General features: G+C 39.9%; 1 protein-coding gene across 2 annotated transcripts; it reads left to right on the forward strand.

Annotated features, from left to right (window-relative positions):
- Positions 1-48761: 48761 nt before the first annotated feature.
- On the forward strand, positions 48762-121689 carry LOC124776672 (oligoribonuclease, mitochondrial). 2 transcript variants are annotated; one of them, XM_047251776.1, is made up of 6 exons: positions 48762-48919; positions 72172-72275; positions 95497-95658; positions 95736-95829; positions 120981-121107; positions 121419-121689. In XM_047251776.1, exons 2-6 carry the CDS (start codon positions 72222-72224, stop codon positions 121540-121542), a joined length of 561 nt encoding a protein of 186 aa, XP_047107732.1. In that variant the 5' UTR covers positions 48762-48919; positions 72172-72221; the 3' UTR covers positions 121543-121689. The 2 variants fall into 2 exon arrangements, with proteins under 2 accessions (XP_047107732.1, XP_047107731.1); XM_047251775.1 differs by lacking the exon at positions 48762-48919 and adding an exon at positions 48926-49085.
- The last annotated feature ends 207 nt before the right edge of the window (positions 121690-121896 follow it).

The raw sequence follows: 121896 nt of genomic DNA on the forward strand, positions 1-121896 counted from the left end.
TTTGGCGACATCGCGGTGAACGCACATTGGAAGCGTATGTTCGTCATCGCCATACTGGCGTATCACCCGGCGTGATGGTATGGGGTGCCATTGGTTACACGTCTCGGTCACCTCTTGTTCGCATTGGCGGTACTTTGAACAGTGAACGTTACATTTCAGATGTGTTTCGACCCGTGGCTCTACCCTTCATTCGATCCCTGCGAAACCCTAAATTTCAGCAGGATAATGCACGACCGCATGCTGCAAGTACTGCACGAGCCTTTCTGGATACAGAAAATGTTCGACTACTGCCCTGGCCAGCACGTTCTCCACATCTCTCACCAATTGAAAATGTCTCGTCAATTGCGACCAACCAAGTGGCTCGTCACAATACGCCAGTCACTACTCTTGATGAACTGTGGTATCGTGTAGAAGCTGCATGGGCAGCTATACCTGTACACGCCATCCAAGCTCTGTTTGGCTCAATGCCCAGGCATATCAAGGCCGTTATTACGGCCAGAGGTGGTTGTTCTGGGTACTGATTTCTCAGGATCTATGCACACAAATTGTGTGAAAATGTAATCAACTGTCAGTTCTAGTATAATATATTTGCCCAATGAATACCCGTTTATCATCTGCATTTCTTCTTGGTATAGCAATTTTAATGGCCAGTAGTGTATGTTCATTAATCGTTGCGCTCGCAGTGTGTGCTGAAAAAAAAAGTTATTGTTTCTGCCACCAGGTGAAAATATGATACAGTAAGCAGTCAGAATGTCTTGAGGGTGCAGCAAAAGGGGAGGAACGATCAAACACATGGTTACGGTGGTTCTGGCACGTTTATTAGCATGTCGTCACAAGTTACAACATAGATTCAGTATGGTCCCCGACTCAGCAACATCATTCATTTGTAACATGACATGGTCAACAGCTGATCGTAGCATTTCCGGTGTAATCAGCATGATGTATCGTTATACGCTATCTTTCGGATCCGGAAAAGTCCATATATTAGGGTTGTCCAGAAAGTAAGTTCCGATCAGTCGCGAAATGGATACCACTGGGAAAATCCGGTAAAGCTTTGCATAGATGTGTTGGGCAGTGTCTCTCGTATGCGCGTCGATTGTGTCGCGTCGCTCTTTAAGGATTTTAGTGAACAGTGAGCACGTGAAGGCCAAGTATTAGGGCCTGGTTAGAGATTTCGCCTGTGTCATGCAGCCCATGTAACACAACTATCGAGCAGTTCCTTCTTCATGCCAATTCTAGGGCGCACGCTGCAGGGGCAATGAAGACGCTCCTGCAGCGTTTCCGATGAGGAGTGTTTGATCACCCACAATACAGTCTGTAATTGGCTCCCCCTGAGTCTCATCTCTGCTCACAAGAACTGCTGGCTATGAAAACTAATTTTTTCCACAGACAACGTGCTGCAGAGCAGTGCAGATAACTGGCCGAAAGCACAGGCGGCTGCTTTCTATGACGAGGATATTGGAAAGTTGATACAACACTACGACAAAACTCGAAGTTGGAGTTGCGACTACGTAGAGAAGTAGGTGCAAGGTGTACCTAACTGTTGCAAATAAAACGTTTCTGGTTTTCACTGTGGTTTCCATTTTGTGACCGATCGGAACTTACTTTCTGGACAACCCTCGTACATCCCCAATAGACATTATCTTTCAGATATCCCCACAGCCAGAAGTCACATGGAGCTAGGTCGAGGGGTCTAGAAGGCTACAAATCTTGAAATTACCTAGAGACGATGTGGTTGTTAGCATCCTGAGTAATCTATTCCTCGTCCATCCAAAGAATATTCCGTGTGGGGATACCAGTGTAAAAAGCGCCGCAAGATCGTTTGAACTGTTGACCAGGTATAAGACAATTCCCATGACACAGATCGAGCAGCTCCAGAAATTGAAGTATGTGTTGCAAGTTCCACTATAGCTACAGCAACTTCATCAACATATGCCATGGCAATGGTTCTACACCACGTAATTGCCTGATCATATTCATTAACCCATTTATTGAGATGGGCCCTTTTTTCAGTTGTTCCTATCGAAATATTCCCGCAATGCAGCGTTGCTATTGCTGCTAATACGCTGAAACAAGTTTACCAGCAATGCCCGCTCTTTCTTCTCAACAGCCATTGGATTTCATACTTCAGCCTTCATAATCCTTTGTTGTGTGACGGTATTGATTTGCATCTGGACTGAGTACCATAAAAATGGTTCAAATGGCTCTGAGCACTATGGGACTCAACTGCTGAGGTCATTAGTCCCCTAGAACTTAGAACTAGTTAAACCTAACTAACCTAAGGACATCTCAAACATCCATGCCCGAGGCAGGATTCGAACCTGCGGCCGTAGCGGTCTTGCGGTTCCAGACTGCAGCGCCTTTAACCGCACGGCCACTTCGGCCGGCGACTGAGTACCATAGACAGCAGTGTTCTCTAGTAGTCGCTTGTGGTACCAATTGTGTGTAGCCGAACGACTGTAGTGCAGAGAGTTTAGAGGACCTGCGACATAGCTTTGCTTTGTTAGTTGGTGCGGCGTACATATTGGAATTCGGGGGAGGCCTGCTTTTTGTGTTGTCGAGTATGCATAGAGGTACCAGTTGGTTATAATTAAATTGACAGTGTTCCGAGTGCTGAAGAGCGAGCTGAATACATAACAGGCTTCAGTCGAAGGAGGTCGTCACGTCCCTACGTGAGCTCGTGTGAACAGCTTTGGAAGATGTGGGATGTTTCCACTGTTGGATTTGCCGTTTGCCATCCAACAGTCGGAATGCTGTTGTATGCAATCATCATTAACTGGTGTGCTTGAAGAGCACGCTGAAAAAATAATAGTTTCACTTTCTACCACCTTTCTGGTACTGTAAGCAGTCAGAATGTGAAATGTTTCCTGATTTGACGGCTGTATGCTGTTTGTCGCTTAGAGATGCGTGTTGATTTCTTTTATGAAGTGACCGTTGGATTAAAGGGCTACGATAGTTGAAGTTTTCTGTATGAAACGCAGTGGCTGTTGAGAAGAAAACCGTGCACTGCTGGTAAAATTGTTTCAACAGAACGGCAGCAGTAGCAATGCTGCATTGCGAGAATATTGCCGACAGAAACAGCTGCACAAAGGGCCCATCTCAGTAAATGGGCTAAAGAATGCGATCATGAAATTTGAAGAAACAGGTGAATTAGGTGGTGCAGGCCCATTCCCATGGCAGATATTGACGAAGTTGCTGCAGCTACATTCGAACGGGCGGCACATACGTAGTGGTATTAGTTTATATGTGGTCTGCCTTTCATAATTAGCAGTGTTCTCTGGTGGTATCTTGTGGTAACCATGTAAGTAGGCTGTTTAGGTTTTCTTATTGGTAACGCCACGTAGCGCTCTGTATGGAAATCACTGGCTGTGCTGTGTGCAGTCTGTGGCTAGTTTGCATTGTTGTCTGCCATTGTAGTGTTGGGCAGCTGGATGTTAACAGCGCGTAGCGTTGAGCAGTTGGAGGTGAGCCGCCAGCAGTGGTGGATGTGGGGAAGTGAGATGGCGGATTTTTGAGAATGGATAATCTGGAGGTGTGTCCATCAGAAACAGTAGATTTGTAAGAATGGATGTCATGAACTGCTATATATATTATGACTATTAAGGTAAATACATTTTTTGTTCTCTATTAAAATCTGTCATTTGCTAACTATGCCTATCAGTAGTTGGTGCCTTCCGTAGTTTGAATCTTTTATTTATCTGGCAGTAGTGGCGCTGGCTGTTTTGCAGTAGTTCGAGTAACGAAGATTTTTGTGAGGTAAGTGATTTGTGAAACGTATAGGTTAATGTTAGTCAGGGTAATTCTTTTGTAGGGATTACTGAAAGTCAGATTGCGTTGCGCCAAAAATATTGTGTGTCAGTTTAAGCACAATCTTGTACAATATTTGGAAGGGGACGTTTCAACCATTGTGTATAGTTAAACGACTGAATCTCACAAAATTTCGGCGTTTAGAGGACCTGCGACACAGGTATGTTATGTTGGTTGCATTCAGCTGTGGCCCACTTTTTTGCTGTCAAGTGTACACCGTTATTATCTTTAGTAAGTAAGCTCCGAGCTCTCCGTCTAATGTTCTTGTGGACATAGTCGGAATGGTAACTCCTATTATAATACACTACGGGCCATTAACATTTCTACACCAAGAAGAAATGCAGATGATAAACGGGTATTCATTGGACAAATATATCATGCTAGAAATGACATGTGCTTACATTTTCACCCAATTTGGGTGCATAGATCCTGAGAAAAAAGTACCCAGAAAAACCACCTCTAGCCGTAATAACGGCCTTGATACGCCAGGGCATTGAGTCAAACAGAGCTTGGATAGCGTGTACAGGTACAGCTGCCCATGCAGTTTCAACACGATACCACAGTTCATCAAGAGTAGTGACTGTCGTATTGTGACGAGCCACTTGCTCGGCTACCATTGACCAGGCGTTTTCAATTGGTGAGAGATCTGGAGAATGTGCTGGCCAGGGCAGTAGTCGAACATTTTCTGTATCCAGAAAGGCCCGTACAGGACCTGCAACATGCGGTCGTGCATTATCCTGCTGAAATGTAGGGTTTCGCAGCGACCGAATGAAGGGCAGAGCCACGGGTCGTAACACATCTGAAATGTAACGTCCACTGTTCAAAGTGCCGCCAATGCGAACAAGAGGTGACCGAGACGTGTAACCAATGGCACCCCATATCATCACGTCGGGTGATACGCTAGTATGGCGATGACGAATACACGCTTCCAGTGTGCATTCACCGCGATGTCGCCAAACACGGATGCGACCATCAAGGTGCTGTAAACAGATCCTGGATTCATCCGAAAAAATGACGTTTTGCCATTCGTGTACCCAGGTTCGTCGTTGAGTACACCATCGCAGGCGCTCCTGTCTGTGATGCAGCGTCAAGGGTAACCACAGCCATGGTCTCCGTGCTGATAGTCAATGCTGCTGCAAACGTCGTCGAACTGTTCGTGCAGATGGTTGTTATCTTGCAAACGTCCCCATCTGGTGACTCAGGGATCCAGACATGGCTGCACGATCCATTACAGTCATGCGGATAAGATGCCTGTCATCTCGACTGCTAGTGATAAGAGGCCGTTGGGATCCAGCACGGTGTTCCGTATTACCCTCCTGAACCCCCCTATTCCATATTCTGCTAACAGTTATTGGATCTCGAGCAACACGAGCAGCAATGTCGCGATAAGATAAATCGCAATCGCGATAGGCTACAATCCAACCTTTATCAAAGTCGGAAACATGATGGTACGCATTTCTCCTCCTTACACGAGGCATCACAACAACGTTTCAACAGGCAACGCCGGTCAACTGCTGTTTGTGTATGAGAAATCGGTTGGAAACTTTCCTCATGTCAGCACGTTGTAGGTGTCGCCACCGGCGCCAACCTTGTGTGAATGCTCTGAAAAGCTAATCATTTGCATATCATAGCATCTTCTTCCTGTCGGTTAAATTTCGCCTCTGTAGCACGTCATCTTCGTGGTGGAGCAATTTTAATGACCAATAGTGTAGCATATGCCTTCACACACAATTTCTGCGTATTACCTGGATTCACTGTCTGATAGTAGCTGATGGTAGCCTAATATTAAATGATTGTTTATATATATATATATATATATATATATATATATATATATATATATATGACAAACAGTGGCTTATTATATTGACTGTGTCAACATTCTATAATTCCTGCTGCAAGCATTCATTCCAGCTCTTCTTCACCTGACGAATGGGATGTGGTGGTACAAAATATGAGACATGTTTTTTGATCTTTATTTTATATGGTGGCTCTTTGATTCCACCCAGTATCTGCGAAAGTACCCTTCTGTATTTACATAACCTTCACAGCTTTTGAGCACCGCCTTCATCTACGTCATGAGCAGTAGTAATCTCCTGTCGAATTTCATCACCTAAAAGAGCCTCTTTTTCTTCTTATAATATCTTCTCCTACTCATTCACGCCATCTACCTATTTTATTGTCTCCTCTTGACATCTTCTTCAGCAGTAGCTCAATAAATACATGTAAAACTTATATTGCCGTCAGAAGCTACTTTTTTTACAAAATGTTACTTCTATCATTTCTTCGTTAGTTCGTATTTTCACTACCTTTTTTACATAACCTATCTTCACCTTATTATCTGCCATACTTCAATCAATGCTTCCATGATTGGATGACATTTTATACTTGCAAGTTATTCCTACAACTGTCTGTAAAATTCTGTATACTACCTGACTTTCTTTTGAATACTTTGTCTGACCAAGTGTTTAGACCAGCCACATTAACAGCTGCTGCACGGATGAGTGCTCAATAACAAGTCACTGTAAAACTTAATGTTGAGCCAAGAGATGCTTGACCATGTGTTATTGCACCTCACAGGTGTTGGATTTGTTCTCACATTGATAGAGATGCAGCAACGGTTACCTCCTATCGATGAAAGCCAGCAACCTTCCCTACACTTCTGAAGCTTCGACACTCACATGTCGCTGCTACAACGTGACTCCTAAGCTGTACATCAGGATGTTCTGGAGACTGAATGTACCTACCTACGGAAGTGCATGTGATCTCTCCAATACATCCCAAAAAGTGAGAGTCGCTGTTTGCCTTGGGTTCTTTTTAGAACATCTGTTATCAATTTTTTTTAAAACCTACAGACGGAAGTGACACTACCCTTTACGACCAGCGGTTCTGGAAAGACTACACTGGAACGTAAAGTTATCAGGCACTGGTGTCTTCTAATGCCAACTTCACCTTACAGATGTGTCCCTAAACGCGAAAGAATTCAAGCAGTTCACAAAAAGACCTGTTTTTAAGTTATGATGATTAGCAACTTTTCTAATCCAAGTAGGTATTGACTCATGAAAATGAGTGGAAAATATAGGATTAAGTAGGAATAATTAATATTTGTCATGTTGGAAATAATTGTGGTAGCAGGGAATGTCTGCACCAAAGTATTGTTGGCAAGAGAGACCGCAAATTGATATAATTTTAAAAAGGGCGGGAGAGACCGCGTATGGGTACATTTTAAGAAAAGAGCGGGAAAGACCGCGCATTGATACATTTTGTAATGGTAGCAGGGATTTTCAGCACCAGAAAGCATTGTTGGCAGGAGAGACCGCACTTTAGCGTTCATAGGAAGTCAGTAGTAAGCGAGAAGTGAAGCGAGTCGGTAGCAGGTCTGAAGCGAGAAGTTGAGAGGAGTGGTGTGCCTGCCAGCCTCTAGCTATAACTTACAAGAGATTTTAAACGGATGTACAGAGACATCAGCTAACTATTATCATAAGAGGAACTAATATTATTGAATTAATTTTTTGAGAAACTCAAGACTACTGAAGGTATGTTTGCGCATTGCTACTTGTAAGATTATTGTAAAAAGTAAGTCCCATTTGAATGTTTGTAAAATCATTTCATTCAGAATATAATTAATTTTTGCCAGCAATATTGCATTACTGATTATAATCCATCTCAAAAACCATCAACGTAAAACTTCGTAAAAATTTTATTGTTGTCAAGAAAAAGTGTAACTATGAATTACGTAACTTCAGTCAAATTAATTAAAGAATAACGTCAGCTTTGCTATTAAAGAATAACGCCCGCTTTGGTAATAAATACAGCCACTTATTATGACAGCCCACCAGCAGTTAATAGAGTATAGTAAACCAGAGTAAGTATATTCTTGTCACAGTTCGATGTAGCAGTCAGATGGCGATCCAGTAACAGTAAAAAGGTAAGGAACAGTTTTGGGTTATTGCAGATAACGACTGGGGGCCACGACGACGACACATTCTATGTTTCGTCAAAATAATCAGAAAATCACTTTTAATAAGCAGCAATTAAATTTGTATGCGAAGATTGAGAAAGAAAATAAACTTCAAATGGAAGATTTCATTTGTGATTATTAAGCAAGAGATAGAAATCCTAAGGAAAGGTTTCATAGGTTATTGTAGAAGGGAACAAAAAAAGAGATATAGAGGAGACGGGAAGGTTTCAATCTCTATACCTATGTAGTCATCATTATCTGTTTGTAATGTCTCGTCTGCCTTCATATTGAATATAAAACTGATATGCACACTCACAAATTACTGTTGTTCCTGAAATAATTTTTAGCCTCAGTCGCATTATTTTCTTTACTCTAAGTAATTATAAATTTCTATCATTTTCTACAATGAAAGCTTTCAGTGTGTGTGATTCTATCATTTTATTGCCACCCCCTGAGGCATGCCCCCAAAGCTTGTGATACGTTCTTATCTCTGACTTGTGCACACCTTCTCCAGTGCTGACTTAACAGAACGTTCATTTACATGTCAGCTTGCATTTCCTCAACGAGAACAAGAGCTCTCTATTTAGCTCAATTTCCATTTTTAAAGGGGCACATTGGAAAGACACTGGACTCACATTCGAGAGGATGGTGGTTTAAATCTGCTTTGGACCCATCCAGATTTAGGTTTTCAAGTCTTTCATGTATGGCTTAAGATTAATACTCACTGGTTTCTTGAAAGGAAACTGCCGATTTACCTCCCCTTCTATTCCAACTCTAATGACTTCATCATTGAGCCGGCCGGGGTGACCGAGCGGTTCTAGGCGCTTCAGTCTGGAACCGCGCGAACGCTATGGTCGCAGGTTCGAATCCTGCCTCGGGCTGATGAACACTCCAAAGGGATGTGATTGCTGTAACATGTACTTATGAAATAATTTAAAAATATACAACAGTAATATAAATTTTGTTATTTCTTTCTCATTATTTCTTTACTGCATGGAATTGATATTGTCAGTTACTGGCCTTGGCAAATTATTGTAACACTATTAAGTTTCCATTAAATTTGAGGCACCAACCTGGTCAAATCACACACACTCATCTGAGTGAGGATGTGCAATAATTGAGGCTCTGAACTGGATTAGGGATGCTTTAGATTTTAATGGATGCCCTAAATTAAAAGTGGCAAGTAGCAGTTAATAGTGAGCTTCTGAGTTGTTCAGCCAAGTTGCTGATTTCATTTCATGCACAATTCTGCACATTTTGCAGAAAATGGTAACAACAACTTGGCTGAACACCTGCAAGCTCACTGTTAATCAATTACTCCAAGAAAACCTGAGAGATCACAAGTGCCAATTGGTTCCTTTAAAACAGACACAGCCAAAATAGTTCCCAAAAGTTGCTCCATCTGAGATGTTAGTCTATTTCTAATATCTTTGGCGTTGTAGAGGCATTGATTCACAATGTACAATATCAATGAGTCCCAATTAGAATCGGTCAACCCTGTGGGTTTCTCTGTGATGGTGAGTAGGTGGAATAAAATGCACAAAATGATTACATGAAATGTAATCACTTTATTAATCATCAGTTATCATGCAAAAAATGACACATGCATTAGCACACATAGTCCAAAACGAACTAGATAAAGACCATGCTCATGGAACACAGGACACTTATATTAGCACATACAGTCCAAAACGAACTAGACAAAGACCAATAACAAATTAAAGGACATAACACACATTATGTTCTTAGGGCTCGAGTTTGCTTGCTTATATAGACATCGGCATGTCAATGTCACTACAACCCACACAAATACCGGTGCGTAACTAAAGGTCATCTTAAAACAAACAATGGAAACTCCATGTTGGAATATCAACAATATTAGGTAAAGGACAGATTACTACTCATTGTAAAGATGATCCGCTGAGCCGCAGGCAGGCACAACGAAAGGCCTGTTCCTCATTTATAGCTCCCAGCCAAAGCCTTCTTCAGCAAACAAAAGAAAACACACACGTTCACACAAGCAAGTACACCTCATGCGCACGCGTCCGCTACAACTGGCATCTCTGACCAGAATGCGACTGCCACGTGAATAGGAATCTGGAGTGGGGCAGGGAAGTGGTAGAGATAGCAGCGTATGTGTGCAGTGCTGTATGGCGGGGTGCACAGGGTCTAGATGGCGATCTGACGTGACTGCCAGGCGGAGTGTCGAATTAACACTGGCCGTCATGTCACGTCACATCATGTATGTCAAAACATTCCACGATTCACTTCAAATGGCGGCTTTCACACAGTCAGTTGTAGCGATCTAACGATCAATAAAAAACAAATGATTACAATGGTGAAATGTGGTATATCTTTTATACAATTTCTTTGTCTTTGTTTCCAGAACCTTTTGAGTTCATTTAGTCGAATGTTCGTTTATATGTGGGTAATTATTAAAGGAGTGTTCTCTATGTTCTTTGTGTCTACCTACTGGATCTACAGCTCCACCTAGCATTCCTGCAGTGATGATCAGGCTTTGAACAGGTAAATAACGACTCCATCAGCAACAGTGGGGTAAGACAGGAGGACAACGGCAATTCTCAGTTTCCACTCTGAACTGCAGGATCAGGTATTTCCGACGCCCTACAACCGCAACGTCATATAAAATTGCCAGCATTTTGGACGTTCAGATGCAAACTTTGGTTCTAGCATGCAGAGAGCATTTTTTGCCAGCATGCCACTCACAATGACACCATCCAATCCCATTGCATCATAGCACATGTCAATGGATTACAAACGATTCTGGCAGAAAGGGTCTTACATTCTCGCAGTTATGTGGTGCTTAAGAACTGCTTAATTAAACATTTCGCCTCAACACCCGAAAATAGGCTACAGCAGTTAATGACTGATGAAGGGTTCGGTAAAAAGTCACCTTGTCAACTTCTGCATGAACCTCATACACTAGCAGGACCGGATTAGCTTCCAGAACAATGTTTTTGCATGCCTTGGCTTAAGAGATTACCAGATAATATGAGAATAATTTTGGCCATGGAAAAAGATGTCCCCTTCAAGAGTCAGCAGAAAAATCTGAGGCTCTGGCGGCATGCTTACAATTGAAAGCTGGCACCACTATCGACTGCATTATTTCCCCTGGAGGCCACTGAGTGAGCATTTTGGAAACAGGTTCATTCAATGGTCCTGGAGCAAGCACAGAAGGGGAAACACCAGCTACCCCTAACGAGCAGCTAGCAGGAAGCATTCAGGTTCTGTCCACGTAAGTGACAGCTCTGCAAAACAAGCAATGTTTGTCAGACATAGTACAATGAAAGGTTATAGAAGGATAAGACTCACTGGTGCTGGTTTCATCAGATGTTTGGAGACAAGGCATGCAAATCCGCAGCATCATGTCAGTACCCACACTCATTTGATGGCCTCTAAAGAGCTCTGCAGGTCGTCGCACAAGAATTCTCAGTCCCCTTCCCCTATCCCATTCTGCTGCAGCTACAATGCCAGAAGGCCTTGGTCATTCGCAAACGATATTGTCTATGGTGTGCAATGCACGATGACTATGGTGGAAATATCAGGTCGTCATCCTTTACTCGCACTCAGCTGTTCAGATTGGCACATGTTCCTGAGTTCAATGACATCAGCACCAGAGGAAGTTATCGGATGTTGAAATACACTACTGGCCATTAAAATTTGCTACACCAAGAAGAAATGCAGATGATAAACGGGTATTCATTGGATAAATATATTGTACTATAACTGACCTGTGATTACATTTTCATGCAATTTGGGTGCATCGATCCTGAGAAATCATTACCCAGAACAACCACCTCTGGCCGCAATAACGGCCTTGATACGCCTGGGCACTGAGTCAAACAGAGCTTGGATGGCGTGTGCAGGTACAGCTGTCCATGCAGCTTCAACACGATACTACAGTTCATCAAGAGTAGTGATTGGCGTATTGTGATGAGCCAGTTGCTCGGCCACCATTGACCAGACGTTTTCAATTGGTGAGAGAACTGGAGAATGTACTGGCCAGGGCAGCAGTCGAACATTTTCTGTATCCAGAAAGGCCCGTGCAGTACATGTCACGATGTATGTAAAGCCCTCTATCGGTTAAGTTCTTACGATCGGTGCGCGCCTACCTAAGATCCTGGCGAGCGACCCAACAGAGGGCGCTGTTCATTGATCTGTCTCTGTTTCAGTTGTCATATAGACATTTTATCTTTCATAAGTAATTTATAGGTTGCCACAGGCAATGTATTACGCTATATTAATTGTTGAACGTAAATTCACCATAAAAATAAGGGTCGGACCTACACTCTTCATATATTTTCTTTTAATAATTTTGCATGGGTAAGTGCATTCATCTTTTAATGTATCACAATTGGTTTCTATGATAGTCATCAATTTTAATAAGTCTGCTACATGCATTTTATCTAATGTGCTTTTATCATATTATGTTTTTGCATAAACGATGACTACATATATGCAGGCCCACAGTAGCGACATCTAGGGAGCGTGTAGGCAAACAGGTTTCTGGATTCTACTGTACCTCAGTAGCTAGTTGGCAATAATCACTATGTGGACGACGTGGCCTATTCTACACTATATTTTAAATCTATGTGACGATGCTATGCTGATTATATTTATATGTTTTGACGATTCCATTATGGACGTATCGCTTTAGGACATGGTGTAAAAAAGGTATGTTATACCATATTTTATCTGTACATTTCCCTGGTGTATGACAGTAAATTGTGATACATATTGCTGTTTTATGTTAAAAGGCACACTGCTCACTAGATGTATCTAATTTAGATCTGAAGATGGTCATTACAGAGTGAAATCGGTCATCATCTAAAGAATTCATTTGTGATCAGAGACTGGAATAAAACAGCATTTTACAGTATTGGATCACTGTTTGTACACACGATTATGTCGCAGTTGGTGAAAATAACTTAATAGTTATGATTTTTTAAAAATAGGATGGTTCTTTTTGATACACGCTGTAGTGTGCTGCCAGGACACTTGTTTCAGCCAGACAGCATGGCGGGAACTCTCAGCCATGAATAATTCAACTATTACAGCATATGCCAGAAGAATTTTGCGTTAGATCTTGGTTTACAAGGACACTTAGCTTAGAGCTTTTGGTTGTGAATGTCACTGAGTCCATCCTGGGAACACACTTTTTGCACTATTTCGACCTCGTTGTGGATGGAAAGAGCGGACTATTGAAAAATGCAATGACCTTGGTGTCTAGTACTGATAAAAAATGACACCACATTCTCAACAGATTTCCAGGCATTTCTTCTATGTCAGAGGCTAAGGCAACAGTTCGTCATAACACACAGCATTTCATGTGCCTCTTACCAGATCAGCCAGTGGTAGCTAAATCACACTGTCTCACCCCTGAAAGGTTTACAGCAGCGAAAAATGATATAGGCAGGCAGATCAGTGATGGGATAATGAGACCTTTGGAAAATCAAGGTGCTTCGCCATTGCACATGGTGCAGAAAGATGACACTACAAGGAGGCTGTGTGGTGACGACTGGATATTTAATTCAAAGGTGATTCTGGGTCAATATTCTATATCAGATGTTGTGGACATAAACATTTCAGTGGTGGGTGCAACAATATTCTCCTTTATTGACTGAATCCACACTTACCCCACTTCCTGACTTCCTGGTGGTACCACCTGACACATCCAAAACAGCAATCACCACACACTTTAGGTTATTTGAATATTGTTATATGGTATATAGGTTGAAAAATGCTACCCACACGGTAGCATGTCATTCATCAAGTGCTCACTGGACTCGACTACTTATTCTTTTATATAGACGACATTCTAGTCTTTTCACAGTCATGATACCAAAATAAAAAACGTCTATGGCAAGATTTAAGGCACCTATGGGATGCTGGTGTCGGAGTCGACAAAGACATGTGCGTTTTTGACGAGGCGAGCGTGAAATTCCTCGGTTTTGAAGTGTCAGGGGAAGGACTCTCATTCTTGCAAAATGTGTAACGGGTATTCTGAAAGTTTCCAGGCCAAAAACATTCAAAGATCTAAGAAGTTTCGTTGGAAAGTTAAATTATTATCAGTGGGACTTAGTTCAAGCCGTGGCATTGCTGACACCATTAACAAAACTAATATAAGGAAAATACACAGTGTGTTCAAAGAAGGTACCTTGGAATCCAAAATAAGTGACATAATTCAATAAAGCAAAGGAATATGGTGTGGGGGCAATTCTGCCTGCACATTTGCAGCTTAAGGTACCAATGGCTTACATGTTTGACGCAAGCCAGATGGCCGTTGGGATGATCCGTTGAGAGTGCTTGGCGTGACATTTCAGGGCTCGACTGAAGGAAGAAACTTTACAATTTATATAGATTCTGGTAAGAGGCACGTGAAATGCTGTGTGTTATGACGAACTGTCGCCTTAGCCTCTGACATAGAAGAAATGCCAGGAAATTTGTTGAGAATGTGCTGTCATTCTTTATCAGTACTAGTCACCAAGTCATTGCATTTTTCAATAGCCCGCTCTTTCCATCCTGAGGTCCTTCCCATTGCCAACATCACTGTTGTAACTGTGCGAAAACACTACTCGGCAGTTGGATCGCAAAATTCGACACACCCCAAACAATAACAACCGACAGGGTCTATAATTCGAGGCCCAATTATTCCAAGAGCTACTTTGCCTTTGCAGTTGTACCCAAATTCATACAATGAGCTACCATCCACCCAGCAGTGGGTTGGTGGAAAGATTCCAAGTTGGTCAGGCATGTGGACTACATACTGCAATCCACAACAGACGTGCCCCACATATATGGTAGCAAAAACATAGTCGCTGACGGCCTGTCAAGATGTGCAAGCGTGAAGATCGTACAATGGGACAACAATGTCCACGCCCAAGAACTGGATCCAGAGCTATGCATCGGCATGAGCAGGAATGATTCAGTTTAAACCTGAAACAAGTAAAGACACTGCCATGCAGTTATGTAGTGGGATGTTTCACATGGCATAACATGGGTTTTCAAACCCAGGCCTTTTCAGCACGGCATTTCTGCTACATTCCATGGACCGTCGCATCCAGGAGTACAGGCTACCACACAGATGCTGTCCAAGTAGGTGGTGTGGCCCAGAGTCAATAACGACTGTCGTAAATGGGTACAGCAGTGTGATCACTGCCAGTACCTACAGCGTGGTTTAGCCACATCCATCTGGATCTGGTCCAGTCACTACCATACTCAAATGGCTACTGTTGTTTGGTCGCTATCGTAGATTATTTCACAAGGTGGCCTGAGACCCTTTCCATTGCCAATATCACTGTTGTGACTGTGGGAAAACACTACTCGGCAGTTGGATCGCAAAATTCGACACACCCCAAACAATAACAACTGACAGTGAAGTATAGTATGTTGTTGTCATTGTGGTCTTCAGTCCAAAGACCGGTTTGATGCAACTCTCCGTGCTACTCTATCCCGTGCAAGCCTCTTCGTCTCTGAATAACTACTGCAACCTACATCCTTCTGAATCTGCTTAGTATATTCATCTCTTAGTCTCCATTTACGATTTTTACCCTCTACGCTTCCCTCCAATACTAAACTGGTGATCCCTTGATGCCTAAGAACGTGCCCTACCAACCGATCCCTTCTTCTAGTCAAGTTGTGCCACAAATTCCTCTTCCACCCAATTCTATTCAGTACCTCTTCATTAGTTACGTGATCTACCTATCTCATCTTCAGCATGGTTTTGTAGCATCACATTTCAAAATCTTCTATTCTCTTTCTGTCTAAACTAGTTATTGTCAATGTTTCACTTTCATACGTGGCTACACTCCATACAAATGCCTTCAGAGAAGATATCCTGACACTTAAATCTATACTCGATGTTAACTAATTTCTCTTCTCCAGAAACGCATTCCTTGCTATAGCCAATCTACATTTTATATCCCCCCTACTTCGACAGACATCAGTTATTTTGCTTCCCAAATAGCAAAACTCATTTACTACTTTAAGTGTCTCATTTCCTAATCTAATTCCCTCAGCATCACTTGATTTAATTAGACTATATTCTATTATCCTCGTTTTGCTTTTGTTGATGTTCATCTTATATCCTCCTTTCAAAACACTGTCCATTCCGTTCAGCTGCTCTGTCAGGTTCTTTGCTGTCTCTGACAGATTTATAATATTGTCGGCAAACCTCAAAATTTTTATTTCTTCTCCATGGATTTTAATTCCTCCTCCAAATTTTTCTTTTGTTTCCTTTACTGCTTGCTTGGTATACAGATCGAATAACATCGGAGATAGGCTACAACCCTGTCTCACTCCCTTCTCAACCACTGCTTTCCTTTCCTGCCCCTTGACTCTTATAACTGCCATCTGGTTTCTGTAGAAATTGTAAATAACCTTTCGCTCCCTGTATTTTACCTCTGCCACCTTCATAATTTGAAAGAGAGTATTCCAATCAACATTGTGAAAAGCTTTCTCTAAGTCTACAAATGCTAAAAATGTAGGTTTGCCTTTCCTTAACCTATTTCTAAGATAAGACATGGGGTCAGTATTGCCTCATGTGTTCCAACATATCTATGGATTAAAAACTGATCTTCCCCAAGGTCGGCTTCTATCAGTTTTTCCATTCATCTGTAAAGAATTCGTGTTAGTATTTTGCAATCGTGACTTATTAAACTGATATTTTGGTAATTTTCACACTGCTTTCTTTGGGACCGGAATTATTATATTCTTCTTAAAGTCTGACGGTATTTCGCCTGTCTCATACATCTGGCTCTCCAGATGGAAGTGTTTTGTCATGGCTGGCTCTCCCAAGGCTATCAGTAGATCTAACGGAATGTTGTCCAGTCCCAGTGCCTTGTTGCGACATAGGTATTTCAGTACTCTGTCAAGTTCTTGACACAGTATCATAACTCCCATTTCATCTTCATCTATATCCTCTTCCATTCCCATAATATTGACCTCAAGTACATTGCCCTTGTATAGACCCTCTGTATCCTCCTTCCACCTTTCTGCTTTCCCTTCTTTGCTTGGGACTTGTTTTCCATCTGAACTCTTGATATTCATACAGCTGGTTCTCATTTCTCCAAAGGCCTCTTTAATTTTCTTGTAGGCAGTATCTGTCTTACCACTAGTGATACATGATTTTAGCCGGCCGCTGTGACCGAGCAGTTCTAGGCGCTTCAGTCCAGAACTGCACTTCTGCTACTGTCGCAGGTTCGAATCGTGCCTCGGGCATGGCTGTGTGTGATGTCCTTAGGTTAGTTGAGTTTAAATAGTTCTTAGTCGAGGGGACTGATGACCTCAGATGTTAAGTCCCACAGTGCTTAGAGCCATTTTGTACATGCTTTTACATCCTTACATTTGTCTTCTAGCCATCCCTGCTTAGCCATATTGCACTTCCAGTCGATCTCAATTTTGAGGCGTTTGTATTCCTTTTCGCCTGCTTCATTTACTGCGTTTTTATATACAAGGGTAATCCCAAAAGTAAGGTCTCCTATTTTTTATAAGTACATAGGCCTGTTTATTTCTACAATGGCTTTCATTAGTATACAGCTTGAACATTTAGCTCTTTTTCGACATAATCACCATTTCTGTCGATGCACTTTTGTAGACGCTGTGGCAGTTTTTGTATGCCCATGTCATACCAGCTCGCCGCCATGCTATTCAGAAACTTATGAACCTCTTCTTTCACCTCGTCGTCTGAGCTGGATCGCCTTCCGGCCAAATGTTCTTTTAACCTAGGGAACAGGTGATGTTCAGGACTATAGGGCGGGTGCGTGGTTATGTTCCACTGAAGCTGTTGCAAGAGGGCAACGGTTTGCCGAGTGATGTGTGGGCGACCGTGGTCACGGAGAATGTGTACGCTCTTGCTCGACATTCCTCTTCTCCGGTTCTGAATTGCCCGTTTGAGTTTTTTCAGTCTCACAGTACCTGTCAGCGTTAATTGTGGTCTCGGCGATACAGCCCCGACGACGAGGTGAAAGAGAGGTTCATAACTTTCTGAACAGCATGGCGGCGAGCTGGTATGACATACAAAAACTGCCACGCCGTCTACAAAAATGTATCGAGAGAAATGGTGATTATGTCGAAAAATAACTAAATTTTCAAGCTGTAAACTGTTGTAATCCATTGTAGAAATAAACAGGTCTATGTACTTATAAAAAATAGGAGACCTTACTTTTGAGATTACCCTAGAACTCTCCTTTCATCAATTAATTCCACTATATCTTCTGTTACCCACGGATTTCTACTAGCCCTTGTCTATTTACCTACCTGATCCTCTGCTGCCTTCACTGTTTCATCTCTCAAAGCTATCCATTCTTCTTCTATTGTATTCCTTTCCCCTGTTCTTGTCAATCGTTCCCTAATGCTCTCTCTGAAACTCTCTACAGCCTCTGGTTCTTTCAGTTTATCCAGGTCCCATCTCCTTAATTTCCTACCTTTTTGCAGTTTCTTCAGCTTTAGTCTACAGTTCACAACCAATAAATTGTGATCCGAGTCCACATCTCCCACTGGAAATGTCTTACAGTTTAAAACCTGGTTCCTAAATCTCAGTCTTACCATTATATAATCTATCTGAAACCTTCCAGTGTCTCCAGGCCTCTTCCATGTATACTACCTTCTTTCATTATTCTTAAACCAAATGTTAGCTATGATTAAGTTATGCTATGTGAAAAATTCTACCAGACGGGTTCCTCTTTCGTTTCTTACCCCCAGTCCATATTCACCTACTACTTTTCCTTCTCTTCCTTTTCTTACTATCGAATTTCAGCCCCCAATGACTATTAAATTTTCGTCTCCCTTAACTGTCTGAATAATTCCTTTTATCACATCATACATTTCTTCACTCTCTTCATCATCTGCGGAGCTAGTTGTCATACAAATCTGTACTACTGCGGTAGGTGTGGGTTTCATGTCTATCTTGGATTCAATAATGCGTTCTCTATTATGACTGTAGTAGCTTATCCATGTCCCTATTTTTGCTCATAATTCGTATGTCTTTCATAAAGTTTCTTCATCTTTGTTTATGGCGCCTTTTGAACTTGTGCAATTGAATGTTCATCTATATGTTGATGATTAGTGAAGGAACGTTCTCTACATTCTTTTGCATTTGCCTACTATGTCTGCAAATAGCATTCCTACACTGCCAACGGACTGTCACATCACGTCACGTCAAGGTTCATCGGGAAGAAGGGTTTGACGCTGTCACCGTCTGCTAACATCGGAAGTTAACTTGTCTGCCACGCACACTTATGCAATAACACCATAGTGGATTTTGTGGTTTTGTGTTTTCTTAATTTTTATTTTATTATTGTGCTTTGTTTTTGTGTCAAATTGAGAATGCTCCATGACGCCTTACATATTTTTCTCAGTTGTTTGTTCTTCCACAAGACAGGTGAGTTATCTGAAAGTGTATAATTATCTGTTTGTCTTCTTGTACAATTAACCACAAAACCACAGTATTTTATTTTTGGAAACTTCCTTTTTGTTACAGGACCTACATCACACTCCAACAACAAAACAACTGAAGTCTAAATCTCTTGCTCAATACATTTTAAAATGTTATTTATTATAAGAAAAATACGCTTAACACAAAGAACAATTATTTACAGATCTGTAGCTTATGAACATAAACATAACCCTTCATCACACCCCACCCTCCACTCAGTTTGTAAGTCAATTATGTGAACTTTTTGGGGAATTTCACAACTTGACCAAATTGGGTAACTTCCTTTGATGAGACTGTTGGAGTTGTGGGTAACTCATTCACTGGTGAAGCACTCTCGTAGGCACGTTTCAATCTGTCAAGTGAGATGTTCGATGGCACAGCCTTAAATTTTAGTGCGAAATATTTGGCTTTTCATCCAGGACTTCATAGGAGCCTTCATAGGGAGGCACTAGTTTGGTTTTCAATTTTTCATTCCTTAAAAATACATGAGTTGTATTATGCAGATCTTTACTAACAGGTGGTGTTTCCTTAACCTTCTGGGAACATTCTGAAGGGCGTAGTTCATCCATATGTTTTGGCGTGACTGAGAAATGAAAGATGATAGATCTAGTTCTAGTTTGTTTTCTGATGTTACAATTAAATCACCAGCAGTGTTAGACTTTGTCATACACCATCTCCGCAACTGTTGAGTTCTTGTCTTCTCTCACACAGCAACACAGTTGTAGGAGACTGCTTGGAATTATGTCATTCTATTTATTTTTACAATGTGCTCTGATGGCTGCCTTCAATGTTCGATGTAATCACTTTATTTTTCTCATTTCATTTGGGTGGTATACCATAGTCTGAGTTAACTTAGAAGCACAAGTCTTTGCTAATGCATGGAACAGCTCTGATTTGTACTGTGCTCCTTGGCCAGTCACTATTTGGTTAGGTGCTCCAAATCTAGTGATCCAGGAGTTATAAAATGCTCATGTCACGGTTTCTGCTCGCTCATCACGTAATGGAATGACTTCTGCCCAGTTATTGAACTGATCAACGCATGTTAAACAGTCTATGAATTCGTCTGAGGGAGGCAGGGGGCCAGTTAGATCTATGTGTACTACCTTAAGTCGTCCATCTGTACTTGGAAACTGACCAATAGCAGATTTAGTATCTCTAGTGCCTTTGTTCTTTTGGCATGCTATGCAGATTTCGCCCAGTTCTGGATATCCCACTTTATGTTTGACCAAATGAATCTGTGCATGAGTAATTTCACAGAAGACTTAATATCAGAATGTGTCATGCTGTGGTAATGCTGAAAAACGGAATATATAAATTATTGTGTAATATGAGGACGAATGTTACTGGTTGATATCAGCACACCAGAATATCTTCCACCAGGGTTTCATGCTGTTTAAATTTCAATGAGGTATGAAGACTAGAGCGAAGTTTCATAAATTCTTCATCACTCACTTGAACATCTGCTATCATCTGGTAAACTGTTGGTACTACTTCTTCCAGTCTGGATAATTTGTCAGACACACTATTTTCTTTTCCAGAAAGGTGTCTGCTATCTGTCGTAAATTGTGATATGAATTGTAGATGATGGAATTGCATAGAGGTTGCTTTATCGTTTGGTTCTTTAAAAGCATGTGTCAAAGGAGCATGGTCAGTATACCCAGCAAATGAACGTCCTTCAAACGAGTATTTAAAATACCTTATTGCCATGTACATGCTGAGAACTTCCCTATTGTATGTTGAATATTTCTTCTGAGATGGCGAGAACTTTTTCGAGTAGAAACCAACTAATTTCCATATTCCTTCTTCTTTCTGTTGCACCACTGCACCAGATGTAAAATCTGAAGCGTCTACAAGTAATGCAAGATCATTTTTACATTGTGGTGTAAACCATCTCGCGTCCACAGTAGAATACTGCACGTGCACATTGGGTAACGCTAAATGAGCTAGAGCGAATTTCAGAATCCAGACTATATCTTTGATCTCCTGGCTGACATACATGGATCCGAGAAGACCAGTAAGGCCCAAATGACAAAGAACCTTGGAAAAATAATCTGTATCTGCCAACTAAATGCTGAGCGACTTAGCAGAGTCAAGAATGAATACATCTCGAAGTTCCTGCTAGAAGAAAATATTGACATGGCCTTGATCCAGGAAACTCATATAAAAAACTACAACCAGCAACACTATAGGGGTAAAATCTGTGGACATGAACTACTCGGCCCAACCTATCATCGATCATTTGGTGCCGCGACCTCTGTCTAGAACAACATCGAAAACGCCCAACTCGTACAGTCAAGCACAGATGGCGATATCCACCAATTAACTGCCAAAATAGCCGATATAACTGTTGTTATCATACATAAGCCACCGCAAATACAATGGCCTCAAAGGATGTTATATGCCCATCCACACCCAGCTATATATGCGGGCCACAGTAATAGTCATCATACAACTTGGAAATATAGAACAACAGATCAAAACGGTGAACAATAGTCGCTCTACGTTTAAGTTCCTATTAAATTGTCTTTCGCCCTGACTTCTGATAATCAAAATAATTGCTCACCACAAAAGTGGAAAATAACTGTCACCACTTACCAAGCGATTTGTTAACATTACGGGCGGCACACTAACAGTTACTCTGAGAAATCTAAGTCTTCCAGGACGGTGTGTATTCCCAGGAGGGTCCATGGCAGTGTTGCTGACCAGGAACTGCTGTGGCACATTAGGCTGCCTTAACGGTGTGATGGCACCACTCCGTGAGACCATTGCTCAGTGACAGGTACGAGATGATTTAGAACTTGTGAACACCGCACAGCTCACAAAGTTTGGAAAACAGTGAGGATTTGAATTGGCAGATCTGGTCAGTAGTTACAGATTAAGGGCAACCAAAACGAGAAATCCAGGTGTTGATGAAGGCACTGGCGACTGAATCATCTCTAATATCAGATAGATGAATGACTTTGATCTACTTTATGATCGAGTTGATGACTGACAGTAAATATCGATAGCCCTGGGAAGGAGGGAGGGGGCGACGATATCGATGTGCACATGATGTAGGCGTCCTTTGGAGATGCTGAATGGCCTAGAGAGGCCTGTGCATATTGTTCAACTTTATTTCTCTGGCAAGGTACAGAGACCTGTGTTCAATCGCGACAATCGTTGGTTACCCCTCACCAGACGAATCGTTCAGTAACCAGTTTAGTAGAGTCCTTGACGCCTGGGTGAGCGAGAGAGTGTATGGAGTTGCAAACTGCTCGTCAGGGAGGGGGTGGTATCGCTGGTTGGAAAGTAGCTGTTGAAGTGTCGCACACAATGGGGACGGCTGAGCCAGATGGTTGGCTTGGTTCAAGAGTCACATGAATTTTGTGTTCTTTGATAAGTTTGCCAATGGACCAATGGACGTCGTTGGTTTGCTGGAAAGCCAACTCACCCATGTCAATGGGGAAAATGATAATGTTCTCCTGTGACAGAAAATCAGCGAAAACTTTGTAAAAACCGTGCACATAGCATATGTTTGTCGAAAAATGTCTGATTACGTCTATGTGCTGCAGGTATCAGAGAGGGATGTCTTTGCCTGGGTTGCAGAAGGCATCTGCATGTAGCCAATGGTTGGCAAAGATAGTAAACGCTCGCCCTTCGATAACGTCACGAAAATTTATTATCACCTCACAGACATCAAGGAGTTTGTAGCCTAAAGTAGACCAGTTTTGTTAGGCAGGAGAGAGTTTTTGGAAAAAAAATCGGAGAGGTTCAGTAGTATCACTGATACGTTGTTCTATTGACGTACTGCTCACGTCAGCAGAGATGGAAATGCAGGCGACAGACACCAGGTGTGCCAGTGTGATGGTGTGGACCAAGGCAGACTTGAAGGACGAATGCTTGGATCATGTCATCAGTCTATGGAACTTTCCTCATGCCCGAAGTCTTTTTACTGATCAGGGTGTCAGTGAGCAGTGCGATGGAGGTAATGTAAGGAAGGTGACGACGGTAAGAGTATATAATGGCTAGGAATCTTCACAATTCATACTAGTCCGTTGGTACAGGGAAGTTACAGATAAACTCGACATGGTCAGGTGTCAGATGGATGCACTCAGTTGTTACTATATAGCCAAAAATAGTTACATCATCGTGAGGTAGTTGATGAGACTTCTCATGGTTAATTTCGACATCGTTGTTGTGGAGAGTGTCTTAGACCTGCACCAAATGCTTTTCATGTTCCTTGGGAGAGTGAAAGAAAATCAGGGTGTCATCTAAATAGGCATATATGAATGGGAGGACTGAACAATAAAGAATCATTTAATCGCTGGGCCGCATTTTTCAGACCATATAGCGTGAAATAGTACTGGGAAAGTCCAAAAGGAGTAGTTAGAGGAGCCTTGGGGATGTCCTTGAACATGGGAATTTGGTGGTAGGCCTCGTGGCAATCAAATACAATGAACACATGTGTGCCATTGAGCAGTTGGGAGACATCCTGAATGTGTGGGATTGTATAATTGTCTATAATAGTGTAAGAATTCAGAACCTTATAGTCACCACACAGTTGAATCACCTCATCTTTCTTCTGGACAAGGTGCATGGGGGAAGACCAATATGCATGTGTCAAGTAATTCACCAATAGCTGATATGTGTCACAGTTTTTTAGGATTGAGGCAGCAAGCCTTGTGTATGGGGGGGATCTTATTAGTAATTGTACCTATGTGTGGGCTGTGTGAACCTGTGGGAGTAACTTCACTCTTGGTCCGAGGGCGAAGAGCACACGTCGAGCAGTCACTAGATCACTGGGTAGCAAGTTTACTGACCTTGGAGTCCTGGGCAGAAGGTGGCAGCGGAGGTGGCCCGAGTGTAGCTACTGAAATATCGTTGGGCATAATGATTGCTTCATGGCGAGCTGATGTAGTGTCTGATGAGTTCACACCATTGTGCCAATGCTGTGCCAATCAGCTGGTGAAGTATGGCGTTGTGCCCTCACAGAGCAGCAGGAGCAGAGTGTTCAAGCATAAGTTCGACCAGTGATGTGATGAATTGAGACGTTATATTGGAGAATTTGGGTGAGAGAGTTAAAGAGGGGATACTTAGAGGGGAAAAATGGAGTAGAGCTTAATGATCACAGGAATAGAGAGCCATAGGTGTTAGGTGATAGCCCGAAATGTTGAAGGAAGTCTATACCCAGAATGGATATGTCGATATCTGCAATGTGGAAAGTCCAAAAAATGAAGATCTGAAGTGAGGTGGACCTGAAGCTCTGCAGTACGAAGGGGAGTGATACTAGTGTTGCTAGCCACACATAGCGTTAGTTTGGTTGGTGGTGTGCACACAGGGACTAAGTGATGGGAATGGAGTTATCCTCCATACCTTAATCAATAATAAATCTTATGTCCAATGTTTGGTCCACCGTTAGAGATGGTTGCCAGAAGAGGAGGTAGTGTTAACCAACTGTTTTTCTTTAAGGTACACTGTGGGGATGCCTCAGACATGGATACCAAGACCAGTCCACAAGCAGTGTTTGGGAATAAACAGGGAGGTCAGCAGTTCCATGTGATGTCGCCAAAGGTAGTGTGGTACCAACAGAGGGGGTATGTAGAGTGAGAGGTACTCCGTACTGCCTGTGGGACATCTGTTGGATTCTGTGATGAGACAGCCAACTGCTTGGATGAGGCCTCGGGATTGCTCAGGAACACTCAGCAGTAGGTGCAGGTTGGGCACAAAGGTTGCCGCCAGGTGGCTTAATGTCCTCTTGAAGAGCTGTGTGTACTCTTGCACATCCTGTGCCACTTGGGCAAGATAGAGGGTTGTGGGGGAAGGAGTCATCAGTAGTTCCAACCCTGTTTTCCACATACCCATCGGGGTTGGTGCGCTGGTGTCTATGATGAAGGATGTGGTAAACCTGGTATGCAAGGTGTAATTTAGACACCAAATAATCTGAATCGTCAGAAAGGAACTGTAGTTGTAGCTCATATCGTAGCTTAATGAGACACAAGGTCCATAATGCGATTCAGGCATGAACTGCACATCAACCAATATGCCAGAGTCTGTGAACCCAAGCTTTCTTCGTGGATAATGTGGTGAATAACTTCAGATGGAGGGGGGACAGAAACTCGATTATCGATGCTTTGGCAGTTGAGCATTTATGGAGAATACACAGGCAGAGAACAACGGCGCTAGTAAGGACTGTGTGATCATGTTGATAGCTCACCAGGAAGATAAAACGTGAGTCATCATCTGTGATGCTGTGTACGATGAAAAGGTTGTCAACCAGGGCGAACCAGGTCTCAGGGTTGTATTAAAATGGGGGTCAATTTAGGGAACCTGCTTGTGAGAACACGCTTTGTCGGAGAAAGTTGAATTGGTGCACCCTGAGTGTTTGAGAGAGACGACGCACTGACGGAGTAATCTTGACTGAGTGATGCATGGTGTCCAAGAGTAGTGTCACTCAGCATTTTCGTGGGAGGGTCGAGAAGGTGACCACACGCAGTGCACGACGTGGTAGGCGCGAGAGCTGCTCAACACAGTTTTCAGATAAAGTGTTCACAATAACTTCGGAATACTGTCCGTCTGTACCTTCTGCAATGAACCCATAGACGTCCCAGTCTATAGTCAGTAGGTTTAAGTCGCCTCCAACTAGCGTTGCATGATCTGGATATTTGCGCGCTACTGACCATAGACTTTCTTCGAATGACTCTAGAATTGTCACAGTGGAATCAGGAGGCTGATAAAAAGTCCAACAATTAACTTCGTTTCACCTAGATCTGTTATACACGACCAGATAACTTCACTATCACACTGAACTTCGACCTCAATAGAGACAATATTTTTGTCAACTATCTTCCCGCGAACCATACGCGACTGGAATCGGAAAGGGAGGTAATGACAGTGGCACGTAAAGTGCCCTCCACCACACACCGTTGGGTGGCTTGCGGAGTATAAATGTAGAGGCAGATGAATAACCACTCCACTCATACGACATCTCGTCTGTCTTTCCGATATATGTTCCATGACTCGTTAAATATCTCAGAGCTTTCTACTTCAGGTTTCAGCCAGCTGTTGGCCCCAAGGGTAATCTGAACACGAGAACTGTCCTGAAAAGACAGTGAACTCAGGAACTTCATTACTAGTACTTTGAGAATTTACTGATAAAATTTATGCAGTCGAGGTTTCTTTATTCTGAATGTGGTCTGATTTCGCTATTGCATATCAACTGGCGAATGTTCATCACAGTATCTTAAACAACGTCACAGTGTAAAATACCCCAACTGCACTCCACAAGTACTTTGCTACCCAAATACCTTCTTCCTTTGTGTAGTTTATCCCTGATCTGTCAAAGGGAGTACTATAATTCCCCACCCAACAATGCAATCCAGAAATCTACTGTCAAGATTGTCACAGAGTCGACAAAGTCTTTAGCTGAGACCCTGCACATGGCTCCAAACCAAAGAACCTCAATTGACTCTGGAAACAACGCTTCAAATTGCGAGCTCTGCTTGCACCCTGCGAGCAAGGCCAGCAGTCTTCATCACCTCTGCCAGCCGCCTGTATAAACTGAGAATGGCTTCAGAATCGAAACGACAAGTGCCGCTGGTGCCGACGTGAGCCACAGCTTGAAACCAACTGCACCCTGCATGCTCAATAGCCGCAAACAAGGCCTCCTCCACATTTTTTTCGCAAACTTTTGTACATGGCTGTACGTTCAGAGACTGTGAATGGTTAAAATAGTTCGAATGGCTCTGAGCACTATGGGACTTAACTTCTGAGGTCATTAGTCCCCTAGAACTTAGAACTACTTAACCATAACTAACCTAAGGACATCACACACATCCCACACACATCCATGCCCGAAGAAGGATTCGAACCTGCGAACATAGCGGTCGCGCGGTTCCAGACTGTAGCGCCTAGAACCGCTCGGCCACTACAGCCACCCATGAATAGTTACAATTGAAAGAAAACAGCCCTCGGTCACTATTTTTTAACGAATTAACCGGGTTTCAACACTGCTAGGGGTGCCTTCCTCAGAATTTAAATCGAGGAATGGTCTATAACATGGTCACAGAATTATGACAAAAAACGTATGATACAGGGTATAAGTACGGAATCATTGTGAAAGACTGGCAGTACTTATATGTCATTTATAAAATAATAAATATGCCAAAAAGGCATTAGTCACAAAGATATTTAAGATAAAAAAAACTGTGATGGCAAGCCACTAAGGGCTGCTCATTACTTGCATAGTGCAGGTTGCAAACGGACTCTAATGCCCTTTTGGCATATTTATTATTTTATAAATGACATATAAGTAGTGCCAGTCTTTCACGATGATTCCATACTTATACCCTGTATCATACTTTTTTAGTCATAATTCTGTGACCATGTTGATTTAAATTCTGAGGAAGGCACTCCTAGCAGTGTTGAAACCCGGTTAATTCGTTAAAAATTAGTGACCGAGGGCTGTTTTCTTTCTATTGCCTCTTCCACATCATGGTACAGAGCCCCAACGCCACCCCTCCAGCAGAAATATCGAGTGCATGTTGCTTTTCTTTCTGGCTCTGAACGCCATCTGTCTAAGGGGCTCCATAATGCGCATAATGTTGGGCCTCCCAATAACTAGTAAATCCCTCTCCTCCATGTGCCAGCTAAGACTCAGCTGAAGGAGCAGCCACCTGTCCGCTCACAGGGTGAATGGGCAAGGCCAGATGACCTTCCATATTGGCCCTCAGCCTCAAGAGACGTAAATGCTTTACCACGGACCACTCATGAGTAGCATACAAGAGCATGTAATTTCAGTTTCTATTTTGGTTTATCTGACTTTCTTGTCTACTGCGACAAACACACCATCTCCATTTCCCATTTACCTACACTTTCGATGCACACTTAAATTTTCACCAAAGATCTTATCGCTACCTGTTTCAGGTTTCAGCCAGCTTTTTGTACCTCGTATTATGTGAGCTTTACTGATTTTCCGAAGTGCTTCAAACACTGACAGTTTGTTGTGAATGGTTCTGCAGTTAACCATTAGGATTTTAATACTCTCACGTGTGGGAGGCATGTATTGTCACATGACACAAGTTCGAAGTAGAAAAGAAGTTTCAGTGGCAAGCGCCTACAGTGCCTTGAGTGACATGTTGAGTGTAATAACTTGTAGTCTTGGGGGCGCTGTGCGCCAACGACGATGTATACACCATATTATCCCATGGACAGTGATGTCTGGTCCAAAACATGCGCATTCAACAGTCTGTGAAACATGGGGAGTGCTGAGGTCGACATGACCTTGTGGAAACATTGCAGATGATGCACTTGGTTCGCAACACTGTGAATCTGGATATGTTAGAGGGCCATCTTGTGTTGCATGTGGAAGGAAATGTTACTGTTCCATTTTAAAGGTTACTTGAAGTAGACGCTGCACTTGAGATTCACAGTGCATAGGCAAATTGAGATGAAAGAACAAGGGGTTCATTGTTTGTGGCGTGCAAACAACAGTCACTGAAATAATGGCTGAAAAGGCGAAAAAGAGTCCGGCATCATCAATATGGTAATTCTCTACCTTTTGTTGTATGGCGAACGAAAAAGAATCATCAACACAGTGTCTGCTGAAGAACACTTTCATTAAGTAGCAATAGCGCATATACGCAAAGCGTTAGCATCCGAGGCTACAACCATGAAAAGATAAACATGTCAAAGGTCCTTGATCAAAGAGTCTGCAAGTCAAACATGAAGATGATGTTTCATGTGGTTGATAGTTGACACATGGTATTAAAGGTCCGTCCTCAAACAACGACCAATGTGCACAGATACCTGCACAAATCTAAGTCTAGATCTATACTCTGTGAACTACCTTGAAGTGCGTGGCAGAGTGTATGTCTCATTGTACCAGTTGTTAGGGTTTTTTCGTGTTCCATTCACATATGAAGTGTGGGAAGAATGATAGTTTGAATCCCTCTGTGAATACAGTAATTATTCTAATCTTATCCTGACGATTCCTTTGTGAGTGATACTTAGGAGGCTGTAGTATACCCCTACTCATCATTTAAAGCCGATTCAGGAGTCTGGCCGGCCGGGGTGGCCGAGCGGTTCTAGGCGCTACAGTCTGGAACCGCGCGACCGTTACGGTCGCAGGTTCGAATCCTGCTTCGGGCATGGATGTTTGTGATGTCCTTAGGTTAGTTAGGTTTAAGTAGTTCTAAGTTCTAGGGGACTGATGACCTCAGAAGTTAAGTCCCAAAGTGCTCAGAGCCATTTGAACCATTTGATTCAGGAGTCTGCTGGTTTAGCTTCTTCAGTATCTCTATGACTCTCTCCCATGGATCAAACAAATCTGTGACCACTCGTGCTGTCTTTCTATGTATACAGTCAATATCTCCAGTTAAACCTGTTGGTGTGGCTACGACACACCTGAGCAATATTCTTGAACCAGTTGCACGAGTGATTTATAAGCAATCTCCTTTGTGTACTGATTGCACTTCCCTCGTATTCTATCAATAAACTAAAGTCTACCACCTACTTTACCCATGACTGATCATTCCATTTCATATCCCAACAAAATGTTACCCCCATGACTTCGTTTGAGTTGGCCGATTCTAGCAGTGAGCCCATCGATATTATAGTCATAGGATATTGGAGTGTACAATTTTTGATTTGTCAGTATGTAAAGCAAATTGCCAATCTTTGCAAGATCTGTCTGAATATTTATGTAGCTTCTTTCATTCAGTACTTCATTATATATAAATGCATCATGTGCGAAAAGTATGAGGTTACTATTAATATTGTCTGCAAGGCAACTAATATGCAACATAAACAGTAAGGGTCCCAACGCACTTCCCTGGAGCACACACAAAGCTACTTCTACATCTGATGATGACTCCCCACCCAAGATAACATGTTGTGTCCTCTCAACCAAAAGGTCCTCAATCCAGTCACAAACTTCACTTGATACCCCATGTGATCATTCTTTTGACAATAAGTGTAGGTCTGGTATGGAGTCAAATGCTTTTTGGAAATCAAGAAAAAATGCATCTACACGTTTCATTCAGCAACTTTCTATCTATAGCCCTACTCTCTGTTCTACACCTATTATGCAGTAATTTGTTTCTCTATAAATTTCTTTATAGTGACTGTATACCATGGAGGGTCCCTCCTATTATGAACTGTTCTACTGGGTACATATCTATCCAGTGCATGGTCAACTATTCTTTTAATCTTGAGTCAGCATTCCTCTACATGTTCTTGTTCTGTGCTGAAAGCTTCAAGTTCCTCATTGAGGTATGATGCTACTGGTTTTTTTATCTTGTTTACTGAATAAATATTTCTTTCTGCTTGTTTTAGTTGTCCTTTGTACTTTTGTAATCATTGTTGCCAAAACCACATCATGGTCACTCATACCAGTTTTGATGTGGATGTCGTCAAAAGGTTCAGGTCTATTTGTTGCCATTAGATCCAATATATTTCCATCACGAGTGTGGTTCCTAACTACCTGTTCTAGGTACTTTCCAGAGAAGGCATTTAGTAATGCGTCTTATCATGCCCACCCCTAACAAAACTGTAGTTCTCCCAGTTGACTGTTAGGGGATTAAAGTCTCCACCAATGATCACAGTATGATTGGGGAACTTACACACGAGTGACTGGGGTTTTCTCTAAAGTTTTTGGTTACATCAGGAGATTCAATTGGTGGGCGATAGATGGACCCAGTTATCATTTTATAACCGCCCCTGATACTGAGTTTTCCCCAAAGAATGTCACATGCAGCTTCAATTTCTATTTTGGTTGATCTGAGTTTCTCGTCTACTGTGACAAACACACCATCTCCATTTTCCATTTACCTATACTTTTGGTGTGCACGGAAATTTTCTCCAAAGATCTCATTGCTACCTATTTCAGATTGCAGCCAACTATTTGTGCCTCGTATTATGTGAGCCTTATTGTTTTTCAGGAGCGCTTCAAACTCTGGCACCTTGTCGTGAATGCTTCTGCAGTTAACCATTGAGGGGAGGCATGTATCATCACATGACACAAGTTCCAATCTACTGCTCCCTCACCATCTGTCAGTGTAGAAAAGAAGTTTCAGTGACAAGCGCCTACACTCTCGTACAGTAACCTCAAAGTTCATTTCATTTATTCAGAAATGAAGAAAATTCTATTGGAATCTGTATTCACAACTTATTTTACAAAAAAAGACATAGCAAGATGGTCTACATAATGAATGTTTAAGTAAAGGCAGTTTTTGCGTGGATGACTGGGTGTTGTGTGATGTCCTTAGGTTAGTTAGGTTTAAGTAGTTCTAAGTTCTAGGGGACTGATGACCATAGATGTTAAGTCCCATAGTGCTCAGAGCCATTTGAACCATTTGAAGTTTTTGCGTGTTTATTTCAGACTTGCAGGATGAACTCAATGACTGGTGTAATTATTTGAGAATGGATTTAGAAACATATATCTATCTTTTGACACTCATAACTCCTAGTATAATATGAAAAAAAACCTTGTATTGGGAGATCAGTTTCTTCACGTGAGTGCATACCTTAACCAACTGATAGGATCCTTGTGCAAAAGTTTTACAAAGCAGGATCATGTTGTGATAGTGGGTGGAGCAGGAAATAGTATTGACAGGGTTCAGGACTACAATATTCAGCGTGACCTCGTAAAAACAGTATCTACAATGAAACATACAAATGTTGGCTTTCTGCTTTCTTGCAGTATGATAGGCCCCAATTCAAAAGGTCTGTCAGGAGGGTCAATATGGAGTTAGATCACTGCTTTGGACTGCTACTTTGTCACATTTGGGTTTGGTTCCTGCTGATACTATTGGTGGGTGGGACATCACAAGGCATGCCTTGCATCATAATAGGAAAGTAAGGGTAAATTGGCTGGGATGATAGTAAAATCCTTAAGAGGGTGGGGGCACTGAAATTCATGGAAGTTCCTTTCTTTTAGGCTCAGTTTAGTGTGCAATGATTCAGCATTATCTGAAATTAAGCTTAATAAGATCTTCAGACAGGCAGATGTTAGAGAAGATAAAATACCACAACATTCTCATAAATGTACAATGAAAATAATGTTAATATATCATAAGATTCTTATAAAAATTCAGTGAAAAATATCAGGGGATTGAAAAACAAAGTAGATGAGCTTCTTGTTTGTTTTGAAGATTTAGAAACTGAGGGTGGAATAGATGTACTATGCATGTCTGAACATCATGTAGTCATAGATATGGAAAAGGTAAATGTAGGTGAATATTAGCTTTCAGCACATATAAGTACACATACCATGAAGAGAGGAGGATTTTCCACATATGTTAATACTGCTAATAGTGTTAAAAATTTAGAAACTAAAAAATTTTATGTATAGCAACATTTAGAAGTGAGTGCCTGTGAGTTTAAACTAAATAATGGTACTTTTATAATTGTAGTTGTGTATAGGTCTCCACTGGGAAATTTTCACCTATTTCTGAAAAAGTTGGGTTCTTTATTGTGCTATCTGTCAGACAGAGGAAAGCAAATTATTATTTGTGGGGATTTCAATCAAGATTTTCTGGAAGGGTTTGATCGAGAGAATGACATTGATGTATTACTTGATTCATTCAATTTGACATTATTTATTGGTTTTCCTACTCAGGTAGTACAGGAAAGTAGCACAGTGATAGATAATGTTTTTACAGACAAAGATAAATTTAATCAAACTTTTCCTGCTAAGAATGGTCTTCCTTATCATGATGTACTGTACTGAGTACAGTGATGCAGGACAATCCTCCAAAATAATGCATGCAATTAACGATTTAACAATTGTACATTTTAGGGAACCTTGCAAAAATTAGATTGGGGCAAGGTGTCCAGGGAACCTGACACTAATTTAAAGTGTAACCTATTTCATAATGGCTTCGTGGGTATATTTGAAAACAGTGAGACGTAAGTGTAAGAAACTGTCTAAAAAGCCAAACTTACTAAAGGGATAAAAATCTTGCAAATAGACAAGGAAAATATATCTTATAGCTAGAACGAGTAATGATCCACAAACAGTTAAACATTGTAAAAACTATTGCACTATATTAAGAAAAGTCATTAAGAAGTCGAGAAGGATGTGCATTATGTCTGAGATTAGCACCTCTGATAAAAAATTAAAACAATTGGGAATATTGTTAAAAGGGAAACAGGGCAACCAAGAGTGCAGGCAGACTGTATTTGTATCAGACTCAATGCAAGTTTGTTAACAAAAATTCAGAAGTAAATACCTTTGATTATCGTTTTTATTTGTTGTAGAGAAAACAGGATCCAGTTGTTCAGTAGAAAATGTAAGGCTGTGTATGGAAGAGTCAATACCTATGCACTTTTATAAAATTGAAATTCAGCCCACCTCTCCAACTAAAATTAGGAAAATGATAAATTCACTCCAAAGTGAAAGCTCACATGGAATTCATGGCAATTCCAAGAGAGCACTAAAAGCTTGTTCCCAACAGATCAGCCATACACATAGTAGCTCACTGAAAGAGGACATTTTTCTGGATAAACTGAAATATATTACTATTAAACCATTGCATAAAAGGGGGATAGGTCTGATGCTAATAGCTAGCGCCCAATCTCGCTTCAGACAGCTTTATTCAAAATCACAGAAAAAGTCATGTATTAAAGAGTTGCTTCACATATTTGTAAAACTCAAAGTCAAAACTAACAAAATGGCAATTTGGTTTTCAAAAAGGCTTTTCAACCGAAGATGCTATATATGCTTTCACTGATCATGTATATTAAATGCTCTGAGTAACCACACAGCACCTAAAGGGATATTTTGTGATCTCTCAAAGACTTTTGACTGTGTGCATCATGAAATTCTTCTAGGTAAACTTAAGTATTGTGGTATGAGTGGGACAGCACAAAATGGTTTGGTTCATATTTAACTGGAAGAATGTAAAAGGTTGAAATTAACAGTACAGATACTCTGCAAAAATCAGCAGAGTCCTCTAACTGGAGTGGTATCAAGAATGGTATTCCACACAGTTCAGTCATCAGTCCCATATTGTACTTTTAATGACTTGCCCCTCTATTTCATGAAAATGCAAAGCTAGTTCTTTTTCCTGATGATACAAGTATAGTACTTTGTCTAAAGGACTGGAGGGGACTTGGAGTGTGGGCCTATATAGACGTGAAACTTGGACAATGGAAAGAGAAGTAGGCTAGAGGCCCTGGAGATGTGGTGGTATAGAAGGATGGTGAAGATCAGCTGGAGAGGCAAAGTAGCAAATGAAGAGGTGCTTAGAAGAGTACAGGAAACCAGATTCTATGGAGCCACATCTACAAAAGAAGAGACAAAATTGTAGGGCATATACTAAGACACAACATCATTGGAACAATAGCAGAAGGAGCTATTGAGGGAAGCAATCGGCAAGGTGACCATCGATATCACATATGCAACAGATCATGAATGATGTTGGACATAACATGTACGTGGAAATGAAGAGGAAGGCAGACAGAATGGAGGAATGGCGCTCTGCTGCGAACCAACCTCAGGGTTAAATACAAGAAGAAGAAGACACACCCAACAAAGAAGAATCAGCTGCAGAAACTGTAAATAGCACCCTTCATGTAATTATTAAGTGGTTCCCTGGACTCTCTTTACATTTTGAGAAAACGCAGTATGTACAGTTCTAACACCATTGACAAATATTGATTTTGAACAGAAATCTATTGCTAAGGCAGAATATTCAAATTTCTGAGAGTATGCATTGATGAGAAATTGAATTGGAAGAGAAACATTTATGATCTGCTGAAATGTATGAGTTCAGCTACTTATGCTATTAGTGTTATCTATCAGGGTTATTCCAAATTTTGATGATAAAAATATCAGTAAATTATCCTACTAAGCCTATTCTCATTCACTGCTTTTATATGGCAACATATTTCGAGGTACTCGTTGCACAAAAGTGTGTAATCAGAATAATAGCTGGAGCACACCCAAGATCACCCTGCAGACATTTAAAGAACTAAGGATATTCACAGTACCTCCACAATACATATATTCACTTATGGCTGGCCGGAGTGGTCGTGCGGTTCTAGGCGCTACAGTCTGGAACTGCGAGACCGCTACAGTCGCAGGTTCGAATCCTGTCTCGGGCATGGATGTGTGTGATGTCCTTAGGTTAGTTAGGTTTAAGTAGTTCTAAGTTCTAGGGGAATGATGACCTCAGAAGTTGAGTTCCATAGTGCTCAGAGCCATTCACTTATGAAATTTGTTACTAACACATCCTAACTCAAAAATTCGAACATCAAAAAAAGTTTTGCATCACCTCGGTTCCAAGAGTTCTGGAACCTGTACGGAAAATTGGAATAGAGATCAACATAAACATCATTTCCGCCCTTTTTATTGCTCATGAAAACCACACACTGCATATTGTATAACCATACAGCGAGGCCTTCAGAGGTGGTGGTCCAGATTGCTGTTCACACCGGTACCTCTAATATCCAGTAGCACATCCTCTTGCAATGATGCTTGCCTGTATTTGTCGTGACATACTATTCACAAGTTCATCAAGGCACTGTTGCTCCAGATTGTCCCACTCCTCAACGGTGATTCAGCGTGGATCCGTCAGAGCGGTTTGTGGGTCACGTCGTCCATAAACAGCCCTTTTCACTCTATCCCAGGCATGTGCAATAGGGTTAATGTCTGGAGAACATGCTGGTCACTCTAGTCGAGCGATGTTATCCTGAGGGAAGTCATTAACATGCCTGCACGATGGGTGAGAAAATTGTCGTCCATGAAGACGATGCTGCCGATATGGTCGCACTATCAGTCAGAGGATGGCATCCACATATGGTACAGCCGTTACGGCGCCTTCCATGACCACCAGCGGCATACGACGACGCCACATAATGCCACCACGAAACAGCAGGGGATCTCCACCTTGGTGCACTCGCTGGGCAGTGTGTCTAAGGCGTTCAGCCTGACCAGGTTGCCTCCAAACACTTCTCTGATGACTGGCTGGTTGAACACACATCAGTGAAGAGAACGTGATGTCAATCCTGAGCAGTCCATTCGGCATGTTGTTGGGCCCATCTGTACCGCGCTGCATAGTGGCGTGGTTGCAAAGATGGACCTCGCCATGGATGTCAGGAGTGAACTTGCGCATCGTGCAGCCTATTGCACACTGTTTGAGTCGTAATACGACGTCCTGTGGCTGCATGAAAAGCATTATTCAACATGGTGGGCGTTGCTGTCAGGGTTCCTCCGAGCCATAAACCATAGGTAGCGGTCATCCACTGCAGTAGTAGCCCTTTGGCGGCCTGAGCGAGGTATGTGATTGACAGTTGCTGTCTCTCTGTATCTCCTCCATGTCCAAACAACATTGCTTTGATTCACCCCGAGACGCCTGGACGCTTCCCTTGTTGAGAACCCTCCCTGGCACAAAGTAACAATGCGGACGAGATCGAACCGCGATATTGACCGTCTAGGCATGGTTGGACTACACGCAATATGGGCCGTTTACCTCTTTCTTGGTGGAATGACTGGAACTGATCGGCTTTCGGACCCCCTCCGTCTAACAGGCGTTGCTCATGCATGGTTGTTTATATCTTTGGGCGGATTTAGTGACATCTCTGAACAGTCAAACGGACTAATTCTGTGATACAATATCCACAGTCAACGTCTATCTTCAGGAGTTCTAATAACAAAGTGTGTAGCTATAACACCAGAAGAAAGAATGATCTTCACTATTCTGGGTTAAATCCGACTTTATCACAGCACAAAAGTCTTTGGTCATTTACCAAATAGCATTCAAAATCTGGCAGGTATCCAACCAACATTAAAACAAAACAAAAAATAATCTCTGAACGACAACTCCTTCTATTCATTACATGAATTTTTAGATGTGAAGTAATAACTGTTATATATATATATATATATATATATATATATATATATATATATATATATATATAAAGAAACCTTATGTTACACTGACACATTCCACAACATTACGAAATGCTGTATTCATGATCTAGGGAACAAGTCTTAATGCAATGCAACGTAATGAGTCCTGGCGGTGATGTTGAGAATCTTGGCAATTGGAACTGCAAGGATCTAGAATTTGTTACTGCAGTTTCGAAACAAGAGTTGACTACAATCATACCCAACACACGAGCTACTTACTCTGTCCTGGAGGATGATTTCATGAAGGCACATACTGTACTTCAATTTTGACAAGGTGCAAATCATATTTTTAGGATTTGAGATATGTTTAAAAAAAATCGTAATCTTAAAATCTATGTGGCCAATGGGCTATGTAGTTCATTTTGTTTCTAAGTCGAGATTTTCAATTCGCTGTCTGAAGTCTATCAGCAACTTTTGCAGCAGAATATAAAATTCCATTCTGAACTCTACACAGGGATTCATAGTATATCTGGAAAGTTGCGCTCATTTTACTGAGGTAGTGAATTCTACAGTTCGCCTCTAAATAACTCTTGTTATCACATATCATTTTAGGAAAGAAAGAGATGTAATAATTACTATGTCCCTGAAGGCCATGTTCCAAGATCTTCCACTATTTGCTCAACACAATATTCTGATTGCAGTCTTCTTTAAAACAAATAGGGCCTACCATATTTTTGTTATGCTGTCACATCTCACATTATATTCAGGCATTGGACAGCAGTGAGTGAAAGTATTCTAGCAATCCCCAGGCACCAGATCGAATAGATTTCATTACTTCGCTTAACTCTTTGCAGTAATCAGTCTGCAACAAATATTTTTTTTTAAATTGTGTAGTACAGTTTCCCTGTTTGACTTGGGGTCATTCGCTCGTAATTTCTCTGTTAATGAATTACAAGACCTGCCTTCTTATCCCTATAGCCGAGTTCACACACACATCTAACGTGGCTCCATGGCTTGTGGCTTGCTGTAGTGGTATCGGGAGCTATGGTTCATGCAGATTTTAGAATCTTATTGTATTCGTTGATATAGGCATTTCGAACAATTAATTTTTAGTTTAACAGCTACCACATCACACTTTGGAGCTATTTTCTGGATATAATCCACAATTTATATAATGCTTAGTCTAACAAATTACGAAATTACGAAGTTTATACGACATACACACACACACACACACACACACACACACACACACACACACACACTGTTGTAGAAAATCAAACATAGGTTGCTATTCTTGTAGTTCTAGAAGCCACGAAAAGTGTACCTGCTGACCACTGTTTTCACTTTTTCAGAAATAAAAGAGAAACACACTGAAATCGAATAGAGTACAGTAGCAATTACTGCACAATAACTGCGACAGAGTGCACGTGTTTCGCAACACTGCCACCAGAGAACAGTGGTGATAGCAAAATGGAGCAACAAAGTACAACCAAGCTGAACTTTTTGTGGCGTGACAAAAGTTGCATATCTTAAGTTGCGCCACTAAAATCTGGATGTTGACACATACAGCTGCAGTATGCCACTAGATGTGGCAAAGTTTTGTTGCATGTGTGAATCTGGCTTATCACTCTATTACCTGCTTTTAATTATCCGCTAATAATATGACTCCTACACATTTCGATAAATTTGGCCATGAGTCATCTAGAAAACGGACGTATATCTGCCATTTTAAAATTATCTCTGTACACACAGACGAGAAACCCCTGAGTGAACAAACAACTGGCTCAAACACGTTTTAGCGCCAGACTGTGGCGATCTCCTGCCCACAAGATCCAACTTGTCTGTGCAGATGTGATTTATTTATTTATTTTATCCATCTTTCAGCATTAACATGCAATCGATGTCGTCAGAAGAATTACATCTATTTGTGCATTATGTTTTATGTAATAAATATTACATGGTAAAAATATAGCAGTGTTGTACCCTATTGGCTTATAACTGCCTCTACACCCATATCTATACATAACAGTAAACCTTAATTTATCAGCATTAACATGCAGACGATGTTGTCAGAAGAATTATAGGTATTTGTACACTATGTTTTAAATAATAAAATATTACATGGTAAAAAATATAGCAGTGTTGTGCCCTGTTAGCTTATAGCTGCCTCTACACCCATATCTATACATAATAGTAAGCCTTAATTTATCACTCTATACTATGGAATGTATTTTCCTTCACCCACATTTTGGTTTTAGTTTTGAAAATATCCAGTGAAACCAATTGAGCCTGTATGAGTAAAGCATTGAATAATTTTACCTAGATTGGGTTTTCTTAATCCTGGTTGTGGGTATATCAATCATATTTGTTTGTCGAGTAATTTGTTGATGAAAAGATTTCCTTATAGTATAGTGGTTTAAGTTTTATGTTAAATAGGCAACAATATATGTAAATAGATGGGACTGTGAGAATTTTTAAGTCTTTACAATAAAGTCTACATGGGGTCTTATTGTCAGTGATTCCATAAAGACATCTAATTGCTTTTTTCTGCCAAGTGAAATTTTTTTTGGCTCCTGGGGAGTTATAAAAGAATACCATATTGTAGATGTCAGTAAAAGAAGGCATAGTATGAATGAAGTAATAAATCTTGTGTAACACATATGTGTAGTTTGGCTAGTAGGTAGATAACTCGTGGTAACTTTTGACATACATATTCTGACCCACGTTAATTTCGTGTCAACGTGTATTCCTAGTAGTTTAACTGGTGATAACTCTGTGTTACTGTTTGATACACTGAAGATTATCTTGATAGTCTTTTCATGGTTCATAGTTAACTCATTAGCTTTAAACCAGATATTAGATGTTTTGAGACATTCTTCACTTTCCTCCTTCAATTTGCTTATATCCTTTCCGGAATTAGCTAATGTTGTGACATCAGGATAAAGAATAGATTTACAGGGTAAGTGTAGTGTCGGTAGCTGGACCGACACCGTGGAGTTGATTGCTGAAAAAGAAAGCTAGACTAACGCTGTGGCCGATAGTGCACGCACGGCATAAAGCAGACGGGCGTGAAGTCTGGAACATGAGAACTTATAAATGAATAAGAAGAAAAGTATGTAGATGCTTTTTACTCAACTTTTATTGATTCCTTGGAATACATCTCTCTTGAATACTCGAAGCTATAGGCACTGATACAAATGGCTCCTTGCTAGTTCGTAGCCATTAACTTAGCTGATGGCTATTCTGTCTCTCGGCTAATGAGAGAGAAAGGCTTCGTACAACTGGGCGATAGCTAGGTTCGCGTACAACTGGGCGATAGCTTGGTTCTCGTACAACTGGGCGGTAGCTAGGTTCTCGTACAACTGGGGTCGAGTCCACTCTCGTATCACGAGACCTGCCTAGGTGGTGGCGCTAGGTCTGCGATCACAGTGGCGACACGCGGGTCCGACATGTACTACATGGACCGCGGCCGATTTAAGCTACCACCTAGCAAGTGTGGTGTCTGGCGGTGACACCACATTCCTCCCCCGCAAATCGGCGAACGGTCGTGAGATAAGGCTTCCGCCCGCCGTGGGGAGGACCACATGTTGACGTATGCGATGAGGTGGGGAGCCTAACAACAGGCGAGGCTGTGCCACCCGCACCCGGCCATCCGGTCCGAGGGGAGCTAGGAAACGCCTGCAAAACTAGTCCAGGGTGCACGTCAACATGCGGTGTATGCGCCCGTAAAGAAACATGAGGGGCCGAAGTGTCGACCTCCATTGCGTCGGGGTAGCCGACGCGCGATGACGGCATGCGGTCCGGAGCGGTCGGGAGTTCCATGGCGGAGGACAGCTGGTCACGGGAAGCGATCGGCGGCGCGTGACCCTGGGAGGCGCCTGGCGGCTGCAACGAAGCGTCGAATGCGGTCGGCGGCGGCGGCGGCTGCTGCTGCTGCTGCTGCTGCGGCGGCGGCGGCGCGTCGCCATGGGGCAAAATGGAAGGCATCGTCGGTAACACCTGGGGATGAGGCGAGCCAGTAGATGGGTCCCCAGGGCGCTGACCGGACGGCACCGTCGCTGAAAGCAGACGGGGAGCGGCAGAACCCGAGCGACGACAGAGGCGCAGCTGATTGAGATGCCGACGCACCTCACCAGAGGCCCCCAAAACCAAATACATCGCGCGGCCGAGGCAGCGAAGAATGCGCCCTGCGAGCCAACGCCGAGAACCTCGATAGTTGCGATAAAATACAACGTCGCCTGGAGCAAAAGCAGGAGTCTGCCGCTGCACAGGAACCTGATGCGGCGGATGCAGCAAAGACATCAAGGTGCGATGAGGACGACCGTGGAGCAACTCAGCCGGCGAGCGACCATCTCGGGGCTGAGAGCGATACGAAGACAAAAAGAGCAACAATGCGTCCTCCCGAGAATGCGACTCTTTCAATTTCAACATCTGTGACTTGAAAGTCCGGACCAATCGTTCAGCGGCACCGTTTGACTGAGGCGAAAACGGCGCGGATGTCAGATGTTGAATACCATTGGCCTGGCAGAAAGACTGAAATTCTGCGGACATGAATTGTGGGCCATTGTCGGAAACAATAGTCTGCGGAAGACCTTCAATGCAAAAGATAGCAGACAACGCTTGGATGGTGGCGGAGGACGTCGTGGAAGACATCCGAACAACAAAAGGAAAATTACTGAAGGCGTCGACCAGAACCAACCATCGAGCATTCCAGAATGGACCAGCAAAATCAATGTGCAAGCGTTGCCAAGGGGAAGTGGCTTTTGGCCACGCAAAGACTTTCCGCGGCGGTGCGGACTGTTGTTCGGCACACGCCGGGCACGAAGAACACATATTCGTAATCGCAGCATCGATTCCGAACCAAGTACAGTGCTGACGAGCAAGTTGTTTCGTTCGCACTATACCCCAATGTCCTTGATGAAGAAGCCGTAAAACAGAGGACTGTAACGAACGTGGGACCACGACTCTGGACTGATCATTATCAGAACGCAACAACAAAACACCACGTCGAACAAAAAGTCCCTCCTTGTGAGCAAAAAATCGGCGAACCAACGGATCCGCGATCCGAGACTTTGACAAAGGCCAGTGCGTAGCAACAAAACGTAAAACAGTAGCAAGGACAGGGTCAGCAGCTGTGGCTGTAGCGACACGACGAAAATCAATCGGAAACGATTCGACCACTTCATCGGTTTCCGAATCAATGAACATGCAAGCAAGTTCGGAAGAATCGAATGCTTTATCCTCAGCAACAGGCAAACGGGACAACGCATCGGCGTTTCCGTGCTTAGCAGTGGACCGATACAAGATATCGTAGCGGTACTGCGAGAGGAAAATAGACCAGCGAATGAATTTCTGCGCTGTACGTGGAGGTACAGGCTTGGTCGGATGAAAAAGCGATGTCAAAGGTTTGTGGTCTGTGATGATGGTAAAGTGACGACCATACAAGAAATCATGGAACTTAGTAACACCAAACACGAGAGCCAAAGCTTCTTTCTCTATCTGTGAATAATTTCTTTGCGCAGACGAGAGCAATTTGGACGCAAAGGCAATAGGGCGATCATGTGAGCCAACTTTGTGCGCAAGCACAGCACCGATCCCGAAATCCGATGCATCTACCATCAACAAAAGGGGTTTCTGGGGATCGAAAGGCGTAAGGCAAGTATTAGAAAGCAACGCCGATTTCAACTGGCGAAAGGCGCGTTCGCATTCCGTCGTCCAGACGAACGGAACACCTTTACGGCGTAAGCGATGAAGCGGAGCTGAAATGGAAGAGGCAGTGCGCACATATTTATGGTAATAATTAATTTTACCCAACACACTCTGTAGCTGTTTCAGATTTTTAGGGGACGGCAAGTCTTGTATGGCACGGAGGTGCTCTGGACTCGGATGTATGCCTTGGGCATTAATGACATGTCCCAGGTATGGTAAGTCACGAGCAAAAAACACACATTTGTCCTTCCTCAAGCGAAGACCATTTTGCCGCAAGACCTGAAATAATGTTCGTAAATTCGCAAGATGATCTTCTTCTGTCTGTCCGGAGATCACTATATCGTCCAGATAGTTTGCTGCAGTAGGGACCGACGCACAAATAGTTTGTAATTATTGCTGAAACAAGGCAGGGGCGGATGCACACCCGAATGGCAGTCTTTTGAAGCGGTACAATCCAAGATGCGTGTTAACCACCAATACGCGCTGGGATGCGTCGTCCACCGGTATTTGCAAGTACGCATCGGCTAGGTCCAACTTTGAAAAATATTTTCCCGGGCACAGTTTAGCAAAAAGATCTTCCGGGCGGGGCAAAGGAAAAGTAGCAGTCACTAGCTGTGGATTCACTGTGGCCTTGAAGTCCACGCAAAGTCTCAATTTTCCGGAAGGTTTTGGCAAAATTACTAAGGGTGAGGCCCAGAGAGAAGCTTGCACACGTTCAATTACACCCTGTGATTCGAGATCGTGTAACGTTCTTGCGACCTCATCACGCAATGCGTGGGGAACATTGCGCGCCCTGAAAAATTTCGGTTGCGCGTTTACCTTCAGTTCTAAATGTGCTTCATAGTTTTTAGCGCAACCTAAGCCCGGTGCAAAAATGTCTGCAAATTCGTCACACAGCCGGGAAACACTGTCTGTAGGCACAGTCTGATTCACTGATAGGACCTGATTTACAATAGACATGTTAAACAACTGAAACAAGTCTAGCCCAAACAAGTTCACTGCAGAAGAAGAACGAAGAACGTAAAATGACACAAGTTTTGTTTGTCCCTTGTATGTTGCAAGAAGGCTGCACTGTCCTAACACAGGAATTTTCTGTCCGGAATATGTAGTTAGCTTAACATTTGCGGAACGCAACGGAGGTTTGCCCAGTTGTTTGTACGTGTCGTGATTGAGCAATGAAACTGCAGCTCCGGTATCGAGCTGGAATGGTATCACTTTGCCGTCAAAGTCTAAGTCCACAAAAAGTTTATTGTCCTGCTGACGACACGAGCGACTGTTTTGTGCAATTGGAACAGACACTGGTACAGAATCACTTGCTAATTGACGTGATTTCCGGCGACGTCGACGCACAGTTTTTGTGGGACGAACACAGTTACAGTTAGAGAAAGTGTCACTGGACGAAGTGGAATTAACGACATGAATGTCCATAGGCGAAGGTCCACGAGCCTGAGCGTCCTTGGTTCGATTCCGGCGCGAAGCAAAGGGCCTGGAATGATTGTGATTGTCTGATCTGAGCTTTTTCTGGCAAACACTTTGAACATGTCCTTTCTTATTGCAGAAAAAGCAAATAGCTTGGCGTGACGGGCAATGTACACGCGAATGTCTAGTAGCACACCGCGGGCATGATTTCACTACATGTGTGTGCTGGCGCGGCACACCTGGCTTAGCGCGCGGCGTCAGCTGTGCGGACGGCCGCGAGGGCAGTTGACCGGGCCGCGTTGCGCGAGCGCGCCCGGCGGGCCGGTTAATGTTACACACAGCTGGCGAAGTTTCAAAAGATTCCTGAGCACAGTCAAGTGTGTCCTGTCTATCCAATATGTCTATCACTTGTTGAAGGGAGGGATTAACCAGTTTCAAAATTTGCTCCCGTATACGAACATCAGAAACGTTCTGTGCAATTGCATCACGCACCATTGTATCTGAATAAGAAAGACCACAGTCACATTCAAAGGCACAGTCCCTAGTAAGTCCTTGCAATGTTGCTACCCACTCCCTATTAGTTTGACCGGCCGTACGTTTTGTACGAAAAAACGTATACCGTTTTGCAACCACATTAACTGTTTCTTTGAAATAGGCATCTAATGCAGACAAAATTTCCTCGTATGACAAAGTTGCTACGTCGCGGCGGGGAAACAATTTCACTATCACACGGTATGTGGACACACCGACACAAGAAAGCAAAAACGGCTGCCGCTCATTACCTTGAATTCTGTAGGCAGCAAGGTGGAAGGCGAACTGACGAGACCACTCTTGCCAGGTCTCGTGGTTCGGGTCGTAGTGCCTAAAAGGCGGTGCAACGGCAGGTTGTGGCTGCGGTAGCGGTGAAGCGGCTGCGGCCGCATCGGTTTGAATGGTACGTTGACCCTGGACGAGCTGTCCAAGGGCATCCAGTAACGCCTGCGTCTGCTGATTCTGCAAGCGATAAAATTCGGACAGTACATCTGGAGAATGTGGCGAAGCCATGACACAATTAAATGTAAGCAATCAGAAATAAATGTAAGCAATCAGAAAAAGGTCCTTTTCCCTCGTCGCCATAATTGTAGTGTCGGTAGCTGGACCGACACCGTGGAGTTGATTGCTGAAAAAGAAAGCTAGACTAACGCTGTGGCCGATAGTGCACGCACGGCATAAAGCAGACGGGCGTGAAGTCTGGAACATGAGAACTTATAAATGAATAAGAAGAAAAGTATGTAGATGCTTTTTACTCAACTTTTATTGATTCCTTGGAATACATCTCTCTTGAATACTCGAAGCTATAGGCACTGATACAAATGGCTCCTTGCTAGTTCGTAGCCATTAACTTAGCTGATGGCTATTCTGTCTCTCGGCTAATGAGAGAGAAAGGCTTCGTACAACTGGGCGATAGCTAGGTTCGCGTACAACTGGGCGATAGCTTGGTTCTCGTACAACTGGGCGGTAGCTAGGTTCTCGTACAACTGGGGTCGAGTCCACTCTCGTATCACGAGACCTGCCTAGGTGGTGGCGCTAGGTCTGCGATCACAGTGGCGACACGCGGGTCCGACATGTACTACATGGACCGCGGCCGATTTAAGCTACCACCTAGCAAGTGTGGTGTCTGGCGGTGACACCACAGTAAGTTACTCGGAAAGTCATTTACAAATAATATAAATAGTAGAGGGCCAAGCACTGAGCCCTGAGGAATATCTCGTTTTATACTTAGAGTCTGTGACTTTTGGCCATTATGCTGTACAATTTGTTTTCTATTGCTGAGGTATGATTCAATTAATGAGAGTTCCAAGTGTTTGATTCCATAGCAACACAGTTGATCTAGTAATAATTTGTGGTTAACTGAGTCAAAAGCCTTACTCAATTCAATTAAAATGGCTTCAGCAGATAATTCTGGCTCGAATGAGCTTAGTACAAAAGAGATAAGGTTTTCAACTGCTTTGACTGTTGATAAGTTTAACCTAAATCCATACTGAGAACCATTTAATATATTATTGTCTGATAGGTGTATGCATATTTGCTGCAGTATGCAATATTCTATTACTTTTGAGAGAATAGGCACAAGTGATATTGGTCTATAATTATTGATACAAGACTTGTCACCCTTTTTGTAAAATGGTATGACAACTGTATTTTTGAGACATTCTGGAAAGTGTCCACTATAGAGCATCCAGTTTATCAGTATGCAAAGAGGATATGATATGAGATCTACAATTTTTTAATTACAATGTTTGACAGGCCATAAACATCTTCATATCTGGAGTATCCTGATTTAGAGGTTGCTTTAATTATATCAATTACCTGCACTTCTCTCCATTTACAAGCTGACACTATGTTTGTAATGTTTTGTTGAAAATTTCTGCCAAATGTGGGGTGAGAAACAGATATGTGGGTAGAATTGGAATTATATTTGCCCTGAGTTGAGTGGCTAAGTTTGGCAGGGTTGACAAAAAAGTGATTGAAATCATCAGCAGTGATATTAGCAGCATTTGTGTTGTCTTTATAGTTTATATTCATACCTAGCTCTGCTTTTATTACTTTCCATGCAGCCTTACATTTATTGTGTGATTTTTTAATGAAATCAGCATTTGCCTTACACTTGGCTATTTTAATTTCAGATTTGTATTTTCTCTTCAGGTTTTTGTAAGTTTCTTTATCCACTGCTCCCTTTTTGATCTTATCATGACAAGTAATTACCAATAGTCTCAGTTTTTGTAACTGAGGTGAAAACCAGTTCTGTGAAGTTGAGTAACTAGGTTTCCGGACCTTTTTTTTTTTTTTTTTTTTTTTTTTAACCAGTGGACAGCATCTATGGAAGATTGCAGAAATGATTTTGAGGGATGTGCTGAAGGCTATATCCACATTTCTGGAGAAATGTATAACAGTATTCCAATCTATAGACTTAAGTTCTTCTCTATACTTGCTAATATTTCTATCTGTAAATAGTCTCACACACTGAGCTTGTTCCTGGTCTTCTTTTGGTTTTTCGGGAATTAGTTTCACCCATATACCTCATGGTCTGACAGGTAATCGGCAATAAATAAGCCTAGCTCAAAATCACATTTGTATAGATTTGTTATTAGATTGTCAAGACAGGAGAAATGCCTTGTAGGAGTTTCATTAACACAAAAGAAATTATAGGATCTTAAAATGTTTACTAAATTAACATTTCTGGCTGTCATTTTCCTAATGTCTATGTTTAGATCCCCAAAAATTAATATTTTGTATTTAGTATACTTTTGTATACTGATCTCAAGTTTTTCTAAACATTCTATAAATTGTTCCACATTACTTTCAGGAGTGTGATATATAAAAAAAAAGTTATGAGCTGTATACCAGGTATAATTAAAGCAGCTGCTTCAAAACACCTTTAATGCATAAGTCACTAACTTCAAGTACAGAAAACTTTAAGTCTAGATCATTTGCTGACATATGTGGATGAACCCTCATAAGATTCACTGGGTCTGCCGTAGTATGTAGCTAATTTGAAACCTGATGGTACATTACAATTTTATATCTTCTTCCTTTAACCAATGTTCGTTTATACATAAAATCGTTCTTTTGTTACTTTTTAATAGTATGCCAACCTCATCAGCTTTATTTTTCAGAGACCTGATATTTAAGTGCAGAAATAAGATAGAGTTTCTGTCACAGTATTATGGGGCAATGGAGAACAGTTAACTGTTTTTCCAGCCCCGGAATCTATGTTGGAACCTACAGATCCAAGCAATTTCGCTCAAGTCCCCAATTCCAATTTCTGCACAAATCTCATATCTACGCAGATATCCCGTTCACACGCAATGATCTGTCTGCGCAGATGTGATGTGCGTAGACATTTTCGCATACAGATCGTGCGTGTGGACAGGCCTTAAGATAAAAATGCAGAAATATACAACAGCTTCCTGTGTGCCGCTCCTGGACGAACGGCAAAGACAAAATTATGCTTATTACATAGTGCTGTCAAAACGAAATTTCGTATGACGAAACGCAGAACTGCAGTAGAACAGAAAAAAGAAGAAATATAAATCAGCATCTACAAAATTAGCCTCTGAAGATACCTTTCAAATAATGAAGGCAGAACGCGGATGGGAAGAAAAAATTTTTCATTTATGATTAGATATTTCTGAAGTAAAAATTACCAACATGAAAGTAATCAGTAAATTCATTTCGCAGTTGTTTGGCTGCTGTGATCATTGATAAATGTTTAGGGGTCCCAATGCTATATTTGATTCGGCCCATCTGTCTTTGCGTCATTCTCCCTTTCGACACTGGCAATTAGCACGAGTATTGAACACACAAAACTTCTGCCAGTTTGATAAAAACTTCTTGTAACTGGCAATTACTTGAGCAAGATACAAGAAACTGTGTCCACTACAACTTGCAGAAGCTACCTGTGGGGTCTAAGTTCTGCAAGTTGACGAAACTTGAGGAATTCAACTAGCCAGGGGACTGGGGGTGTTTTTACGTGAAAGGCGCTTGCAGATGTTTATTTGCTAGTGGACACACACTGTACAGAAAAAGCCACATATTTCTGAGTACACGAAGGATTACGCTCTTATCAACCGAGGTGTTAGCTGACATGCACTTGCTTTTGGGTTCATAGTTCGCGCGAATTACAAAGATTTTGCGAGCCCGTAAATGTTGATCAAAATAATGATGGGCTTTTGATGGCAGAGGGTGTATAGTAAGTGTGTTTTGGTTATAATGTTGGAGAAGCGCACTAGTTTAGCAGGAAGATTCATATATCGGACGTTTTCAGTAAGAATTGCGTTAGATGCATTGCAGACGTCTGTATAACGCCGCATTTCAACCAGTTCTTCAGTACTTTGGCCGCTCCAGAATAAAACCAAGTAAGAAACCTGAATGTTCTATACGACTTCTGAACTGGCAGAATGTGTTAAAACAGTCTCCTCCAATTACCTCCCTCTTTAACGCGCATTTGATAACTAATTACAGTAATTACTGAATAACAACTTTTTCCACTCACTAGCTGATTTTTATAAGCATCAGTAATCAAACAAATACTAAAAGAAAAAAAGAGAACGTTGAATTATATAGTTTAAAGCAAATTCGGTTAAAAGTTGTATTCATGGTGTGTGAAACAAATATTGATCTAATCTGATCAGGCCATTTTTGAAACTGTCGAGAAGGTGTTACACTCTAACCTTCGTTTTAAAAAAAAATTGAGTGTCATGTAATATTTTGTCTAATGTAATATCTTGTACAGACACCTTTTATTAAACTGACACGTTCCACATCATTACGAAGTGTCATATTCATGATATATGGAACAAGTACTAATCTAATCTGTTTTGAAAACAACAGACACATATCCGATGAACGTATTGAGAGTAATATATACATATTGAAACACCGCTTACGTTGTAGGTGTCTGGCTTTACCTTAAGACTACAAATTGTAACATTCTGTACTTCCTCTGAGTTTGTAAGTAACCCGTTTCGTTTCTTGAGCGGCAGCAGCCGCCAGCCAGTTTATTTATTTTGATCCAGCTTTGATCATTTTTATGCAATGGATGTCGTCGTAGGAAAATTACATATATTTTACAAATATGTTTTGTTGACATTGTTACAGTATACATACTGACAATAATATAAGGCACATAAAATATGTATAATTTTACAGTACATAGAAAATAATATACAGAAGTATCAAATGAATTATTGACATACTAAGGCAAATACAACATAGTTTACAGTTAGAAATAATTAACTATCTCAGGTCATCTTTAGAACAGTTTTGAAATTCTAAAATATTGTAGAAAGCCTTTTCTTTCACTCATTTTTCATTTTTTGTTTGAAAGTCATTCAATGAGACATGATACACCTGTAGAGGTAAAGTATTAAATTATTTTATGCCCAGGTATTCATAACTAGAATGTGTTTTCTTTACTCTAGCTGTGGGCATATCTGTCTGTTTCATTTGCTTAGTTTTATGTTGGTGTACAACTTCCCTTGAGATGTAGGCTTAGCTGTTTTAAGTTTCCTTTAATATTGAGTAGACAGCTGAATTTTTATTGTTCCTTAAACCAGACATCTTTCACCTGATTACAGTGAGCATTTTCTTCTGGTGTACATTTGTGACCATTTGCTGTTGTGCAAGCACTTCATGAACCACACAGTAACTTTCCAATCAGTCATAATTTTACAGTTCACTGCACATAACCTTGCAGTGCATTGCACTTGACATTATACAATAATTGTATTCTTTTAGTTTACTTGATGAAGAAGACTGTAGTTTAGTAATTTCGATATTGCATTTATTACTACATTTTATCAAAGGCAAATTCATTCAAGAAAACTATAGAATTATTAGACCGATTTGCAGGCTAGTAGACCTACTTACCTTCAGGAAACAAAATGTTTGGTGCTGTCAATACACACGTATCAAAGAGTGTGTAAGTGGTGACACCATCCGCCAACTTTGGAACTGTTGGTTCCTGCTCAGGTTGGGGAGAAAGGATAGGTTGGGGAGATTAAAAAGGAAAGGAAGGTCACCAAGACCCCAGCTACTCTGTGAGGTAGAACATGTCATTTGTAAACTAACTGATCATCCATACAATCTGCCGTATGAATCTCATACTATTGTACTCTCCCATATTACCTATCACTAACCATTTTGACAGTATTCTTATTTTATTATTCAAATCCAGCTGATAAGCAGATGTTACTGTTAATATTTGACTGTTTAGATTTACCTTATGTTATCCTTTTAAGATATAAATCACTAAAGGTAGGTAGATTGAAAAACAAGTTATCAGTGAGGCTTGCACTGTGCCTTAAACAGTCAGAGGACAAATAAATAAACATTATTTAGACATAGTAGAATCCATAACTTGGCAAAAACTTTATTTCCCTACCTTTAAAAACTTGGGAGAATCTGTGATAATACTTGAAGGTGTAACATTAATACGGCACTGGAAAGTCATGGATGGAATACAAATGCTGGAGAGTGTCAAGATAATGCTCACTACATGGTGGAGGCATTGAGTGGTAGACTAGCACATAAGAAACATTGAAACTACTGCTTAAGTTTTTGGACAATGTTCTTCCGGTTGGTCATCAAGCAGATGTAAAAGGCTGTTCAGAAATTGAAGCAAAGTTTTGTGTATGTCAAGGCTGTTTTCACAGGTGGCTCTACCTTGGTGCTGTGCACTACCCCTGAGGAGACTGCAATAGGATGGGCTGGTTGGGTGCGTGTGAGACAGGTCTTTCACCTGAGTCTTTCATACAGATATGCCATGTATAGTAAGGTGTAGGGAATAGATGTGGCATAAAGAGATACCAGGATGTTTTGTAGGTTGGGTGGGCAACGGAAAACCACTTTGAGTGAGGAAGGAAGGATATCGCCCATTTCAGGGCACATTGAACGGCAGTTGAATGCCTGATGGAGGATATGGTTAAGTTGTTCCATTCCAGGAATGGGGTGGTACTTCCTAAGCAGATGGGTAGTTGAGGGATCTCTCATATTAGGAGGATTTGCAGATATGGTGCAGGAGCTCTGTGAACTAGATTTGCACAGTAGTACTTGTTCTGTACAGCTTTCACAAGACTTTCAGCATAGTGGACAATGGCATCTCAGCTGGGCTCCACAGTATTAATGTCTAGAGTCATGGGGGTCATACACCACTGTCATGAGTGTGGACAGTTCTCAAGAATAGTGCATTGTCTTGCTGAAAGTACAAATCACCTGCAGCGTACTGTAGGTGAACAAGTGGATGCATGTGATAGAAAAGAAGTTCATGTATCGTTTGCCAGTGAGAGATGATGTAGATATATCTTGGAATCAACTTCATATGTTGTAAACATACCACCATGCAATAATACCTCAACTACCTTCCTGAAAAGGTCTTCATTGGCAAGTGAGGTGCATTGCCTTGTGTGGTACCTTTGGCACATATCAGTGAGTGTCACACTAGTCATTCCAGGTAACATTTTTCCCTTTTTTGCATTCAGAATCTATAACAAGCTCACTAGATATTACTGTATTTTTTTGTGGCTATAAACATGCTTCCACCACCAGTGTTCGATCTATCTTTGTGATATACATTCCAGTTGGTTTTTAGAATTTCATTGCTATTAACATCTGGTTCAGACAGCTTTATGTTCCTAGTACTGTTTGGGAATTGTTACCATTTATAAGTAGACTAGTTCTGGGGCCATTCCACTGACACTCCGCTACCCTAGTAGCCACTTCATTGGTGTGGGACATGCCTGACTTACATGGGGGATCCAACAATTTTCCGCCCAATAGCTGAGGTCAGGAAATCCACGTAAAAGATCACCACAGAATTGCTGAGCCTCTAGCTTAAGCGTTCCACTCAGCTCCAACCGAGATTGATTGTGAGAATGATGCTGCTAAACGATAGCTCTGTTCCCACCCTGCAGGCAAGGCTAACGGTCTTTACCAAAGCAGCCAGTCACTTGCAGGAAATGAGGATGGCCTCTGAACCCATGCGCAAGCATCGTTCGTGCCTACATCAGCCTCAATTTGCAGGTGGGTGCAGACCCTCCTCCAGACCTTGGACAAGGTCCCTGGAAAGCAAACAAAGTGGACACTGATCTTCTTTCTCACCCTGCCCGCTGTTTCCTGATGCTTAATGGCTCAGCATTCACTAGCTGGGTACGGGCTACCCTGGGGTACCTGAGCTGGGGACTAGGGATGGCAGTTGAAATAACCATTTTCCAGATGCATCAGTTTATTTCATGTCCAGTTTAACCTGACCGTTAAAACTGCTGAAAATAACTGGTTCCTGAAATAAGTGATGTTCTGTTTCTTATTGCTGTTATTTCCAGTAACAAGTGTAGACATCGAACAAAGAGTTAGAAATTCTAATATTCCCCCATACTTTTGCATTATATGTTTAAAGACAAACAGAGTCAAAATATAAAATAAAATGGATTAATGAAAGAAAACTTAGTCTGTTTTGCTGCAAAAGTAATGTGGGGTTGAATACTACAAAAAATTTTCCTACTGATTCTAATTTTTTGAAACTCTGCTCAAAAATGGTGTTGTGATTGAGGATTGTACCTAGTTTGAGCGTTATGAATAGCCAGTGCTAAAAGATGAAAGCTGAGATTGGAGAGCTCTTATTTTTCGTGTTGAGTTGTCTGTTTACAGGGTCTACATGCAGAAAAAAGCACATTATGTAGACACAGGCAGCGAATCAGCTACTTTTTATTTTTGTTAGAAACTATAAATGAATTGTTAAGTTTTTAGTTTATACTGTTGCCATAATTTCCTTTCTGTTTTAGGATTTCATGTAAATGGTTGACAAGGAATAAGTTTTTGTGTAAACTTTGTAGTATTCTTTTACTTTAGTTATTTTGAATTACAAACCTGTTTTGTAGTCGGATATATTAATCTAATTTTTAACAGGGATTTGTATATATTTGATTTTTTCATGATAAAGGTGAAAATGCTTTTCCAAAAAATTCAAATACCTGCACGCATACATACATACATACATTAATCCTTGTTCCATAGATCATGAACACATTATTTCGTAATGATGTGGAACATGACACTTTAACATAAGTTTTCTTTACACAAAATAATTAATCAGTTTTCTATTTATTTTCTTTTTTACTTTTTTACAGTTACTACTTCGTATCTAAGAATTCATCTATTGAGTAGAGGGAGTTGTCATTCAGAAATTCTTTTAATTTACTTTTAAATGTTGGTTGGATATCTGTCAGATTTTTAATACTATTTTGCAAATGACCAAAGATTTTTGTGGCAGCGTAGTTTACCCCTTTCCGTGCCAAAGTGTGATTTAATCCGGAATAGTGAAAAATCATTCTTTCTTCTAGCATTGTAGCTATGTACTTCACTGTTATTTTTGAATTAGGATGGGTCATTAATGAAAAATTTCCATAAGTGAATATATGTATTGCGAAGGTACAGTGAATATTCCATCTTCCTTAAATAAATGTCTGGAAGGTGATTTTGTGTGGGCTCCAGCTATTATTCTGACCACACACTTTTGTGCAATGAATATTTTCTCTGTTAATGACGAATTACCCCAAAATATGGTGCCATATGAAAGCAGTGAATGAAAATAGGTATAGTAGGCCAATTTACTGATATGTTTATCACCAAAAATTGCAATAATCCATATAGCATAAGTAGCTGAACCTAACCGTTTCAACAGATCATCATTGTGTTTCTTCCAATCCAATTTCTCATCAGTGCACACACCCATAAATTTTGAGTATTCTGCTTTAGCAACAAACTTCTGTTCATGGACTAGCCTATATGTATCAATGGTGTTATGCCATATACTGTACAGAATTGTGTAAACTGTTTTTTCTCAAAATTTAGTGAGAGTCCATTTGCAGAGAACCACTTAATAATTTTCTTAAAGACATTATTTGCAATTTCCTCAGCTGATTCTTGCTTGTTGCGTTTTATTACTATACCTGTATCATCAGCAAAAAGAACTAGCTTTGCATCTTCATGAATGAGAGTGGCTAGTCGTTAATATATATTAAGAACAATAAGGAACCCAAGACTGAACCCTGTGGGCCACCATTCTTGATACCTCCCCAGTTAGAGGACTCTGCTGTTTTTTGCAGACCATCTGTACTGTTAATTTCAACCTTCTGCATTCTTCCAGTTAAGTATGAATTAAATCATTTATGCAATGTCCCACTCATACCACTGTACTGAAGCTTATCTAGAAGAAATTCATGATTCACACAATCAAAAGCCTTTGGGAGATAACAAAATATCCCAATGGGTGATGTTCAGTTATTCAATGCATCTAATATTTGATCAGTGAAAGCATATATAGCATTTTCTTTTGAAAAGCCTTTCTGAAAATGAAATTGACATTTTGTTAGTACTTCATTTTTACAAACATGTGATGCTACTCTTGAATACATTACTTTTTCAAGAACGTTGGATAAAGCTGTCAGAAGTGAGATTGGGTGGTAGTTGTTAGCATCAGATCTATCACCTTTTTTTATGCAATGGTTTAATAATAGCGTATTTCAGTCTTTATCTGGAAAAATGCCCTGTTTCAGTGAGCTACTACATATGTGGCTGAGAATCCTACTTATTTGTTGGGAACAAGCTTTTAGTACTCCGTTTGAAATTCCATCAATTCCATGCGAGCTTTTACTTTTGAGTGAATTTATTATTTTCCTAATTTCAAAAGAAGAGGTGGTTTGAATTTCAATTTTATCAAATTGCATAGGTGCTGCCTCTTCCATATACTGCCTTGCATTTTGTAATGAACAGCTGGAGCCTATTTTCTCTACAACACTTAAAAAATGGTTATTAAAATGTTTTCTACTTCTGACTTCTTGTTAACAAACTTTTCATTGTGTTTGATAGAAATACAATCTTCCTGTGCTCTCTGTTGCCCTGTTTCCCTTTTAACAGTATTTCAAATTGTTTTAATCTTATCAGATGTGCTAATGTCAGACATAATGCACATATTTTTGGACTTTTCTAATAACTTTTCTTAATACAGTGCAGTAGTTCTTATAGTGTTTCACTGTTTGAGGATCATTAATCCTCCTAGCTAAAAGATACAGTTCCCTTCTCCATTTACAAGATATTTTCATCCATTTAGTAAGCCATGGCTTTTTACATGGTTTCTTACAATTATGTTTCACTGTTTTCTTAGGGAAACTGTTTTCAAATATACTCACAAAGGTATCATAAAATAGATTAAATTTTAAATTAGCATTGTGTTCCCTGTACACCTCATCCAGTCTAACTGTTGCAAGCTTTCCCTAACATTTTGAATTGTTAAATCATTAATTGTACGCACTATTTTGGAGGACTGTTTTGCATTACTGTATGGAGGTTTATCATATACTGTTACTAACTGTGCATCATGATCAGACAAGACCATTCTTAACAGGAAAAGTTTTTATTTGATTAAATTTATCTTGGTCTATGGAAACATTATCTATCAGTGTGCTGCTTTCCTGTACCACCTGAGTATGAAAATCAATAAATAATGTCAGATTGAAAGAATAAAGTAATACTTCCAAGTTCAAGCTTTCTGTTGGACTCTTTCAGAAAATCTTCATTGAAATCCCCACAAATAATAATTTGCTTTCCTCTGTCTGACAGATAGCACAACAAAGAATCCAAGTTTTTCAAAAATAGTTGAAATTTCCAGATGGGGACCTATACATGGCTACAATTATAAAAGTGCCATTATTTAGTTTAAGCTCACATTCACATTATTCTATATATTGCCATATGCAAAATTTTTGAGTTTCCAAATTTTTCACACTATGACAGACTTTAACATGTATGGGACCTACTCTTTTCTCCTTGATGTCTCTACTTACATATGCTGAAAGCTTATATCCACCTATATTTGTCATTTCCATACCTGTGACTATATGGTGTTTAGACAGGCATAGCACATCTCTTCCACCCTCAGTTTCTAAATCTTCTAAACAGACAAGAAGCTCATCTACTTTTTTTTTTTTTAAATCCCCTGATATTCTGATGCAATATATTAACATTATGTTTCACTGTACCTTTATGTGAACCTTCTGAGAGCTTCTTGCGTGAAGGTAAATGGTGCATTACACCATGAAGGGATCAGGCTGGCCAAAAGCACTTAAGGACCAGCCCCCTTGCCCAGCCTCTGTGCTGAAGCTGGTTAACCATCACTTAATATCTGACGGCAACTCCTCATGATGTGTCAGGCATATACGTCCCCAGTTCTCCACCATACCATACTGTTGCTAGTCCATTTATGGAAAGCCTCTTTACCAATTGTCCATGGCAAGGAGGCCATTTGGGATCTGCACGAAGTGTCTTTTGGAGCCCCTTGGCGTAGGGCACATACAAGCTCAAATCCGTGATTTTAACTGACTGCCACCCTGGTTACTGCAGAGGCACCAAGTAATATTAGGTTTAGTGGAGTACAGGATAGATTGCACTCCTGCTTCTGTTTTTAATATTATATTTTATGGCATTTTAAATGAGCACAACAACTATGTAGTTGTATTTACAGATAAGTCTAAACAGGGGGAATCCGTTGGTTATCCCCCTGTGGGTCCGGGGGCTAGAATAGGCCCGAGGTATTCCTGCCTGTCATACGAGGCGACTAAAAGGAGTTTCACACGTTTCGGCCTTTATTGTCGACGATGACCATGGACTTGCACCTGATATCCAGCACAGTAGCCAGTCCGTTGTGGTGGAGCCGCCATGTACCCTGTTGGTTGTAGCCCCTAGACCACACAGGGATTGCTCTGCTGATGCCTGTGCCGTTAACTCCCCATGTATGCCAAGGGGTAGATGCCCATCCCCCTGGGGCATCAGGACTCCCGGCAATGGCCCTCCTGCCAGGTGGCCTTTGCTGCGGCTGGGTGGTGCCTGTGGGGAGGGTCCCTGGTAACGGAGTGGGTGGCATCAGGGCAGATGACACGCAATGAAGCGTAGTCCATCATCTCTTGCTGGTGGTGAAACACCAGCAGTCTCTAAGTGATCACGAGCTCAATTCAACGCACAGAAGTACGACCCCAAATCGTTCCCCTCACTGGCCACGCCATGGGAGGAACATCACACTAAGGACGGCATCGGATCTTATTCACCCTGGTACCTTGTATGTTAGAAAGCTAATGGGGAATCTTTAATGAAGATGAAGCCTCAGTTTTTTGTTGAGCATTTAAAGGACAAGTTCGGGGAGGCGGAGGGCTAGTCCAAAATGAGACCTGGGTCTTGATCAAAACAGCATCCTCTGCCCAGTCATGGAAGTTACTCATTTGTGACAAGCTGGGGGATGTTTCTGTAACCATCACGCCCCATAACAGCTTAAATATGGTGCAGGTTATCATATTTCACAGAGACCTTCTTTTGCAGTCTGGCGATGAGCTGCATGCCAATTTAGAGCGGAGAGGTGTACATTTTGTTCGACGTATCCACCGGGGTCCAAAGGATAATCAGGTTGCCACCAGTGCCTTCGTCTTGGCCTTCAAGGGTGATACATTGCCCAAGGAGGTCAAGGTGATGGTCTACCGGTGTGATTTAAAGCCCTATATCCCTCCCCTGATGCGGTGCTTTAAGTGCTGGAAGTTTGGCCATATGGCTTCCTGCTGTCCTTTCAGCGTCACATGCCAAGATTGCGGACGCCCATCATATCCCAATACTCCATGTGCCCCGCCTCCCATCTGTGTCAACAGCGGAGAGCACCACTCGCCTCGCTTGCCTGACTGCAGGATTCTCCAGAAAGAAAGGAAAATCATGGAGTACAGGACCCTGGACAGACTGATCTACACCAAGGCTAAGAGAAAATTTGAACTGCCCTTCTTCACAAAGGCTGGGAAAGGTGTCCTTCTGCTGGGCACCAGGGCACATGAATATTGCAGGGAATAAAACGACAGATGTAGCAGCAAAGGAGGTGTCTCATGATCCTCAGTGTGTTCAGTGTGCCATCCACGTGCATGCTATTGTATCACTGTTGAGGTACAGAGTCATGTGTCAATAGGGAGTGACAGGCAATAAGCTCAGTATAGTAAAGCCCACAACGTGACTGTGGCATATTTCCGTCTGACAAGGCAGACAAAATGAGGTCCTCCTTGTTCGTCTTTCCATAGATCACAGCCCTACGTTGCATGGCTTCTTACCCCAGGGAGAGCACCCTCCAAAGTTTGGTGCTTGTGGTGAACAGATCACTGTGCACCGCATTTTATTAGACTGTGTTTTGTTTTCAGACCAGAGGGCAGCAGCAGATTTGGCAACACATCTGCCCTCTATTTTAAGTGACTATTAAATGAATGTGGTTTGAGTTATGAAGTTTAATGATTTGTCCAACATGTTTCTTAAGGCTTTAGGGTGATGCTCTTAATGTGTTAATAGGGTGACTGGCTCACCAATGTTTTTCATAAGTGATCAACTTTCCCTGTGCCTATCTTTCATATTCTCTGTCGTTTTACTTATATTTTAATCCCAGGTACAGGACCATTCAGCCTTTCTCCATTGTCTTAAGGCATGTAAAATAGTGATTGTTTCGATCAACGCGGGTGAAGTTGGAGTGGGTGAATGAGTGTCATTTTACAGGTCCCCCCCCACCCCCCTCACTGTATGACAGCAAGTTTAGGCATTTCATCCTCATTCTTTTAAAATAAGTGCATGGGTGCCTAATAATCTCACTGTTGAGTACTCGTAAACTCCAGCTCCCCCTCCACACACACACACACACACACACACACACACACACACACAATTTCCCTTAGGGGCTCCATTACTTGCCTAAAATTGGAGCTCAGAATGAATAAGCAATCCCACCCTCTGCACTTGTTCATACTTCTTAGGAAGGCTGACTACAGTCCCAATAAGTGAGCTATCCTGTGCTGGCTCAGTGTATTTTCAGCAGTGGGCAATTCCTCAAAACTGTTTTTGAGGTGTAAAGGGGCAGCCTTGTGGCCTGTACCCGCTGTCACATTCGATTCAGAGATCCACGATCCCGCCACTGTTCGTCAGTGACAATCAACTGTCTGCGACATGCGAATTGGAAGGTGCATCAGCATCAGGTGTCCAAGATGACACTATAGGCTCCAAAGGTGCCAAAGCATTCATCTCAGGTGCCCCAACACCGTGGCAGTAACCTGAGTCCTGTGGACTGCGGCCAAAACAGCTTACAGATGTTTACGGACAGTGGCCAGTTCTCCCTGCATCCATACACGACAGACACAGTCCCTACCCGTCTTCAATCAGTTCTTGTCTGTACCACAAGTAATGTAACACCAACCAAAGAAGTCACTAAGCTCTGCAGCTACTCTTCAGCAACTGATACATGACAAGAAGAGAACAGAAGCTCCTGAAATGTGGTGCTATAGAAGAATGCTGAAAATTAGAATGAATAACTAACTAATGATGTACTGAGTCAAATTGGACGTAAATGGAATCTATTACACAACTCATAAAAAAACTGATCGGTTGACAAGAAAAGTCCTGAGGCATCAAGCAGCTTGCTAATGGGAAAGGGAGGGGGGGTGAATATAGTAGAGCAAGACCCATGCTTGACTGCAGTAAACAGGTTCAAATAGATATGCAGTGAATAGACAAAATTATGGAAGCACTGCAAGAAATACATGCTTGAACATGAATGCAGATGCTAACCCAGCCTGTAGGTTGCCCTGTTGTATTTTACCACAAATTGCGCCTGTGCAATGCCCTCAATGTGTTCAAGTGTCAGTCATGGTGAGAACAGTGTTGTTTGTAGCTGTGAGTGCATTATGTCTGAGCTCATTGACTTCGAATGTGGGCAAATTATTGGTGCTCATATAATGGGTGCTTCAGTAACAAGTATTTGATGTGTCAAGAGAGACTGTGTAGAAGATTCATCTCACATACAGAGAAAGCAGAAAAACATCAGACAAGTCACACTGTGAATGAAACTGTGTGTTGACTGTCATTGAAGAGGACTGTGATGAAAATTAAGAAGATACCCTCAAAAGTCACTGCAGAACAGCTTGTCACACTCACGGATCCTGTCAGCACCAAAACAACATGAAGGGAGCTCCGAAAGCTGGGAATTGTAGGAGAAGCTGGAATTCCAAAACCACTCATCACTGATGCAAATGCCAGTAACAGGAAAACCTGGTGCCAAAGCCATAAAACCTGAACCATACGGCAATGGAAAGAAGTCATTTGGTCATTGTCTTGTTTCACACTGTTTCCAAATTCTGACAAAATTTACGTCCCAAGAATGGAAGGAGCCGGGGGTTCCATGGACATCTTGGGTACTCTGCATGTCACATTACTGCTATCAAATAAGCATTTTGGCTGATCAAGTCTACCCCATGGTACATTGTTTGTTCCCCAATAGTGATGCTGTGTTCCAAGATGACAGAGCTTCTGGTGACATAGCTTGTATCATCCAGGACTGGTTTTGTGAGCACGAGGATGAGTTGTCACGTCTCCCCTGGCTATCACAGTCACCAGATGCCAATATAATTGAGCTCTTTATTCTACCATGGAGAGAAGGACGTGTGGTAGCCATCCACCTCCATCATCGTTACCTGAACTTGCCACTATTTTGCAGGAAGAAGGGTATAAGATTCCTTTGAAAGCCAAACAGAACCTGTATTTATCCATTCTGAAATGACTGGAAGCTATTTTGAATGCCAACAGTTTTCTTACACTATATTAGATGTGGTAATGTGTTGTTGTTCTTGGTGTTTCTGTATTTTTGTCTAGCCTTTGCGCATCACACTAATTATGCAGAGATGAGGCGACATGCACAGGTAGGATAATGTGATGAGCTACTATAAAGGGTGTACACAACATCATCATCATCTTAACAACATGGAACATAGGTTCACATTAACAAGTTATACTACAGGAATAAAACTAAATATGGAGAAGAGAAACATTAAATATGTGTCCTACAAGGTTTGGTACTTGGTCCACTGCTGTCTTTGACCTAGATAAATGGCTTACCAAAGGCATTGAAGAAAGTGTAGAAACTGATATGAGATGTTGATAAAAGTATAAGATATTCAAATACAGATAAGAGAATGAACAGGCTTAAAGCCGGTTCACAGCAAACAGCTTTGTGCGTTAAGATTTTTAATTGTGTAGTTCCAAACAAACAAGAGTCATGTGTGTTCTTAGGTTTTGTCAGTGAATGTTGTGCTTGAAACCCTCTTGATCAAACCCTTTGACAGAGGATGTTAGCTGGAATAACCATAATGATGATACATTATTCTGTCCAAAATTCATTCTACTATTACCAATCCATGTGGCTGCATGACCGAGAGACTTCGAAGGAAATGAAAATGACTTAAAGGATAAGAAATATGGGCGCACACTGGATGCAGCTCCAAGTATGAAATTCTTAGTCATCCAGATGGATAAATAAAGTTAGGCAGTACTAGTGTGTGGATGTGTTAACTGAACAGCTCAGTTCTGCCTGCTTGACATTTTGAAATCTCTCTCACTTTGTTAATATGCGGATATGTGTGTCACTTCTGTTGGTACTGTCCTGCGGCATAATCTTCTGGGGCAGTGCAGCTAATATCAAAAAAGTATTTATTCTACAGCTGCGTGCAGCAACAATGTTATGACATGTTGATAGCCAGATATCTTGGAGAAGCCTGTTTAGGCACTGTAGCGGTTCACCTACTTTGTTTCTTCATTTGGTGTCCTTGGTGTCGACGTACTGGGTTGCAACGCTGGCTGAAAAATGGGTTGTGGATTCTGACGCTGACTACTGTAAATAATGTAGCCAACAGATGCACAGTTGCGTTTCACTGTCTTTTACTTTCACTTTTCACAACCCCCCAATAATACACAGTTACATATGGCCAGTGCACTATTGTTCTAACTTCCCGTAAACCTCATTAATAGTTTGCAGGCGAACATCCACATACTGCTACAATAGTTTCCTGTTGAACATCTACGAGCAGCAAAAGCTTAACCACAATGTTTACAGTTCCTGAAGAATACAAAGGTATGTGTGGAGCAGACACTGTCAATGTTTTAACACATGTCCTAATTGTGTAACACTTATTACACTGTTAAGTTGATGCATTGTGGTCGTTCTAACCAACACAGTTTCCTCGTCTGAAACTCGGCCATGGACTGACTGTTTTGTGACCAAAAAACCGCCCCTTATATATCCCAACAATAATAGGTACTGCACTTACACATTGTACAAAGTTAAATTTACAGAAATTACAGTTGAAACTTAACTCATTAAATTAACTGCATACAGAAAAATTGCGTTTTTTAACAATTTCTTCTATTACAAGGGTTAAGTTGAATTATTTGTTTAAATGATGAAATTAACATATATAGTTAAGTAAACAATACTTTTGACAAAACAGTTAATTACTTTGGAATTAAGTGCTGGCTTTGCTAACATGTTTTCGAATAGAGCCAAATAAATCCTTTAAGAATACTCTTAGTTGTTCCTCCAAATGTTAATAATTAGCACAGAATTTATATTTGTTTATATGTCAATAACAGAATTTAAGTTATGAAACAATTACTGATGATGTCACCCTATAACAAAAGATACTAACCAGGCATAGTCAAAATAAATTATAAAATCAATTACATACATAAAACTAAGCACAAAATTAGATCTGTTGTTATATTCTTTAAAACTAAGGGCCAATCTTTCATTTTTATGAAAATGCAGATTATACTCACGTATGTTAATGGTAAATTGTAAAAAGTGAAAAAAAAAGAATTTAAGGAGGCAGATGGCAAAACAAGAGGGGAAGTAAAATTATCCCAACTCGCTTAGTCACATCACCCTCTCGTTGGATTGACGAGATAGATACTGCAAATAGCTAAATGGGCAGTTCAGTGATCACAAGTGACACCAGAAATTGGGTTTAACATCTACAGAAAAAGAAATATTACATCTGTGTTTTCAAATTTTAACTTATATGAAGTTACCATATAAAAATCTCCATACAAAATATTGAAGTAGTGTATCATACATTTGTACAAAACATCTACAAGATACACTTTTAATAAAATTTTAGGCATCTTCATCATACGTGATGTCCTTTTTGGGTAAGTGATGATTATATACATATAAGATACATATAATTTGATACAAGTCCTGTCTTGCTTAGCAAAAAAATTAATCCTCATGGGCAGCAAAGAGTTAAATTACACTTCGCATTGCAGTTCATGTGTGGACAAAAAAATTTCACTTGCTCAATGTTTAGTAATTTTCACAAGCACTTCCACTTTTTCAATCGGCTTTAATGCACTTTCTCATGAAGCTCTCCATGCCTTCAACAGGTCCAAGTGGAAGTTAGTTAGGAAATGAACTGCAATTAATTCCCTTGGAGGTGGTTCTCCTCTGCCACAGTACATGAAAAAATTAGACGAAATACCCTATTTTAGTACACTTACTTTTTCTTCTAACTTAGTCTAAGGAAAAATTATATATAAAAACAAAGATGAGGTGACTTACCGAACGAAAGTGCTGGCAGGTCGATAGACACACAAACAAACACAAACATACACACAAAATTCAAGCTTTCGCAACAAACTGTTGCCTCATCAGGAAAGAGGGAAGGAGAGGGGAAGACGAAAGGAAGTGGGTTTTAAGGGAGAGGGTAAGGAGTCATTCCAATCCCGGGAGCGGAAAGACTTACCTTAGGGGGAAAAAAGGACAGGTATACACTCGCACACACGCACATATCCATCCACACATACAGACACAAGCAGACATGGTCAATCCGCTCCCGGGATTGGAATGACTCCTTACCCTCTCCCTTAAAACCCACTTCCTTTCGTCTTCCCCTCTCCTTCCCTCTTTCCTGATGAGGCAACAGTTTGTTGCGAAAGCTTGAATTTTATGTGTATGTTTGTGTTTGTTTGTGTGTCTATCGACCTGCCAGCGCTTTCGTTCGGTAAGTCACCTCATCTTTGTTTTTATATATAATTTTTCCCACGTGGAATGTTTCCTTCTATTATATTAGTCTAAGGAAAAAAACATTTAAAATTAATGACAAATGATATAGTCATTACATCATAAATAAATACATGGTTCTTATAACATTACAATAATTACACTAAATTGACTGTAGTATGAAAGGTGTGGGCTAATAAAAATTTAAAATCAAGTACACGTTACACTACAAAACATGACTCAAAGTCATAACTGTCTGAAACTGGTTAAACTTGAAAGATTTTTGTTTCTTTCCCATTTGCAAAATCGCAAAAACTCAAGATGTGCAGTAGCATAGATTTACTAATCATTACATTATGAAAAAAGGATAGTCACCATCACATAACTTAATTACAACTCAACTCAAAATTAAGGGGATGGAAGTTGTACCAAATTGTAGCCCCACTTGTCTACCCAACTCTGAGCACTACTCTCGTTCAAGCAGAAAATTAAATTCTCACAAAATGTTACCAAATAGTTGACCTGTCTGAATGTCCACATGAGTCTATCATCACAGTTATCAGTTAATCAGCAGAATTACTTTTCTTCATCCCAGTATTACCACTTTAAGCTCATAATTCCTCAGAACACAAATAGAGGTTTTTAGATAATCTGTAGACCCAATGATGTAGTGTTACATGTGCTGTACTTCACAAAAATATTGCTCTTTCTGTTAATCTCTCATTCCAGCTTAAGTGTCATGAATTGCACAATATACACAGTAGCCAATGTTGCCTAGTTCAAAATTAGATCATCAATACAGTTACACCACACATTTGTTTGTATACAGTTATCTTTTTCATTGCTCAATCATGTCTGTCAGTTCCATTATTTTACTTAACTAAGTGAGAAAGGTAACTGGTGGAGTGAATTCTCAAAAAATATCCTTACTGCAGAGACAGACTCCCTAACACTTAAGACCCTAACATTATTCATTATTTTCTTATTTCATTATTGTTTCTTTATCTAATAAATAAACACCTGCTCTGCTTATTTAATGCACAATTGATGCTACTCAGAAACACTCCACAGTAACAGATCCTTATGCAAAGGCAAACTTAACTTTAATTATTGCTCAGACAAAATTATCACTCAGCAAAACTATTATTTCACTGTATTTTAGCAAATTTCTTGAAATTCTGGCCTGAATCGTGATATACATACAAACCTTGCTTATTCGTTCCACACACATTACTTCAGGCAACTATGTTTAAAGTTGTAATTCCTTAATTTTAGAAAAGACTGTACCATGACACATTTCTATGGGTAGTTACTTATCTTCATATACTGACTGCACCGAACACAAACACTTCTATTACACCGCAATTAATATTAATATCTCGTATTCAAGATGATTCTTTACTGCACCTATGAGCTTATTACTTCAGATGTTAATTATCCTCCACATATGCTGACACCTTTTCTTGCATTACTTATAACTGACACAACATACTTTTTCTAACATATTCCTGAACTTAAGTATTCTACTGCACAAATTACATGAAAGTCGAAGACAGAATGTTTGTGATTCACTTATAGACTACAGATAGGCTAATAGAAGAGTTTGACTGCCTCAGGAAACATGAAAAATGAGACAGACAGCTGGGGTAAGCATTATCCCCACATAATGAATCCAACTCAGGATGCTGAACCCCCTACTTTCTATTTGCACAAAAAAATAGTCTCAAATGTTACATCAATGCTGATATTTTGAATTGCCATGAAATTGCCCTCCAACAGCTGTCTCGCCAATTCCACAGTTAATAGTACCTCTTGTTTCACACTCTTTGATAGCTTACCAATAACACTATTAATTTTTGTTCCAGAAACATGTATTACTACTATACCCTCTGTGTTCTTAATTGACTCAAAAAATGCTTGTGACATGCCATTCAAATCACTACCACCGTCTAGTAAACACTTAACATGTATACCTTGTACCCTTGCTGTTATTACAGGATGCCACACTGACATTTTACTTGCCATGTGTTCTTCTTCATACAACAAATCCTCATTAATCCTTTCCCTGGAAAAACTATCATCCTGCTTGCCAAATTGATTATCAGAGACAGTCAATTGACAGACTAACTGTCCCCTGTGAATACATTTTTCAAAGTATTATGTATGTAAAAAAAATATTGACTGCTATATGAAAAATTCTTTAGTACACAGCTATGAAACTAGAAACCAATACCATCTGCATCTAGAGAGGAAAAATAAAGTTAAAACTCAGCAGAACTTGTTGTATATGCCATTAAATTATATAATAAATTACCCCAAAATATAAAAGATATCGACACAATTGGACAGTTCAAAACAAAACTAAATTTTTTTTTATTAAATAAAAGTTATTACGCAGTAACGGACTATCTGAATTAAAATATGTAGTGTAATTAAAGTAGCCTGCATCATTGTAATTCATGAGGAAATAATTATAATATGAAATCCAGAATTGTACAGTACTACAAGAAAATTACATAAGGATATAAAACTAATGTAAGATACCTCAAAAATGTGTATAAATATTAATTTTACGTGTATAAATTGTAAGTATATTGTATTGTATATGATTTTGCTGACGAAATCCACACAATGTAAATTGGTACATGGATTAATAAAGAAATCAATCAATCAATCACTTCCTCATTACCCCCTTTCAAACTCTAACTCTTCATTAGGCATAACATTACCCTCGTTTATCCTCTCTTTAGTTACCACATGGGCATCATTATTATAAATTCAAATACCTCATCCTCATCACTGCTGGATTCGTCACTGCTATCATCATTACAACTACTGTCAGAATCAGACCCACTGTCACTTCCACAGTCCTCAAATATTTGGCTAATTAGTTGATCTTTGTTTCCAGTATTAGACCACAAAACAAAACACCTGACTTCCTTATGTTCTCTTAAAAATTTAACATCCATTTTGACACTTTGGACATCCTGTGCAACATAAACGCACGCTGTTTCATCACTTAATTTTATTATAGTAAGTTCCTCCTCACCTTTTTTCAGGCAAATCATTAAATTCCCTAATGAAATCCAGTGGATGCACTTCCCCATACAGTTCAAAATTATTAAATTTTTTACAACTAACAAATGAAGGACTGTTTGGGACACTACATACTCTATGCTTTGATTTTATACCTTTTCCATCTTTTTCTCCATTTCAGCCAATTTGGAATTTACATTTTTATTTACTTTCAACATTTTTTCCTCTACCACTACTGCACACTTGGTTTCTACTTCTGTTTCTAAATAATTTGGTTCACAAGTTTAACCCTGTTTTCAGCACAAAATTTGCTGGCTGCTTTGACTTCATCTTTACACCATTTTTCAGGCTCCTCCACCCTCCTACTGTAGTCACCACAAAGTTTCTTTCTCTCTTCTACACATTTACTACTCATTAATGTTAATTTCTCATTAGTATTCTGCTCTACTTTCTTTATACAGGGTGTTACAAAAAGGTATGGCCAAACTTTCAGAAAACATTCCTCACACACAAATAAAGAAAAGATGTTATGTGGACATGTGTCCAGAAACACTTAATTTCCATGTTAGAGCTCATTTTAGTTTCGTCAGTATGTACTGTACTTCCTCGATACACCACCAGTTGGCCCAATTGAAGGAAGGTAATGTTGACTTCGGTGCTTCTGTTGACATGCGACTCATTGCTCTACAGTAGTAGCATCAAGCACATCAGTATGTAGCATCAACAGGTTAGTGTTCATCACGAACACGTGGTTTTGCAGTCAGTGCAATGTTTACAAATGCGGAGTTGGCAGATGCCCATTTGATGTATGGATTAGCACGGGGCAATAGCCGTGGCGCGGTACGTTTGTATCGAGACAGATTTCCAGAACGAAGGTGTCCCGCCAGGAAGACATTCGAAGCAATTGATCGGCGTCTTAGGGAGCACGGAACATTCCAGCCTATGACTCGCGACTGGGGAAGACCTAGAACAACGAGGACACCTGCAATGGACGAGGCAATTCTTTGTGCAGTTGATGATAATTCTAATGTCAGCGTCAGAGAAGTTGCTGCTGTACAAGGTAATGTTGACCACGTCACTGTATGGAGAGTGCTACGGGAGAACCGGTTCGTTTCCGTACCATGTACAGCGTGTGCAGGCAATATCAGCAGCTGATTGGCCTCCACGGGTACACTTCTGCGAATGGTTCATCCAACAATATGTTAATCCTCATTTCAGTGCAAATGTTCTCTTTACGGATGAGGCTTCATTCCAACATGATCAAATTTTAAATTTTCACAATCACCATGTGTGGGCTGACGAGAATCCACACGCAATTGCGCAATCACGTCATCAACACAGATTTTCTGTGAACGTTTGGGCAGGCATTGTTGGTGATGTCTTGATTGGGCCCCATGTTCTTCCACCTACGCTCAATGGAGCACGTTATCATGATTTCATAAGGGATACTCTACCTGTGCTGCTAGAACATGTGCCTTTACAAGTACGACACAGCATGTGGTTCATGCACGATGGAGCTCCTGCACATTTCAGTCGAAGTGTTCGTACGCTTCTCAACAACGGATTCAGTGACCGATGGATTGGTAGAGGTGGACCAATTCCATGGCCTCCACGCTCTCCTGACCTCAAACCTCTTGACTTTCATTTATGGGGCCATTTGAAAGCTCTTGTCTACGCAACCCTGGTACCAAATGTAGAGACTCTTCGTGCTCGTATTGTGGACGGCTGTGATACAATACACCATTCTCCAGGGCTGCATCAGTGCATCAGGGATTCCATGCGACAGAGGGTGGATGCATGTATCCTCGCTAACGGAGGACATTTTGAACATTTCCTGTAACAAAGTGTTTAAAGTCACGCTGGTACGTTCTGTTGCTGTGTGTTTCCATTCCATGATTCATGTGATTTGAAGAGAAGTAATAAAATGAGCTCTAACATGGAAAGTAAGTGTTTCTGGACACATGTCCACATAACAATTTTCTTTCTTTGTGTGTGAGGAATGTTTCCTGAAAGTTTGGCCGTACCTTTTTGTAACACCCTTTATTTTCGCCACAATCTTTCATTACTGCCTCAAACTTCGTATTTAATTCTGAAAGATTAGAGCTGACTACTGTAATCTCCTTTTTAATTTCTTTCTTCAGTTCATCCTTGAAGCTAACCATGTCAGTTTTAATGCTATCAGTTTTCTTTTCCACCCTATTAGTGTCTTTTATAGTACTACTAATGTCATCTTCCATACCACTAATGTCTTCTTTCATACTCATATTATTCCAACAACTGAAACTACTCATAATTTGCCTTCACATCGCTTCCAAATTTCCATCTGCCATAAACTGTTGCCTTGCTGACTTTTGCTACTAGATTCCTCCTCCTTAATCTTAATGATCTCACCCACTTCAGTACTGTTTTCATCCATTTCGCTCACACCACCACACAATGTAGATGACACTTCTATCATTTCATCTACAATAGGTCTTTCACCCCCATGATTCAAAGTTACATTCATGTCTGATTTATAATTACTAGCATCTACAGAAACAGTCCCACTTAGGTCTTCCTGTTCACTTAAAAACTTAAGCACTACAGCTTTGTTCTCAGACACACTGTCTTGTTCGTTAAGGTCACTCATTATGTATCACTAAATACAAAACAGATTTTGCTATGAAATACATTATTTTTCAATCACTCGTATCCTGCTGTTGCTGCTGCTGCTGCTGCTGCAGCAGCAGTTGTCATCCAATTCATCATCTGCACGGCTGCGACAAGCTGTAAGGCTCTTTTTTTTAATTGTGATTTCATTCCCCTGCCCTGTATGGGCAGGGGAGGGCTGTCAGCGGCACAATCCGCCGCTCTTCAGCCGAGTGACATGACAACTAAAATAAGAATGAAATGTTACATACAGAAGGCAATAAAAAAGGGGAACATAAAACAGAGTAATGGGAGAAAATGGAGGTAAAAATAGACTGACATGGAGATGTTCATGGGGGACAGTTAAAAAAGTCACCAGAAAGTGTAAGGCTCTCGGCGAGGCATCTTGTTTATCTCCGGTCAGCTGTGTCCATCTGCATGCTGATTGGCTGCTCCTGTACTCAGCGGCTGCTTCCATAGAACCTGCTCGCTGATTGGCTGCTGTTATACTGCACTGTAAACCGCTGTTGAGTTTACTGTTCAAAGTTTGCGAGTCCTTGTTGTTTGTGGCTACGTACAATATTCCTCACTCAAGGCACCTTACATAGCAGTTTGCTTACTTTATTTCTTCGTTTGGTGTCCTCAGTGTCAAAGTACTCCATTGCTACACTGTCTGAAAAATGGGTTGCGGATTCTGACACTGACTACTGTACATAATGTAGCCGACAGATGCACAGTTGCGTTTCACAGTCTTTTACTTTCACTTTTCATAACCCCCCAATAATACACAGTTACATACGGCCAGCGCACTATTGTTCTAACTTCCCGTAAACCTCATTAATAGTTTGCAGGCTAACATCCACATACTGCTACAGTAGTTTCCTGTTAAACATCTATGAGCAGTTCTTGAAGAATAGAAAGGTACGTGTGGAGCAGACACTGTCACTGTTTTAACATATGGCCTAATTGTGTAACACTTATTACACTGTTAAGTTGATGCATTGTTGTCATTCTAACCAACACAGGTTCCTCGACTGAAACTTGGCCGTGGACTGACTGTTTCATGATCCACAACCAGGCTCTTATATATTTTCACAATAATAGGTACTGAAACTACACATTGTTCGTAGTTAAATTTACAGAAATTACAATTAAATCTTAACTCATTAAATTAACTACATACATCAAAAAATTGTGTCTTTTTAACAGTTTCTTCTACTGCAAGGGTTAACCCGAATTATTTGTTTAAACGAGGAAACTAACATATGTAGTTATGTAAACAATATGTTTGACAAAACTGTCAATTACTGTGGAATTAAGAGCTGGCTTTGCTAACATGTTTTCGAATAGAGCCAAATAAATCCTTTAAGAATATTATTAGTTGTTCCTTCAAATGTTTATAGTTAGTACAGAATTTATATTTGTTTATATGTCAATAATAGAATTTAACTTACGAAACAATTACTGATGTCACCCTATAACAAAAGATACTAACTAGGCATAGTCAAAATAAAATAGAAAATCAATTACATACATAAAACTAAGCACAAAATGAGGTTTGTTGTTATATTCTTTAAACTAAGGGCCAATCTTTGTCTTTTATGAAAATGCAGATTATACTCACGTATGTTAATGGTAAATTGTAAAAAGTGAAAAAATGAATTTAAGGAGGCAGATGGCAAAACAAGAGGGAAAGTAAAATCATCCCAGCTTGCTTTGTCACAGCGTCTTGGTGTTTCTTCCAGTTACGTGCCAGTACATATACTCCCAAATGATATTTGTTGTTCTGAATAACTGTCAAATTGAGTAAATGAACACTGCTTATAGTTTGTTGTTAGTAAGCTTTACAGCTCCTTCTAGCTGTTAATAAATTTTGAATCGTGATTTATTTTCAGGTCATCTGCCGTCTGCAACTGCTGCTTTTTATCAGACATCACCCCAGAGAATGTGTGAACGACTTAAAATGCCAGGAGACTATCTTGTGTGGATGGATATGGAGGTGAGAACATAAGTTACTAACAGAATTTTCTTTTCAATGCTGTGGAATAAAATGTTCCTGGTCTATATGAGGAACTCTTTCCGTAAATGTGTAGATGAGACATTACTTTTTTGTTAGCTTGAAAACTAGGCAGAAAAATATTAATAGTGGTTTTCTATTTTGTACCTTATTCTTCTTTTATTTAGTTATTTATTTTTATGGTGATATACATGTCACAAGTACAAATTTCTCATATATGTAAATGGACTTGCGTGTAACACAATCGTGCAGAATTAATTAGTGTTGCAGATATTTTTTTTTGGTTGTTAATAACCTACAGCAACAGAAGAAGTTGTAAGAATATGTTCAGAGAATTATCAGATGGTTTTCTGCAAATGTATATTTCATTCTACACATCAACAAATTTAAAACTGGGTAAGGGATAATAAGGACACCAGAACCTTCCAGGTTTCCTAGGTATGCATATTCATGAGGATTTAAATTGAAATAACAAACATTTTATAGGTTCTCAACAACAAAATTTAGGCTTGTTGCATTTTCTCGTTGAAAGTTTTGGAGGAAAACAACAAATCATTAAGATAACATATTTTGCTTATTTCCCCTCAATACTGTCATATATCTTTTGGCATAATTCATCTTTAAGAAAGTAAGTTTCATTGCATGGTAAGCATTCCATAAAAAATAATATGTGATGTCGACCCACAATTGTATTCTAGACAACTGTTTACCACATAGAGGAGGCATTAATGCACACATAGTAGAAACAAAAATGAATACTAAAAATATTTATGCCTTCAGATAAAAACCTTCATCAGAAGTAAAACTCTCACACAACAACAACAACAACAACAACAACAGCAACAACTACTCTCACATGAATGGCTATTGTCTCCAGGTACTAAGGCCTGAGTGCCCAGAGGCTCAAAGGATGGACTTTGTAGGAAAACTTAAATATTCCTAGTAATTTTTTGTTGTTGTGCTTGTCTGCATTTCAATATCCTCTTCGTGGTGAGTAGCAGTCTATCCTTTCTGTACTGTTACTCCATACTTGACCTTCCATTCTTTGTTTGAGTTAGATGTATTAACTACAGCATCACAGTACATATTTTCTTTAAAGACATTTATTATACAAGGCATCTTCAGAAAGCAAGTGTGCCAGATTTTTATGGAGACTGACATCAAAATCATTCATTAGAACTAGATATGACAATCTTCTCATAAGATTCGTACAACATCAAAAGTCATATATGAACCAAGTCTGTACCTGTGCTGTCGAGTCCTTTGGGATCACCAGATGAATAAGTTTATTGTCCTCGGATATGAAGGTCAAAATTATTTTTTCTCTCTGACTACCCACCTTTTCATAGTTTTAAAAGAATGTGTTGGATTGAGAATTTGAGAATCTCTTTTTGAAGCCCCAGATGCTCTCGTAAGAGCATCAAAATCTGGTAATCAAATGGCTGACTAGATCGAAAAGTATTTGAAAGATGTTTTCTTTCCCAGTGAGTGAGAAACATCTGTAGAATTGGTAGATTCTTAGGGCTGTCAGTGTGAAAGAACCGTATAGAGCACCACGCCTGAGGACATGGAACTTGTTCACCTGGTGATCCCCAAGGGCTCAACAGCAAATGAGATATATATCGCTTTCGATGTTGGAAAAACTTTGACAAGATTTTCAGATCTTGCTCTGATGAACAATTCTGATGTCAATCTCCACTTGAGGAACAATATAAATACGCTGCAGTCACTAATACATAGTCAATTCTTTTTGTCCAGGCTTGCCAATGTACTGAAATGTGGCTGATAAAAATCAGGATATTTAGAGGATCACCTGCGACAGTTTGAAATCCTGACAATTTTTTTTTTTATATTGTGTTTTCCACCTTGTATATTATGTGAAGAAATTTCTTTCATTTTATGTGCATCGTGTAAGGAAACATTACTTTTTAAGCATTTATTTACAGATTAAATAATGATAATGATTTTGTATCATCATAATGAGTTACTAATTATTTTCAATTAAGGGGCTCCGGAACGCCCTATACTTGCAATGTTAAAATAACGCTTATAAATTACATCTTTCCTCACAAAGTATTTGAGGTAGGAAGTTGAACTTTTTACAGATTATTTATTGGAATATGGGCTACAACTTAACTCAGGGATTTTACAAAATTTTCGTTCAGTTATTAAAGATGATTTTTTTTCAATTGTAATGAAAATTCACAACATTTTTTTGCAATTTTTTATTGATATATTCAAAAATATACAGTTTTTTGGAAAAAGGCTGTGTTAAATTATGCAGAAGGTACTGTGTAACATTTACTGAAAGTTTGAAACAAATATATTTGGAAGATCCTTAGAAAACATGTAATTAGTATGAGAAAATAAAAGTTTTGGGAATCGAGCGACAAAGATTGTATTAACTTTTTAGTGCATTCCAGGTACATAGGATGGATTATCTTCATCCTCTGCAAACTCCTCCTCCAGCTTCCTTTTGTTCCTCCTCCTGTTTACTCTTGCTTGTATTTCTAGACTCTTTACAGCCCTGTCTGCAGCCCGAAGGCGTTCCTTGTGTAAAGCAAGCATCGCTCGTTGTTGTGTTCGTAGATTTTGCTACCATTTTCTTCAGTTGCAGTTACTGCAACACTGTTCCAAAAGATGGTCATGTATGAACACTTATCACATTTCAGTTGTATTTCACTAGCAAGTCCTACGTGCTTTATTATGGAGAGTTCCAGACCAACTTCACTACAATGAATACATCTTACACAGTTTGAAAAAATTCCTTTGAGAACCGACATATCACATCCGATTCGCCCATAAAACATTCATAGTTTTCACTCATTGAACCAAGCTTCTTCTGTGAAGTATTTTCTTTCCCACTTTGACTGCTATGGGCAGGTGTACTTGAGAGGTTAGGTTCACTCACTTGGTTATCGTCTTTATTGTTTACAGTAATAACACATACCTTTGGCTTTCCAAAATTTCTCCTTTTCTTAAAAGCCTTTAGAGGATTTCTAATAACTTTACTTTTACTCATTATTATACTTCAACAAAACAGAGACTCAAGAAACAGAATTAATTACGAATATTTTCGAGATAACGACAGAGTAAATAAACATGAAACAATCGACAATCACACCAGCGATATATATTGAACCATCACAGGTTAGCCACAACACATACTTTATCTCACATCACTAAAATGTACCTGATGAACACGGACGTTTATAATAACACCATTTGACAGCAGTTTAACAGCGCCACTGTGGGTCACGCCCATGTAGAAAACATTTCAAAAAAAATTTAAAAATTGTTGTAGTCTTCGGAATTGAATAAATTATATATCTATTAAAAGGTAATAGTCTGCAGATTCAGAAAACGCAAAAAAGTAAAAATTGAACTTTTCATGATTTTGAGCCTTTCCGGAGCCCCTTAATGTAATAGACATGTATGAAATGGTGAAAAAGGAAAAAGAAAGTAAAATTTAAAATAACAATTTAACATGTAGAATAAATATACTAATAACAGATATTTATATTTTAATTAGGTATGTTGAAAATTCTCTGTCAGCACATTGTGTATAGCTTATTTTGCAAAAATGGCATTTCAGAGACGAGCTTTATTACACATGGATGTATGTTGCTTGAAAGCTTCTTTAATTTATGATGTAACAAAAGTTTTTCTTTTTCAAAATTCATTAATGGTTGTGTGGTATTTTGAAAAATTTCAAATTATTATAAAATTTGATCATACAGTTATCAAGACCATTAATGACACATCAACTTTCATATAGAAACATTTTTCATATATAACCATTTCTAAAATATTACCTCCAAACCCAATATGACAAATTACCTTATAGGGTGTATTTTACCCTTTAAGGTGAAATTGGGCACAAACAAGAAAATACGTATTGCAGTATCTCCCCCCCCCCCCCCCCCTCCACACACACACACACACACACACAGTTTCATCAAGATCGTTTACTGGTGCTTGGGAATGTTCCCTTGTCAGTTACGACCCCTCAAAAAGCCACTGCCTGTTATGGTCATAGTACACTTACTTTCTGAACATGGCTCGTAAATAATACATTTGAAATCAGAAGGGCTGATTTTCATAATTACCAGAAAAATTACACTGTTATTCTTACTTCATTACTCATTAAAACTGAGTGCAGTTCAGAAAGAGGTGCATAATGATAATCCTGCTGTCAAAATCTTTGATTACTACCCATAGATAGGAAATGCCTGACATGTGGTTTGCTTTTAAATTTAACTGTAAACTGTAATGTTCCTTCTGGACATCCCACTTCACCCACAGAAGAATTTTTACTTTTAGTTGATGACAGATGCCTCAGCACATACTACAGCTCAGTGCATAGACTCCACGTGTTACCACTGTAGATAAATACTAACAGTGTTCTTCTGAGTGTTCTTCTGTTGCCTCCGTTTTATGCACAATATTTCGATGACTGATTCAGCTGTCCTCTTCAGGTGCTGCAAGTTTTCCTGTTACGTGTACTTGCTGCCTGGTCTCCAACCAGTTAGAGAGGACACATAACAGCAGTACTTGCAGCACCTGAAGAAAGTAGCTGGGTCTTGAAATATTATGCATGAAATGGAAACAGCAACTCTGCAGGACACAAGAGAGTACAGTGGAGATCAGTTTCACCGAGAAACCATGAGAGATCGTGAGATACAAGGCCTGTGTAAAAAGTATCCGACCTATGGCCAGAAAAAATATTTCAAATACCTAACGGGGTTGGGACCCTAATCACCTTCAAAGTAGGCCCTTTGTGCTTGCACACACTTAGCCCATCAATCCTTCCACTGCTGGAAACACCTCTGGAAGTCTTCTTTGGAATGGTGTTCAGCTCCATCATTGTGTTCCGCATTATCTCTTCTCTATTCTCAAAACGGGAGCCCTTCAGTGGTGTCTTCAATTTTGGAAACAACCAGAAGTCACAAGGAGCCATGCCTGGAAAATAGGGAGGTTGGCAAATGGCTGTAATTCCATGTTTGGCCAATAAATTTTGGATCAAGTGGGATGAATGTGCGGGGATGTTGTTATGATGCATTGCCAGTTTTTCGCTGTCCACAAGTCTGGTCTTTTGCGCCGAACTGCGTCACAGAGTCGCTGGAGATCATCTTGATAGTACTCCTTTGTCACTGTCATCAAGGAAGACAGTCAGCATCACCTTGATTTTGCTTCGTACTTGCCGCACTTTCTTCGGCCTTGGAGACTCGAAATGCTTCCATTGCGACAACTGTCTTTTTGTTTCTGGCTCGTATCCGTACACCCATGACTATCTCCAGTTATCACAGTGTTCAGAAACCCAGTATCAGTGTTGGTGGTGTTAAGAAGGTCCTGTGCAACGTCAAAACGAAGGTCTTTTTGTTCCAGCGACAACAACTTGGGCACGAATTTCATAGCTACTCGGTGTATCTTCAAATCATCATGCAAAATTTTATGTGCAGAATCTTTACTCACTCCAACCTCTTAGGAAATCTCCCGCATGGTCAAATGACTATCTGCCATCACCAAATTTTGCACCCTCTCAACAACAGCTGCACTTTGAGCAGTTTGGGGCCTGCCAAAAGGCTGGTCACTCTCCACTGATGTGCAACCATTTTTTAATCTGTTGAACCACTCCTTAATTTGTGTTACACCCATCACATCTTCTCCAAATACCCACTGAATCTTATGAATTGCTTCGCTTTAAGAATCACCACGCTTTTGAGAAAATTTGATGCAGTATCTTTGCTCAACACGTTCAGTCATCTTGAGAGAATCAGTAATTTGATGAACACGTTGTGTAGCACCTCACTCGGTGACCAATAGGCAGAGACTGACGTGGAAGGCAGGAACAAAATTCACACGTGCGCATAAAGGTCTCTTCCTTTACTGTGTACAGTGGCGCTGCGCTATTGTCTCTATTTTGCGTGGGAAAATCAAAGGTCGCATGCTTTTCAGACAGACATCACACATACTGGTCTGAAGATGGTCTATCTATAACCAAAGCCGATTACCAGAAAAATAAACACCATTTTCAATGTAGACTGATTGTTTTTTGTTAAATTACAATACAAGATCACTGTTGTTCCAATTATGACTACAAAAATTATCAACGAGCTTATTAGCATTTTTGGAACACAGCAGCAGTTCTATGTGAGATGGATTCGACAAATCGTTGATAGATTTCCGGAAATAAAGCTCCAGTTGCCTACACGCTGGTCATGCAATTCCCATAAATTATGGGCTGGTGGTTTTTGGATGCAAAGTTGGCACTTAATAGCCCAGATGTGTCCCATCGGGTTCAGATCAGGTGAACTGGGAAGCGAAGACATCAATGTGAGTTGCCGATCATGCTTCTCCAACCAGTGTAGCATGATCCAGGCCTTGTGAAATGGACATTTGAATTGCATCACCACACACAGATCCATCGTGGGCTGTAATTATTGTATGGCAACAAAATTTGGTAGGTGTGCTAATGAGTTAATATAGAAGCAATTTATGCTGGAAAAAAATTATTTCCAATTTTGGCCACCTGGTGCAAATCTAGCACTGTACAGCACCTTGTCAATGTCTTTCATGCTCATATTGAACAAATTGTATAACCAGTGGTTCATAAAAAAATCAACATTTTACTTTTTCACTTGTTTGACCTTTCCTGTCCATATATCACTCCTAATCCATTACATATGGAAACATTTCTATGCGTATTTCTTGCATTCACAGTGCCAGATTTACACCTGGTGTCCAAAAGTGGAACCAATTTTTTACAGTGTAAATCAGTTCTGCATTAATGTGTTAGAATATCTACCAAGTTTTGTTGCCTTACGATAATTACAGTCTATACTGGACCTCTGTGACTAGCTACACTTTAACTATTACCACCTGGTTTCTTCTGAGTAAGGCAGTTAGGAATGGTAAAAAAAAACCACCGTGTTTTAATAACAAAATTCAGAAAACTCTGAGAAAACAGAAATTTTTGCATTCTTTGTTTGAAAAAGAACACGTAAATGTCCACAAGCTAAAGTTAGGATAATTCATATGGCTCCATGAAGCACACAGTTACATCCACAATTGTACCCAAGTGAAACTTCTTGCTGAGAAGACAAGAATATTATAATAAAATAATCAAATGGATTGACCGTATTTACTTGAATCTAAGCTGCACCTGAAAAATGAGACTGCAAATCAAGGAAAACAAATTTTCCTGAATCTAAGCCACACCTGAAATTGGAGACTCAAAATTCAAGGGGAGCGGAAAGTTTTAGACCACACCTCCAAATTGAAACAAAGTTAGTCCACTGTAACATGAGACACAATTTAGATTGAATGGATGAAGTTACATCTACAGTAGTTTGGCTCGAGTCGTAAGCTTAGCAGTTAAGCTGTACCAGGTAGCCATTGCTGTGCGTCATGCGCTCCGTCCGTATTTATACGGGTACCCTTTCTTTTTCACGTGCTTCGTCTGGTTTGAATCGATTGCTTATTTTGCTTTGATCTGATAAGTGCCGTTCTCTTTGTTATAGGTGTTTACGTCACTTTAAGCTGAAAATGCATTATTGTACTGTGCCATGCATTGTTTTTCCCATTCTGATAATGAGTGTTTACAACCTGTCATCGCTCGCGGTATGGCTTGCTTTTCTGTGCGCTACCGCCGCTTACAATAAAAAAAAAGAGAGGAATTGTCTCATTAGCAAAACAATGGCAATAGACTGCTATTTGTTGCTACTTATACTGCTGCTTCCTTTGATAATGATCAACAAGAACCAAATAATAGACTGCATATGATAGAAAATGTTTTGAATGAGGGTTTAGCGAAAATTTTTCTCCGTTTGAAAATCTTTGCAGACGCCTCTTTAGTACATTACATTCTGCACAGAAATCAGAGTCATCTTGGATTTAAAAATCTAGTCAGTTGCCGTGCTTCATTTCTGACTGTATCACTATTCAGCATAATACCAATATAAACATACATGATATGTATATTCTTCTGCATTTGCTGTTGTCTAACTCTAGTTTCATAGTTTATTAGGCAGACAGGATTTAAAAGAGATAGCAGCAAACACGAAAGAATACATGGCATAATGTTTACATTCGTATTATTCTTATGGTGAAGAGAATATTGCATGTGATTCAAGATTCATAAAAGTTCCTATTAGCAACCATCTCTTGTTACAGGTAGGAAAAAATTCAGAATGTAAAGTTGGCCATATTGACATACATCCCAAACAGTCTTGCCAGTCGGATTTTCATAGTAGATTTTTAGTGATAACTTCAAATGCAGTGTGTGTTGTAGTCTTCAGTCCGTAGACTGGTCTGATGCAGCTCTCCACATTTTTCTATCATGTGCAATGCAGAGAAGCAACACTTATAAAATAAGAATGAAAACTACTTAGAAATTAAATGCTGAAATTTTAAAGCAAAATTTTATTAGGTTTGTAATACATCTTATATGAAATGTCTAAACTATCAGTCATGATTCTGAATCACTATCACTCGATTCTTTGTTGCTCATTTCTTCATACAGAGCATCGTCCTCCATACCATCTAGTGCATTGGATATCAAACATTTTTTAAATGCTTGTTGCACAGTCTGATTTGGAACACACTTGCATGCATCATAAATCCATTGGCACACTTGCGACAAACTTGCACGTTTTACACATCCTGTTGGTGTCAGTTGTCTGTCGCTTTTCGAAAGCCAGTCTGTGTACATGTGCTTAAGCTTGTTCTTAAATGGTTTATTCAAACAGATGTCAAGTGGTTGCAGAATTGACGTCATCCCGCTTGGAATTACTGACAAGTCCGTTTTGCTTTCCTCTAAGTTTCGTATTACTGCAGGTGATGTATGGCCTGCATATGCATGTAATACCAACAGGCTGTGTAAACGAAGCATTGCGCCAGGACGACAATTCCACACATGCCTAATCAATTCCAGCACGCATGTCCTCCGAAAGCCACCCTGTTTCGTTTGCTCATACAGTTACAGTTTTTGGAAACACTTCTGATTTCGGTAAAGTCTTTCGCTTGAAAACTATGAATGGGGATAATTTATGTCCATCTGTTGTGGAAGCAAGCATGACGGACATCCGCTTTTTTTCACCCCCTGATGTAGGAACGCTTATGTCTTTCTTTCCTTTGGCGTCAACCGTATAATTTGACGGCTTGTCAAAATATACAGGAGTTTGGTCAGCATTTCCTATCTGACCAAGAAGGTATTGCTTTTCTGTGCGCCGCCTAATTATGAAGTGCTGAAATTCCACAAGTTTTTCTTCATAATTTTTTGGCAGCTTCTGTGCAACTGAAGTTCGCCTCCGAAGTGAAAAACCCCAGCGCTTCATAAACAGATCAATCCAGCTGCGAATAGCCTTAAAATTTTCGATTTTTTGCTCTGTAGCAATTTCACATGCTTTAATTTTTAAAATTTCGGCGTTCACAGGCAGGAATTTCTGACGCTGTTCCTTAACAAATTCATTTAAAGTCACTTCCAGTGCATGATATTGGCCACACTTTGGCCCACTAAATGCTTTCCTGCTATTTGAACATTCAAATAATTTGTCTGTCTGCCGTCGCCATCGCCTGACGTTGCTCTCATCAATCCCGTATCGCAGACCTGCAGCACGATTAGAACTTTGTTGTGCAAAAGAAATAACTCCCCTCTTGAATTTGGCACTATAGTGAAAGCACTTCATTATGGTTCACTAACGCCAACAAGTGTTTCAAAAAATTCCATGAAGTAATAGGTGCCGCTATGTGAAATCTTAATAAGCCCCAGCGTATCAACTCGTGCAACAATCCTAAAGCCTTGTACATTGTTGGTACTTGTGTGTAAAGAAATTTATTTATGTTGCTACAAATATTTGAAAGGCTGCTACATTCGAAGATGAACAATATGGAATTTATATTTACTTCGTTGGATAATGTATGAAAATGAAAATGCAGTGGTCGAAACTCGGGGCGGAGAAAAAAACCTTGTCTTCCAACTTCTTTTAAATTTATTTCCTGACGCAAAAGTTTTGATGCCAGTATTTATCTTTGTGCCGGCAAAGCATGCCTGTATATATTTGACAGCATAAGTTAGTTTAGACGGTGCCTACCAACATTTTTCAGAACTTCCGCTTACTTTGCACTCGATTCTAAGCCGCAGGCTGGTTTTTGGATTACAAAAACCAGAAAAAAAGTGCGGCTTAGATTCGAGTAAATACGGTGAAGACTTCTGTTCAGTCACTTGCCAACCACTCTGGTGTGGCAATAGAAGACAGTGAATTGCACAGACCTACTGTCTACATATACATCTATACTTTGCAAACCATTGTGAGGTGTGTGGCATAGGATGCATTCCATTGTATCAGTTATTAGGGTTTCTTCCTGTTCCATTCCCATATGAAGTGTGGGAAGAATGACTATTTGAATGTGTCTGTGTGTGCAGTAATTATTCTAATCTTACTCTCACAGTCCATATGTGAACAATATATAGGAGGTTGTAGTATATCCCTAGAATAATCATTTAAAGCCAGCTCTTGAAACTTTGTTAATAGACTTTCTTGGGACAGTTTACATCATATCTTCACGGGTCTACCAGTTCAGTTCCTTCAGTATCTCTGACACTCTCCCATGGATTAAACAAACCTGTGATCATTTGTGCTGCCCTTCTCTGCATACATTCAATATCACCTGTTAGTCCTATCTGGTACAGGCCCCACACATTTGAGCAATATTCTAGAACCGGTAGCAAGAGTGATCTGTAAGCAATCTCTTTTGTATGTTGATTGCAGTTCCCCAGTATTCTAAAAATAAACTGAAGTCCACCACCTGCTTTCCCCATGACTGAACCTATGTGATCATTCCATTTTATATCCATACGAAGTGTTACACCCAGATATTTCTATGAGTTGGCCAATTCCAACTTATTGATATTCTAGTCATAGAATACTAAGGTTTTTCATTTTGTGAAGTGCAAAATTTTACATTTCTTAACACTTGAAGCAAGTTGCTTATCTCTGCCAGCAACCATTAAAAACTTGGTTTCAGATAAAGCACGGTTTAAACAGAGTTTGAAAGACTTTTTGATGGGCAACTCCTGCTCTGTAGATGAATGTCTTGACAGGGACTGTTGGCCAACTTAAGTAAAAATGTCTGTTAGATTTCAGTTTTGACAGCACTTGGTCACAACATTCAAGACTAGGTATTTTGTGTATAATAAATTTATTAAAAGTGCGTAGCAATGTTTCATTCTGACAGACTGTTAATTCTGTAAATATTATCAGTTCCAGTTTACTGTAATGTATTCACATATTTTGACAATCTCCTGACAAATGATCAGAGTAGTAAGTTTACATCCAAATGTTTTATATTTTTTTATGTTATACTTTCTGACATGTTCCAGACCCATGAGAATCATTTCATTTTTGGGTGTTTGAAATGAAAACTGAATCTGATCTGATCTAATCTGCACCGCTTTGAAACCTCATCAAGACTGCCTGTATTATGTAGCTTCTTTCAGATAGAACTTCATTACAGACAACTGCATCATCTCTAAAAAAACCTGCTTTTACTATTAACATTGTCTGCAAAGTCATTAATATTCAACATGAAAAGCAAAGGTGGATGATGGAGCCCCTTAGGGAAATAGCGGAAAGGTCGGGAAAGAAGGCCAGTGTTCACTCTGTCTGCTTGCCAGGGGGTCTCATCCGAGATGTGGAGGAGGCCCTGCAGGCTGCGATAGAGAGCACTGGGTGCACCTGACTGCAAATTGTTGCTCTTGTCGGCACCAGTGACTCCTGCCGTCTGGGTTCAGAGGTCATCCTCAGTTCATACAGATGGTTGGCGGTGTTGGTGAAGGCGGAAAGCCTCGCTCGTGGGGTGGAATCTGAGCTAACTATTTGTAGTATCGTTCCCAGAACTGATCGCGGTCCTCTGGTTTGGAGCCGAGTGGAAGGCTTAAACCAGAGGCTCAGACGATTCTATGGAGATCTGGGGTGCAAATTTCTCGACCTCCGCTATCGGGTTGAGAAATGTTCGGTCCCCCTGAATAGGTCAGGCGTGCACTACACGCAGGAAGTGGCTACAAGGGTAGCGGAGTATGTGTGGAGTGCACATGGGAGGTTTTTAGGTTAGAGAATTCCCTCCCTAGGCCCGACAAGACGCCTCCTGAGACGCGACAAGGTGGTAGCAGGCAAAATGCAACAGGGAATAACAATATTAATGAGGTAATAGTAAACTGCAGGAGCGTCTATAGAAAGGTCCCAGAACTACTCTCATTAATAAACAGCCACAATGCCCACATAGTACTAGGGACAGAAAGTTGGCTGAAACCAAATGCAAACAGTAATGAAATTCTAAACTCAGATTGGAATGTATACTGCAGAGACAGACTAGACAGTGAAGGGGGAGGCTTGTTTATAGCGATAAAAAGTGCAATAGTATCGAAGGAAATTGACGGAGATCCGAAATGTGAAATAATTTGGGTGGAGGTCACGGTTAAAGCAGGCTCAAACACGGTAATTGGATGTCTCTATAGGCCCCCTGGCTCAGCAGCTGTTGTTGCAGAACACCTGAAGGAGAATTTGGAAAATATTTCGAGTAGATTTCCCCACCATGTTATAGTTCTGGGTGGAGATTTTAATTTGCCAGATATAGACTGGGAGACTCAAATGTTTATAACGGGTGGCAGGGATAAAGAATCCAGTGAAATTTTTTTAAGTGCATTATCTGAAAACTACCTTGAGCAGTTAAACAGAGAACCGACTCGTGGCAATAACATATTAGACCTTCTGGTGACAAACAGACCCAAACTATTTGAAACAGTTAACGCAGAACAGGAAATCAGCGATCATAAAGCAGTTACTGCATCGATGATTTCAGCCGTAAATAGAAATATTAAAAAAGGTAGAAAGATTTTTCTGTTTGTCAAAAACGACAAAAAGCAGATTTCAGAGTACTTGATGGCTCAACACAAAAGTTTTGTCTCAAGTGCAGATAGCGTCGAGGATCAGTGGACAAAGTTCAAAACCATCGTACAATATGCATTAGACGAGTATGTGCCAAGCAAGATCGTAAGAGATGGAAAAGAGCCACCATGGTACAACAACGGAGTTAGAAAACTGCTGTGGAAGCAAAGGGAACTTTACAGCAAACATAAGCATAGCCAAAGCCTTGCAGACAAACAAAAATTATGTGAAGCAAAATGTAGTGTGAGGAGGGCTATGCGAGAGGGGTTCAATGAATTCGAAAGTACAGTTCTATGTACTGACTTGGCAGAAAATCCTAAGAAATTTTGGTCTTATGTCAATGCGGTAGGTGGATCAAAACAAAATGTCCAGACACTCTGTGACCAAAATGGTACTGAAACAGAGGATGACAGACTAGAGGCCGAAATACTAAATGTCTTTGGAAAGCTGTTTCACAGAGGAAGACTGCACTGCAGTTCCTTCTCTAGATTGTCATACAGATTCAAAATGGTAGATATCAAAATAGATGACAGTGGGATAGAAAAACAATTAAAATCGCTCAAAAGAGGAAAGGCCACTGGACCTGATGGGATAGTAGTTCGATTTTACACAGAGTATGTGAAGGAACTTGCCCCCCTTCTTGCAGCGGTGTACCGTAGGTCTCTAGAAGAGCGTAGCATTCCAAAGGATTGGAAAAGGGCACAGGTCATCCCCGTTTTCAAGAAGGGACGTCGGACAGATGTGCAGAACTATAGACCTATATCTCTAATGTCGATCAGTTGTAGAATTTTGGAACACGTATTATGTTGGAGTATAATGACTTTCCTGGAGACTAGAAATGTACTCTGTAGGAATCAGCATGGGTTTTGAAAAAGATGATCGTGTGAAACCCAGCTCGCGCTATTCGTCCACGAGGCTCAGAGGGCCATAGACATGGGTTACCAGGTAGATGCCGTATTTGTTGACTTCCGCAGGGCGTTTGATACAGTTCCCCACAGTTGTTTAATGAAAAAAGTAAGAGCATATAGACTTTCAGACCAATAGTGTGATTGGATTGAAGAGTTCCTAGATAACAGAACACAGCATGTCATTCTCAATGGAGAGAAGTCTTTCGAAGTGAGAGTGATTTCGGGTGTGCCGCAAGGGAGTGTCGTAGGACCGTTGCTGTTCACAATATACATAAAGGACATTGTGGATAACATTGGAAGTTCACTGAGGCTTTTTGCGGATGATGCTGTGGTATATCGAGAGGATGTAACAATGGAAAATTGTACTGAAATGCAGGAGGATCTGCAATGAATTGACGCATGGCGCAGGGAATGGCAATTGAATCTCAATGTAGACAAGTGTAATGTGCTGTGAATACATAGAAAGAAAGATCCTTTATCATTTAGCTACAATATAGCAGATCAGCAACTGGAAGCAGTTAATTCCATAAATTATCTGGGAGTAGGCATTTGGAGTGATTTAAAATGGAATGATCATATAAAGTTGATCATCAGTAAAGCAGATGCCAGACTGAGATTCATTAGAAGAATCCTAAGGAAATGCAATGCAAAAACAAAGGAAGTAGGTTACAGAAGACTTGTTTGCCCACTGCTTGAGTAATTGCGAAAGCGTTGTGGAGATGATAGATAAACTCCAGTGTAAGACTCTGCAGGAGAGACGGTCAGTAGCTCGGTACGGGCTTTTGTTGAAGTTTCGAGAACATACCGTCACCGAGGAATCAAGCAGTATATTGCTCCCTCCTACATATATCTCGTGAAGAGACCATGAGGATAAAATCAGAGAGATTAGAGCCCACACAGAGGCATACCGACAATCTTTCTTTTCATGAACAATACAAGACTGGAATAGAAGGGAGAACCGATAGAGGTACTCAAAGTACCCTCCGCCGCACACCGTCAGGTGGCTTGCAGAGTATGGATGTAGATGTAGTTGTGGAAAGGTCCCAACACACTTCCCTGGGGCACATCCAAAGTTACTTATACGCCTGACAATGACTCTCCATTCTAGTTAACACGTTGCATTGTCCCTACCAAAAAGTCCTCAGTTCAGTCACGTATTTCACTTGATACCCCATATGATCCTTCTTTTGACAATAAGCATAGGTGTGGTACTGAGGCAAGTGCTTTGTAGAAATCAAGCATCTACCTAATCATCTTAATCCAAAACATTCAGTATGTCACACGAGAAAATTGCAAGTTGGGTTTCATATGAGCAATGTTTTCGGAATCCATGCTGGTTGGCACTGATGAGATCATTCTGTTAGAGATACCTCATTGTGTTTGAGTTCAGAATATGTTCTGAGATTATACAACAAATTGATGTCAAGGATATTGGATGGTAGTTTTGTAGATCACTTCTACTACGCTTATTGCAGACAGATATGACCTGTGCTATTTTCCCAGTACTGGGCACAGTTTTTTGTTCAAGTGATCTACAATAGACTATAGTTAGAAGAGGGCTAACTCAGACGCAACAATTGCCCAGTCTCCCATATGGAGGAAATAGCAGAAGGCACCCCTGGCATAGAGTGTCAATTGAAAGCATTGAAAACAAATAGAAAGTATTCTGTGGCATTGGCCCCTTACTTAGCTTTCACTTATTGCAAATCTTTTGCCCAGCGCGAAGTCCCAATGAACTAAGGAAAAGTGCAAGTGAATCCTGTGTATAAGTAGATTAAAAGAATGGGCCTGCATAATAACATCCCAATATCCTTAAAATTGGTTTGGTGCAGAATTCTTGAGCTTATTTTAAGTTTGGATGTAATAAATTTCCCTGAGAGAGAAAAGCTTTTGTCAACAAATCAGCATGGCTTTAGAAAGCATCACTCTTGCAAAATTCACTTTGCCGTTTTGTTGCATGATATCCTGCAATCTATGGATGAAGAGCAAAAGACAGGATCCCTATTCCTAGATTTCTGGAAAGAGTTTGACACTGTGTCACACTGCAGACTGTTAACAAAAGTCTGAGCATACATAATAGATTCTCAGATCTGTGAGAGGCTCAAAGACTTCTTCAGTAATAAAAACCAGTATGTTGTCAACAACAGCAAGTGATCATCAGGAACAAGGTTATTGTTAGATGTGCTCCAGGGAAGTGTAATAGAATCACTCTTGGTCTGTGTATACATGAACGGTCTGATGAGATGGGGTGAGCAGCATTCTGCGACTGTTTCCTGATGACACTGTAGCATACAAAAAAGTGTCGTTGACTGACAGCAGAAGAATACAGGATGATCTAAACAGAATATATATTTGCTGTAATGAATGTTTGCTCTAAATGTAGACAAGTACAGGATGTTGGGAAATTCCCATACAGACTTTGAAGACTTGTAGAGGGGAGTGAATACATAATATTTTGAATAGGAACCTGTGTCCAGAAATGTACCGTTTCCATTATATGATGGTTTCAATTCAAATGTTTAACTCATCCATTTCTGCAGGATGAATTGAATTAGGCATGGCGTAGTACAGCTATTAGGTAACAATTCAAAAGGAAACATAACGAAACATCCATTAATCACTTAAGCACATTTGTTTGTTTTAACACTTAAACATTATGTGTTTACATTGTTCCAAAACAGAAAAGGACCCAACCATATTGTCCATACAGAACAGTACTGATGCATTACAAAAGTGGCTCGATGTGCCAATCACCAATGTTATCACAGACATTGTACTTACAAAGCATGTTCTGGTACATGCTCTCCATCCCACCTGATGTCTCTTCAATTTCAATTGCAGCAGATGTGGGTCCACTACACATGTGAATTGAAACCATCATAGAATGGATGTGGTACATTTTCATACATAGGTTCCAATTTAAAATATTATGCACTCACTCCCCTCTAAAAGTCCTATTACTTTGTAACAGGTATTTCCAAACACCATGTTTAAGTTAATGTAGATAAATAGGAAAATCAATCCTGTAATGTTTTAATATAGTATTAGTGGTGTGCTGCTTGACACTTTCAAATAAATTAACTATCCAGGTGTAACATTTCAAAGCAATATGAAATGGAATGGACATGTAAGGTCTCTAGTAGAGAAGGCAAATGGTTACCTTCAGTTTATTGGGAGACTTTTAGGAAAGTGTAGCTCATCAATAAAGGAGACCACATATGGAACACTTGTGAGTCCCAATACTGCTAGTGTGTTTGGGATTGCAGCCTGGTTGGGGTAAGGGAAGGCATCAAAGTAATTCAGAAGTTCACTGTTAGAGTTGTTACTGGGAGATTTGATCAACATGTGAGTACTATGGAAAGGCATCATGAACTCACACGAGAATCCCTGGAAGGAAGAAGAGGTTCTTTTCATGAAAAACTATTGAGAAAATTTAGAGACCAAACATTTGCAGCTGTCTACAGAACTATTCCAATCCTACTGCCATCAATGTACATTTCATGTGAGGAGAAATAAGGGCTCATATGGAGGCATATAGATAGTTGTTTTTCCCTTGCTTCTTTTGCGAGTGGAACTGGAAAATTGTGGGGAAAGGTACCCTCTGCCATGCACCATATGGTGGCTCCCAGAATATGCACGTTTATCTGGAAGAGATACAGGTGGCCTGTAATAATGTTCACAGTCCACAGCTGATGTGGTGCCTTAGATTACCACCACAGCTCCCACAAAAGCCCAGGTGAATGTTCCACATAGAATAACACTACCCCCACTGACCTGGTGCTTGTTGCAGACAGCCATTTGTCAGGATGATGGCATATCCAGACAAACCATGGAACCGGTGTAGCAAAAAAATGTGATCATTCAATCAGGTTACATATTTCTATGTATCTACAGTCCAATCTCCACAATCCCGTTCCTACTGTGACCCTGATTGATGATGTCATTGATTCAACATGGGAACACATAGGGTTCATCTTCTGTAGAGCCCCACATTCGCCAATATGCACTGAATGGTGTGTCATCCAAAATATTTGTGCCAGCATCACCATTGTGCTTTATCTTCTGTCACAGATGCCTGTCTATATTGCTTTACAGTGCCAACAAGTCTGATTTCCACATTCTGTTACAAGTGTGGACGTCCAACACCTTGCCTACGTGTGGTTTAAGTGCCCTTCAACAATTTTCCATAGGTGCTTATGACTGTAGCATGCCAAACAGCTTACCAGCGTTACTGTTTCCGAGATGTTTGTTCCCAGGTGCCAGACCATAACAGTCTGCCCTTTGTCAATGTCCTTTGGCCACTTGGGGCCTGTATTGTCGCTAGAATGATTCCCATTGATCTCTGCTCCGCTTATATACTTACTTTGCCACATCATGTGGCCTCAGTGTCACTAGGCAGCACTCACTCAGGTAGTGGTCATGTTGTTTTGGCTCATCAGTGCATGAGAATGTGAGAAGTTAGAACTAGCAGAGAATAGATGGCAAAGCAGATGATTGGGAAAAAAAAACAAAAGCATAGACAGTACAAAGATTCTCACAAACAAAGAAAAAGGTAAAAAGAAACAAACATTACAAGGGAAGAAAGCTCAAGTAAAGCAAAAAGTAAATAATGTTAACTACGAAATATGAAAGTATGTGCCACAAAGAAAGTTAATAACTGGCTGTGAGTGAGGTGGATGGTAATGGCAGGAAAAAAAGGGAAAAAATAGAAAGACAAAGGATTAAACAAACAGAAAAGAGAGACTAGAAAAAGTTTAGACCAGGTTCCTTAGATAATTTGCTATATAAGCTGTAGTGGAACAAGTAATTTTACTGAAAATGAATATGAACAGTCACAACCACAACAAACTTTTTTTTTAAAATGTAAGATCACCAGTCTCAGTCTTTTAGACTGCACATAGCATTCGTGGAGGTGTAATGCCTACTCCGTTCACAGCCACCATGTACCATCATGGTGTAGGTCTGAACAGGGTCTAGAAAAAACTGAAGCTGGTAATCTTATATTTTAAAAAAGTTTATTGTGGTTGTGACTGTTCATATTCATTTTTAAGCAATAAATAAACCACTGTACTTCAGGGAGACCTGTTATCAAAAATTACTGATTTTACTGGTTATTAATGTAACTCCCTTTCACACGTTTATATCTACATGGTTACACTGCAATTTACACTTAATTGTTTGGCAGAGGGTGCACAGAATCATTGTGACTATTTCTCTACCATTCCACTCTGGAATAGCATGTGGGAAGAGTGAACACCAAAATTTTTTGTTATGAACTCTGATTTATCTTATGTCATGACGGTCATTTCTCTTGGTATAAGTGGGAGTCAGCAAAATATTTTGGTATTAGGAGGAGAAAGTTGATGATTGGCCTGTGGAGAATAGATGCTTATTGCTGGAAGTGGCAATTGATACTCAACATAAACAAATGTAATTTATTGTGAATACATAGAAAGACCATTTATTGTATTATTATACAGTTACAAAACAATCACCGGAAGCAATTATTTCCATAAAATATCTAGGGGTAAGCGTATGAGAGGTTCCATGTGGAACAACCACAACATAAAGTTAATCATGACTAAGGCAGATGCCAGACTGATATTCATTCAAAGAAACCTCAGGAAGTGATGTCCAATAAAGGAAATAGCTTACAAAATACTTCTTGACTAATACTTGACTACTGTTTGTTAGTGTAGTATCCATACCAGGTAGGACTGATACAGGACGTAGAGAAGATCCAAAGAAGAGCAGGACATTTTGTTACAGATTCATTTAGTAAGCATGAAAGCACAGAGGAGGTGTTCAGTTTCACATGCTGAAAGAGAGGCTTTCTGCATTATGGTATGGTCAACTGTTACAATGTTCAGGGAGTGCACATTCCTAGAAGAGTCAACAAAGTCCTCCTATGTGTATCTTGCGAAAAGACCAACAAGAAAAAAATTAGAGTGTTACAAGTCCACATGGGTGCTTATCAGCAGTCATTCTTCCTGTGAACAAGAAAAAGGAGAAGTAACACTGGTATACAAAGTACTGACCACCACACACCACAAAGTCAGAGTGTAGATGTGATGTAGACTTAAACTTCGTGAAGACATCTCACTGCAATGAAAAGTGCCTTTGTTTTAATGAATGCCAACCCAACTCGCTTGCCATATCCCTGACACACTGTACCATGTATCAAGTTGTTACGAACAAACTGCCTTTCTTTGCATTTTTTCGATATACTCCAGCAGTTGTATCTGGCAAGGATCCCACCCTGTGCAGCCATACTCCAGAACAGGATGGAGAAGTGTAGTGTAGACAGTCTCATTAGTAGATTTGTTGCACCTTCTACATGTTCTACTGAAAAACACAAAATGTGATTGACCTTTCCCCCAAAATTTTCTTTGTGATGCCTCGAATTTAAGTTGAACATAATTGTAACTATTAGGTGTCTAGTTAAATCAGCAAGCTTCAAATTTGTGTGATTTAACCAAAATATAATGGAATTTTTTTAGTATTTATGCAGAGGAACTCCCACATTTTACTGTTCAGGATCAATTGCCACTTTTCACACCGTGTGTGTAAACTGCATAAAATCTAAGAGTGCTGCTCACATTGTCTCCTAAATTGTATATACAGATTAATAAAAGCAGAGAGTCTTTAACACTTCCTTTGGGAACCCAGATCTAACTTTGGTTTCACTAGATTACTTACTGTCAGTTAATACAAATTGTGATCTTTCTGACAGGAAATCGTGAATCTGTTCACAAATGAGATGATATGCAACAGGCATGCAACTTGATGAGAAGCTGCTTGTGAAGAATGGTATCAAAAGGCTCATGGAAATCTAGAAGCATGGAATAAACTTTAGATCCCCTGCAGATAGCAGTTGTTGCTTCATCCAAATAAAGAGCCATTTTTGTTTCACAAGAACAATATTTTCGGAATCCATGCTGGTTGTGTGTCAATAGATTGTTTTGTTCATGTTATTTCATTGTGTGGGAATACAGTGTACATTCCAAAATCCTCCTGTAAATTGGAGTCAGTGATACAGACCTATATTTCAGCAGGTTACTTCTATTTCTTTTTTATGTGTGAAATTTTCCGGTCTTTAGGTACAGATCTTTCATCGAGCGAATGGTTGTGTATGTAAGTGAGCAATATCGTCAGCATATTGTGAAAAGACTATGCAGAAGTGGCTAGAAGACAAGAGTCTACAGAAGCATGTATAACTAGGGGAAAGACAGATACCACCTAAAGGAAAATTAAAGAGGCCTTTAGAGGCAAGAGAAGCTGCTGTGTGAATATCAAGAGCTCCAATTGAAAACCAATGATAAGCAAGGAGGGAAGCTTAAAAGTGGAAGGAATATATACACAGGGACTATACAAGGGAAATGGACTTCAATGCAGTATTATGGAAAGGGAAGAGGACGTAGATGAAGATAAGATTGAAGTTACAATACTGCGAGAACAACTTGACAGAGCACTGAAAGATGTAACCTGAAACAAGGCACCTAGAGTAGACAACATGTCCTCAGACTTTCTGATACCCCTGGGACAGCCATCCGTGACTAAGCTATTCTATCTGGTGTGATATAAGGCAGGGGTAATACCATCAGACTTGAAGAAGAATGTAATAATTCCAGTTTCATTGAAAGCGGGTCTTACAGGTGTGAATATTACCAAACTAGTTTAATAAATCATGGTTGCAAAATAATAACACAAATTACTTACAGAAGAATGGAGAAGTTGATAGAAGCCGACATCGGGGAAGATCAGTTTCAGTTCTGGAGAAATGCCAGAACATGCGAGACAATACTAATCCTAGAACATAGGTTTAAGAAAGGCAAAGAAATATCTATAGCATTTGTAGATTTGGAGAAAGCTTTTGACAGAGTTGACTGGACTGCACTCTTTGTATTTCTGAAGCACACTGGCTCTGTTGAGTCATGAGGTAGAGAGCTGATTGTGAAAGTGATAAATACAGGTTGTGATCGGCACACTTAATCTTCCTGTTGTTCACTTTTCATTGACCTATTCATTGTTGAAGCTCCTCATGAAAACATGTTCTTTCAAAATATTGTTTTTATCCATTGTTATGTGTTAATAATCTCCAACGGTGATTAGTGAAAAACGTGTACACCAGGTTTGTTGTGTATAGGATGTTGGCTGTGGGTGTAAGTAGTGGGCTACAAAAATTTCAGAAATAGGACCCTGGTTATTGTATTGTATTGTATGGAACTGGGGACCTAGAAACGACGGAGAGGCTTCGTCCCTGCCGTAGCCCTCAGTGGTTCACAACCAACAACAGGCTACAGTAGTCCACTCACCCCACCGCCGCCCCACACCGAACCCAGGGTTATTGTGCGGTTCGGCCCCCCAGTGGACACCCCCCCCCCCCCCCTCCCAACTCCATCGCCCCCTCCCCCCAGGAACGTCTCACACCAGACAAGTGTAACCCCAATGTTTGTGAGGTAGAGTAATTATGGTGTACGTGTATGTGGAGAAAGTGTTTGTGCAACAATCGCTGACATAGTGTAACTGAGGCGGAATAAGGGGAACCAGCCTGCATTCGCTGAGGTGGATGGAAAACTGCCTTAAAAACCATCCACAGACTGGCCAGCACACCGGACCTCGACACTAATCCATCAGGCGGATTTGTGCTGGGGATTGGCAGGCCTTCCCAGCTGGAAAGCAGTGTGTTAGACTGCACAGCTAACTGGGCGGGCAGGTCCCTGGTTAACTCCAAAAATGTTTTCTTGTTGTTAACATTACTTTTATATTTGGTATTGTGTTGTGTTTGTGAAAGAATTGTGTTCAGTTGTCATATTAAAACATGTGTTCTCCGGTAATTGGTGGGGTGAGGCAGGAAGCCCAGCACTCAGGAAACAAAGACAAACTTCCCAATAGGGCTGTTTGAAGTAAAGTATTGTGGTGTTCAAGTTAATCTCGATTATGGCTTTACTTTTCTATGATATGATCTTGATTTATATTTAGTCTTAGTTTACCATGGGCATTGCACATCACTCTTTGAGCCTCAATGTAGTTTGACCTCTCGTCTATCCATACAATATGATAAGACAAGAAATTGGGTCCTACCCCACTTAAGCAAAAATTTACTAACTATTTTACATATTACCTGATAAATACTACCAGAGTCTCAGCTAATGTATGTTTGCATGTGCTTGCTCCTTCATCAACATCTACATTTTCCCTATAACATGTATCGTTTTATGGGAAACAAGGAGACTCAGCTAATGTATGTTTGCATGTGCTTGCTCCTTCATCAACATCTACATTTTCCCTATAACATGTATCGTTTTATGGGAAACAAGGAGACTCATGATTTATTTTATTTTTCAGATGACTGGCTTAGATCCAATTAAAGATCACATTCTAGAAGTCAGCTGTATTGTAACAAATGCTGATCTGAATGTTGTGCAAGAAGGACCTAATTTGATTATACACCAACCTGACGAGATACTGGGCAATATGAATGAGTGGTGCATTAAAAATCATGGAAAGGTTTAATATAAATATTGATAACAATATTGCAGTAGTAGTTAATTTCATGGATTGTCATTTCATTTGAGATCTTTCAGACAGGTCTTACTGAGGCTTCTAGGAAGAGCACTATTACGATTCAAGATGCACAAAACTCATTGTTGAGCTTTTTGAAGGAAAATGTGCCCCAAGGTAAGCACAACTTAAATTGAAGTAATTCTTATTTTATGATATTATGTATTTGATATGACCCTCTCTTCTTCTGTACTTCCTCTAGGAATTTTCAGATTAATGTGGGAGTACATTTTACTCCTTAATGATATTTGTAGGTGTTAATATAAATTGGTTTCATATTACTTGCTCTAATATTTTGAATGAGGACTTGTATTTTAGTGAAAATGCTTTTAATTAGCTGCCCACAGTCATCTTTGTTAATAGTGTTATAAGTAATAATGCAGGAGTAGGCTTAATAATGAATAAAGAAATAGGAGTGCAGGTAAGCTACTACAAACAGCATGCTGCTGCTGTGGTCTTCAGTCCTGAGACTGGTTTGATGCAGCTCTCCATGCTACTGTATCCTGTGCAAGCTTCTTCATCTCTCAGTACCTACTGCAACCTACATCCTGCTGAATCTGCTTAGTGTATCCATCTGTTGGTCTCCCTCAATGATTTTTACCCTCCACGCTGCCCTCCAATACTAAATTGGTGATCCCTTGATGTCTCAGAACATATCCTACCAACCAATCCCTTCTTCTAGTCAAGTTGTGCCACAAACTCCTCTTCTCCCCATACCTATTCAGTACCTCCTCATTAGTTATGTGATCTACCCATCTAATCTTCAGCATTCTTCTGTAGCATCACATTTCGAAAGCTTCTATTCTCTTCTTGTCTAAACTATTTATCATCCACGTTTCACTTCCATAGATGGCTGCACTCCACACAAATACTTTCAGAAACGACTTCCTGACATTTAAATCTATACTCGATGTAAACAAATTTTTCTTCTTCAGAAACGCTTTCCTTGCCATTGCCAGCCTACATTTTATATCCTCTCTACTTCGACCATCATCAGTTATTTTGCTCCCCAAATAGCAAAACTCCTTTACTACTTTAAGTGTCTCATTTCCTAATCTAATTCCCTCAGCATCACCTGACTTAATACGACTACATTCCATTATCCTTGTTTTGCTTTTGTTGATGTTCATCTGATACCCTCCTTTCAAGACACTGTCCATTCTGTTCAACTGCTCTTCCAAGTCCTTTGCTGTCTCTGACAGAATTACAATGTCATCGGCAAACCTCAAAGTTTTTATTTCTTCTCCATGGATTTCAATACCTACTCCGAACTTTTCTTTTGTTTCCTTTACTGCTTGCTCAATATACAGATTGAATAACATTGGGGTAGGCTACAACAATGTCTCACTCCCTTCCCAACCACTGCTTCCCTTTCATACCCCTCAACTCTTATAACTGCCATCTGGTTTCTGTACAAATTGTAAATAGCCTTTTGCTCCCTGTATTTTACCCCTGCCACCTTCAGAATTTGAAAGAGAGTATTCCAATCAACAGTGTCAAAAGCTTTCTCTAAGTCTACAAATGCTAGAAACGTAGGTTTGCCTTTTCTTAATCTTTCTTCTAAGATAAGTCGTAGGGTCAGTATTGCCTCACGTGTTCCAACATTTCTACGGAATCCAAACTGATCTTCCCCGAGGTCGGCTTCTATCAGTTTTTCCATTCGTCTGTAAAGAATTCGCGTTAGTATTTTGCAGCTGTGATAACTTATTAAACTGATAGTACGGTAATTTTCGCATCTGTCGACACCTGCTTTATTTGGGATTGGAATTATTACATTCTTCTTGAAGTCGGAGGGTATTTCGCCTGTCTCATACATCTTGCTCACCAGATGGTAGAGTTTTGTCAGGACTGGCTCTCCCAAGGCTGTCAGTAGTTCTAATGGAATGTTGTCTACTCCAGGGGTCTTTTTTCAACTCAGGTCTTTCAGTGCTCTGTCAAACTCTTCACGCAGTATCATATCTCCCATTTCATCTTCTCTACATCCTCTTCCATTTCCATAATATTGTCCTCAAGTACATCGCCCTTGTTTAGACCCCCTATATACGCCTTCCATCTTTCTGCTTTCCCTTCTTTGCTTTGAACTGGATTTCCATCAAAGCTCTTGATATTCATGCAAGTGGTTCTCCTTTCTCCAAAGGTCTCTTTAATTTTCCTGTAGGCAGTATCTATCTTACTCCTAGTGAGATAAGCCTCTAAATCCTGACATTTGTCCTCTAGTCATCCCTGCTTAGCCATTTTGCACTTCCTGTCGATCTCATTTTTGAGACGTTTGTATTCCTTTTTGCCTGATTCATTTACTGCATTTTTATATTTTCTTCTTTCCTCAATTAAATTCAATATTTCTTCTGTTACCCAAGGGTTTCTACTAGCCCTCGTCTTTTTACCTATTTGATCCTTTGCTGCCTTCGCTATTTCATCCCATAAAGCTACCCATTCTTCTTCTATTGTATTTCTTTCCCCCATTCCTGTCAATTGTTCCCTTTTAAGCTCTCCATGAAACTCTTTACAACCTCTGGTTTAGTCAGTTTATCCAGGTCCCATCTCCTTAAATTCCCATCTTTTTGCAATTTCTTCAATTTTAATCTACAGTCCATAACCAATAGATTGTGGTCAGAGTCCACATCTGCCTCTGCAAATGTCTTACAATTTAAAACCTGGTTCCTAAATCTCTGTCTTACCATTACATAATCTATCTGAAACCTTTTAGTATCTCCAGGGTTCTTCCATATATACCACCTTCTTTCATGATTCTTGAACCAAGTGTTAGCTATGATTAAGTTATGCTCTGTGCAAAATTCTACCAGGCGGCTTCCTCTTTCATTTCTTAGCCCCAATCCATTTTCACCTACTACGTTTCCTTCTCTTCCTTTTTCTACTGTCGAATTCCAGTCACCCATGGCTATTAAATTTTCATATCCCTTCACTATCTGAATAATTTCTTTTATCTCATCATACATTTCATCAATTTCTTCGTCATCTGCAGAGCTAGTTGGCATATAAACTTGTACTACTGTAGTAGGCATGGGCTTCGTGTCTATCTTGGCCACAATAATGCATTCACTATGCTCTTTGTAGTAGCTTACCCGCACTCCTATTTTTTTATTCATTATTAAACCTACTCCTGCATTACCCCTATTTGATTTTGTATTTATAACCCTGTATTCACCTGACCAAAAGTCTTGTTCCTCCTGCCACCGAACTTCACTAATTCCCACTATATCTAACTTTAACCTATCCATTTCCCTTTTTAAATTTTCTAACCTACCTGCCCGATTAAGGGATCTGACATTACACGCTCCGATCCGTAGAACACCAGTTTTCTTTCTTCTGATAACGACGTCCTCTTGAGTAGTCCCCACCCATAGATCCGAATGGGGGACTATTTTACATCCGGAATATTTTACCCAAGAGGACGCCATCATCATTTAACCATACAGTAAAGCTGCATGTCCTCAGGAAAAATGATGCCTGTAGTTTCCCCTTTCTTTCAGCCGTTCACAGTACCAGAACAGCAAGGCCATTTTGGTTAGTGTTACAAGGCCAGATCAGTCATTCATCCAGACTGTTGCCCCAACAACTACTGAAAAGTCTGCTGCCCCTCTTCAGGAACCACACGTTTGTCTGGCCTCTCAACAGATACCCCTCCTTTGTGGTTGCACCTACAGTCCGGCTATCTGTATCGTTGAGGCACGCAAGCCTCCCCAGCAACGGCAAGGTCCATGGTTCAAACAGCATAGTGAACGCATTATTTTGGCCAAGATAGACACAAAGCCCACACCTCTTACAGTAGTACAAGTTTATATGCCAACTAGCTCTGCAGATAACGAAGAAATTGATGAAATGTATGATGAAATAAAAGAAATTATTCAGTTAGTGAAGGGAGACGAAAATTTAGTAGTCACTGGTGACTGGAATTCGATAGTAGGAAAAGGGAGAGAAGGAAACGTAGTAGATGAATATGGATTGGGATAAGAAATGAAAGAGGAAGCCACCTGGTAGAATTTTGCATAGAGCATAACTTAATCATAGCTAACACTTGGTTCAAGAATCATGAAAGAAGGTTGTATACATGGAAGAAGCGTGGAGATACTAGAAGGTATCAGATAGATTATGTAATTGTAAGACAGAGATTTAGGAACCGGGTTTTATATTGTAAGACATTTCCAGGGGCAGATGTGGACTCTGACCACAATCTATTGGTTATGAACTGTAGATTAAAACTGATGAAACTGCAAAAAGATGGGAATTTAAGGAGATGGGACCTGGATAAACTGACTAAACCAGAGGTTGTACAGAGTTTCAGGGAGAGCATAAGGGAACAATTGTCAGGAATGGGGTAAAGAAATACAGTAGATGAAGAATGGGTAGCTTCGAGGGATGAAGTAGTAAAGGCAACAGAGGATCAAGTAGGTAAAAAGACCGAGGGCTAGTAGAAATCCTTGGGTAAAAGAAGAAATATTGAATTTAATTGATGAAAGGAGAAAATATAAAAATGCCGTAAATGAAGCAGGCAAAAAGGAATACAAACGTCTCAAAAATGAGATCGACAGGAACTGCAAAATGGCTAAGCAGGGATGGCTAAAGCACAAATGTAAAGATGTAGAGGCTTATCTCACTAGGGGTAAGATAGATACTGCCTACAGGAAAATTAAAGAGACCTTTGGAGAAAGGAGAACCACTTGCATGAGTATCAAGAGCTCAGATGGAAACCCAGTTCTAAGCAAAGAAGGCAAAGCAGAAAGGTGGAAGGAGTATATAGAGGGTCTATGCAAGGGTGATGTACTTGAGGACAATTTATGGAAATGGAAGAAGATGTAAATGAAGATGAAATGGGAGATATGATACTGCGTGAAGAGTTTGACAGAGCACTGAAAGATCTGAGTCGAAACAAGGCCTCCCGGGAGTAGACAACATTCCATTAGAACTATTGATAGCCTCGGGAGAGCCAGCCCTGACAAAACTCTACCATCTGGTGAGCAAGATGTATGATACAGGCGAAATACCCTCCGACTTCAAGAAGAATATAATAATTCCAATCCCAAATAAAGCAGGTGTTGACAGATGTGAAAATTACTGAGCTATCAGTTTAATAAGTCACAGCTGCAAAATACTAACGCGAATTCTTTACAGACGAATGGAAAAACTGATAGAAGCCGACCTCGGGGAAGATCAGTTGGGATTCTGTAGAAATATTGGAACACGTGAGGCAATACTGACCCTACGACTTATCTTAGAAAATAGATTAAGGAAAGGCAAACCTACGTTTCTATCATTTGTAGACTTAGAAAAAGCTTTTGACAATGTTGACTGGAATACTCTTTCAAATTCTGGAGGTGGTAGTGGTAAAATACAGGGAACGAAAGGCTATTTACAATTTGTACAGAAACCAGATGGCAGTTATAAGAGTCGAGGGACATGGAAAGGAAGCAGTGGTTGGGAAGGGAGTGAGACAGGGTTGTAGCCTCTCCCTGAAGTTATTCAATCTGTATACTGAGCAAGCAGTAAAGGAAACAAAAGAAAAATTCAGAGTAGGTATTAAAATCCATGGAGAACAAATAAAAACTTTGAGGTTCGCCGATGACATTGTAATTCTGTCAGAGACAGCAAAGGACTTGGAAGAGCAGTTGAACGGGATGGACAGTGTCTTGAAAGGAGGATATAAGATGAACATCAACAAAAGCAAAACGAGGATAATGGAATGTAGTCGAATTAAGTCTTCGTGTTGCTGAGGGAATTAGATTAGGAAATGAGACACTTAAAGTAGTAAAGGAGTTTTGTTATTTCAGTAGCAAAATAACTGATGATGCTCGAAACAGAGAGGATATAAAATGTAGACCGGCAATGGCAAGGAAAGCGTTTCTGGAGAAGAGAAATTTGTTAACATCAAGTATTGATTTAAGTGTCAGGAAGTCGTTTCTGAAAGTATTTGTGTGGATTGTAGCCATGTACGGAAGTGAAACATGGACGATAAATAGTTTGGACAAGAAGAGAATAGAAGCTTTCAAAATGTGGTACTACAGAAGAATGCTGAAGATTAGATGGGTAGATCACATAACTAATGAGGAGGTACTGAATAGGTATGGGGAGAAGAGGAGTTTGTGGCACAACTTGACTAGAAGAAGGGATTGGTTGGTAGGACATGTTCTGAGGCATCAAGGGATCACCAATTTAGTATTGGAGGGCAGTGTGGAGGGTAAAAATCGTAGAGGGAGACCAAGAGATGAATACACTAAGCAGATTCAGAAGGATGTAGGTTGCGGTAGGTACTGGGAGATGAAGAGGCTTGCACAGGATAGAGTAGCATGGAGAGCTGCATCAAACCAGTCTCTGTACTGAAGACCACAACAACAACAGTAACAACAACAAGTAATAATATTCATCATAAACAATCTTTCATTCCTGACTGTAGATAACTGTTACTTTTCAACAGTTTGTAGTGTATTCATATACGTTTTAATCAATCAGTGGTTGGTTAAGACAGTCAGCACTGCCCCCTCTCCTCTACAATAGCATAGCTGAACTGACGGTTTTCTAACAAATTTAAAGAATAATTACACAGTAGTCAAGCCTCTTAGAGGCACACATCTAGCATTGTTTTAAAATACATACTTTATAGATTACAAAATATGGTTACTTATAAATGTCTTTGCATTAGTACTTGTGTATTAGCATTGCCAAAAACATGAAAAAATTCCCTCCCAGAAAAAGTTATCCATTTGCACACATAGAAATAAAAACAAAGAAATAACTTCACAAGTGCATATTTATTTCATATTTTATAATAAAATATAATTACATGTAGTTTGTACAGAACTTGCTTTTAAATGGTAGTCGTTCAACACATCATGGTACACTAAGTCCAACATTGCAGTCTTTGCTCCACCGTCTGCTTTCTCTCCTTACCCACAAGCCAGTCTCTTTCTTACTGTAGCACATGACATTTACTTTGTTGACAGTGAGTGGTACCTTTTACAGAAAATGGCAACCAAATTTTCTATCTAGGCTAGTGGCTGGTGTTGGTTCCAATGATAGAATGTCTACTCCTGGTGCTTTCACATCCATGCTAACTTTCTTTATAAATTGCACTAGAGACATCTTTTGCTTGATGACTTTCTTGTACATCCACAGTAGAAAACCATCCTCAGTAGAAAAAAATTTTTTTTTCCACCACTTCATTGTTTTGCTTGTTAATGGGTATTAGATTTAATGTGATTGACACAGTGTACACCAGTCTTGTTCATATTATAATCTATGACAATATTTGGCTTTATTGTTCTTGTAAAACCTCCTTTTGAATGTACAGAAACATTTGTGTGGTTGCCTGATGTTTTGTGGATAGACAATATCATCGTGTTTATTGGAAATGAGCACTAGACTAGGGCCCTATATATATAGTTTTGTTTTGAAGCTTAATAGGCCTTTTCTGTTGTTCATGACAGTTTCAGTAAAGGCACATTTGTAAATACGCAACTGCTGCTGCATAAAGACAAAATAGGAACTACCACAGGCATCCTACTGCCAGCAGTCGTGTAGCATGCAGGAAAACATATTTCAGTGACTGGTAAAGCTACATCTGTATAGAATCTGAATGCCATCCATACGGCTGATAACATGCACCCGTATGGTGTGTATGGGCATAGTGCTGAATGTGTGAATAGCAAATACTTAGCATATAAGTGTGTAAGACAATAATGGGTGCTCTATGAATGGTATTAACTTTATTTCCACTCTATGTGAATGCACATAAAGTAAAACAGACTAATATTAATTAATTGTTAATGAAGCCCATAGAAGTCAGTTGACAGCTCCTTTTTTGTTTATATATATCGTAATGGCTTGATGAAAATTAATTGCATGTTTATGTATGAGATACTCCTCTTTGAGCTAAAACACTCATGACGTTTTGAAGGAAATTCTTTCACATGTGCTTATGAAACAAGACTACTGCTGCCTTGTCACAGAGTTAGCTTTTTTGAAGATACACCATACTACATGGCTTTAAAACTTAGAAATAAAACACAACCCAGGTTCACGGATTAGACGCTAGGAACTACAGAAGCAAACATAGAAAAATACTTAAAAAAGATTTTATAAATGAGGAAGACAAGTAGCAAAAATTTAAAAATATATATATTATAATCTCTCTGCATGTGTGTGTGTTCTCTTTTAACGGAAGTACAAGTTCTTTGTATATATAACTATATTACAAATTACAGAAAAAGTAACATTTTCATTTTATTACTGTGTGAAAAAATTTACAAAAGAGGAAGACATGCAATACCTATTTAGCTTTTTTAATGTTACAAGTGTATGTGTGTATGTATGTGTGTGTGTGTGTGTGTGTGTGTGTGTGTGTGTGTGTGTGTGCAAACATGATGTACAAATAAACCCCTGCTGCAAGTAAAATGTAAATACTTTCTAATTACAAGAAGTTGCAACAAGTAAATTATTTTGTTATTTTTAAGTTAAATAATATTCAGGTAACAATAAGTAAATCCTGCTATTTCCGTGCCAACAGTTCCATTAACAAATTATGATCTCATTTGTCAACACACTTAGCTTTAGATTAGATTGGCGCATTATGTTCTGACAGAGAGGGAGTTGGCGCTGGACGGGGGGGGGGGGGGGGGGGGGGGGGGGTGAAGGCGAGTTGGAAGAGGAGTGTTAAAGAAAGACAGAGGTAAATGGGAGTATTGCCAACTTCATTAAGAAAATCTACCAGTTAATTCTTAAAGAGATGTGTATTGGATGCCTAACTGGAACATTTGTTGTACTCAGTATTTTACAAACAGTATTATGTAGTTATTGCAGATAACTGATTTACGGACGTAAGGCTGTTTGTTCAAGGCACAGTTGTCCACCCTATGTTTCATCAGCCAATCCTGGAGTCATCATCAGAGGCTTTAGACTCAGAAAGCTGTTACAAATTTGAACAAACTCGCCAAGCTGAACTGTTTATACATACACATCCGTGCAACAGTTGGTTCTGCACACTTTTCTTTTTGGTTTAAACACTATATCAATACCACATTTTTTGAGTACTTTGCTGATGCAGTCTGTGACAGTTTTTACAAATGAAAGAAAAACTTTCCCTTTAGTTTGTCCTTTCTCACTACAAGCGCCAGATCTCTTAGGGTGTAGTGTCCTACTTGACTCTGTCATACTGACCATTTCTTCCAAAGGCCTTTCTTAAATAAATGAGCTAGTCCTCCAAGTAATGAGTTTTCTTTGAAAAAACCTTGTTTATAAGTGTAGTTGTATGATTGTTTTTAAGTGTAGTCGCATGAGTAGGATTAAAAAATTAAATGTTCTCATTAATGTTAGCACTAATCGTGCTTACATATCCTGTAAACTGACTCGTTCCACATCATTTCAATAAAAGAATCGTTCAGATAGGGTGTGTTCGTGGACAAGGAAAAAAAAATCCTGGATTTCCCGGTTAAAAATACACTTTCTCCCAGGTGAAAATAAACTTTTTCCTTGTTAAGTGATAGTATACTTTTTCTCAGAACTGTAAAACTTATCAATCCTTTGAATGGTTATGGTTATATACACCGGCATAGAACTTCCCTGCACTCGAGAAAACAAAACTCAAGGAAAAAAAAACATGTTTTGGAAAGATCTTTGATATGCATTAACATGTACACTGTATATATTCATACTACGAAAGTATAAATTAGTTCCACCAAACACCGCATTTTACTTTCCGAAGCACTGAAATTGAGATTGCAATGTAATTTTGTAAGCCAGTCAAGAAGTCTTCGAGCCACTCACATATTTGGGAACCAATCCCATATGCTCGTACCTTAGTTAGGAGTCTGCAGTGGGGCACAGAGTCAAATACTTTCCGGAAGTCAAGGAATATGGCATCCATCTGATACCCTTCATCCATGGTTCACAAGATATCATGCGAAAAAAGGGCGAGTTGCGTTTCGTAGGAGCGATGCTTTCTAAAACCGTGCTGATGCATGGACAGCAACTTCTCTGTCTCAAGGAAATTCATTATATTCGAACTGAGAATATGTTCGAGAATCCTGCAACAAACCGATGTTAAGGATATTGGTCTGTTGTTTTGAGGATCCGTCCTTCTACATTTCTTATATACAGGCGTCACCTGCGCTTTTTTCCAGTCGCTTGGGACTTTACATTGGGCAAGAGATTCGCGATAAATGCTAGCTAAGTAAGGAGCCACCGCAGTAGAGTACTCTCTGTAAAACTGAATTGGAGTCCCATCAGGACCTGGCGATTTATTTATTTTCAACCCATTCAGCTGCTTCACAACCCCAGGGATGTCTATCACTATGTCCTCCATAAGGGAATCTGTATGAGACTCAAACAGCGGTATGTTTGTACAATCCTCCTGTGTGAAAGATTTCTCAAATGCTAAGTTTAAAATTTCAGCTTTTGTTTTGCTGTCTTCCGTTGCCAGGTCATACTGATCAGTGAGTGACTGGATGGAAGCCTTCAACCTGCTTACCGATTTTACATAATACCAGAATTTTCTTGGGTTTTCAGCAAGATCTTTTGCTAAGGTATGACAGTGGTAGTGGTTGTATGCTTCGCGCATCACTCTTTTTACAGCAGCTAGAATCTCTACTAACTTTTGCCCGTCCTCGTTCTCCCGATCTTTCTTGTACTGCGAGTGCAACTCTTTGCTTCCTGAGCATTCTCCGAATGGTGGGTCTTTTCCGTCGGTAACCCACTTTTTCGGCACATACTTCTCCAGTGCGTGATTTACAATGTGTTTCAAATTTGCCCATAATTCTTCCACGTCCATCGTACCAGAAGTAAATGAAGTCGATTCATTTACTAAGTGGGATGCTAACAACTGCTTATCTGCTCTTTCTAGTAAGAATACTCTCCTAGCCTTCTTGACCGACTTTTTAACTTTCGTAGCCAAAGTCGTAACGACAACATCATGATCGCTAATCCCTGTCTCAACACTTGACACCGTCGATGAGGTCTGGTCAGTTTGTGGCTACCAGATATGTCCATTACACGTTGGCTGTCGATTTAGCTGCTCAAGACAGTTTTCGGATAATGTGTTCAAAAGTAATTCACACGACGGCTTGTCTTTACCACCTGTAATGAATCAGTGGAAAAGATTAATAAAAGCCATGTTTCTTTAGCAAACCGACAAAAATAACTTCATTGTTCTGCAAGGCAGTTAATGCTTGACTGTCAGAAAAGTGGAAATAAAATAAAATTTGAAACTAATAACATATTTTAGCCTTCAGTAATTCTGTGAATGTCTTTTAATTCACTTGATAGCTCCAGGCCACAGAAATCCATTTTGACAAGACAACAATCGGACTTGTATAGGATTGCAGATGCAATTGTTATCCTGCTGAAACAATTACCACAGCATTGTGGTAATCATTAGCTACTGTAATGTGGTGTGTTACATTATGCAATTGATATACTTTATTTGATCAGCCTACCAGATATCGCAGATGTTAAAAAACGTATTTTTGACTCGTGTTTGTATTTTTTTTCCATAACTTCCAATTGAATCTAAAAGTGGAAATTTATACTGAAGTGTGATATCATAAAGGTCTATTAACTGTGAATTTTTCAGATTTTTATCTGGTCCCCCACAAAGATATTGCAGGCCACAAAATGGAAAGTTTTTAAAAAAATCCATTTTTTAAAATAGTGTATTTTTTTAAGTGTGAGCTGCTCACCGTTGATACTCTAGTAACTATACTATACAGTGTAATAGCAGGAAAACAAGGTTAAAGCTGAGAAATTAATCTTTCTTTGGAAAACTACTGTTCAAAAACTGAGGTTTTTTTTTTTAATTTGTGGCTGATAACTTTGAACTATTAAAAATATATTAAAGAATACATTCAGCTAAGTGATAATGATGTCAATTTGTAGCCCAGAGTGTGTTGAACTAAGTGCATTTTATCTGAAAGGCTTAGGACAATCCACTACTGAATAATTGTAAAAAAATGTAGATGCTCGCAAGTACAAAAAAACGCATGCAGCCTGGAACAAATATGGCAGAATGTCGTTCTCTAATACTGAAAAAGCTGTTAATACAAATGGTACCCAAGACTGGTGTGGTTTCTCGATCTGATTACGTGTATTTTGTCATTGTCTGTTAGATAAAACGAAATAGGCCTGCCTAATATTGCAGCAGATGTAACACACATCAAATAAATGAGACTTTTGGCACAAATGCTCATTTTTATAACACGATAGAATATAACTCACGGAGTACCAATATGAAATGCCTATTTGGCCTACTACAAGCAGAAAGCTTGACTTTAGGAAATAGTTTCACATTTTATTCATACGCTCCAGCTTCTCAAGCATGAGATCGAAAAACAGTAGTATGAAATTTTTATATAAATTTGGAATCGTCATATTCTTCCGTAATTTGTGTGATGTCACTGTTTCATCTCCTTCCTCGTTCTAATAAACAATCTTTCCATAACTAATTCTGTTACTATTCCTTCCAGTGTCAAAACTTATTCTCCGGTTAACTTCACTAACCCTGCCACAATCAGCAGTTTAGTTATCTCGCATTTATTCTCCAGATAGGCATTATTACGTGTTCTTCCAAAGTGTTTTCCACGCTACTTCCAGAATAGAATTTAAGCTGGCCAAAAATGTTCTGTTAAAATTTCATTTTCTTGGATACAACAAGAAGATAATAAGTAATCTTTCTTACCTGTTACTCCTGGTAGTCTGTGAATCTGTGGATGTCGCAAGTAATAATAACAATGCTGATCGTTCACAAACTAAGTCAACCACATAAACAGCGATTGGCATTCACCCATTCAGCTTTATCCCGCTCATCTTGTATAGGTTCGTCACCTTTTGTCTGCAGTAAAGTTTATTTTTAGATGTGATGGGGATTCCCCTGGCAGAGACATCACATGCACTATGCACACATTCAAAAATCAACTTATGATTCAGTCGGAAAACCAACAGGGGTCCATTTCAAAATCATCCGATTAATCAATAGACCAACGTCCACAGTATGCTAGGCGCTTTGTGAAACAAAACTGCTGCCTGAGGAAGATACCCTGGTTAGCCTCCCACCCCCTAAATCTGGACCTGTTGTGCCTGCGTGTATCTGGCAGTTTGGGTGCACCAGTAAAATTTTCCGGGTAGCATCTTGCTGCTACTGCTTATACAGTTAACAGCCACACTTCTGTAGCCAGAAACGGGAGAAGGTACCCCCCCCCCCCCCTCCCCTATGTTTTATTGCTGCAGTATTATTCCGCAGTAGCGAGATACAGTAATATCCTTTGTTAGAGTACTGGTCAGTCAAAATTACAAAAATTTAACTGTAAAGTAAAACAATAAGAAGTTCCTGGAATTCTAAAAAATTCCTGGATTATTCCCGGTTTTCTCCCGGATGAAAAAATTTTTGGGGTTTTTCACGCATCTCCCGGGTCGTATATACACACTGTCACATGATCTATGGACCATGTAACTAACTTAAATTCATTTAGCCCTGCCCACCAATGTTTTGATCACTCCTCTTTCCTGCTTGAGATGTTGTCTGGAATTTCTGTAAGTAGGCTTTCAGTCACCATCTCAGTAAAATAACTGTGAAAGCCTGCATTCTATGAGTATTATGTACTACAAAACATACTGTAAAATTAAAATAATGTACTCAGTTTGCCAAAGAGTATCATGTGAGATGGTTTGAACTTTAGTTTTCTCCCTGATACACAATTATCTTATTTTTTTATACCTTTTGTCATGAGAGGCAAGTTATCTTCATAGTATTCAGAGTTACTTGGTGAAAGAACTAATGAATAAATACATGGAATGCAAGACCTGATTGTTCTGGGTTAATCATAGGTGGGAAAATTATTTGAAAATAAAAATTTGTTTTGTTAATATTCAGCAATTCAAATGCGTAACATATACATTATGACTAAACTTCACATTTCTGTATGGTCAGGATGGAGACTTTTACCACCAAAGATAATTCAGTTTTTTCTCAGCGGCCAGCAACTTCAAGATAACAACGAGGTGCATTCACATTCATATCAAAGCAGTCATTTTTTGGGTTATTTTTCTAGAGTCTTGGTGATCTGTGACACAAAAGAGCAACACCTGTATGTGTGACTGCAATGGATGTCTTATGTGCATTCATCAACTTGTTCAGATACCTGTAGAAAGTAATTAGATCAGACCTCCATATCAGTCACCATATTATTCAAACGAAGACAATTCTCAAAATATATTTTGCTATTGCGTATTGATGCATTACAGTAAAATTTTTTCCTTATGTCTATAGTACTGTATAAAGAGACCAATTTACTTCACCTTTTTACACGATACTCTAATTAAAAATTCAGATGGACACAGACTACATATTTTTTTTTTTTTTTACAACAGTGTACAGGTTTATTGTAAAGACCAACTGTGGGAAAGAAAATTCTGTGCTGTGGAAATATACAATTTTGTTTCCTTTCTCACAGTCAGCTGTAACTATGATAGCAGGGCATTTAAACCATTAGACAAATTCTTTCGTCTTACATATAATTTTATACAAAATTTGTATAAACAACTAAATGCTGTTTTGTTCTCTCCTTCACAGTTTTAACCATAAACAGGACAGTTGTATTTATGGCTTACCAATTTATAATTGGAATACTATCACAGAATCTGAATTGCCTGCAACTTTGTAATCTTACCCATTTGAAGATTAAAACTTGGGAAATACTGTCATTGATGCTTTTATCCTCGCAGATCCAACACCAAGAGAGGTCTTCCGTACCCCAGATGCCAATGATCCCAACCAATTTATCCATTTATTTTAAGCGGCTTCAGTGCCCGGTCGAGGTTTTATTGGCTACAACAATAAAAAAAGGCTCAAGGTCAGCAAGAGGAGGAGGGGGTGGGCAGAGGGATGGTGGGAAACAGACATTGAGAGGGGGATAGGAGGTCATGGACAAAGAGTGAAGATAGGAGAAGATGAAGAGAGATAGGGTGAGGAGAGGGACAAAGGAGGGGGGAGGAGGATGAGATAAACAAAGAGAGGGGAAAAGAGGATATGAAGAGAGAGGAGGGAGAAGGGGATCAGGACTATATCCAACGCCCATACATATTTAGCAATTGTGAAGCATTGTCAGGTTTGCTAGTTTATTTGTAAAAGAGCAGAAGACGTGTATGATATTACTGTGTTAGTCTGAATATAAGCTTGCACGTTTCAAGTTTAAGAAGGGGATAAAAAAAAAAGGATAGGAACTTGGTAGAGAAAAATTTGTCATATTCCCCATTTATTAAACCGGTTCATAATAGTGTCATTTTTAATCACATCTTTTTATGTTGTAATACAAGCCTTCTAATCAATCTTCACTGATGTTACTGTTAACTACTGGTATTTGGTTTGTATTTGTAGTATTATCACTCTGCTCCCAAAGTACATTGTCCGTGATACCATCCAGGGAAATGGGCAAGCAGCACTACTTGAAACAATTTATGTTACTGAGCACTGCAAAGAGAGTAAATCCACTCGCATGTAAGGCTGACTGATGGCTTTTTAATCTTACCAGATGATGCAGGTACACAGTCTACATCCAGAAACCAGTCAGAATAGTATTTTCAGACACGATCTTGTTTACAATGGCAAAACACCTGCAGTTTTTCACTCACACCTTCTGGTATAACGATTAGATCTGTCTGCAATGCAGTATCTAAAGAAAGAGCACTACAGTCGAACCTTTTTATGGTGCAAAAATATACCATCGTTTGTAGAGTCTGTGACGATGCTCGCCTGCTTTATTTCTTCGTTTGTTGTCCTCGGTGTCTACATTGCTACACTGGCTGAAAAATGGGGTGTGGAAGTCAGATACGGACTACTTTAAATGATGTAGATGAAAGGTGCACATTCGTGTTTCACAGATTGTGATGAAGCAAGCCAGGGATATTTTTACTTCCCTTTTTGTTTTGCCATCTGCCTCCTTAAAATTCATATTTTCATTTTTTTCATTTTTGAATTTAGCATTAGCATACATGAATATAAGAGAAAGGTTGGCCCTCAGTTTTAAAGAATATAACACCAGATCTAATTTTGTGCTTAATTTGTGTAGGTAATGGATTCTATACTTTATTTTGACTATTCCTAGTTACTGTCTTTTGTTATAGGGTGAAATCAGTAATTGTTTCGTAACTTAAATTCTATTGTTGACTTAAAACAAGTAGAAATTCTGTACTACTTAGAAACATTTGGAAAACGAAATACTAGTGATCTTAAAGTATCTATTTGGCTCTATTTAAAAACATGTTAGCAAAATCCAGTTCTTCATTAATTCCAAAGTAATTCACAGTTTTGTCAAAAGTATTGTTTGCATACTTATATTTGTTAATTTCATGGTTTAATGGACTAACTCTTGTAGTAGAAGAAACTGTTAAAAAGAAACAATTTTTTGATGTATTCAGTTAATCAAATGAGTTAGGTTTTAATTGTAATTTCTGTAAATTAAACTTCGAATAATGTGTAGTTTCAGCACCTATTATTGTGATGATATGTAATGGCCTTGTTTTTGGTCATGAGACCGTCAGTCCACGGCCAAGTTTCAGACGAGGAACCTGTGTTAGTTAGAATGACAGCAATGCTTCAACTTAACAGTGTAATAAGTCTTACACAATTAGACCGTGTGTTAAAACAGTGACAGTGTCTGCTCCATATGTACCTTTCTATTCTTCAAGAACTTTGAACTTCATGGTTAGGCTTTTACTGCTCGTAGCTGATTCAACAGTAAACTATTGTAGCAATATGTGGATGTTCGCCTATTAAAGAGGCTTATCAAAAGTTAAACATAGTGCACTGGCCGTATAACTGTGTCATATTGGGAGTTGTGAAAAGTGAAAGTAAAAGACAGTGAAATGCAACTGCGCCTCTGTTGGCTACATCATTTAAAGTAGTCTGTGTTGTACTTCCGCAACCCATTTTTCAGCCCGTGTAGCAATGAGTACATAGACACCGAGGACAACAAACAAAGAAATAAACAAAGCAGGCTGAGCACCATCACATATGGTGCCCTGGGTGAGGAATATTGTTTGCAGTCACAATAAAAATACAACTCGCGAATTTTGAACAGTGAACTCAACAGCGGTTTACAGTGCAGCGGTGCAACAGCCAATCAGTGCATGGGTTGTGTAGAAGAGAGAGAGAAACTTTGTGATGGCAATAGTAGGAAGGTGGAGGTTTTGGAGAAACAATGTGTTGAAAGTAGGGTTGAACTTAAGAACCAAATTGATCAGATTGAAAATGATTTAGAAACAGAGATAGAAACCAAGTGTGTATTAGTGGTAGAGGAAAAACTGGTAAAAGTAAATAAAAATGTAGATTCAAGATTGGTTGAAATAGAGAAAAAAGTCGAAGAGGTACCAAATCTAAAGCATAGTGTAAGTGACAGTTGGTCTGATTCTGACAGCAATGGTAATGATGATGGCAGTGATGAATCCAGTGGGGATGAGGATGAGGTATTTGAATTTATAATTGATAATGATGGCCAAGTGGTAAGTAAATAAAGAATAAAGGACTATAATATTAGACCTAATGAAGATTTAGAGTTTGGGGGTGGGGGAAGAGGACCATGCTACCTGTCATTTGACAGTGTCTGATAATTGATTTGGTAAGCAGGATGATAGTTTTTCCAGGGAAAGAATTAATGAGGATTTGTTGTGTGAAGAAGATCACATGGTAAGCAAAAAGGAAGTGTGGCACACTTTAATAACAGCAAGCATACAAGATATACATGTTGAGTGTTTACGGGACAGTGGTAGAGATTTGAATGGCATTTCACAGGCATTTTTTGAATCTATTAAGAACACAGAGGGTATAGTAGTAATGCATGTTTCTGGAATAAAAATTATTGGTGCTACTGGTAAGCTAACAAAGAGTGTGAAAGAAAGGTTACTATTAACTGTGTGATTGGCGGGACAGCTGTTGGAGTGCAATTTGTTGGCGATCGAAACTCTCAGCATTGATGTAATATTTGGAACTAATTTCTTGTGCAAATAGCAAGTAGGGGGTTCAGCATTCTGTGTCAGATTCAATATGTGATGATAATGCATATCCAATACACTAAGCAGATTCAGAAGGGTGTAGGTTGCAGTAAGTACTGGGAGATGAAGAAGCTTGCACAGGATAGAGTAGCATGGAGAGCTGCATCAAACCAGTCTCGGGACTGAGGACCACAACAGCAACAACAATGCATACCCCAGTGGTCTTTCTCATTTCTCATTTTTCATGTTTCCTGAGGCAGTCAAACTCTTCTCCTATCCTATCTGTAGTTCATAAGTAAATCAGAACCTTTCTGTCTTCAACTTTCATGTAATTTTGTACCATAGGATACTTTAGTATAGGGATATTTTAGGGGTGTCTTCGGTGTTGTCTATAAAGATGATGTGACTTACCATACGAAAGCACTGGCAGGTCGATAGAAACACAAACAAACAAACACATACATACACACAAAATTCTAGCTTTCGCAACCAATGGTTGCTTCGTCAGGAAAGAGTGAAGGGGAGGGAAAGACGAAAGGATGTGGGTTTTAAGGGAGAGGGTAAGGAGTCATTCCAATCCCGGGAGTGGAAAGACTTACCTTAGGGGGAAAAATGGACAGGTATACACACACACACACACACACACACACACACACACACACACATCCATCCGCACATACACAGACACAAGCAGACATGGCCTTTACAAATGTCTGCTTGTGTCTGTGTATGTGCGGATGGATATGTGTGTGTGTGTGTGTGTGTGTGTGTGTGCGAGTGTATACCTGTCGTTTTTTACCCCTAAGGTAAGTCTTTCCGCTCCCGGGATTGGAATGACTCCTTACCCTCCCCTTCCCTCTTTCCTGATGAAGCAACCATTGGTTGCGAAAGCTAGAATTTTGTGTGTGGGAAAAACGGAAATGGAAATAAAGCGAAAGTTATCAGAACTAGACGAAATGGTTGTTTAATAGGCGAAAGGAACTGTTTGTGGACTAGAAACGGTGGATTTTATAGCAGCGGTAGTGTTGAAAGCGAAAAAAAAATGTTTTGGTTATGGTTTGGAAGTGGGTGAGTATTATTGAGTATATATAGGCAGGATAAAATTGTATAGTAGATTACGGTAAAAAGGAGAAGGTGAATACAAAGTGAAACTACTGGAAAAAACAAAAAGAGAAAATAAGACGACAGAAAAGATTACGAAATGCAACAGTGACAATAACAAACGTAATTGTTGGGTTCAAATTAATGATATGAATTAATAGAGGGAAACATTCCACGTGGGAAAAATATATCTAAAAACAAAGATGATGTGACTTACCAAACGAAAGCGCTGGCACGTCGATAGACACACAAACAAACACAAACATGCACACAAAATTCAAGCTTTCGCAACAAACTGTTGCCTCATCAGGAAAGAGGGAAGGAGAGGGAAAGACGAAAGGATGTGGGTTTTAAGGGAGAGGGTAAGGAGTCATTCCAATCCCGGGAGCGGAAAGACTTACCTTAGGGGGAAAAAAGGACGGGTATACACTCGCGCACACACACACACATATCCATCCACACATATACAGACACAAGCAGACATATTTAAAGACAAAGAGTTTGGGCAGAGATGTCAGTCGAGGCGGAAGTGCAGAGGCAAAGATGTTGTTGAATGACAGGTGAGGTATGAGTGGCGGCAACTTGAAATTAGCGGAGATTGAGGCCTGGTGGATAACAGGAAGAGAGGATATATTGAAGAGCAAGTTCCCATCTCCGGAGTTCGGATAGGTTGGTGTTAGTGGGAAGTATCCAGATAACCCGGACGGTGTAACACTGTGCCAAGATGTGCTGGCCGTGCACCAAGGCATGTTTAGCCACAGGGTGATCCTCATTACCAACAAACACTGTCTGCCTGTGTCCATTAATGCGAATGGACAGTTTGTTGCTGGTCATTCCCACATAGAATGCGTCACAGTGTAGGCAGGTCAGTTGGTAAATCACGTGGGTGCTTTCACACGTGGCTCTGCCTTTGATCGTGTACACCTTCCGGGTTACAGGACTGGAGTAGGTGATGGTGGGAGGGTGCATGGGACAGGTTTTACACCGGGGGTGGTTACAAGGGTAAAAGCCAGAGGGTAGGGAAGGTGGTTTGGGGATTTCATAGGGATGAACTAAGAGGTTACGAAGGTTAGGTGGACGACGGAAAGACACTCTTGGTGGAGTGGGGAGGATTTCATGAAGGATGGATCTCATTTCAGGGCAGGATTTGAGGAAGTCGTATCCCTGCTGGAGAGCCACATTCAGAGTCTGATCCAGTCCCGGAAAGTATCCTGTCACAAGTGGGGCACTTTTGTGGTTCTTCTGTGGGAGGTTCTGGGTTTGAGGGGACGAGGAAGTGGCTCTAGTTATTTGCTTCTGTACCAGGTCGGGAGGGTAGTTGCGGGATGTGAAAGCTGTTTTCAGGTTGTTGGTGTAATGGTTTAGGGATTCCGGACTGGAGCAGATTCGTTTGCCACGAAGACCTAGGCTGTAGGGAAGGGACCGTTTGATGTGGAATGGGGGGGCAGCTGGCATAATGGAGGTACTGTTGCTTGTTGGTGGGTTTGATGTGGACGGACGTGTGAAGCTGGCCATTGGACAGGTGGAGGTCAACATCAAGGAAAGTGGCATGGGATTTGGAGTAGGACCAGGTGAATCTGATGGAACCAAAGGAGTTGAGGTTGGAGAGGAAACTCTGGAGTTCTTCTTCACTGTGAGTCCAGATCATGAAGATGTCATCAATAAATCTGTACCAAGCTTTGGGTTGGCAGGCTTGGGTAACCAAGAAGGCTTCCTCTAAGCGACCCATGAATAGGTTGGTGTACGAGGGGGCCATCCTGGTACCCACGGCTGTTCCCTTTAATTGTTGGTATGTCTGGCCTTCAAAAGTGAAGAAGTTGTGGGTCAGGATGAAGCTGGCTAAGGTAATGAGGAAAGAGGTTTTAGGTAGGGTGGCAGGTGATCGGCGTGAAAGGAAGTGCTCCATCGCAGTGAGGCCCTGGACGTGCGGGATATTTGTGTATAAGGAAGTGGCATCAATGGTTACAAGGATGGTTTCTGGGGGTAACGGATTGGGTTTTCAGGAAACATTCCTCACACACAAATAAAGAAAAGATGTTATGTGGACATGTGTCCGGAAACGCTTAATTTCCATGTTAGAGCTCATTTTAGTTTCGTCCACCTACACTCAATGGAGCACGTTATCATGGTTTCATAAGGGATACTCTACCTGTGCTGCTAGAACATGTGCCTTTACAAGTACAACACAACATGTGGTTCATGCACAATGGAGCTCCTGCACATTTCATTCAAAGTGTTCATACGTTTCTCAACAACAGATTTGGTGACCGATGGATTGGTAGAGGTGGACCAATTCCATGGACTCCACGCTCTCCTGACCTCAATCCTCTTGACTTTCATTTATGGGGGCATTTGAAAGCTCTTGTCTACGCAACCCCGATACCAAATGTACAGACTCTTCGTGCTCGTATTGTGGACGGCTGTGATACAATACGCCTTTCTCCAGGGCTGCATCAGTGCATCAGGGATTTCATGCGATGGAGGGTGGATGCATGTATCCTCGCTAACGGAAGATATTTTGAACATTTCCTGTAACAAAGTGTTTGAAGTCACGCTGGTACGTTCTGTTGCTGTGTGTTTCCATTCCATGATTCATGTGATTTGAAGAGAAGCTATAAAATGAGCTCTAACATGGAAAGTAAGTGTTTCCGGACACATGTCCACATAACAATTTTCTTTCTTTGTGTCTGAGGAATGTATCCTGAAAGTTTGGCTGTACCTTTTTGTAACACCCTGTATGGTATGGTATGTTAGTCATAAGTAATGTAATCATAAGAGAATGGAAGAAAATAAAGTGGTTCTGTTAAAGAATTTATGTCGGACAAAGAGGTAAGGTAAACTGAAAATGAAAGATGTCAACATATGTAGAGAATAATTAACATCTGAAGTAATCAGCTCATGTGTGAAATTAGTATAATTTGGTGCAGCAGCAGAGGCAATATGTTGTTTAAACAATCTTAAATATGAGATCTGAGAAAATATATAGTATATAGAAATATAGAAGTGTGTCATGGTACAGCCTTGTCTAACATAAAGAAATTACAACTTTAAACATTGTTGCCTTGGAGTAATGTTTGGACAGGATAAGCAAGATTTATACATCACCATTCGGGCTATAATGTCAAGCAAATAATAGTTTTTCTAAGTGATATTTTTGTCTGATCAGTAATGAGAGTTGTTTGCCTTAGCATAAGGAAGTGTGAAGTGATTTTCAGTTGAGTCAGTTTTGCACTGAATAAGCAGAGCAGGTGTTACTTATTAGATAATGAAACGATAATGAAATAATAAAACAATGAATAATGTTAAGGTCTTAATGGTTGGGGAGCTTGTCTCTGCAGTAGGGATATTTTTTGAGAATGCACTCCACTAGCTAACAAGGTAAGAAATGTAAGTGAAATAATGGAGTTGACAGACATGATTAATGAAAAAGATAACTGTATGCAAATAAATGCGGTGTAACTATCTTGATGATCTATTGTTGAACTAGGCAACATTGGGTACTTTGTATATTGTGCAATTCATGACACTGCAGCTGGGAATGAGAGCTTAACAGAAAGAGTAATATTTTTGTGAGGTACAAATCATCTAACACTGCATTATCAGACCTATATATTATCTAAAAAAACTTATGTTTGTGTTCTGAGGAGTTATGAGCTTGAAGTGGTAGTACTGGAACAAAGAACAATAAATTTGCTATTAATGAGGCTTATTGAAAGTTAAACAATAGTGCACTGGCCATATAACTGTGTAATACTGGGGGCTGTGAAAAGTGAAAGTAAAAGACAGCGAAACACAAATTTGCCTCTGTCGGCTACATCATTTAAAGCAGTCTGTTGTACTTTCACTACCCATTTTTCAGCCAGTGTAGCAACGCAGTAAGTCGACACCGAGGACAACAAATGAAGAAATAAACAAAGCAGACTGAGCATCGTCACAACCCCCCAATAATACACAGTTTTATAGCCAGTGCACTATTGTTTAACTTGCAATAAGTCTGTTTGCAGGCAAACCTCCACATACTGCTACAATAGTTTACTATTGAACATCTATGGGCAGTAAAAACCTAACCACAAAGTTCACAGTTCTTAAAGAACAGAAAGGTATGTATGGAGCAGACACTGTCATTGTTTTAACACATGGCCTAAATTTGTAACACTTATTTCACAGTTAAGTTGATGCAATGTTGTCATTCTAACCAAAGGCAGGTTCCTCATCTGAAACTCTGCTGCGGACTGACTGTCTCGGGACCAAAACCTTATATATACTCACAATAATAGGTGCTGAAACTACACATTGTTCAAAGTTTAATTTACAGAAATTACAATTAAAACTTCTCATTAAATCAACTGAATACATCGAAAAATTGGTTGTTTTTCATAGTTTCTTCTGCTACGAGGGTTAAGCCAAATTATTTTTTTAAATCGTGAAATTAACATATATAGTTACGCAGACAATATTTTTGTCAAAACTGTTAATTACTTTGGAATTAATGAAGGGCTGGTTTTGCTAACATGTTTTCGAATAGAGCCCAATATCGCCTTTAAGAATAATATTAGTTGTTCCTCCTAATGTTTATACTTAGTGTAGACTTCATACTTGTTTATAGGTCAACAATAGAATTTAAGTTACAAAACAATTACTGATTTCGCACTATAGTGAAAGATACTAACTAGGAATAGTGAAAATAAATTAGAAAATCAATTGCATACATATAACTAAGCACAAAATTAGATCTAGTGTTACATTCTTTAAAACTGAGGGCCGCGACCTTTCTTTCTCTTTTTTGAAAATACAGATTATACTCACATATGTTAGTGGTAATTAGTTAAAAGTGAAAAAACGGATTTAAGGAGCCAGATGTCAAAACAAGAGGGGAAGTAAAAATATCCCAGCTTGCTTCATCACAAGTAACACAGACAACCTGCACCCTAATTTTTCATGGCCACATTGTGGGGATACTGGAAATGTAGTTCACTTCAATGGAAGAAGCTTATTAGTGCGAAAATGAATATTTCCTAAAGATTGTACAATAAACATCAGATGACTGGAACTGTTACCTCAAATGGTTTAACCCAGGGTTGCAACATGATCATTGTTGAGAAGAGCCAATACCTACATTTTTTCCGTAAATTTATGGACAGATTTTAGGAATCTCTATTGAACTATTCTGCGAGGAAGCTGTGTCTTATGTAAGCATTTATTCTCTGCAGACTATGGTGAATTGCAGAATTGAGGGAACTTGCTATTATGATTCCATTATGAGTTGTTTTCTTCCAATTTACTCATGAGGACAAGAGTGCCTACATACTTTTAAAAATTCTAAATTAATATCCTTTAACCTCTGTAAACCCTATGTTCTGGTATGTACAGGATGTTAACTAGGTACAAGATGTCAACAAATACTTGAAAATGGTATCACAATACTGTCGACACTCATGATTGACAGTTTCCTTCATAACTTACCTGTGATGCCTCTTGATTTAGCTGCATGTGAACCTGTATGATTGTTTTATTTTATATGTTGGCTCATTGTAATTAAAGAACAATTTGGTTTTGATTTTTGATTATTATTTTTTAATCATTTGTTACCACTGTTTGCTTTCAGTAAAAAAGGATCGTTATGATTTTCTGTATTTGTGACCCGTTTCTTAATTTCACTTCATACTGCTTCAGATTAAGACAGAACTAGAGATCCTTGTGCCTTCCTTTTGATAACAGGGACTTAACTGAGCACTCTATGACAATGAGATCGCAGATATGAAGTTATCAATGTATACCATGGAAAGCAAGGATTCCTTTGCCCACACAGAAACACAGCTAATGGCATTGTGGCACGAGTTTCTATTCAGAATGAAATGTTATACTACATTTTTCAACAATCCTTAATCCTACCCTGTTCTTGCTGAGTGATTGTTCGGCTCTGATTACTTATGAAATGTCACACAACATACCAATAAAGCGTAATGCATATTTGAGAAGTATGGCTTGTGTTAGAGTGTTTAAAATAGCACCTTTATTTTGTATCAGTAAATTTCTCTCTCTCTCTCTCTCTCTCTCTCTCTCTCTCTCTGTGTGTGTGTGTGTGTGTGTGTGTGTGTGTGTGTGTGTGTGTGTGTAATTCAATGGAAGTAGTTGTATAATATTGCTGTCAAGGAACATGACTGTTTTTTTTTTCTTTATAGGGAAATGCCCAGTTGCAGGCAATACTATTTATATGGATCGTTTATTCCTTCAATATCATATGCCAGAAGTGAATAACTATCTACACTACAGAAATGTGGATGTTTCATCACTTAAAGAGCTATGCAGGTTTGAGCAAAATACTTACTATAGACTGACATTATCTCAGAATGGTGTAAGAAGTTGTAATATCTTTTTCTTGTTCCTTTCTGCATGCATTGCAGGGCATATGTTTGCGTGTCTGTGTGTACTTTTACTAGACAAAGAGGAACTCTAAGGGTAGTGTGAATACTGTTTTCTGTTATGTGTTTGTGTGTGCCACGCATTGATCCACTATACGTCAGTGGTTGCCTTTCCCTTATTTTACATGTTTTCTCCATCCGGGATTTTCCATTATTGCTGTACTATTATTAATGTTGTTATTGTTTTTAATGTTTCAGACGTTGGTATCCTAATGAATTCAGGGCAATGCCAAAGAAGCAGTTGAAGCACAGAGCACTGGACGACATACGAGAAAGCATTGAAGAGCTGAAGTACTATAGAGACACTATTTTTAAAAAATAAACTTCATACTACAGAAATGTTGTATTAAAAAAAACCGTTCCCTTCCACCTTACAAAGAATTGCTTTATCTATAAATTGGTTCTATTAAAAGTAAGTAATTCATGTACATTTTATATTCTTTTAATTAAAAAGTTGTTATACAATGGAGTTAGCAATTTTATTTTTTTGTCTACCTATCCTGGTTAGATTATGACTGACCATCAGGTCCTCTCGTGCAACTTCCCATTTTACTCATCATGTCATCCGTACTTACCCACCTGGCACACCAGTTTCATAGAGAACATTGCAGCCTGTGTTATGACCCCATCTTGATATTCCCTTTAGCACTTAATATTGTGGGTACATTACCGCAAC

The sequence above is a fragment of the Schistocerca piceifrons genome, chromosome 2, assembly GCF_021461385.2.
Source record: "Schistocerca piceifrons isolate TAMUIC-IGC-003096 chromosome 2, iqSchPice1.1, whole genome shotgun sequence".
In the NCBI taxonomy this organism is placed as follows: Eukaryota; Metazoa; Arthropoda; class Insecta; order Orthoptera; family Acrididae; genus Schistocerca; species Schistocerca piceifrons.

Coding starts and splice junctions, on each gene's coding strand:
- LOC124776672 (XM_047251775.1), top strand. CDS start 49,010: ATGCATTGCAGACGTCTGTATAACGCCGCATTTCAACCAGTTCTTCAG. Junction 49,086..72,171: donor CCGCTCCAGAATAAAACCAA/GTAAGAAACCTG, acceptor ATTTATTTTCAG/GTCATCTGCCGTCTGCAACT. Junction 95,830..120,980: donor GAAGGAAAATGTGCCCCAAG/GTAAGCACAACT, acceptor TTTTCTTTATAG/GGAAATGCCCAGTTGCAGGC.